A 123,033-nucleotide genomic window follows, 5' to 3' on the forward strand; every position below is an offset into this window, starting at 1 on the left:
GCCCTCTTCATCGGATTTTATTTAACTAATTACATGAGTTGCATGAAAGAAGCATTTCTATGATTTTATTGACACATAATTTTTTATTGCCCTCATTACTTCTGAATTAGGATGCTTTTTGGTAATTTAGCTTGCACTGCATATTCTAACTCTGTACACGTCTTCAAGTATAACAGCTAACTTATGGAGATATAAGAGACAAACATAGATGGTAAAAAAAATACAATAAAACCACCATTAAAACCATTTAAAACTTTTCTTTGTCTTTACCGAAGGCCTCAAGTCACCCATTGATCCCATCTCGAGTTCTCGCGGTTCAGTTATGTCCCTCTCTAGATCTGAAATAATCCATCGAGGTTACTCACTGCGCTCCTAAAACCAACTGCTAAATCACATCCGTGACATCGCTCCATCATTGGTTTGTTGCCAATTTACCTCATGGCAAAATCCCATCTGAGTTCTACTCCACCTATTCCCCCTCTTCATAGCTCCCAATTCAAACGTTGGACCGCCTCTGGATAGATGCAGTTCAAGTTGTTTTTAGCCAGACACGTCTCAAATGCAGCGTTTGCAGGAGGAAAATAAATACCCCGAAGACACATATCAGTGTTTGGCTGAAAACGTTCAGAACCCCATGCAAACCATGATGCTCTCCGGAGACGTTAGTGCTTCTGCTTCTGGTTTTTTGAGACCAGCAATTTGGGTTATCCTGAATTTGATCCCAGAGGAAAGCTTACTGTCAACGCAGTGTTTATAGTGTGAAGGTCAGGTCTTTCACAAAGACAAAAAGCTGTGTTTGTCTGAAGCAAAGGTTTCGCTTTAAAATTTGCTCGTAGTTTCAGGGCTGCCCATCAGGAGGAGAACTCGCTGCTGCGTCTCCGCTGAAACCTGGAAGTTTTTATTCCAAACTTAAGCCACAGTTGGAGTTTTATAGCTCGACCAAAAAACATAGCTTGATATGGCACATTCATATCGCTCAACAGACTTTTAACCTTAAACCTGGACTCCAATGATCTACTGTATGCAGCGGGCATTCATTAAGTTTCATTTTACAAACTATTGCACAAAGAGCAGCGTGTTCTTGGAGCGTACTGTATACAGATCTCAGAGCCTACATGAGCTGCGTATGTGCGCCTTCAACCTTGCTATACTTAGAAGGGGATACTTCTTCTTCTTCCTTATGCCTCAGACAACATCCATGAGGTCATTTTGACATATTGTGTTTATTATTAAACCTCAGCTGTGTGTGTGTGTGTGGGGGGGGGGGGGGGGGGGGAGGTTAAAAGAAGGATAAAAGAGGAACTTATAAGTGAGTTGTTGTTTGTTCCATTGTCACATAAAAATACAAAAAGTGACAGATTTAAATTTCAGGAAATGAAAAAACCTCCATTAAAAAATATGTTGCTTTCAGGCAACATCGTCTCCAAGGAGCTTGTGATGAATCAATGTTACACAAAAAAATACATTCATAGTGTAAAGTACTTTTTACACTGTGGAACTCAGCAGAAACCTTCATGCGGCCTCACATGCGGCCTCACATCCACGGACCGATGTGCTCACAATCTCAAATGGAATACGACAATCAAATCAGGCGTGCAATCGTGCTAAAACAGAATACATGGCAAATCGCAGAGCGTTTTGCCGGATACTGATTTCTGTGTTACCCCTCAGGCTACAACGAGACAAACAGAAGCTCATGCCCGACTGCTCGTTTTGAAGTCCTCTCTTCTCTTCACTTCCCTTCCCCGACTGGATGAGGGATGACAAGTCAGTGTGCGTATATCTGTTAAATGTAGAATAACAAATAGCAAAGAGCCACTTTGGATCCTGTGTCCTCCAGCAGCCGTTTCCACCCCTGGAGGGCAACTTGGACCAGGATTTATTAGACATAATTAACTGAGTGCGCTGCTCCTGTCGTGGCCCCCAATATTTAATTTACTCTCTTAAACACAGACAGTCAGGAGGGACGAAGTTCTTTTAGAATACCTTTTCTTAAACTTACACCTCCACCTCCTCGACTCGGTAAGAGAAGGTTCATGGTTTTATTAGCCGACATGGCATAAGTGCGTGTCTCCCCGTGTCCAACATGGACACGGAGCTGATAAGTGTCTGAACTTTCAGAAAAAGACAATCAAGAAAGATTAGTAATTGAATGAAATTTAAACAGGGATTACATTTTACACTACGGACAATTTAGAGTATTGCATGTTTTTGGAGGAAACCGGAGAACCCGGAGAAACGCCAGGCGGACACGGGAAGAACATACAACTCCGCACAAATGGGATTCGAACCCAGCATCTTCTCACAGTGAGGCGGCCGCGCTAACCACTACGCCACCATGACATCAAATGAGCAAAAATGTGAATCCAAACAAACGTCGTTTTAGTGAACCCCAGTAAAAAACATGTTGCACAGAATCTTCATACCCTTGAAAAATAACATATAATAGGTCACTGAAAATTCAAACTCGTCATTCACCGCTTTTCATAAAAAAAACAACAGTAGAGATTTAACAGGTTGGTTTTTGTCTTGATAATCACATCATGTAAAACCCAAACAAATCACTTCCTCCAGTTGGTGGTAGCGGTGGCTCATCTCTGCGGGATGGTGGCGGCGCACTGGGCACGGATGGGCATCAAGTCCTGCACAGAAAGAGGAAGTGTGTTCTTCCTCATGATGGAGAGCTTGGTGGGGAGGGATGGCGGAGGGTTATGTCTATCTGTTCGTCAGTCTGTGTGGTTTTCTATCTGTGTCAGGACGGTTTGAGGGTTGGAAACCCCCTGTCAGTCCCGACCGTCTGCCTGGCATCGCTGCCAGACAGGATTGTCGAAACACTGCGATTCCTGTACACGTCACGTTTGGCTCGGCCCAATCCGAGGCTTCGTGGTGGGCTTGTGGGCATTGCATGTTCAAGGATGGGCTATAGTCTGTAGATATAACACATTAACATGATGCATTTTCTCTTGCTGTTTTGTAGCATGTCCTGCATATGGAATCTGTGAAAACAAATGCACACACACAAAGTGAGCTCGTGCATGTGTCTCCGTCGTGTGTGTGTGCATACGATTGCACGACGACAAGGCCGAGACAAGGGACGCCCTCCAGCTACTTGTTCCATCTGATGAGGCAGAGTTCTGATAGATTCTATCTACCTTGCCTTAACCTTAATTTGCTGGAATACGGCATGTCAAACAGCCTCTGGGCCAATGGAGTCTGTCAGCCAACTCCAAAATGTGTTTCATTTCTTCCTCGACTATGCATCCAGTCAGGCAGCAGGAGTCATTTGATTCCACAAAATCATATATATATATATATATATATTTTTTTTTAATGCCAAGTTGATTATTGCCTTACGTAATCTTCAAGTGGGTATCTGTTCCGACGAAGAATGAGATCTAATAAACCACATCATGAATGCTTGGCAAATAAACATTTGCTGCTTCCCGTATTAATCGAACCCACGCTGATGTCACCGCGACGTCTTCTTTGTCTGGCAGATTGTGCATGTGCTCTCAGTATAGTGCGCTTTGTTGAAAACACACTGCTTGCTCTCCTAATGTTGGGTTGTCGTGAAATGCTGACAGAGACAGACGTTCTCAGTTCCCTATTTCAGCACACGTAATTGCTTTTTACTGTCAGCGCAATGTTACTTACACTGAAGATGTAAATGCCCGTTGAAAGACTTCCCCACAATGGATAACGTTTTTCTTTCTAACGCTTCTCTTATTTAGTTCGGCTAGTTTACTTGATTCGCAGCAGGATCGCTCGCACGAATCTCTGTGCGTGACAAGAGTTGGACGTTTGTGTGTGTGTGTGTGCGAGTGCAGCTGTTCGTTCTTTAATGCCTGTCGCGGTTGCCTTCTTGGCCCTCAACGCCGGAAGTCACCCACCAGTCACATGTGACATTGCTTCCTGACACTCTCGTGTTGACAGTGATCACAGATGGACGGGGTCCCCTCCGGAAAAGTTTGTCCCCAGTTAAAGGGGAGGTGTTTGTCCTTCTAAACCTTGCTTACCATCCTCATTATGTTGCTCCAGACGACGGTGAAAACACAGTTTTTGCTCACGACAGATGTTTCTTCTGCAACTTGAAGCACGGTAATGGATTTCGTACGGATGCCGTTGAGCCCCGTTGATGCGTCGTTGGATTAAATCAGCGACGTAATCCGTCTCCAAACTCTTGTTCAAATTAAGGAAATAATACCTGATGTTTTCACATGTTCTCATTTTCACACCAGAAATTTAGAATTAATATAAGATGATTATGCAAATAAATTGTCCATATGCTTTCCTGATCCTACTATATTGCGAGGTGATGGTGTGACGGGAAGGCGTCGCATGCTGTCTAACAGAACAAAAGTGCTTAAAGGAAACGGGGGGGGGGGGGGGGGGGGGGGGGAACTTGAAGGAAGAAAAAAAGAAATATGGTGGAGAACATTTCCACCAGCCAGGTCATTAACGAGCATTGCTCATGCTGTCATGGCAACTGTTATCACGGCGAAGTCGCTAATGCCATTCGAAGCAGCACCAGTGAAAATGATTGTCGGATTGAATTAGGATCCTTCATTTGAACTCAGCCGGTTGTCCTCCAGGCCCCTCATTGATTAGATATTAAATTGAATAGCAGAATAGGACTGCTGAAGCTCAGGCACCCTGATGTGAGAGTCATCACAGGATTCCGAACACACGCTGATAGAAGAAGGCTGACCCCATCCACCAACCTTGATCAGCATCACTGTTGACACATCTCTATGAGTCGTGGTGCAAACTACTATCTGCACTCACACTGTAATTGTTGTGACATTGCCTGAGATGACGTTTCGCTGCATTGATCGGAAACAAAAGACAAATTTGACATAATTAAGTTAAAAACAAATTATTCCCAACTCTCTGGATGCAGGGTTTGTTTTGAATTTGTTTAAAACCAAAAATTATAGCTCGATCAAGCTGAGCTTTTACCGGAAAATAATGAAGCGTGGCGTAAAGCAATGCGGTGCCATGTCATTTTAATGAGAGCCATATTGGCCCGGTGGCAGGTGGTTTGGTGAAAAGGGAACAAGTGAAAAACAGCGTGGCGCTTTAAGAGCCGGCCTCTGGAATCATCTGGATTGATGAGTCTTGTTTGGCCAACATGTTTGTGTGCTCTGGAATGCATGAGGTTGCGGTGGCGGACCACATGAGAGGGGCCGGCATACAAGGCCCGATTCCTGTGGGCAGACATCGGCAGAGCTTCTTGGCCCATTTCAGAAAAAAAAAGAAGAAGCAAAACCTCATTTGCGTTTGCTGGCCTGCTGTCGACAATAAACTCTCGACTCAAAGCTCACTTAGCTACCCTTCAAATTTCCTGACGAGTTTAATATAGACATACATATGTTCCATTTAAACAAGCCGGGGTCTCATTATGCTCCTCAGATGGAAAACCCTCCGTGAACGAGACAGACACATTGTGATAATAAAGACATTCTTCACTATGAATGAACATCAGAATGGTTCGGATCGTATGTATATTTAAATTAATAACCCGCCATGTCTGCAACCTGACTGCTGACCACAAGCTACAACGCAACCTCGCCAAAACTAACTTTTAAAGTTGTTGGGATAGTATCGTTACTCCGATCCCTTTCAAGATCATGTGACGGCACTAATTGCAGGTTACGGCAGCTGAATATGTCTGAAAATCTAAAACCAAGCGGAAAATGTGGCCTCCGGTTCGATGTCCAGGACTTTAATGTCAAAGAGGAATATTCTGTAAAGAGAGACGCAGCATTGCTTTCGTGATGTAAATGACAATCCTTCCATCACTGTCATTGGTTGCCCTGTTAGCAGCTCACTCTCCACAATACCTGCATGTTCCAGCAAAGAGTTTGTGTTTCAAGCATGTCGCATCAGCAGCACGTGTGCCATTACTTTCAGATTACATTTATATAAGAATGTATATAATATAACCTTCTGTCAGGTTGACTGAGACGCTAAAGGACAGATTTGAATTGTTGTGCATCTGCTTTTTCTTTTCTTTTTTTTAACAGGACACGTGGAAGTCGTCTGCCTGGGTTTGTGCTGACAGTTTGCGCCTAAGCCTTTGCAGATTTTTAAGGCCGAGCCATGTCACAAAAATAAAACAGAAATGCAACATAAAGAAACGTTTTAAAATAACCATGGTTTACAGAAATGGGCCGGTGCCGGCATGCATTCCAGTGACTGGGTTGGTTTTAAAGTGGATGTTTGGATCGTGACCTTTTGATCCAAGGATTCGTCGAGAGGATGATCCATGATCAGAGCCCCCAGGGGGGGGGTCAGTCCAACAGTTCTCACTTGGGGATGGCTGGCTTCCCCTGGGACTTGTGGGCTTCATTCTTTGGCTTCGTCATCCAGCCAACTCTCGTGGGATTGCCTTGGGTTTGTGTCGCTGGGGGCAGCAGTCGGTGCAGTGGTGACTGAGGATGCCGTGGCCTACCGCCTTCATTCTGTGGCAGAGATCATGATCAGGGTCAAAGGATGTGATAGAACTGTACGGTCGTCTTCAGACGTAAACAAGGCGTCTTTGTTGTTTGGTGCGTTTTTGAATGTGGGTTCGACACAGGAAGATGGATAAACATCTTCTTGTCTGGGAAATATGAAAACTACTGTGTCTTATCATGCGTTATACATTTATACATCACACAACTTCAATTATGTAATGAAAAGCAGCTGCAAAATACACCTTTCCTTCTACTCCAGGCAATAAGCACATTCAGTGCTTTCATCCCAGACAAGAAGTCGTTTTTCATTCATATCTTATAATAATGCATGACGATGAATGGCTTCGGCTTTTAAATGATGCGGGCCAAATGGCTGCTAATGCTTCGTAGGGTTGTGCACGCAGCATGACGTGAGCGCACGAAAAGGTTTACGTTTGGGATGAGAATTACTCGTTATTTACAAGGGAAAACTCAAATTCAGTGAGCTGAATCAAAGTCGTTGTTTTCTAGCAAATGGGAATTCTAATTTTCATTCTTTCAGAGGTTGTTTTGGATGGGACCGCTGATTTCAGAGTGGATGGATGAGGCGGTTGAGAGCTACAAAACAAGACAACTGCTACCCTCAGAGGAGTCGTTACCAAATTCTTGAATTGTTTTCAGGTTGGCAGAGCATCAGAAATTCAATCACCACACACACTCCGTGCTCAGTTTCCCATTTCTTGCATCAAATCAAACCAAACATTCTCCCATTGACAAGCCATGAAGTGCTGCCATTCATAATGAGTGACATCTCTTAGCTGCATCTAATGTTATTACAGATAAATAAGGAGGATGTAGAATAATCCATATATGTTATTATCCCATTATGAGATTCAAGCCAGTGGCATCGCTCTTTGGAAACTTTTAGACTTGACTGTGTTTGCTCAGGGCCTATTAATAAACTAGCCTTTGAATGATGGAGTGTGTCCCAGGCAGAAAGCACATGCCACTGAGAGAAGGAGAGCGAGAGAGAGAGAGGGAAAGAGAGAGCGGAAAGCTGACTGGACCAGAGAGGACGACTTCCACAGCTCCATTGCTATTTCCAGTAAAACCGGCTGGCTTGTTCAGGCACAGCTTTTCTCTCCTGCTCTTTATGTCCGGACGGTGCCAGCACATCACACCATCTCACCGCCACCAATACAGTGGCCCGACTCTGCCTGTTATTTTTCTTTCATCCCGGCTTTCAGTCAAGAGCTTTTGCTTCCTTGTTCTCACAACCAACTTTCCTGACCTGGTTCGCTATTTGGTCCTTACAAAAAAAAACAAAACAAAAAACCATCCAGTGGCTCCAATGGTGCATGAACAAAGCATACTTTTCACATTGCAAAAAAAAAGAAAGAAAAAAAAGACACACACACACACACACACACACATATTCAAATAAAAGCCAGTGTCTTTGAGTAATAGGATAGTAATAACACATAAAAAAGCAAACAGGATTTGAATGTTGAAGGTTAACATGCACACATTCAGAGCTTCTTTTTTTGAAGAATAAATCCATCTGTCTGCATAGTCTTTCATTTTATATGTACATAAAATATGTATATGCCCTACAAACAGTTTGACCTCTAGGACAGATGCAACCGTCTGACCGCTGCGGTTGCATGCAGATCTGGGTGGAGGAATTCAAGCCCTGCCACCCAGGAATGCTTTTCCCCATAGCTCCACATTTCAAAAGCCGACGGTGCACATTCCCAATGCCGATCTCTCCAAAGCTCGTCTTTTTCATATACACATGTCTGAAGCTAAAATCTTCAAAATCAAAAGCCCACCTTAAAAGCCGGAATGTTTTGTCCTGGTTGTGTTTCTTTTGATCCCGGAGCAGGGATGAGTAACAGGCCAAAACAGCGACAGACATGGTGTGTGTGTGTGTGCTGCTCACACGTCTTTCATGAGAAAAACAGAGGATGTGATTTTGGTTAGCGTGCACTCAGACACTAATTTTCACAAATGCTTGTGGCCGTGCATGGCTGTGCGCTATTCTCCCTCCATTGTAGCGAGCGCTAACAATAGAACACACCTGTTGGCCATTGCTGCATCGACACCAGACACCGTCTGCGGGACGCACATAAGGACTCCCAGAAACCCCCTTGAGGGGGCTCGCGTGTCCGCTTGCAATGCGGAGAGAGATTCTGTCGTTGCACACATCAAGGAGCAACATTTATACATATGGCCAGAACACCACCCAGCGCCACATCACAAGCACAAACAGCCAATGGGCTTCTCCGTGTTGGGAGAATCGCAATCCGATGCTATAAAAGGCATTAAGACGGCAAGTCCCCTTTGGGTATGGTAGCCAGTGAGTGGGGGGGCAAGTAGGCCCAAAGCATTATTTCACACAAATGGCACAAAGGGTATCAAGCTCACCAGAACAGTTCGGGGTATCTGGGTGCATTTCCCAACCGGCTATTCAGAGCATCGTACTTGGACCATGCAGTCCTCTTGGGCCGACCGCCAGCGTTCCGTCCTCCATCCTCTCATGATTTGCTCCATTATCAGGCCCCCGTGCTGGTCAGAATGCACAGTGATGATAAATGGGTATAGGGAGAAGTCCCGTTCTGATCTATATTAGTAATACAAGTATATCCTGTTAAAAGAAGAAATAAAATGGGAAACTTTAAGACCAGAAACTTCTACCAGTGTGGACCCAAACTATAATTTATGACCACATCATGCACTGAAATGAGTCATTGTAAACACTCGGGTTTAATTGCATTATAAGAAATTAGATTTTTGATGACAGGCAAAAAATAACAAATGTTGGGAAAATCTGAAAATGAAAAATCCAGATTTTGCCAATCCTCCATGTTGGTGACCAATTTCTTAATGTCAGGGGCCCTTAAACTCAAATATGACCACAAACCCACATTAGGTAAGATTTCGTCCTAGGTCTTCGATCTGATACGAAGTCCGCCTTCAGATGTTTTACTCGAGGAACTGTACCTCATGACCACAATAGTCATGCATTCTGCTATGATTTAGGGATGGAATTACAGGGATAATATATTCCTTATTTGCCGGGGAGCCTCTGGAGGTCCCTGCAAGCGCCGCTTTTAAAACCACCGTTGCAGACACGAACTTTATCCTTGTTTAGACTCAACATTTCATTTTCTGCTGAAGCATTTGTTAACGGCTGCACGTTGGCTACTGTGCACTGTGAAGTAAATACAAGCTAAGCCTCAGCCTTTTCATGTTATAAACAGCGGGAGAACAGCCACTCGCCTCCCTCACAACTGGAGTTTCAACTTTCCGTCTAAATTTTGGAAGCTATTTTTTGAACCAGCTTGTATCCCGAAATTTGGCATGAATAAAGGAGCGTCTTATGAACAGACTGGGACTGTGAGTAGCTAACCCAAAATCAGAGAAATATACAAATAATTATTGATTGTCAGTGAACATTTGTCAGCTTAGTGCTCACAATTAATTTACAGTCCATCCACTTACAAAAGACCAAAACCCCGTCTTCCTTTGTCAGCCACAGAAATCAATTTAGGAACCAGAGAATGGCCTCTCTGGCCCACTCATTATCCTAGCGTACGATGATGCATTTGTAATTCTCATGTAATCAAAATTTGCCATTGATGTGTGCTCCCGTCCCTCCAGCAAGGCAATTCATGAAACATAGAGGTAATCACAATAACTGTGTAGTGACAGAATATGCTGATTATGTGATTAAGTGTGCATGTAATTGGCATTATTGTTATTTTTAGCTAGAAGTTAATTGCTAATGGAGATCCTGGTAATTGGATCACCCAATGGCAACACTGCAAATCTATTAGCTGCTAATAATTGCTGCAAAGTGAGAACAGAACGAGTGGGCGGAAGGTGTTTATGGTGGGGATAAGTAGCTGTCTCTGTGCTGTTGAGGGGAAACAGATAGCATATTTGTCAAATTTAAGATTTAAAGCTTTGCACTTAAAATAGGGAAAAGTGTCCCGATGAAGCGCTTTGAGTTCAGTTTGAACAGCGTTTAGAAACTAATCTGTGAATGCAAGAGAACAGAAATGCAAAATAATCATCCGAAAGGGGGGGTGGGGGGGGCAAATAGAAAAGGAAGCTCTGAAAGAAAAGAAAAAACAGAGAAAGAAAGACAGGAGCCTGTGCTGCATCATTTGACGGGGACCTCTTCAACGCTATCAGATGAAGGCGTCAGAATGACGAGTCTCACACGCTCCCTCTCTTTCTCTGTATGGCTCTTTCCCCTTGTCGTCTTCCAGAGCAGGGACCAGTCGCTCGCTGATAGAACAGGCCCATTAGGATCCCGCTATCGCCCTCCGCAGCCGAGAGATTGAAAGGCCCTGATAGCTGCACTGAGATCCCCACAGTCCCGGGAAAATCACACCATATCAGTCACTGGATCCCTTCCTTGCCTGAGACGGAGGGAAAAGGAAGGAGGGAGCAGACGGAAAGGGAGAAGGTAGAGGCAGGTTAGACACCTAGTGTGAGGTAAAGAGGAAAACACAAAGACGAGGAAGCTAACCGGGAATGACAGAAACTGTCAAAGAGGTAGAAAATTCCAGATCCAGACAAAAGGAAGGGGAAGCGAGTGAGTCTTTGTCTTACTGTTCTGCATGCTGTTTACCACAGGAGACAGTGCCGGATATCAGGAACGGCACGATGAGCCGTTCTAAACACGAAGCTTATATTGCGTGACAGAAAAGAATCCCGACTTCCAGTGTCAGAATTTTATGCATTCGACAGCGAAACAAACTAAAGATTTCAAACGGAGACAGCCGTGTGCTTTCCTGCAGTCAAGTTATTCCTCCGTTCGTGGTTTCTACTTTGTTCGAGGGCCGTCATCACCTCCAAGCCGCCTTGAGGGAAATCCAGTCATTTAGGCTGCGGGGTCGAGGGTCCACGGAGCAGGGTGGAGGACGGGATGGGACGGGGGGGACTAGGGGTACAAAGGCATGTCCTTGTTTGGTTACGCTCTTGACTGGCATGGCAGAGGCCGACTCAGAGGTGCTAAGCTTGTGTGGCCTCCTATCAGTGGGGAGGCAGGAGCAGCAGATCCAGGGCACTTAGTGGATGATTTCCAGAGAACAGACTAGGATAAACTTGGTGTGCGTTTCCGACAGTGTGGTGTGCAAAACTAGGGCATACTATGCGTCCAAGTGTCAAAACGCCAACTATACTGCAAACAATCAGCACCTGTGTGCACGTATGATCCGTGCGTATTGAACATGCGGCTTATCTGAGTCACATTTATGCCATCAGTTGAATCAACTGGAAGTCACTGACTTATTGACGCATGGAGGTGAAATGTGATGAGAGATGTATAGGGGGAGCTGCTTATCTCGCTTGTGATTGAATGAATGAGTCAAGCAGATCAAAATAGGCTGTCTGAACCGGACTTCGCTTAAAGGGAGCGACTCCCGGTTTAAAGTTTTTAGATTGCCACGCGTGAAACTGCTAATCTATTTTCCTCCTGTGCCGTACGGCGAGAAGCAAAACGCTGTGTCGCCGGCATTCTGGCTGCTCTTAATAACACCTTGCCATTGAGAGGCTAATGAAGCATGTCTGCTTTCTTCATCCTGACAGAGAATGAGAGGGCAGACGCACACACACAAACACACACACACACACACACAGGATGATGCAGAACAAGAGCTCACTGGAGATCACGGTACTGAGTGTGACTTCAAATATCCTTTGTGCATCTGCAGTAAAACGAAGAAGAGCGGGACAGTGAAGAGTGACAGCAGCATCCCAGCGGTTTGCCTTGCCTTCACTGTAAGGCCGGTGCGTTTGTGTCGCTCTGAGACCGCGGGACGCCTCCTGTGCCGCCTGGGGGGGCCCCGTTTGAAGAGCTGCAGAGGTTCCACTGTGAAGCCGCATAGTGGTTTAACGGTGCAACTAATACGCCCAAGTTCCACATCCGACCTAGCCAAAGTAGCAATTCCACGGAACGCTAGATTTCTAATAATTAAATCATAATTGGGTTTTATATATTTATTTGGCAGAGGCATTGGCAGCGAGAGGAGTAAGATTAGGAGATTTGCATGTAAAATGTACGAGCTTCATTACACTACCTTGTCAAAGACCGAGTAATTCGCCTGCCTGCAGGGGGGCACACAGATGGCTCTGTATGTTTGCTAATTTGCTCTCCTTTCAAGGTCATTAGTTCTGTTTGGGGGGAACTAACGAAAAGTTTATTTGAGGTGGGTAAGTTTCTGGAATGTTTGGAGTGTTTCAGCTCACTTTGTTGTGTGGACTGAAGAGTTGAAGGAGCGTTCAACACCATCGAATTTCAGAACAAAAGGAGGTCCAGCTATAACACTGTGATTGGACCCCAAAAAGGAGAATCATAAAATGTAATATTAAGACGAACGTTAGAATACGTCAAAAGACCAAGTACATGGACATAGCCTTTTCCGTTGATAATTCAGTGGTCAGACGTGATATTTTCCCCACATTTCGCTCTCACCAGCGTTAATGCACAGACAGGGCGTACTACCTGTACGCTATCTAAACAGCGCCCAGCCGCGTCCCCCTCAAGCTCATTACTCACTGGAGGTCTGGAAAGCTGAATCAATTTTTCAAAGTGCAATATTCACCATTTTCTCTTCCGTCTTTCGATGGGTCCTGTTTAGTTTTCTTGCGGAGGAAATGAGTTTTGACATAATGGATTTTTGCCCAGCATTACATAAACACTGACAGAACTGGCACAGTGTGAGGCGCCGGGTGCTAAGCCTTTGTTTGCCCATAGACCTACTGGTCCTGTCACTCACATGCGCTCATAAATAAAATAGATGCTCGTTTTATTTTTTTTAAATGTAGTACAAACAAAATGTTTGCCTTCACAAGCGTTTGGCAATTACAAATTGCATAATAATTTACATAAAGAGTGCCGTAAAGTCACTGTGAACCCATACTAATAGCTGTTTCTGCAACGTGAGCAGAGTTGCAAGTATATTATGGGCTGTAAGCCATACAGCTTGCCCCATCTGCTCCCTTACTTTGTAGTCTAAATCTGAATCAGTGACGAGCAAGCTTTGATGACAGCTATCATTTCCAAGATTGTCTGTGACATTTGACTGACTACTTAAATAAAAGACCGGGGATAAAGCGCTAGCAGAAGCGTCTGAACCCAGGAAAAATCAAAGCCGTGCCAGCATATCCTTTTAAAAGAAATATATTGGCCACGCTTTGTCAGTGGCATTGATTTCAAAACCCAAGAACACAATAGCATTTGTTAACGAGAGAATAGGAGATAGATGTGGGCCTGTATCTGAGTATATGGTGCTACTGTAAGTGTGATAATTCAAAATTAGCATGTCCAATCCTCTGCCTTCTGAGATAGGCAAAGTCGGTGCGTCTTATAGGGCTGTGTTTCATTTAATTATGAAACATATGAGGGGGAAAAAAGTTTAATCAGCCCGGGTATTATTGGGGGTGCAGCGCAGGCAGTATGGCATAGCAGACATAGAATAAAAAGAATCGGTTTTATTACTATCTAACTGCAATTAGTTTAACCCTTTTATCTCTCACCATTTGTAACGCTATTTGGACCATTTCACAGAGCCTGGAAATTTGGGCAGTAACAGTGAAATTGATATAGCGGGGGCTAGATACCATCAGCCCAGAGGGAAGGGTCGGGTGGGGAGTGGGATGCTTGCTTATTTCACAGTCTGTCCTCGTAGCTTGAATCCAGCTAGCAAGTAGCCTCAGAGTAGTCTCCATTACATCACATCAAAGCAAAATCTATCTATCTATCTATCTGTCTGTCTGTCTGTGGCATTAAAGACAGGCCACAGTCATGAAGCTCTCATATTTTTTCCTCATAATATTTCAGAGATGGAAATTGAAATATGTTCTTTCCAAATAACAATAATATGACTAAGACATCTCATTAGCATACAGTGCAGGGAAGAAGGCTTTAATGAAGGTATCAGAAGGATCTTATTGCCTGGGGATTAACACTTTCTTTTTCTTAAAAGCCATTATTCAACATCGACTAATGAATGTATTGTATTTATTTGTGTTATTTTTGGTCTTTTCTTTATGTTAATTGGCTGTTTTCATATTTCTGCATTTAGTTTTTTTTTTTTTCAAAATAGGGCATTGCAATTAATTCATTCTTTCTGCTGTATAATTAGAGGTTTGATTTATATTTATATTTTGGCGCAACTTTAAAGTTGAGATTGACAAAAACTAAAGAACACTCTTGTTTAACATGTCATTAAATATCAACAATGAGAAACCTTGGCCTCAAAGGCACATCTTCATGTCCATGAAACTGCCAGTGTCATCAAAATGAGAAGTCTTGACACCATCGTCTATGAACGAGAGAGTCAAAGGGCTTTGTCATGTTTTCATTATGACAGTTTATTCTCTCAGAAAAAGGTCAGAACACATATTTTCATCCCTTGCAATCCAGCAAGGAAATAATCTCCTGGAGTGGCGAATCCACCCTCTGCGTGACTGCTGTGATGTCGTGACATGCTGCATCCACGGCTGCTCGCAGGGCAGTTTGTGCATTAAGAATTAAAGGTATAACATTTGCTGAACGAACATGTGTTTCTCGTTACTCGCTGGTAGAACCAGATTAACTATATGTTAAACAACAGGGATTTCTTTTGTCAAACATAAACACATCACAGTGTACATCAAGGCATCCTGATTTGCAAAAAAAAAAAAAGACCTGGAGCCTAACCTAACCTTGAAGCTAAAATAGCTCCAGTTCAGTTTCTTCTTCCTTGGCTCCGATTGCACAAGCAAGAAGTTCAGCAAGATGCTAACATTGTCCTGGCAATGTTCTCTTTGACCGGTTGAGATTTCTCCGGACCTCTGCTGTTCAAGCTGAAGGTGTGAGGTTAGATGCTCAGCAGTGTAACACAAATGGCACGATTTGCAGCTCTTTCACCAAGTGAGGAGAAAGTGTCTCGATCATTGGCAAAGCAAACGAGCGAGGCTCGCCGCCACATGGCCGTAGACTGCGAGTCCGCTGTTGGCAACCTTGGAGAGATGGATACCTTCCAGTCGACGCTCGGGGCTGAGTGGTTCTCAGAGCAATATGAATTACTTCAAGGAATGTGGAACTAGAATTCAGATAATAGATCTTGAAATCGCATTTTGGATTAAAAATTAAAAATAACTGACTCTAAAGTGTGTTAATGTCCTTGTTTGCTGGATTAAAGTAAGACTACACAAAAATGACACCACAAATGTCCTTGAAACTTTGGTGGGAAGTTGGAACTTGGGCCAGAATAGACCAACAATTTGGTGCGGATCCAGATCAAGGAATAGGATTTTCTTTCATTTTCAGTAAAACATTCAAGCATTTTTCAACAGGTGCTTTCATTTCTTAGGGAATAACACGGATCGTAGTGGATATAATCAGGCATAGTTAAGGACTCGGTGCCGATGAGTGGGTCCAATTTTGTGTGGATCCAAACAACTTATATATGATACACTTGTCTCATCCAATGATCGGAAGCCGAACCAATCACCAAAGCATAAGCAGTAGATTTATGTGAACCAATAAGCTGTGCTTCAAATTAAAACGTGAAAATTTACCTGAGACAATTACGATTTTATGAGTATTAATGCTCAGACATCATCTCCCATTATGCAAATAATTAGCGCCATTAAGTGTTGGAAACTATTCATCCCTCTCGTTATTAGTTATTAGTCATTATACATAAGATATTCTGGCATAAGCAGAATAAGAAGATCACAATCTGTGATCATGTGAATATATGAAAAGATGCTTTCAGTCTAAAGAACTTAATTAGATATATGCTACTGCAGTACATTAAGAATACATGAGAATTATGTCATTTTTTCCCAATGTAAATGGATTTTTTAAATGAAAACCTTTAAGTGTGTGTGTGTGTGACAAGTCGAGCTCTAATGGCTTTGTGTGTGAGAAGGCAGACAGACTGCACTGCTCTGACACTGAAAAGAGGATAACAGGGAGATGAGGAGCAGAGAAAGAAAGAAAAGAGAGGGAGACAGAAAGAGAGGGAGGCACTCAGATACTCATTAGCCACCAGACGCTATCTGGAGTGTGTCAATAGAGTCATGTTAGTGGGGTGTTAGAGCATCGACCAAGATACGCTGAGAGAGGCAGGGAAAGACAGAGAGGGGTGCAGGAAGGGAAGGATGGCGGGAGCTCCCCCACCACTGTAGCACCTGTCACACCTTGAGATAATCATCCATCATGCCTCGCCACTGACTGGAGAGTGTGTGGTCCTTTTTAATGGCCGCCATTGACACAATTCGTCTTCCACGCCACCCACTGCCTGTCACCAAATTGCTGCTCTTGCGCGGGGGGGGTACATTCTACTGCACCTGTGCTGAGATGAGATGTGTGCATTCTTTCCTCTAAGAAGTTTTGCCAGGAAAAGGTGCGAGTCCTTTGTGTTGATAGGAGGGAAAACACTGGCAATTTCATTTGTCAAAACTATGGGAACTTGGGAGGTTCTCAGTCCATGGCAATGCATGAAGAACAGTCTTTGAAGTCCGGCAGCCATCTTCCTAAAGGGTGAATAAAAGTCACTGCAGGCTTCGAGTTCACACCCCGCAGGTGACATTGAAATAGTGTGTGCTCTTCATCTGAGTGATTAGATTCCAATGAGAAAAGTGCCAAATTAAAAGTCTGCATGGGTAGCATGATTGAACTAACAAATCCAAAAGAAAGAAGCCGGACAGCCGGGAAATTCATGAGACCGTGTGTATAAATAGGTACGTTTCAGTCCCTCGATGTCGATACCTGACCTTCGCACAAAGACTGCGTTGTGTCTTACAGACCCACGTCTGATTTAACATCGGCCTGGCTACAGCAGACACGCACATTAAGAGACATATGTGTGGAAGGACAAACGTCTAATTGTGGGATCGCTTGCGTAAAGCAAAAGGTGTCACGCCGGGACTCATCGTCGGCGTGATGGCTCCTCCTGGGGAAGCTTGTGGTAAGGTGAGCTCAGACGCTGGAACGGGCGATAATAGCGCATCTAACACGACGAGATGTCCCATGGTGCAGCTGAGCACGCGAACGGAAGAGGCCCAGCTAATGGGAGGACCACGGGAGGAGAGAGGCAGGCACCCAGTGCCCTTTAATGGGGGAGGGGGGGACCACGGAGATGCCTGCCTACTGTGGTTTCTGGGTTTCAGATGATTCTAGTTTCAGGTGACATGCCTCATGCTCTATTAGCAGACTCTTCCGACCACAGTTTTCTTTGGCAGCCGCACAGGTTCAGACTTGCAGCAGCTCAGAGCGAGGCTCGTTTTCCACACGCCACCTTTCCTCCTCCTTCATCATATGCACGCAAAATAAACGTATGCAAGCACACATCCACACAGGAGCGTGGGCATGGCGACACATACGGAGCCGGATTTCGATTTCATTCATATATGTACACATCAAGACACGTAATCGCACAAAGTCGTACACAGACATTGACAGACAAGCCCTGCAGTTAGTCTCACTGGTAAATAGAGGTCTGTTGATGTACACAGATATGTACGGAGTCCAGCACACAGACATCCATATATTTTGTCTGGGCCAATAGTGCAGGTCGGCCTTGACATGGTGGCGTTGGGAGGATTTAGACTCCGGCGGTGTTTGTGAAATACGGCGCTGTGTCCAAACATCCTGCTCCTTCCTGTGAAGTGGTTCAGACGCCGGCCGCTCGCCGCTCTTTTTCAGCACGTTGACGTTCTGGGTGGCATCAGTTCTCAGGCCTGAGGCGAAGGGCTGTCTCCTGCAATGATTTGCCCTCACCTTTCAACTTTGTTCTGAACAACTCTGTGCCCGGCGTCCAACGGAGTCGTTCAGACCGCTCTCGGTTCCCTACTAGAATGAAGATGACGTGCCGCCTTCCACCGTTGTCACATAACTCGACAAAGACAGGAGAAGTTGATAGTCCCTTCCATGAGAGCGTTTCCAGCGGAACTTTTTGTCTTTGTGACAAGTGTGTATTTTAATGAACACAATGGCGCCCTTTGTGCTGTTCAAACCGCAGTTCCCAAAGTTATTGTTCAGCTATCATCTCAGTTGGATGTAGCAGCATTGTGAATCATTCAAGTGAGTCGCAGCCGCTTTTTGAAACTCATTTACGAACTTTAGATGTTTTTAAAGACCTATGAATAAAACCCGCAGTACCAAGCAGGGACGGCTTCGCAATATTTGCTTTCTCTCATGAACGTCTCGACCTCGAGTGGCTTTGCTGAGCAGGACAAGTGTCTTGCTAGGAAAGCGCATCTTTTTACACACTCCAAGGAGGCGGGGAGAAAGCAACGCCATATTATTTTCCTTTAATCTGACCTGTGATTTAAATTCATGTCAATCCCTCACAAAGACATCCAGGATTGATTTGGCATGCCCGTGCATTGAAACCATTTGTCGAAAGGTAGGCATTTTTTTTATGTATAGAGAGATCGTTTTGACAACGATGAATCGACGCACTGATACGTGCCTGTTTATGCCTCTGTGCTGTGTATTTACTGTATAATCCGCATGGAATCCAGATTTTCAACAGAGGATATTTTCATCTGGGATGATCTGATTTTAATGAAAGCTTCTGTCAATCACCAGGCTAACCTGTGTAATGTGTTATATATACTGTGGCTTGAGGGAAAATGGCAGGCGAACAGGCCCATAATGTTCAGGTGAAACCAAGCATTGAGAAGAAGGAACACACACACACACACACACACATCAACCTACACACTTGGAGCACACACACAAACCTTAATTTTAGTGTATAGTCATTTGTCGGTGGCTTGCACATACTTGTTATACTGTATTAACAATATATAGATATATTACTTACATATAGTACAGTAAGAGCAATGAAAATTTACCACCTAATATGCAATTCAAATAGCTTGCCAAAAACCACATCTCAAAAATAGCCCAAAGTTTGTTCACAGAATCGTTTCACCACTTCAACTGCAGCCGAGCATGTTTCCTTTGAACGGGGCCAACGGGACGGGCTCACCTGACCGACAGGGAGCCCGACCAGCTGGCTCACGTGGCCGCCGTTGACGGCGTCATTTACATTGGGCTCACGGCGAGCTGTTTGCTGAGAGGGATAATTTGACAGTCAGATAAACAGACAGACAGACAGACGGATAAACAGAGTGTTGGCTACTGACAGAGATCTCACTGTCGGTCTCACTGCCACTCTGTTCCTTCTCTCAAGTCCAACAGCCATGGGGCAATATTTGAGCAGACAGTCACCAAGTCTTCCAAATATTGAACAAAATGAAGTAGCTGTTTTCTTCCAAGTGATTTTTGGACTCGCTGTCTGTTTTTCTGCCCCCCTTCTTCTTCTTGTGGTGGCAACACTGGCGGGATGAGCAAAGTCTCTCCACTCCATCTCCTTCACTTCATTTTAGCTTTGTAAGAGTTTGTCTGACCTAATATATTAAAGTCAAATAATATTTTAAACAACCTACCTCTCTTTTTCTCTCCTGCCATGAGCTCAGCTAAGAATTATCTAGTAGCATGAAAAAACATCTCAGCTTTGACATGCAGTAGTTTAGAAGCATTGTTTTTAATTAGTACTTATGTACGATATAATATTGTTGGTACGGAAACTGTAGGGGGCAGTGTAGCCATAGATCAAACAAGACATGACTACAATCACAAAGAATAAAAAGCGCGGATGTATTTAGTGGCTTCTGAGTGTATCGCTGCCTCTGCCACAGCAATTTTCTTCATTCAGCTTCTCTGTGCTAGCTTTCAAAAACCTTCGAGTCTTCGCTTCCGTCTCGTGGATGTGTCAGTGCCAACGTAAAGGACGCAGGGACAAGCGTGGGCGTTGATGGACGCAACTTTTAAAATTAATGTTCATACATAGATGATGCACAAATGAGACTCTAGTGTGTGTTTTAGTGGAGGCGGAACTGTTTCGCGATATCAGATGGCGCAAGTGTTTGTCGTTATGTGTCCCTTCACAATGTGTCTGTGGGTGTACTGTGTGTTTGTGTTTGTGTGTGCGTGTGCGTGTAAGTGCACACATGTGTGTTCAGTGTTCCGTGTCTGCTGTTTCCAGTGACGTTGTCACACCTCTTTTGGTGTCCTGCTGTGTTTCCCGCGGCGTCCTGAGGTCCTGGATGCTGTCTCAGTATCGCTGCTGAGGATGGTGGGCGTCTGGCACAGATAACACTCTGATAGCTCAGTGATGGACAGCCGAGAAACTTTTTTCCTTTGCTCTCTTCCCCCCCCCCCCCCCATTGAACGCTATGACAACCTGCTGTACATGTAGCTCTGAGGTGTGTGTGTGGCATTTGTTTTGTGTGTGCATTTGGAGATTGGATGGGGGGGGGGGGGGGGGTTGGTCTTTATTTGAAAATGCGTTATGAATCGAAATATTGCTTTGATGAATCCTGGAGATGAAGAAAAGTCTCTCTGAAACTTGAAGCAGTGGGAAAACAGAATACACATAAAACAAAGAATTTTTAATAAAAAAATCTGACTTAATTTCTCTTTTTATTCATCGTCTTTTTCTATGCAGTTTTCTTCCTTTCTCAATTATATCACGACTTCTCAGGCCGCCAATGAACCTTTCAATGGCTGTTTGGTTATTCACAAATGTCACTGGTTTTTTTCCTGCCTTCGCGGTCGCCTGTGGGGGAAAGGCTAATATCTTGTATGTCAATTCCCAGCGTGAAACTTTTAGATCTATATAAGGTTACTCATTGCAGAACTTATTTTCTAAGAGAGAAAAGAAATCCATTATTTATGAACATATTCCCAGTCCATGGCTAATTGTTTATTTTCTTCACAATTGCTTTGATGTAAGCAGCAAGACACTTACAGAAGTCTGTTGGAAAGCTGAATATTTTCCATTATATTCCTTTAATATATAATTATTGTGTCATTCCACTAAAGTTTATTTTAGTTCAGTGCTTCCCGGATGTGGATTTGAGTAAATTCAACAGATACCGTCTACGTTCCGCTCTAAAATGTGCCACTTTCTTCTAAGATATTTCTAGTTTCTTTCACCCAGCACTGCTGGGCAGTGTTTCCTTTTATCTATTTTGCGGTAAGCAGGCATTTACTTCCTTTGGTTGTGCTTGTAAAACAAAATAGAGAAATCACTCGTCTGGCACAGAGCGAAATAACAGAAACTGCCTTTTGAGCGAACTGGGCGGAAGGCGCTGTGTTCTTCACGGGGCTTTCTGTAATTAAGCAGTCTGCTCGTTCCTCCGTTAACGTTATGTCTTGAGCTGCGTGATCAGCACCCGGTAGTATTTAGAGAAGTTTTTTTTTTCGGAGGGTGGGAGCAGACGCCAGAGCCGCAGAAGGATTCAAATGGTCATAAAGAACTGTTTAAACTATGGCAAAGAAAGCACCCCCTCTCCCCTCTATAATTAGATTACAGAAACATAGGAAAATAAAAAAAAAGAAAGTAATGGTTCGGCATGCATACGCTACCGATGTCTATACAATACTCTGGAGTTGGGCTGTTGAACAATTAGGAGAACAGCAGTAATGATCCCAGTGTGGCTTTTCTATATTTTATTGTTCTGGATTACTCTAAACAGATTAAGGATAAATAGAATAATTATATATCACCCATTGTTAAATACGCTCTCTGGTGATCCCATTTAAAAAATAAATAAATAAATGCAACGCATCTATTAGTTGAGTGCAAAGGTTAAATGTTTAACACGAATTTGATCGACTATTTCACAAGAGCAAAATATCTAGACATTATTTTGCTTTTTTTTGTCTTACTCATTGTGTGTAATTTCACGGCTTCGCACGCTGATAGTGGGAAAGCTCTGTCAGAGTAAAGCACTGCGTCCGTGTTTTTCCGAGGTGAGCGTGTTGTGTTACCCGTGCAACCTGTGTGATTGGCTCGGAACCAGCCGGATCCGCATGTCTAGACTTAACGTTCCCAGCTGGCGGGCGATGGGGGAATGGCCCTCTAACCGAGACTTTACACAGAGCCATGTCGTTCAAATGCCAGGGTGCCCAGTGGCAGGATCGGCAGCTCTGTTCTGGATATCAGCTTTCATAGGATCAAAGCACTGGCAGCGATATCCTCCCCCTCATCGGCCGAGCAGCGGTGCAAAGACCCACGGGATATGATCAGCGAAGAAGAGGAGGGGAGTGAAAAGAGAGAGAGAGAGAGCGAGAGAGAGAGATAGAAGGAGGCTGGTGAAGAAGGGGGGGGGGGGTTAAAGGATGGTGAGATGAGAGCTAGGCTAAGGGCCTGCAGGGCTTGGGAGGACGAGTGAGCGAGTGAGGGTAGATGGATGGATGGAGTTCGGGGTGTTTGAAGATGGCGGAGGGGGGAGGGAAGGGCTGATGTAAGATGGGGTGGGTGGAGGGATACAAGGCCTGGGTGATGAGCGTGTAAACAAGACGAATACACCAGACTCATCAACATACAGGGCCTGGGTCTCTGCATGGAGCCCGAACAGCTGAGTTTCCCCAAAACAACAGCATCTGTGCACCCCCCCCCACTCACCTCACCTACCTTCACCAGCCCTTACGCCCATGAGCCTCTTTACTCACCCGCTTGTATGCCAAGAGCGACAGCGTAACACCCCTCCTCCACTAAGACCCCCCCCCCCCCCCCCCCAGCCTCACCTCCACCACAGCTCCTTTCCCCCTCATCCTATCCCCTCCATCATCTTCCTTAGAGATATGAGGAGCGAGGTGCAACACTTTCCTCTTCCTGCTCTCCTCCCTCTCTCCAGGCGCTTTCTGATTTCTCCTCTCACCTCCTCTTCTTCTATTCCCCTTTCATATCCCAGAGAGCTTCTTCTTTCTCTTCCTTGTGTTCGTCTCTTCCGATCGCGAGTTCTCCTCAAGGTATCAGTGTGTGGCACAGAGTCGTGGCGGAGTCTCTTCTTAAAAGTGCTAGCTCATTAAGCAGCCAGAGTGTTTGGATATGCGTAGTTTGTATTTTTAGTGTTTGTTTGCGCTGCTGTGCCAGGGCTGTGTTCTCGGTTCACCGCGTGTGTGTGTGTGTGTGTGTGTGGCATGCATGCATGTCAGGTGTAAAGCAGAGGTAGGAACAGTGCTGAGTCTGATTCTTTCTGTTCCACTGTGGCATTTTGGAAGCACAAACTTTATTCCTGTATCGCAATAACATCTGTTTACAGTGTTGAACATGTTGAACGCCAGGCGAGGTGAAACAACAAGATGTTTAAATATCTTACTGCATAATATAAGGATGGGGGGGGGGGGGGGGGCACAGTAGACGGTGTTTGTCGCGAGCCCACCTTCTTATTTTAGTCTCAAGCAGTGGTGGCGGCGTAGGCAAACACGAATCCAGGATGCTGTTTTAAAAATCGAACAGGGAAACGGGGAGATGTGACCCAATTACCGTGAAAACAAAACTTGACAAAAGTCAAATGGTCTTTTAATTAGACAGGACTCAAGTTGGAAATAAAACTACTGCAAAAAAAAAAAAACATCACTTCAATCTGACCTCATTTTTGGAAGTTTATCACAGAATTATCCATACATTTTCAATATATTATATGCATTAATTATCTTCCACACACACACACACAGCGGCAGCCCACATGCAAAGCTGCGTATAGCATTTCCACATTCTAATTTATACTGTCAACATATAAAAAGGAAAGAAAAAAAGCACGTTTTACTGTATTTAATCCTTCGCCCCTTTCACTCCATCCTGTGTTTGGCTTCTAAATTGCATGGTGCGCTGTCTGCCGTTAAACTTGCTACCGCACAGTGACGATAGGCGGTATTTCTGTGACATGGCATCATCGAAACAAGCAGCAGCACTGGAACAGAAGCAGCTAAACGTAAACCTGCTGTGAACGCTTCAGCTTCTAAAGAGCCATGTTTGCAAGGTAAAGAGGGAAAAGCTGCTTCCTGGAGGGACGGGAAAGGAACTTCAGGACGGATTTCAATGTCTACAGTTTTAAAGCAAAGAAATCTCCACAGCATTTTTTCACATTCCCCTCACAGGTTTTAAAATAGCAAACGCACACAAATTATATTAATACCAATATTTGACGTTTATAGCTAATATTTGTGTTTAAAACTTAATCCCGAACCATGTATGCTGAGATGGGCCCGAACTGGTTCTGACACGTAAATGACAGGTGGCGACCATACGTTATTGGAGCGTCCTCAAAATGGATGCGTCTGTGCGCCCAGTTGCTGTCACCTTATTTCCTGACAACCGATCACATAACATACAGCACACACATGCACATAGCTGGCCCCGGCTCGGATCTACACCCCCACCCCCCAGCAACAGGCTCGCACCTCCCGGTTCTGTCCCAGTGTGCATGTGTGTGATTGTGTGTGTTTACACCATGATTATTTAGCCCTGACCCAGTTCCTCCTTGGTAGGGGTGTCCTGTCTTCACCAAAGGAGACGTGCTGTCATATATTCCAGGTGGTTGACTGAGTCACTCTGCACCGCGGTGACACGTCAACCCACTTCCACTTAATCCATAAACAATCGGAATTATTCCACGTCTCCAATATTGTCCAGGCTTGTCGCCTGGCGATGAATGTTTATTATGGGATGCATGCGAGTGTTTTGCTCATATTACATACCATGTTATATGCACAGATTACAGTTTAAGGTTTTGAACCGACACACATTACTGCAGCTGAGAAATCGTCTCTTAGTTTGAAGATCACAAACGGAGCAATATACTTGCACACACATTCTTTAACTCGCTTTCTCACACACACACAGGGCACGATGTGATGCCTTGAGGTCCATCCTGTATGTGCAGAGCCTTCCTGAAGAGAGGAAGGTAGCGGCAGCCGGCAGGCTCGTCTCCAGATCGATACGGCTCTGCTTTTACCGCTGCTTGCGGACGCCTCCTCTCCGCTGTGTTATCTTATCCTTCAATGAGCTCTGTTCATTTCTTGTTCATTTGTTCTGCTGTGTTAGCTCAATAGATCTTATATCATCTTTGTCCCCCCCCATTCCAAATAGCCGACTCCCCTCTGCCAGGGCCTCCACAGCATGTCAGTTGGGCCTGCACGAAGACAATAAGTGCAGAGGACAATCTGTGAGCCGGGACAACAGATTTGATGGAAGCGTCCGATCCACATAGAAAACATCATTTACATACGAGTTGCACATGCAGCGTGAAACAATACAAAACTGTGCACAAACACACAAGTACCGTATCCTCCCACCCCAAAACCTGCACATGCACGGACGGGCACGTTACTGCTGACCTATGATAAACTCAGTCCAGGTCACAGTCTGCCTGACCACAGGTGGCCTTCCTGTCACTGGACCATGACTGTGTCCATCACACATCATAGTTTATTATATACAGGAGCCTCAAGCTGAGACAAAGTGAGACAATGAGAGCGATGCAGGATGTTGGACTCTGCTGCACATTGTAAACGGAGAAGAGGAGCCCGAGCCCCTCTGTCCACCACACCTCCAAAACAATGGGCGGCAGGCATGCCAGCACAGCCGTCACTGCTCCCATTGCTGACAACCTCGGTGCCACCCACCTCTGTTTGTTTTTCTATTCCCCTGCTTCCTCGTCATGGCAACCCGCTATGTGTTTCCTCATGGCAACCTGCTATGTTCCTTTTCCTCCTCGCCATCCTTCTCCCATCCCTGGTCTCCTTTTCTTCCTCGTTTTATTCAAGCAAAATGATTCTCCAGGTGGAGATTGGCCATTTGGAGTGGCTGCGGACTGGCGGTTTGACCGATGTGCGGTTCCTCCCTGAACCCCGGCTCACCCTGGGGAATTTTGAAGCTTGACGTGGCTAACGTCCAGCACCTCCTCATGGAGTGGGACCGCTTGGCCACACTTTGTGCTCCCAGCTCCAGACAAAGGCTACCATGCCCACTAAAGGCTGTCAGAAACAGTTAGGCGTTACATTGAGGGCAGATTAATTTGGTCATTTCCCTTCAACTTTAGGCACGGAATAGCCTTGCCGCTGGAAAGACACGACACACCCATATTTGCCACCGTTCAGCAATTTTGTGTCTGGATGAATGTGAATGAGCAGGTTATGACAACTGATTTACCTCCTATACATCAAGCTGTGACATTTCAATCTGTCTGCATTATTCTTGCAGAAGTGCATTGTCTGTGCATGTGTGTGTGTGTGCGCGCGTCTGTACCTGGGGAGGTGTGTATTGTAGAAGAGATCACCTTGACTGTGGCCAGTCAGAGAGAGCCGTCGGCACTAAAACTGAGAAGGAGGGGTCGAACCGGCTCCCAGAAGGCCCGAATGTTCAGCACGGCCGTCTGCACCCCCCTTTAGACTTCCTCTCTTCCTCACTCTACATTTGCTTCACACACACACACACACACACACCCCTCCAGCTGAGAGGTCCCTGGAGGTAGTGAGGCTCACTGACTGATTAGGTCCCAGGTAAAGCACTGCCCGGGAGCGTGCTGCAAAGCCAAAGTCAATGACGACACACACAGGCGCACACGCACAAACACACAGGTGCAGCACTACTGTGCATCTCCCATGCACAAAGACACACAGAAACTCACAGACACGTGCACGCCTACCAGACAGCTGCTCGGGAAGTCTGCTCACCGCTGGGATTTCCCTACATTTTGTATGATATAATGATATTATGCCCACTATTTGATGGGTAGTTAGGCACCACGCCAGGCGGCTTGCTAATAAATATGGATGATGATATCTCAGGCTAAGAACGCAAGCGTGATTTTATGTATATATATATATATAAAAAAGTCTTATTTGGAGTCTTTGACTAGTCTTCAGTCCCGTTTGCATTTCTTCACTTTTCCTTCTTTCATTTCCTTCTTCCCAACCCAAAACCTGGTGTCCGTACTCCCAAATGTTCTTTTATAGAACAATAGCTTTCACAGCGCCGTTCCCACATTTATAAACTCAGCACCGCAGAGCAATTGAGGAAGTTTCTGGACATCGGCGGCTGCCTTCCGACGAATCCACGGCCAGTAAAACGATAGTGGTCGTTTATTCTATTCTTCGCTCGCTGCCACTTCACAGTTTGTCAGCCTGTTAGTAGCTCTGTAGTTTGAAGCTCAAACCGGAACCCTCCAATGCTATTTTCAGTCGGTTTTTGAAAACCCACTATTGTGGAGGTATAATTACATGCCTATACGCTGTGCTTAATTCTCAAACAATAGGGTATACTTTTATACAATGACATGAAATTACTCTGCACTCAGAGCTGGCTTCACGTGACGACACATCTCTTCATGTTCAGTGAACATTTGTGCTGCTGCAGTGACGCCATCCATCCATCCGATAAATGAAAAGATGCAACATTTTAAAAAGAAATGGCACACCATGTAGCCGACTTCTTTTTCAATGTAATTTCTTCCCCTCTCTCATTTTCAATCATGGAACAAGTTAATGAAGTTCCAGAAATGAATTAGTAACCACAGGCAACTGCCACAGGACTCAGTTTCTTTTTCACGTCCAGTCTTTCCCCTTTCTTTCGTCTATTTTTTATTTTTTTTATACCACTGCTCTGTTGTTCCTCAGTGGTCGCAGGCCTGTGTCTGACAGTGATGGTGTTGTTCCTCCATTCCCTTGGCCTCCTCCTTCTCCTCAGGCTCCCAGCTCCTGACTCCTAATTGGTGGAAAGGCTGGCAGCATCTGGCTCTGGCGAGTGTCTTTGTCGACGACGGCGGTTATCCAGCCGTTTGACAGCTGGTTGCCATAACGTCATCACCTTGGCGACAGACTGGACTCTGGCGCGGCTCTGGAGTACCTGCCACTCAGCATTACGAGCCGCCCTCACAGAAGAGACAGAGCATTTCACGCATCCGAGAAATGAGGCAGTGTCAGACTCCAATTTGATAATAAGCTTATTTCAGCCCCCACCACAACATACAGTCCCTCCAGCTTGCCATGACTAACCCCAGCCTGTGAGAAACGGACTAATATTTCAGTGGATGAATTATATGGCCTGTTAACTTAATAAGATTCTGTCAACACTGCATGTGCCATATTACTATTCCATAAAAAAATGCAGTTTCTTTTCTCCACTTTTCACCGTGGGATTCCATCTTTGCCAACCACAGGGAAAACAGATACCATATTGTCCTTGGAAAAACAACGGAGGAGAAATACATCTTTGGGAATTCTCTCTTTTTCCTGTTTTCTCCTCCATCAAACGTTCAGCATTCTCTCCTGTTGTCTCAGCCGCCTCCATTCCCCCGTGGCCAGATCCATCAGATTCCTGGAAAACTGCGGCTCGATGCTCGTTTACGTCGGCCTTTAGTGCGAGACGCCGGCGCAACTTCTGCAACTGATCCAGTTGGCGCACTGCGAGTTTGATGCATCAGTGGTTTCACATGAATCGACTACATTGTTTGTATGAATGATGGAATTACAAGAAATCCTTAAGTCTGTGTCAGATGTCAATAAAAACAGTTTTGAATAAAAAAAAAATAAGAATCGCACACGTGACACGCGGCTACAGAAATCCAAACTTCTTTGGTGGACGTGCAATTCATCAAAAAGGAAATGAAACTCCCCCCCCACCACTCGACCCTTAATCATCCGCGAATACACACATTCGCTCATATTCAACAGCAGGATTGTCAGGAGTCACACAAACATACACACAAAAGAAAAGCTTCATAAGATAAAGTAAACACCTTGGTTCCTGCATCCGAGGTGGCGCTCGGTTCCACAGATCGCATCGTATTTGCTGCTATTTCATATCCCTGCATGAGCAAACACAGCGGCGGCTGTACAGGAGAGGAGGTGGCGGCGGAGCAAACAGCACGAGGGCACCTTGTTCAAACCGTGGTGACCAGCGGCTCCTGCCTGTCCGTGGCCCCGCAGCATCGCCCCTGCTCCGGGGGCTCAATGCAGGTATTCACAAACTGGATTCCAGTGGCCACCAAAAATATGTAGCCCAAACGGACACGGTGACTCTTCTAGGTAAATACTGGCCGGTGCCAAAGTCTCATTTGCTGCCCTCTCTGGCTTTGTTTCTCTGTGCAGCCTTTGCCAGCCTAAAAATGAAAATGAGCACGCTATTTAACAGACCTCAAAAACTCACATCCTGGAATTAAATGATCCCAGTCAGTAATAAAGTAAATGCTATGTTGGCACTATTTCCTTCCTACTAATGATGATTTTGGGGGGAGTTTTACTTCAAGTCTATGTTTATTGAGCTCAATCAAATGACATCAAATTGTGATTGAGAACCAATATGTGAAGCAGTAAGGAGGCAATTGCAATCTTTTTATTGTTCAATTGTGTAATTATGTTCAAAATTAAGTCTCTGTGTTGAGCAATAGAGACTCATTTCCTGATCTGTTATTGTTAAATTGCCTAATTATTGCTCTACATTTAGTCTCACCTAAGCAGCTGCGGAAGCTGGAGGAGATCTGATGAGTCGGCAAACTCCTGGAAAAGATAGACAGCTCCTGAGAGAACCAACCACACCATGGAGAGAGCAAGAGCGATCCAACCACAGCCTTCTGAAACCAGATAACCACCTCGCCACGCACGCCTTGGCTCGCATCGTTTACTCGGACGGTTGACTGACTGATTTGTTGATTACTGGGATGAGATGAGAGTTGAAACAATTGACTGATAAACCATTAACGGAGACATAAAAAGGCAGATTTAATGGCGATTCAAACTTATTAGAATAAAATCAATCAGCGTTCTGAAAGTTTTTTTTTAACTCCTTGAGTGCCATTCACTGGAAACAATATTCTGTGGGGCTTGGAAAATTGGGAAAAATGCGCAAAAACTGGGGCACTCAGCGTTCAGCTGAGCTGAAAATGGCTGGAACTCAATGGAGTTAAAGTTGATGTCATACTGTCATCCTACAAATAGGATACCAGAATTTGAACTTCTAACAAAACATCTAAAATCAAGACCTGCAGAAGCTTGTGAGAACGTACCTGATTAAATACTTCTCCTTAACCTTTGTGCATGAATCGCTGGCTAAGACACGACGCCGCCGGTGTACTTTAGCTATAACCTAAGCATTGCTTGGCTACGGCAAGCAGTGGTCGACAGGCTCTCCACATTTATCAAGCATAATTGCCGCTTAAAGTCTTAAATTATTTATTATTGTGAGATCTGACAGTGTTGCTCAGAAGCAAATTGGGATCATCTTCCATGACCACCAAGGATTTGCAGATTGGAGGCAGAACTAAGTTTATTTCCTCCGCTCTGCTTTTATCCCTGCAAACGAAGCGTTTAAAAGGATCACCCGCGACAGATAACCACGTTACTGCAAAGACGAATAACGCTGCTGCTCTTAAGATCCCGATTTTGTCTGTGGATTTTTTCCCCTCCTCTCTCTTCCCGTCACCCCAGTCTAATTGCGCCGATGCTCTCCCTGTGGGTTTTAATGTTTGACACGGCGAAACGCTCTTAAATCCTCCACACTGCTCCCTCCCTTATGGAGGCCCAGTATCTTTAAAGCGAAAAAAAGGATGTATGTCCAATTCACAAATTTATCACTTCGCAAAATGATGCATTAAATGAGAGGGGACACGCTCCGATTTGAAATGCTGACTTTAGAAAAGAAGTTCTGATTTTCAAAATGAGTTCAGATGGGCTCGCCTTCACCCCTCACCCACCCGCTCGCCTCCCACGTCCTCTTGCTTTCTCACTCTCCTTGAGATGGAAGCCCATGGAGCTGCCTCTTTGTCTGCTTCTCTCTATCTTGCAGACACACTCATAACATCCACATTTTATTTACGTGGCTGCCAATTTCCCAGGTGTTGGTACATGGCAATGTGCTGCATGCGATTGTACAGTGTATTTATTATAAGATTATAATCGAATCGGCCTCCGTCTAATTACCTTTTCTTTTGAGGAAAAGGCAAGCTATATGCTTCTCATTTCAGAAAGCATGACTCACTTTCTTTGTCTATAGCCTTGATAATCTGTGCTTGCATCAGTAATGAGGAGACATTTTTTATCAGCCTTCTCTTCATCTAATGTCTCTCAGGACTTCCACAGATGTGCTTTACATAAAATTCTCATTTATTGATTCTAGAAAACATACAGCAGTTTGTATGCATTCCAAATATTAAAACCAAGATGGCAAGGATGTTGATACTATCAACTTCTGAAGCAATTTTCAGACTCATTGTCTGTCAAATTTTACTGAGTTTATTGACATATCTTTGTTTTGTTTTTTACTTCTAATTATTAGATTTTATGTTACCCTATTTGTTGTAGACAGAAAATATGGTTCCTCGAGTGCCAAGCGCTCCCGAGAGGCTAAAAACCGCAAGAACACATTTCTAGCAGCTTTTGAACGCAGCTCAGTTGGCTGTGAGGCGGCTTCTGCTCGACAGGTCAACCTGCCGAGAAACGAGTTAAAAGAGTGGGGGGTGTAAAAAGAAGAATGTAAAAGAAGCAGTGATCCCTGGAGATGTGTTAAAACAAGGGTGAAGACTATACCGATGACAACTTCCTCCACACAACCAGCCTGCGCCGTGGCGGGAAACGGAAGGCGTGCTTTAGCGTTAAGAGACGCTCGCTTGGCAGTGTTAATGACAGCGTCTGGCTGCTGCTGAATTCACGAGGGAGTCTGACCAGCACATTGTCCTGTCAGAGCGGGACTCGCGTTTAGGATAATAAATAAATTAGGCACAATTATTATTTTTTGGTATTCTTAAATATTCTGTATTTAAATTCAGTCATAATTATAATAAAAAGGTAGCCTTGCCTCTTCAGATGCTATCAGCCCAAAATTCTGTTTTGTGGCTGGTTATTATTCAAAATTGAAACCTTAGATATAGTCCACTAAAACACATTTGTGCTGGGCATTAACTAGAACGAGTCTCCACAGAGATTCGACAGCCCCATTTAACTCAGTCAAACCGCATCCAACATCTAACCCATAGTCCTGAAACTATCATTTACAAGTCAGACTTGCCTTTGGTCTGTGTCTAGTTATTTCCTGCTTCTAGTTGCGTGGCAGCTTTCTGCTTTTTAATCCGTCCCATCCCATGTTTGTCTGATTGGTTTCACCTGTGTCTGGTTATCACGCGCACGCTTCGTCCAGTTTTTCCTTCTTCCACTTAACATGTGCTTTCGCTTAAATCACATATTCCAGTTTTGTGCCCTCTGTGATTGTTGTGGTGTGTTTTTTTTTTGCTGGTTTTCTGGCTCGTGAAATATTATAACTTTGTGCTGCGAATCAAAGAGTGATACAGGAAGTCTGTGAAAGCAATTCAAAGCGTGACCGCATGAATAAAACTTAACCCTGCATCTGAACGTCTCTGCCCGAGTCACGTCAGGTAGGTTTTCCCTTGTAACGGTTGCTTAAGGCTAAGTCTTCCAATGCACCTTAAGTGTTCTGAGAAATACTTTTCTCCTCGCTCCATTTGAGCCTATATTGATTTTTGAGAACATTTTGTATAGAATAAAAAAAATAATAATTCTGGTTTGACTTTATATACACCAGGAAACTGCATGTCATGGACTAAACCATTTGAATCTCTTTGAGGAGGGGGTTTCTTTATTTAGATACAAATACCTGACCTGTATTCCAAACTCTCAGCAGGAGTAATAATTTATTTCAAAATTCTTCAGAACTACAGCTCTCTTCTAGCCGACTTTGTTAATGCCGACGCTGCGATGGAAAAGTCTGTTCCTGAACAGATAATGATTAAGGGCCAGACAGCTGCTTGGACCCGTTTTAAAGAGCAAAGTTAGGTGTTTGCTTGTATTCAGCAATAATATTCTGAGTCTGGAATTAGCAAGAAAAAATCCAACCTGTGTATATACATTTCTTCTTCTTTTATTTTGTCAGAAAATGCCATTCCTTTGGGTTTGGTAGATATTTGCTGGTAGGCAGGAAGTGTCCACACTTCTTTCGCTAAATGTAAAGCTGTAAATCGGAGCGAGTCAGCAGATTACTGAAGCGTGGTACGTGGTTAGAGGCTGCTGCAGGTGTGTGTCCTCAAACTCAAGAGTCGGAGGAACAGAGAAATGGTCGAAAATCCGGAGCAGAACTGAGAGTGTGTTTGGTAGACATGGTTTACTTCCCTCCAGTCTTCAGGTGCAGGACCGTGTTTTCGGGAGAAAGCTGAACAGATTCATAGATGACATACTTTCAATATAAATGAAATATATAAGAGAAGGAAAAATGGATCGATAGGGATCCGAAAAGAAGGAGGGCCCATTCTTTGATTCGTGTTATTTTCCCAATTTATTAGAATGCTAGGATGTACAGTCAATGTGTATTTTTCTATTGTGTGTGTGTGTGTGTGAAACAGTCCCAGAGGGTACATCATGCTCTTTGTTGCAAACTGTTTCATCCCTCATTGTATATATGACTCACTCTGCTCTTCCCATCTGTTTGTGCATCCCTTCCTCTTGATGGAAGCAAATACAGCCTCATTAGATGCAGAAACACAGACATTAAATGTATGCATGCATGCATACGTACAAAAAGACGACAACATACAAGCAGTATATATTTATACATAAAGAACACAGAACGTTTATAATATGACGATGTTCTCCTCTCTCTGGGTTTTTGAAGGTGAGACTTGACAACGGTGGCAACAAATCCCCTTTACCCCCAGGTGGAAGTGTAAAAAACAAAAACAAAACAAACGGACAAACCAACAATATACTCGCATTTGCAGACATGACGGATGTCAATTCAATAAGCATGCGAGCAGAAAGACACATGCACACACCCATGCTTCTGTATAGCACATCTGTTTGCTCTTATAGATTTCCAAGTATACAGGCAGCGTCTGTTTTAAAACTTTATCTGAGACAAGGAGAAGTGAAAAAACAACAACAACTATACATCACCAGTCTCCGCAAACCCACTGGGTATAAGGAATGGGTGGGGGAGAGTTTGAAGAGACTGAAAAGGTGAACAGGTGAAAGAGAAAAGCAGACGAGTAGAGCTCTGCCTGCCACCCCTCTGCCCTTCGTTGCCTCCCCCCCCATCCCTGCATCACCTCGCCTCAGGGGGTTGAACAACTGCTCTTTATGGGGGGGCAAGTGTTCTCTCTGTTCTTTCTCAGCGCCTCTGGGCATAGTACCGACTCTCACTACCCTGGCGATCTCCTGCCGCCTCACACTCTCAGGCTTTCACAAACACTCGCATGAGCACACAGGCGCTTGTGCAGCATCTGAACCTTCCTCGCTCTCTGCTCCTTCTCATCTTCCTATGTGGGGCTCTTTGTAGCCACTGTGCCTGAGCGCGGCGAGGAGAACAGAAAAGAACAAAGCAACAGGCAAAAAAGAAATGTCACAGGGAAAAAAAGAGCACTGAGGTGGTGGTGAACACGGGAGGGGAGATAAATGGGCGAGGGAGCTAATGTTCACGTTGCGTTGCGTTGCGTTGCGTTGCGTTGCGCTGCGCTGCGAGCGTCGCCTGTTGTCGCTTGCAGGCCGACGTTCTGTGAGGATTTGCGAGCCACAGCTTGATTTGGAGGTTGTCCCCAGCTGCGCACGGAGACAGCAGCACAGAGACGTGGCAGAGACTCTAATTAGACAGGCCTTAGTGTGCTGAACTGAGGGAGAAACCCGGAGCGCGAGCAAACGCTGCTCAGCCTACCCCCCCACAAACAGAGCGGAAGGAGACCCCCAGCAGTAATTACAATGTTTCACAAACCAAGCAAGGAAGTTTTCAATCACAAAAATCCTCTTGCACTCACCGGGGAGCTGGAGAGGAGTTGCATTTCATTAGCCCTCACTATAGGGTCCTTTTTAAAAGGGGGTGGGGGGGTTTAGGCCCTGACTGGGGGAGGTCATCTTGTTGTGTCGGCTGTAATGGCACAACGTCAACGGTGACACAGCATCTCCTGGGAAAACTTCAGTTTAATAGGGATTGTGGCTCAAATCCTTGCAATGGAGACCGATTTGAAACACTCGTTTTCCTTTTGCACAACATGATCTAAATGCATGAGCATTGCTGCCTGATGACGGTTGGATGGCTGAATGGATACTGCTCGCTCTGCATCCAACACCTTACCACGTTGGCTTGTTTGAATGACTCCGACAATAATTATATCCATTTGACCGTAGGCTAAAGGGACATACTGATTTTCCAACCAGCTTTCTGTCATTATAATACATTAGTATATGTAAATGAAGAATGTGAGGTTGCTCCATTTTCCCTGCATCCGGAGCCGCTTGATGAGCCGACTTGAACCACAGACTCGAACTACAGACCCTACTGCGTTTCCGCTCGTCTGTTGCTATTGTGCAATCCAAATTTGTGTGAAAGCAAAACTTGGTTTTATATCACAATTTGTTAGATTTGCTGGTCTTTTTTTTTTGAATGCAGAGATGCGAAGGACCTGGCCTTCCGTGTCTTTTGCACTTTGAGAGGATCGGAGATCCAGAGTGCTGCATCTGAGCAATCTTGATGAACTTGTGACAAAGCAGGGCTTCTCAAACACAAGCCAAGATTCTGTTACTGCCAAATGTTGTGTTTTCAAAAATGAAGCGCTCACATAAATTCAGTTAGGAAGTTTAAACCTTTGGATGCTCGGGCTGGGCTTAATTTCTCATGCTTTTCTTTTATTCACACCTTCCAATGCATCCTCAGTCTTATTCTCCTGCTATCGTTAAACTGGAAAGGGTGCCAATTCACGTTATTGTTAATCAATAAGTCGCTTTAAGTCTGTAAAACATGGGATGATGAGGTAATAGCATCAACATGTCATTTTAACCCGTACTAAGATCTTAAAGCTGTCCACATAAGTACGTCACTAAGATCCATAAACTGATTTTCCTGCTAGGGCGATCCCTCTATTGTCAAAACAGCACAGCTCTGAAGGCATTCTCACATGAGTCAAGCCAGGACGACGTCAAACACACGCATCAGTGGAAAAAACAATTATCCTACCTGCTCCACTCCCTCATGTCATACTTATTTTTCTACCATGTCTATCTTTTTCACCTTTTCTGGCCTTGGCTAGAAGGGTGGCGGCAGTTGTCATAGCGTGTACGTGAAATTATCCGTGCAGGTAGCAAAATGTCTAATCTATCCCTTTCCTGCTGGGATTAGCCCGGCATGTTGGTGCACAGTTGTCACAAAATGTTAAGGCGAGAGGAACGGCAGCAAGAGGAGACATCTATATATCTACATGCACAAATGATCCTCTTTTCTACTAAACGTCTGAAAAATGAATTTGTATTAGCTTTATCTCCTCTAAACCCGCATGCCTTTACTTCACAGCGAAGATGGCAATTACAGTAACGCCAATCTGTATCAAAAAATTAATTAATATCAAATTTATTTAGGTTATCCATTGCTAAAACACGTGCTTTTTGCATGCTAATGCCACATATTTCGAAGCATCCCTGCAATTCAATTACTTGGGAATATCATTAAAGGCAGCAAATTTACAGTTTAATTTGTGTGGACTATTTAAGTCGCTGCACAGCTTACAGAACCCCCTTCCTCTGTAAGTGGATTAATTAATTTGAATCAATAAAGTCTCTTAGTAAGGTTGCACATTGCCTCAAAAAAATAAATAACTAACTCCACACAAAGCTTTGTCAGCTGCAGCGGAGGTCCAAACCCTTACAGTTCAGCTCAAGAAGGACGTTTTGCATAGACAATTACTGGCAGAAGATTTCCGTCTTTGGGTTTTAAAGTTTCTGCAGAATATTAATTTTTATGTTTGCTTGTTGTCACATTACGTTTTGTCTTGTGATATTGCACTACAACGTCGACAGCTACACGCGGAGCTCTTTGTGTTTTTTCATAATCATTATCGATATATTTTATAATGGAGACGAGATAGTCATCACATTTGTTTACATTTAAATCATGACATTTAAATATCCAGAGTATCAAAAAAGAGAATAGTCAGGCAAACAAAAACAAAAAGATTGGTGTCAACAGGATATGACAAATAAGAGTCGATGCTTAATTTAGAATGCATCATAATATTTGATACATGCTCCCTCCAATCACCCCAGAGAATGCATATTGATGGTTACTAGCTATTTTGTTTCAATCAGTGTGGAGCACACTTTAGAATTACCTTTATTTATACATCCTTCAACTATTGCTATGCTATTGCCAAAAGAGCAATGCTTTTTGGCTGTAAAAAAATATAATTTGGGCTTGAAAAGACACATCAACCAAAACACAAAATGTTGCCATTGAAACATTTGCATTTGTAAAAGTTTGTATTGGCACCGAAACAGGAGAACTTCCACTGGAAAAAAAATCTAAACATTTCTTTTTAAATGTATTCATTTTCATTTCCACTGAGTAGGTTATGTTTCCATCTGGGTTTGTTTGTTTGTTTGTTTCTCTGTGTCACAGCTTGAGGCGGGCCTGTGCTGTTCCATACACTAACCTCTCATGTCCTCCAGACCCTCCTCCTGCAATCAGCTCATTCCGGTCACCTGTGCTCCCAGGTCTCACCTGCAGCTAATCTGTCATCAGCTCAGACCACGCCCTTGCCAGATTGTCCTGATTCTCTGTGTTGACGATATTCTAATAAAAAAAAAAAAGAAAATCTTTATTAAAACTGAGTCAACATCCACAATGTATAGATAACTGTGTCTGGAGGGAGAACCAGGCCATGCAAAAATTATTATATTTTACAGACAGTGAGTGTCATTCCACAACAAAATGAACGCTAAATATTAACAAACTCCTCAAAGATATCCGGCAAAAACAGCCGAAGTTGAGCTTGAAAAATTGTGAACAGATCCCAAGCTTCATACTCTATGACTGTACAGGAAATAGAAAATATTTTTGTGACTGAGTTGGGCTGCATATAGTGTGCGTGTGGGGGGGAAATCACTCTGTACTGAGCAGGTTTTCAGCAAAGCAGCAGGTGACTGAGTTGCTTGATGAGTCGCTATGACGACCCTGCAATGCGAAATTCATGTAAAGAACACCACTCAGGCTCCACGTGACATTGTGTTTCTGTTTCCTGTTCTAGCAGCACTTTACATTTTTGGAAATGCGTAAAGTGCCTCGAGTCGTTCCGCCTTTACACGTCGGATTACTTCACATTTCTGTGCGTCCGTGTTCACTTTCAATTAAGGAATTAGAACAGCTGTCTTAAACCATAAAGATTATATCCTGTGATTTGTGTCGGCTGTCTCTCTTCGTCTTCTGAGAGGAAGGCCCGGTTTAGTCGAGCCGCTTGCAGGAAGGTGAGCGATGACACTTATTCATAGCCAGAGACGTTTGAAGAGGAAGGAGAAGGGTCTTTGTCTGTGCCTAATTTCCTGAGTAGACAGCTACCGACTGAACAACGTGCATTAGTTTATCCATCCACTTTCTATAATGTCACCATGGAAGCACGTGAACTTGGTGTTGAACGCAATGATAGATAGACATACCATATATACAAAGAGAGAGAGAGAATGTGTGTGTGTGTGTTAGAAACTAGAACATGTCTCTGTTCTTCCCTCCCTCGCATTCTCTTTCTCTCTCACGCCTCCCTTCAGCACCGGCGAGGAATCTGGTGCAGAGGTGTTGCATTTCTGTTTGTGTGTCTGTCCAGTTGTACAAATCTCAACCAGCTACACACGTCTTCCAACAGAAAGTTGGAAAGACGGATCCTGCAAAATGGCCCCAGGCAGAGTTTGTCCACCTCTGACTCTCCTTTTAGTTGCATCCATCTATTTGTTCATATTCTGCTCTTCATTTTGAGGTGAAGATGGCATCAGTTGTAGTGCTTACTTTTTCAACGGGAGCTCAGACCTCAAAGTTACGTTTGTCGCCCGTCAATATCAAGCCCCTCATGTGAAAATGAAATCAACATGGATCATCCTTAATGTAGGGAATTTCCATACCAGAAGGACCTCCACAACGTGATTACATGCCGACACTACACTAGGAAGAGTAAGACATGACATTTATTTTGGTATTGCTATGACTGATTTCCATGAACGTCTCATTAGTGACGTCACATAACACAGATAAACAGGGCTTAACATTGGCCGGGGCAAAGCCCCCCCTTCAGGGGATGGACTGAGATGATGACGAAGCAGGAAGTGTCTTCATTCATGCATGGAGCGGGCACAAGAAACATGCTTGAATCTCAGCGCTGATATCTGAACCAACTGTAACTGATCTGCTAATTATATAAATCTCTAAATCTTAATCCACATTCTCCTCATTGACTACGCACCCACGAAGGAGAACAATAACAGGAAGAGGGCTCAGAAAACTCTTAACATTAAAAACCAACACAGGGGGCCATTCTCTAATGGGGACCAAACATTTGCCTTTTTTGCTTTAAAGCTAAAGTCAAATGAAATGCAGAAGAATATTAATGGATGTCCTCCACTTTCAAATGATAAACAGAATGAAGAAGAAATAAACACAAACATTTACAAGATGCTGCAAACCAGTGTCATATGTTTCCGAGCGACAATGAATCTCTGATGTGAGGGCGCAGCTGCTGTTTAAAAAGCTTAGTTGGCAACATATAATAAATAATTTTAATTTAAGTTATAAAACTGTCATTTCTTCCAGCTTTTATAAGACAGATTCATCTTTCATGGACAGCACAGCCTGTTCTCCTCCGGAATGAAGCGACATATTTTACCGTTTGGACCTCTAACGGATTGGATGGATGGGGTCGGGAATTTCGGCCAAAATCAAGGACGCATGTTCCATTTTATCCGAATTTTCAGATCTATTGTTATGACTCGAACCACCACTGAATCTGTTTTGATTTGCCAACAGAATTGATGGAATGAATTCCTCCCTAACAAAGCAGCGTTCTCTAATGTCAGCGTTGCAAGCGTGCTCCTCTTCTTTGAGACTTTAATGATCACGATTGCTGCTATTGCAACATCATTTGCCACTGATCATTTATTTCCGTCTTAATGTTTTTTAGCATCTTCATTGTCAAAAAAAATCACACTGATTACACTTTCATTGCTTCCATTGGGTGTAGGACGCTGCGTCTGCATATAGTGCAGTATTTATCTTTATAGTGCATTATTTTTCTCAATTAATTGTCTCCTTGGAATAAAAGTAACAAGCTATACGATTTCAGTAGTTGTGGTCAGTTCAACATCAAACGCTGTCATTAGTGATGTCTCCATACGACACATCCATCTGCTCGAAGCAGCTGATCTGGCTCCACACTTTTCCATATGAATCTTCTTGTAGTGACACAACATTAAAACAAATATATGGCCATCAACAGACAAGAAATGTGCATCAGTGCTTCACGTACCGATAGCGAAGACCCAGTCGGATGTGACCGTAATCCTCCACCAGCACCAGGACATATGGAAAATCCAGCGACATGCCTCTCCGTCTCGGTGGACCGATCTGTCAGTCTTTGGCAGGGCTTTAGCATCTATCTCTGGCACATTTGACAGCCCCCCCCCCTCTCCACCTCAGATGGATGGGAAAATTGTACAAATGTAAGGGCGGAAAGGTGTAATTGAAGATGGTAAGGGGGCCGATTGGGAGGCATTTAAATGATTATTCTCCCGGCTTCAACGAGCAGGGAGTGTGGCAGAGATCATCAAGAGAAACACTTGAAGTGATCACCGCTCCGAACAGGTGGATGACAAGTCTCTCTGTTTCATAGTGAAACTATATATGCAAATATACACCCGTGCTAGATGTGTGTGGGCCTGTGCTCTCTCCCTCTCTATATTATATATATATATATATATATCCATACACACACAATGGGTGCCTGCTTGTGAGTGGATTTGTGATATGGCTGGAAGGCATGCATTTAAGCCCCACAGAGTTCTTTGCTCAGAGCTGGGAGGATTTAGATCAGACACATTACAGAGCTGCCGCCACGACAGCATCGAACGGAAGAAACAAGACACCTCTATGCGAAGATGCTAATTTAAGAAATGTCACACTGTACTGTGAAGTGTAATCAAAAATAACAAATACAAAAGATGCAGCAGTGGAGGGAAGACACGACCTGAAGCAGGAATGTCCCACCTTTTTTAATTATTGTTATTTTGCATCAATTGAGTAATTTAATATTAGTTTTATTTGTATTGTTAAATGTCGATGATTTATGTACCAAGGACTTTCAACGGAAACAAGACCGCAAGGGCTTTTTTGAAATGCTCCTCTTAGACAGGAAGTTTGACTGTACTTGTACTGTAATACATGCTACTCTCTGACTGTACTTGTACTCTAACATTGTATCTAATAAATATACTCATCATCATGTTTAATGTATTCAAGGCCAGATTGTATCTACCAAGTTCTTCCAAATAAACCACCCCTTCCAAATTAATGAAAAAACGATATAGCAAGATTTGCAGATGCATTTGCAAAACGGTAATCATCATGATATTCTGCCATGGTTTTTTAGGGGGTGGTTTTCATTTGCGCAGGCGGGGTTCTTTTGTGCAGAACATTTGACCAGTGGCTTTTTTCAGAAAGTTACTACTTCCACTCCGTTGCATGCGTGGCAGTCTTACTGCATAGGCCGCAATGAAACAACTGACACATCACTTTTTCCCCTGACATAGTCAGAAGTTGTCTATCTATGTGGTCTGACTCAGAGTTGTGTTCTGTCATGTTAAATGCAGCTGACAGAAGAGCCAGGCAACACCCTAAACCTCTGGTCTGAGACTTTGTTTTGCCTGGGACCAAGGCGCTGCTGCACGCTCCGTCAGGGTCTGGTCTGCTGCGCGTGTGAGCTGCAGGCTCTGACTGTTCAACTGTTCATGAAATGCGTTTGACGTGAGCTAGCGTTACACTCGTTTGTCACCATACACCCAAAAAGCGTGGACACGCTTTAATCATCACGTAGGCATCGCTGCTGTGTGTGTGTGTGTGTGTGTGTGTCGGTCAAGGTGTTTCAACTATATAGAAATGTTATTAGATCTCATTCTGAATAACTGACATCTTCCAAAAGCATTCTATCAAGCATCAATAGACACATGTAAAAAAGTTCCATTCACATTGTTTGAGTTTTTGACTTCAACTCCTAAGCAGAGCCACAAAATTGAAATTCAAACTGTGAATATTTTGCTTCAAAAGCATCGATTATCCAAATGAAATCTAACATAAGACATTCTTTGGTGAACTTTAACATGAACAAATGGATGTGATATATCACGATGCAACAATTGCAGGGTGGAAAACGTTCTCAACGTTCTCAAACCGCTCCTGAACCCACAAACTTTCAGATGAAGCCACACAAAAAAGGACATTTGAGCCATAAGATTTTCTCATGATGACAACTGAGCCATTGAAATAAACAGATTGTACCTGCTGATAGTGATAAATTAGCAGTCTACTAATTTAACCCATCTGTGAAAGGCTTTAAGAGCAAGCACTGAAAGAACGAGTTGGAAAATAAAAGCCCAACGTTTTCATCCAGGTGCGTAAGAAGGAGAAATGAAAGGAGGAAACGATCTCTCACCTGAAGGTGAACCAATAACTCATGAAGTCGGACGTTGTGATCCCCACACGCCTCGCCATGGATTGTTTCTCTTCCCTATGACAATACAAGAATATTGTTTCGACGGCTTCTGCTTCCAAAAGATATGAAACTCCATTTTCCTCAAAATATCAATGTTTTTTTCAATAAATGTGTACATTAAATGCTCTTAGAACCCATGTGTGTGATTAGTGGTGGAAAGAACTATCACCACTAAATGACTCAGACTTTGTATTTTGTTTAAGATATATTTATGATGAGAATGAGATTTTCCGTGTATTTTTTTAGGGTTCTTCTTGCGGTCATCAAAGAGCTCCCCATATGGACCGACAGATACCATGAGACATGGAAGTCGTAGGCAGACCTTAGAGCAATATAAAGTTAATGGTGCACGTACTGTATGCACTAATGCACAGTCCACTAAGTAAATATACTCCTAATGACCTCTCAAACAGTGCTGCATTATCTTGCATGGATTTCAATGACCTACAGCGGGTGTTTATATAGAAAGTGAATGATTTGTTATACGATAATGCTCTACTTAGTTAAAAGCACTGAAGTGACAAACATATCTGCTTATGGCAGCGCGTGTAATGCTCTGATTCAACAAGTTCGGGATCAGCTCCTTATGTGCTAACGCTAAATATAACCTTACTCTGAGAAATACACTGACAGGCCGACGCTCGGCGTGCTTTCAAAGGAAGTTGGGATCATGTACTGAGTTATTAAGGAATTATTGAATGTGGCGCAGTGAGCGCTTCAGTCGAGTTTAAATGGTTTCACGACTGTCCCCTCTTCCTATTTGCTTTCAAATCGAGACCCGATCTTGAGGTTTACTTTACTTTACCTTTACTTTAGGTTTACTTTACAGGGGTAGAAGCGTTCCAAAAGCGTCAAGAGGAGAAAATGAACCTCGAGATGAACTGAACGACGTGGCTCCGAATTTGGTCCGATCGACTCATGAAAGCTTGCAAAATGTGTCTAATCGAGAAGGCATCCTGCTTTCATCCCTTTCTCACGCTTTTGTTAACATCGTTGGTATTTTCTCTAAATTGCAGATATGGCGCTGACGTTTCAGTCACTTTAAAAGACTTGGATCACACTGCGTTAAAAAAAGAGGAGCGCTTCCGCCGCCGCTCAGACGAGCTCAGAAATAACCGCTTTTATTGCATATTTTATTGAATTAATATAAAAAGACAGCAGCGTGTTGCCTTTACATTGCCTGTTTTCATTCAATTTTAAAATATGCTCAATGTGATTTACATTCTGAAGGCTTGATGGTAGTTGCAGGGCTCGTATGTATTTCCTGTACAACTGTCCTTTATGAAAAAGGTGGACTTACAGAAGGAACAGTGTGGGATAAAGCGTTAGCCGTGGCACCGGCCATAATCCACCCTTCAAATCAGCCAGATGGGGAGGCTAAAGTTTCAGTCACAATATTGGTTTTGGAGTGAGGTGCGTACTCGCTCTTTCATTCTCGCTCACTCTCAATCTCTCAGTGTCCTTGTCTCTCTCAATCTTTCTCTCTTGTGCTCTCCGGCTCTCTTTCGAACCCTCCTCCCGCCGTGTTTTATCAGATCCTGTCACAGGGTGAGGCCTCTCATAAAACCAACAGAGCTCACCGGGATCGCGCTCCAGAGGACCGGTTCGGTCAACCCTCGTTAATCTGCTCCCCGGTTGGGTTAAGCCGGCCTCGCCTGGTATTTATCAAGCATATCAGATTTTTCAGTGCTGATTTTCAAGTCAGCACTTCAAATCCTTTTCATTGGGGGTGATTTGTGATGAAAATGATGGTTAAGGGGACCTGAGCAGCGATCCTAAATCAGCAGTCTTACCCCGAGACGCTTGATAAACACACAGCCCCTGGGTTTTCTGTCTGGACCGGTGTGGCTGTGGGGCAGAAAGGTATGTGCTTAGTGGTGATTGTGCGCCCGTGGCCTCCCCTCATTCTCCGAGGCTGAACACACACAGAGCGACCTTGTGTGGAGCAGAGGGCTGGGCCGACCCGCTGAAGTCAGCTCACGCCAGGCAGTCCAATGTTGGCAAAAAAACACAAACAAGAAACGATCCTTCAGTGTTACACGTATGAACTCCAATATTAGCCAAAGAAGGAGCACGGCCCTCTGCATTGTTACTCTTGCATGCAAGTCACTCTCATTATCATTAGCTCCGAGCCAGGTCGCCCCAGACGTGTGCCGAGTTGTTGTAAAAGCACTCGTAAATCCAGCCAGTTACATAAACATGTCAGTGAGTTCATTACAATAATTACCTTAATTTTCTGTTGATGATTTAATGATAAAGCAACAGAAACATCGGTAGGAAAATAAAAGGGGGGGTGAAAGGAGTTTTCAGAGGAGACGCCGCACCACGTTTCCTGTTGAGCCCCTGTCACCTCTCAGCTGACAGAAAAGCGTTGTGTTTCACTGCTGGCGTAGCCCACAGTGGTGCAAGCCACAGCGCGGACGCACGGCTTCACCCTCGGTGACATGCCCTAATGCGCACCAAAAACAAAAAGCAGCTCAGATGTGCACTAATGGATGAATTCCATACACTCAGCTGAACAAAATTCTTGCACCCAAAATCAAAGAGAGCGCTGGGTCTTTGGTTGCCTTTGATTGGGACAGGAAGTTCTATTAAAGTTTACTGACTGTGCTGAGAAGTAGTTCTTGTGGTCGACCGGGTTCTAGATGCTGCCACGCTGCTTTTTCTTTTTCTTTTTGTCCCCACCATGCTCATAATAAGAGCCAATACACTTAATCCAAAAATTAAAGGCAGCACAGCTTCCAAATGGTCGAATGATTCAGTCTACGTGGCATCAGAAGTGATCAGTCATATTAATGCGTTGACTCTACTTTGATCAAGACACTGAATCCCTCCCTCATCTTTCTAGGGATGCCTTCATTAAATTAAATTAACTCCCATCAGCATCCATCAACTACTCCGAACCCATGCACCCAAAAAGATCAGAGAATTCCTGTCCATGAGATCATCGTGAAGACGCGACAGTAGGAATATCCAGAGATACGGGGTAGTCATGGTGACGGAAAGTTTTAAAAATAAACAGATTAGCTGATTATCTATGCCCAGAAACATGTAAACAATACAGTCGGATCAATACAAAGCATATTTGACTGTCAGAGGAGTGTGAATATCTATCATTATGGGAACCCCGTTCCGTTTTATCTCCTTACACTGTGGATTTCCTCTTTTTGGATGCATTCTGGGAAAATAGCAATCTATATCCCACTCATCTTTCCTTAAACTCATCAATCAGCAGATTGAATGATTTAAGAAGGATGCATGAAACACTCATCATTTGTTGTCATTATGTCCATTAGAATTTGGCACCAGGTATAAGATCCCATCTCAAACACTTAATAAATACACATTTACTGCTGTGCCACCCCCACAAAACTCTGCAAATGTGCAAACAGTCACAGAGGATGTGGTGATTTAAGCTTTCTGATACTTACATTCGCCTGAATGTATCATTTAGAAGGATAAATGCTTTATAGTCAGGATGCCAACAGCTTATGAAAGTCTTTCTCCTGCGTGGAAATGTGTGATTATGATCAGGTATTCAGGAAAAAATTACATTTCCTGAGCTCTTAGGAAAATAAGTCTGGAGGTGGAATTTAAATGTAGATAAACTGATATAAATGAGTGTAAGATTAACAAATTATAGGTATTATACCATTATCACAGCACCTGTTATTGCACAATTGGCTGTGTCAGCTATTTTATCCGTTTACAAATTGCAACAGTGGAACGACTACTGAAACTCCGTCCCACGCGTTCATTGCACAGGTTAGCTTGGCATTGCTACCTGGATGGCAGGTAGCAGAGCAAAGGTGGGTCACATGACCACAAAAAGGGCTGCACAAAAAATACATACAACAGGTAGGAAGAACAGAACCCAGAGAGGAAAGAGAAAAATAAGACTGCACGTGAGACACGTGCACGGGGAAGAAACAAAGAGATGAAATAAAGAGGTAAAGGATGAGCAAATTAGCAGAGCAGGACAACAGGAATAGCTTGTAGGCTGCCCATACCCATTTCTTTGTTAGCGTAGTACCTTCTCATGGCCGTGCTAGTACAGTCAGACGCGGTTAAACCCACATCCCACCTATATTTTTAAACCTTCCTTCGCCCAAACATTTTTATGACATCATTGGAGCTACGACATTCCCAAGTCAGATGTTTACAGGAAGGTTAAGGAAACACTGACATGCTTCACAATCATCTCGACCAGTAACAGCTGTGTCTCAGAAGAACTCCACTAATGAGAAGAACGAAGTCTATAGCCTAGCGTTTTAAACTGCGGGTGGGGGTTTGCCACTGAGAAGATGGCAGCATTCTTTGTGGGGCAACAGGCCAGGGCATATATACCAGGGCTTTACAAATGTCTCGGGTGTATGTGTATTTGTGCTTGATTTGGGTGATGAAGGGTGGGGGTGAGGGTGATGAAGGGGGGGGGGGGGGGGGGCTCACTGATCCCTCAAAGGCTAAATTTACCCAGGAGTGATGGGAACAGGTGGATTCAGCTGGGACAGGGTGGCATGGGGTGTTGGCCTGGAGGGGGGGGTGTTGGAAAGAACCAGACCTTGTTTCAGTTCAGTCAGACGCTGGGGGCAAACACACAGCCCAAATTAGGGGTTTCTATTCAGAGCCAGCTGGTCTGGCTTTATCACATGCAGGTCATTTATTTTGGGTAATTTTTCTGTAAATTTTCTTTCTTTGTAACGCATTTCGTTTTTTGATTTTTTTTACATTTTTGATTCTTTTTCATCAAGCTAGGCCTGAGCTGGTTCTTCAGGGTGTAACTTCCTGGGGAAGCAGAAACACGGCACGGGTGAGTTTTCGCAGTCCACCCATTCCCTTCCTTTTCCGCCCCTTCGTCTGGGTCACATTCCGTCGGCGGAAAAACTGCCTCTGTCGGATTTCAAACTCAACACGGCGGGTCATGACATGTTTAACACATTAAGATGTAATTTTCATACTCGAGCTCCTCAATTTGAACGCGTCTGAAATGTATTTTGAAGTACTTTTTGCCTAATTGTTTCATGACAAGCCTCGGTGGGAAATGTTTTTGTCATGTCGTACAATGACAGAAGTGACTCGGCCGGTGTGAACAAGGCCAAGAGATACACGTAATTGGTGTTTACTTTGAGTGTCTCCTGCGCTTTACAAAAAGGAAAGACATCAGCGAAGCCATAACGCCGCTTAAAAAGAAGTCTCCTCCAGCTGTTACCAATCAGGGGTGCCTGCAGAATAGCTGATTGAGGCTCCTGTATGTGTTTAAGTTTTAAAAGTCTACGTTTTTATTCCTCTAAGGCAAGACAAATGGTTTAGTTCACCAAAGCGGGACTTTATATTGTGTAGTTTCTCCGCTCCTAATTCTTCACAGTCAGTTTAGGTTGCTGGTACTTTTAAGGGTAATTGCTTAGAACATCTCTTTGCACAATCTGCAATTATCAGCGAGAGAAAAGAGCTTGGCCTTACATGGTGTTTGCTCTCGGAATGACGCATTCCCCCCGAGGTAACTACCTAAGCGGCAAATGCAGCCTTCAGTAGTAATATGTGTCACACGCTTCGGTGTTAAAGTAAGACATATTGGGCAAACTTTTAAAACGGACAAACTTTGGTCACACTAGATGAACGGTGAGGGGTTTATTTCTAACCAAATGGCTTCACGGGAAACGTTAGAACACGTCACCGTGACGATACCTGTGCCAAAACAACCAAACTTTATCTCCTGCTGCAGCAAAGGCTTCCTCTTATTGTGGCGGGTGGTGAACGACTGATGGAATTGGACTGTGGATCTCGGATACTGTGGGAGTCAAAGTAGTATTCGTGAATTTTAATATCCTTCTGTATCAAAGTCATTTTGTCTTTAATGTGCCATCTGCTGCCGTTAATACAGTTAACAATAGAAAGTAGATTAGATTTCTTTTTCAAAGTGACGTCTGTCTTTCTGAGTAAAAAAAAAAAAAAATCAAATATATGTACTGATTAAAAATGTTTCGGTAGAGGAATGTACATGCACTCATGTCTCTTATTCCACAACCTGGGGCACGTTACTTTACTCTTCGCATTAGCCCTGAGAGGCAGGACCAGAGAGACTTTGACCCAGTTTACAGGAACCGGTCCTCTCCCATTAGCTTTTTTTGCCCCTGAATTCCACCACTTTGATGGTCATCGGAGTCGAGGAAGCGCTTGTTTTCCCTCTCAGTGGGGTGGCGAGCGCTCTTATGCAGTTGTGTCCGTGCAACTGAAACTGTCCACGTCCCGTCATTTCACCTTCACACTCCGCCATTAGGTTGTCCCTGTCCTTTATGCAGCATGAATAGCCGGGGGGGGGTTACCTTTGCTGGTTGCGTCTGAAATATGAATGTAGATTAAAAGGACAATTTTACAATAGAAGAAACGGTTTTGAGGTTACTGCATGTTTAGTTTCAAGTGGAATATAATTCGATGCAGGTATGCCCTTTTGAGGTTTCCACTGCTGCCCATGTAAATTAATAGGAGTGTTAAGATACAGCAGGGTAATTTGCAAAAGCTGTAGTTGGTTTCCATGGCTATTTAGTGCGCACCACTGATCCATATGGTCTTGAGTTACCTAAGACATTCTACTGTAAAAAGTGCATTTTATTTTTAAAACAAATGATCACTGAACTGAGACCTATTACACATATGGAAGCAGTTTGAATTGCAACGGTTGGGAAAGTAAAAGTCTCTTTGTTCCACTACAACGGCTGACAGTAACAACAAAATATGTCGCTCCTACTTTTCCTTTTAATTTTCTTCTATTGTCTTTTATTATTTCATTTTTGGAAGACGTCCCACAGTAGTCCAGCCTCCTGTATGAAAACTATCTCCCCCCCCCCCCAAGAACAGTCGAGGCCAGGAAACAGTGCGACGCTCCGCCGCCACAATTCGATGCCTGTGCGCCGAGGCCGCTTAAACCTACAAAACACAAGCGCTGGCGCGAGTCAACTCCTTTGATCTGCGGCTAATCTCAGTTGCCTGCCTCCCCTCTGATCACATCTGAATAAGAATGAGTTGGGTTGATCCGGGAGGCACAAAAAAAAAAAAGCCGCTCGTTTGCAAAGCTCCACCATGCAACACGGGTTTACGCCTGTGGACTAGGCCTCGCTATCGCACATCAGAGATGAGGCTCCCTCATTTAAACCCACAATATATTCCACTCGGCTTGCTTTTCTTCGCACAGAGATGCTATCAGCTGCTTGTTGGGAGTGTGGGAGAAGTTGCACAGCCATGCTGAGTGATCTTTAATTGTCAGGGGAGTTGGATGAGGTCAACAGCTGCGGGAGGGACTTTTGCTGCATAATGGTTACTATGGGAATTTGAAACACTGACAACTGTTGACTGTTTACAGATGAAGGCATTACAACATGCAGGATATGTCCTGTCAACCAAAAGACATTAGTCATAATCAAATTAGTGGAAGAATGAAAGATAAATCTTTCGTTGTCAAAGCAGTTGTTTTTTTAACAGATGTTTGTCATCGAAAGCCAGATCTGATATTATTGAGATCACATGACCGGGCTGGATCAGAGTAATATTTTATATAGATCAAATAAACAACTTTTTAGGTTGGAGCAAGGAGAGTGAATTTAGGATTCTCACAGCCTGAGGAAAGAAGTTGCTCCCTCATTGGCAGTATGGAGGCGGATGCTTCTGAATCAGATTCCAAACAGCGACCGGGTGAACATGCTGAGGATGGGTGTTGCCTTGTAAAATCCTTTGGGCTCTGCACATGCCCTTCAACTCACCCATATCACTAATGATTGATCGATGGGTACTAATGATGTTCTGGTTGTTTCAATCAGATCGCTGTAGATTGCCTCCCTGGCTCGCTCTGTGTACATCCCATGCCAATTTGTAATGTTCCGAGACTGGATGTTTTCTATTCCGACTCTGTTTGCAAAAGAACTCGGCTTGCAAATTTAAGCTTTTTAAGTTTCCTTAAGAAATACAGCCATTTTCAAACTTGCATTACCAGAGTGTAGCTGTGTGATGTGGGTGACAGCTGTTCTGTATTGGCAGTGTCTTGTCAATTCCTCATAGATTGTTGTACAACAGGTACAGAACTGGGCTAAGCACACAGCCTTGAGGAGCTCCAGAATAGATGAGGTGTACCTGTCAGCCTGAAATGCCCGGATGTATGTATGTATGAGGCCCAATGTACAATTTTAGAAGGAACTCATTCCCGGTGTGATAGGTTTATAATTTATCATTTCTTGAGGAGCGGTTGAATGCTAAACTGAAATAAAGCAGTTTGGCCATGATTAGAACACTGAAGAACCACTGAATGAACACATTAAACAGGTAGGCTCTGTTTTCCAGATTGCCAACGGAGTGTCAAGTGTATCCTCTCAGGCCATGGAGCTCTTCAGAGCTCCTTCATCCTGTAGCAGCAGCAGACAATCTATCAGCTTCTTTTCTGCTGTTGTTTCTCTCAAGTCTTTGCTGATGACTCCACTTTTACTTCTTGGTTCAAGCTTTCGGGTTTGCTCTGGCAGAGCTCTGTCTTTCTTGACCAACAGGCAGATCTGAGTATTTGTTGATATATAAAGTCACTTTTCATATACAGTATATTTATCAAGATTCATGTGGTTCTTCTGGGCTGGCAGCATACCTGAAAATGTGCCAGTCTTAACAATCCAACCTGGCAGCTTCATCTGCCCACACTGTAATACTTTTTTTACTGATTGCTTTAACGTTTCCATTTCACGGACGTAGGCGAGATCGAGACCAAGATAAGGACGGTGAGTTCTATGAATTTGCCAGGGCTTTTTATTTTGACGCGGTTCAGGTTTTCGCCTCCTCCGGTGGTATTTAGGACCTGCTGCCGGAAAAAGAGATCTGATAGTCTCTGATCAAAGGAAACTTTGTGCAACCGAGCACCATTGATGCTACCCCAGAGTCCACCGCTCCTCCTCTTCCTTGAGTATTGTGTCAACTTTGAAATTAACAGCAAAAGTAATACTAATTTACGCAAAAAAAGGTGACAATTTATGAAGCTACTAAAACTTTAACCGTCATTGTCCCCAGTCTAATAACAATGGCAATATGAGTTAATTTGCACAGCTACAAGTGGTCCTTAAGTTAAATTAAGATGTTTTACACACTTGAACAAGCAGCTAATATATAAATTTTTCTGATGTTCATTTTTCACATCATTTTAATTTCCACGCAAGTTCAAACTTGCATATGATCGAGTCAATTTCTTTACTTTATCGCTATTAATGTTTCAGACTCAGCTTTTTGCACAACAGTGGGTACCCGCCCCCCTTAATGCGCATAATTACAGAAAGGTCAGACAGAGCAATGAAATAGCTGCATCTGTGCTGGAGCAGTTCATAGACGATTACTTTTCAACCATTCAAAAGGAGGAAAAAAATCAGTAGCAGAAGGTGAGTTTCTTTTCCTTTCCTCTCACATAAAGCAAACTGGAAGAAAACTTTGAGCCCAACCAAAAACTCTGGCAATCCTGGTTGCTGCTGCAGAAGAAACAGCAAAAGAGAAGTGCCAGTGTCGGGGATTAGTGTAGAAAATGAAGTACATTTAAATATTTGTATTGTGGGATGATGCTTATTAATATTTAATTTGCTTTTTTAGATCATTTCAACAACATAAAGTGTTAAACTAAAATGGTATAGGATTTAAAAATAATTACTAGGTAACCCTTGTTTTGGGGCAACTTAATTTAACCCCTAATGTTTATTTTATGTTTGTAAGGATGCACAGCTCCCCCACAGGCGGCACATTGAATTACGCAGCAGTGTATGAATGCACTTCTGTAGGCAAAAACGGTGCTCTGCATATGCAGCAGGCGCTGCATGGATGCCACCTGTCATGTGTGTGTTTATGATGTAAATGACAGGATGGCGAAGTGAAGTTTGGTGTTCAATCAACTGAATTAATCTGCAAATCTGAAACCTGATTATCCCAAAGAAATAAAAAATACAGCAACAGCTGATCATTGTATTTCAAACAAGAAGATTTTTTACATTTATTCATGCCACAATTTGGTGATGAATGATAGTCTCATTTAGCTTCATGACTTCATGTGTGCGTTTTTGTATCTGAACACATTCAGGCAATACCAGGAGCAACAGGTCTGATGAGCGGCTTCCCAGCGCCTCTGTGTCTCAGCCAGTCAGCACTGTCACAGGACCGTGGTGCTTTTCCTCTGATGTAACTGGAGCATCAGGCGGAACAAAAGGAGAGCTTGTTGTTCAGCTTGTGCCTCATCCATAATGCATAAAAGGTGTACAGACAGAAAAACTGTTGGTTAAACACAACACATGCAAATCCCCGGCGCAGCCTCGTGTTTGACATTGCTCAGTTATGCGGCCATTAGAGCTGCAGAGGCCTTCTGACTCCGCTATTATCGCATTTGGGTTGTTTTGTGTTGTTTGATCCAACCTCTTGAAATTAAAATGTGAGGACAAGCAAATGTATGAAATGGCACAGTGGATTTCACGCTGGCCAGACACGGGTAATTGCCAACCCACAAAGAAAAACTGTGTTATTAAAAAATAAGGCTCTGCGTAGTTTCACTAAAAAGAGTCATATCGTAATGAAAAACATCAGCTAATGGTAAGTAGAAATTATTTTGTATTCATTTTATTCTTGCTTTTCCTTTTTCTTTCCCTAGGAAGCTGATGAAGTTGTTAATTTCTGAGGTTTCTTAAAATTTTTGGATACGTGGAATCAAAAAATCTGGTCATCATATTTGTTAAAAAGCCATTTTTGAAGTACAAGACTTGACTGATGGCAATTTCCAGAGACATATCCTTGTAACCTATTTTCCACCACGAGGAGCAAATATATATTGCTCAGACTCCAAAACATTTTCGCCTTAATCCTTTCTTTCAACTGTAATGCCACAGGAATAATATTGCTTGCAATCTAAATTGAAGGTTAATGTCACCTTTATATTACAAAAGCTCATTTGAATGCACAAACAAACACTTCCCCAGAATAATGAATTTCTTTGTTTTATATATTTTGTAATGTGATGACACATGATTTCAGTTAATTAAAAGTGATTTTCTCACCTTTACTCACCTAATTAAATTGTACAATGGTACCGTTCCCGCGACTGTAATTACTGATGATATTGGCCTCTGAGTTTCATTATAACCCTTATTAATAAGGGGCTCCAAACACTTTAGATGTCTTACACAAAGACCAGGTGCAGGTCGGCGGGGAAATGTCTCTCCTCCCACCTATGAAGTGTGACTTTTAAAGTGGGATTTTGTCTATATATGCAGAACTCAGATGTAACCGTTGATTCATGTCCGGGAAATATATATATAGGTGTCATTAGTAAACATTAGCAACGACTGGGTGAGAGATGCATTTTAAATTGGTTCTATTTTTTAGTAATTAGTTTAACATTGACAGTCACAGATAGTTTAACACAGTTTCCACTCATTGTGTTTGCACATTAACATGATTTATCAGCCTGATGCAGGCCTTTATTCACAAGGCACATTAGCCTCAGCAGAGATAGTCTTCACATCATGTAGCATCAATCTAGTGTCAAAACAGCACATGTCTCTCAAACTCATGAGGGAACACATGTACAGGGAGAAAGTAAAAACATTAAATACTGAATAAAGACGGCAGCGTCCTCAGACGTACCTGAAGTACGTGCAACAAATGTGTCTCGCTGCAGCGCTTCTGCAATAGCTGGCTAATTCTGAGGAGCAGCGAGGCAGCGTGCTTGACAGCATCATGCGCTGTGACAGGCAGATTGTGTTTTCACATGAGCGTGATCGACGACAGATTGCGCGGAGCCCGGGCTGTTCCCGTTTGCCCTGGAAATGTGTTTGTGTTTATCTTCTGCCTGAGATAGGCCTACCTTTCTTTCTTCCTGCAAAAAACAGACAGGCGAGCTGCTCTGTGTGTGTGCGTGCATGAGTGTGCATGCGTGTGTGTGACGCATGCTAGGAAGTGACTGCCAGAAGAGGCTCAAGAAACAATCCAAGCCAGATCAATATCAGCAAACGCAGTTATGTCTTTGACTTAACATGACATTTCTGTCCTCCCCACCCGCTTTACTTTACGCAGTCGGTGCCAAACCTCATGAATTTGCATTCGGCCCTAAAGTCCAAAGTGTGTGCGTGTGTATGCGAGTGCAAACTGTGACAAATCCTTGTGAGGAATTACATAATTGCTTTGGCAAAGCTGTTGATTTTCATCCACCAGACTTCATAGCAACCCACGGCACACGCGTCAAAAAACATAAGTTCAAGATAGAATGTTCTACGAGTGGGAGGGAGTGACAATGGCTAATGAGTTGGGCATGGAACGTTTCGGAGAGCAAGACTATAATCATCCACTTTGCTTTGATCGAGGGGAGATAAAACAAAGATCATTACATCCAAAATGTAGCAGTGACATTAAAGTGCTCGCCCTCATTCTGCACCTGACTCCATTGACCAGCTGTCAAAAGCCCAAATGTGGGCAAGCTTTTAAACAACATAATCCAATGCAACAATAATCTGCAGCTATGACGCTTTGAGCGGTTTCTCTCGCTCGGGAGTCTCAGGAGCAAATGTACAGCCGGGTCTTCCCATCTTTGCATTAAATGTGTGAGCATAGAAAGCAGCCGATAACACGCCTTCGCTGTAAGTTCATCCCTGTAGACGAGCCAGTCACTTCTGAATATTCATAAACCAGTGTTTTCCTCGTTTAATAATTTCAATTCATTCAAATATATTCAACCCCTTCCCCCATTTATTTCTTTTCATTTCGTGTGGCCATTAAACACACACACATGCACACACACACACACACACACACACACAGAGAACACAGATCCTGCACACTGTGTGCAAGGTGAACACAAACAATTACCATTTCACCACAGGTTCGCTCTCTCTCCTCTCCCGCTCACGCTTGCCTCTCCTCCCAGGTGCCAACCAAAGACAACCTCAAGCACTGTGAACGCAGAAAGGACCTCCTCGGATGAATCGCTGACAGGCAACGGGACTGGGGTGGGGGGGGGCAAGAAAAGGCTGCAAACGAAGGAAAATTGAACGTGGTATGTACGAACATGCATGCGCCCAGATATCAGCGGCATAGGCGATTTAATTCAGTCTGAAAGAAGGAATTTAAAAAAGTTTCACTGTGTCTAATAGAGACCTTATTGATTATTAGGGAGGTCTGAGGCTCAGAGGAAATGCTATGAAAGATTAAAGAGTCAGGTGATGTGAAGGTGGTATCTCGAGTCATCAGACACCGGCAGCTTCAGTTACAGGCCGTCGTGTCGGCCCGTCAAGGAGATTAGCCAGCTTGATTTATTTATTAACTGATTTCATGTTCTTCCATTTCCTATACCCTCACCGAAAGGGGGCGGTTGTCTGCCTGCGTGACTCGTGCTTCACCAGGTGAACTTCGAAGGAGGTGAAGGATTAGGGTTCCAGGGTTCTGCTTGATGTCCACTTCCTCCCCGTGTAGTTTGGTAGTGACAGGCGGGGAACGGGAAGGCTTCACTGCTTCTCTGCAATAAGACTTGAAAAGAAAAAAGGAGGAAACATTTTCAGGAAACGGGTGGAAATCAGTAACGAATTTGAACTGTATGTGAATTTTTCCTCTAAAATATTTTCCAACATGTTTTTACTGTGGTGATAAAAAAAACTCGAGTGAGACCTGATGGAGTCTCGGGGTACGACAGGCTGCGTTCGGTGCAATCATTTATTTAAATTCTTTAAATTGATACAGCACCCGTATAATGTGAACATAATAGAACCACAGCATTTACGAGGCCTATCTGGAACACATCTCTGCACAGAAAGCCGTCCCGCCGCCTGCCTGCCTCTTATCTGAAGTGGCGAACTTGCTGTTCTAATTGTTATCTTCACACTAATAGAGTGGATGTTTTCAAATCATTTGGTTGGACGGATAAAGCCTTGGTAATTCCCCCATGCTTACTGTCTGTGTCGGGGCTTATCTGCAGGAGATAGCTGGTCCTGGAGGATGATTGGCGGCGTGCAGGAGGTTGAAAGTTTGTCGTGACTGAGAACGGGGGTGGCATCCATGTTGCACAGACATGGAGGGATGTCTGATGAATGAATTATGGCCTTGATTTTTATTTAACAAGATACATGTCTATTGTTATGAGCGTAATCCTTCAATGTCGTGTAATTATGACTCCTTTCTTGTGCAAATATTCAGTGAGTGGAGACACCTGTTGTCTCAGTAGCGTTTCGGCATTAAAATACTGGCATTTCCTGCGTATTCTGCAGGATGCATGCGGAAAAGTGAAGTTTTGGAATATCGTTCTCATTTGATATGATTTCATGAAACAATGCCTGAACAAACACAGCAACTTTTAACGGCTTCGGATTTAGCCGCCTAAAGTTGGCATCCGCGCTCCACGTGCTCTCCGGTGGTTCATCAGTTCACGCGCACGTTCCCCCTTCATGCTCCTCTCGTGGTCCTTTTAGAGCGCTTAATTGCGCGTCCGCGCTATCAGGGCTGGAGCGATAATAAATTAAGAGCCGTGCCTCTTTCATTAAAAGTAGAGTTTGGAAATGTGACCCCCCCCAAAGGAGTAAAAAAAAAAAAAAGAGAGAGAGGAAAAATCGATTGTTTCTTCTCGCGCTGGGAGAGAAAGAGGGTTTGGGGGAGAAAGACTAGATCAGGATTGTGGGAAGGAACAGAAACATCACCTCTGAGCTGCAGACGTCCAGCGTTCCACACTAACCACAGCGCCACCTCCGCTTGCGCCGCTGCGCCGAGTTCCTCTCCACGCTCACCGGCACCGCGCTGCCAAACCAGGCGAAGAGTCCGCGCCGCCTCCTCCTCAGCAGCCGCTGTCCGATCAGAGAGGGAGAGAGAGAGAGATAAAGAGGAAGAGAGAGACAGAGGGAGGGAGGGAGGGAGAGAGTACTTTTCTCTGACATTATAGGGACTCCAGCCGCGTACTGTCGGTTACTTTTTATTTCCTCCCGGCGACGTCCTCTGCTGAGTTGCGCTCCTGGATTTTAAGTGCGTCTTGGCGAAGTCTTGCCCAACATCACGCAGCGGCTCCAACCTTCCTGTCAACCGGCCGGACCGAACAACCGGCGGACCGCTTGTATCTGTATTTCACTTTCCGCCCCCCCTCCCCACCCTCCCTCCCTCCCTCACAGGATAAAGATTTCATGCGAAATAAAGTAAGTACCGAGCGCACGCCACCTGCCACTCACGCGCAAGCAGAGCGTTTCCTCGCATACATTTAATCTGGATCCAAGTTGAGGCGCTGCTCCGACGCGCGACGCCTCCGGCGACAAAGTGCGGCCGCCGCGTCTATTGATCTGTTGTGACCCCGATCGACTTGAGACAAGATGCGACCCAATTACAGTCTGCCAGCGGATATCAGGAGAGTCGAGGTCAGTTTGGGTCTTTTATGGACAGTCGTGTCGACATCGTTTTAGCTTTCCCGTGTCCACATGCAGGCGTCAAAAAAGATGCATAGATCTACTGAAGAAGCTGCTCACCTCAACGCTGAATTCTGTCCAACTATCCGCACTGTGGGCTGGCATTGGCCAAAGTTTAAAAACGTAGTATTTACCCTACCGAATGTGGACAATATATCTTAATTATGTGATGAAAACTTTAAAAGCTCGGTGAGTAAACAGAGAAAATACGTGAAGTTCTTACAGTTATATATTTAACTGTCATTTATTTCATTAGAAGAATAGAAAAGAAATTAGCAGGCCTAACTAGATATGAGTCTTATATAAGTTGGTGCACGATTATTACCTCTATTATTATGTTTATAATTTTATAAAATAAGATTTAGGTAATGACATCCATTCGCTAAGAAGAAATGTGTGTCAGACTTGCTGTAGAGTTCATTTCTGCCCAGCATGAGACTCTGATGAAGGTAGGAAGAATGTTTTCAAGGTTTCACTTCTAATTTTTCTCTCTAACTTTGTGTCACTTATTCCAATCAATACTCGCATATTTGTAATGATTGAGTTTTATTTCACGCTCCTGGCTCAATTGAACCTGTTGCAGCGATTGGAATAATAATGACATCATAATTAACCTCTGGCAATTATCACAACTCTAAGAAAAGAAAAAAATATATGTATATATCATTTGTTTTGTATTTAAGAGTGTGAAGGCCCAATGATGAAATGTGCCGTTGAAGTTGAGGATGCTTTTTTTTTTTCTCCGGCACTCTATTTTAATGTGTGGAATTGACAGATTTGTTTGCATTTTAAATCAGAATAGTCAATTTGTTTACCAATATTCTGGCAAATGTGCTCTAAAGATAAACTTAAATCACAGAAGCAACGTTTTTTAGAAGTTTTTCTTAAATGCAATTGATGATAAGACAGCTTCTGCTTGTCAAAATTAATACAAGTAATATATATATACTCACAGCCTGTCGTCAGATTTATAAGAACTGTTACACTTGACATGCAGATGATTAGAGAAGAGGCTGCAGAAACCTTTTCAAGTGATAAAGTGCATCTAAGGCAAATTTGAGTGTGGGAAAGGTGAACTTCTTGTACTGTTATTTACTGATTGATTGATTTTCAGTTAAATAATAATAGTCAAAAAAAATTAAGCTGCAACGTTTATAAATAAGCAACATCAGAGATATGTTATTACATTTTAAGAGGATGCATGTCCTGTGGATATATTCTTTTTTTTTTATTTCCTTTGCCGCCGATAAATCGTATCAAAGTGTTTTACGCCGTATAAATAATTTTAGCCGTGGCCCTCGTCATTGTCAGTGAAGTCGTTCTGTGTGGCCTGTCTGGCCTGTTGCTCTCTTGGGATTTAGTGTTAGGTTAATCCGCTCAGAGGAAGGTGAGCGCTCGCATGTGGACCCACGATTATACACAGAGGACTCTCTCAGCCAAGATCTGTAATCTCAGAGACCCTGTGCAAACACACACACATATACACACACACACACACACACACACAGAGTTGCTTTCAAATAAACACAAATGCAATAAGCACGGGCAGACTCTCCATGTTTTCCTCTCGCACACTGACACCCACACTATTTGCTTTTGTTTCTCTTATTCCCCTCAGACCTCTGTCTCTCTCCCTCTTGACTAATCATTTTGGGATTTATGGGCACTGATTCCCAAAACCAACAGTGACAACACTCTTACCCTTCTCACAGAGAGGGATTAGACAGCCACGTGTCTCTGTGATTGGCCGGGGCGTTGAGCCGATTGTCAGGGCACTTTGCTGTACACCGGGGGCTCAGTAAAGCTTTAGTTGAACGGAGGGAAAGGGACACTTGTGTGCCACGGTCAGGGTTTACCGTGCGTTGTAAAAGTGCTCAGACAAGGCGAGCATAGGATCTATACTGATGCTTATATCTTTAATTACACAAGTCACATTTAATCCCTTAAACATGCGGATTCCATGTTGTTTTATATTTGTATAAATCGGAAAGGCTGTGTCCGACGCAGAACACTGTACAGACGGCTCATTTTCAAGTTTCCCACTTTATGGAAAACCAGATTTGTGAAAACCTTATTTTAATGGAAAACATCAGAGGCATTTAAGCAAATACATTAACGGCTCGTTTTGCTTTTCCAATTATTTTTTTTATTTTGTATTACTTTTTTCAGCAATGGTTTTAAATATTTTGGAAGAAGTTTGCAGGTTTTGCTCAGTAAAACACTCGTTTGCTGATTGCAGGTTAGCCGGTACTGCAAGTAGATATTGAAGTACTGTAATTGGACTTTGTGCCCTTTGGCTCAAACAAGAAGGTAATACAAGATTCACCTGCATAGAATCATATTTACCTGATATATGTACAATATTTGCAACTATCAAGGGACATCACTCCTTCTGCTGTGCAATGCAGTAGATTGTGGTTTATGCAGCTTCCAATAAATGTTGCACCTAAAATCCAAATGCAACCAAAATGAAGATAAGCACTTTTTCTTTTTGCACGGAATCTCTGACACAAATCATGTTAAAGCATTTTCTTAGGATGACTTTTCTTTCCCTCTTTATAAGCAGATGAAAACATTTCACTTTTATAATCACTCAGGGATCTTGTTGCGTTCTTTACTGCACGAGGCAGGTGTTCCCTCGTTTGCCACATAGCAAGAAAAGTCCCTTTTCAATTTTCCTACATATTTTTTCACAGCGCTAATGCAAAGTGAAGGACTCAACCCCACCATGTGTTTATTTACTCCCTTTCATTGTTCTATAGCTGTTGTGCATGTTGGAAAACCCTTCCCCAAATGTTTCTTGGTCAAAGAAGCTTATTGTAAGAGCTGCAATTCTAAATAAAACTTTAAAAAAAATAGTAATCCCAAGTAAATAACACAGTCCTTGAATGGTTTGTGGTGTCTTGAATGCATATATTTGAATATGTCCCGGTTTTTGCATAATGATGCAAAGTCTTCTGTCTCTATCTAGTAATTAGCAGTGTCGTTCAGCAACTTTCTCTGTATGCTGTAAGTGGATGGGGGGGGGGGGGTGTTGTTCACTGGGGTGTTAAAGATCACAGAGGAATATATCAGCCTTTGATGTTTAATTGTATTGTAAAACACACTTTAGAATATTTCTGCATAAAGTAGACTTCTGGCTGTGCTGTGCTTTGTGTTTTCTGTTTCTTTGTGTGTTTGTCAGTCAGTATCTGTGTGTCTGGGATGTGTGTGTGTGTATGTGTGCACGTGTGCGATCAACTTTGTGCCTCCTTCTCCATGTGTTTGCGCATCAGAGTGTTTGTGTTTTTGTGTCTTCTTTGTCTGAGTTTTGTGAGGTTGGTTGCTTGTGTATATTCAAATGTCTGTATTCCTTCTCCTCCTTTATTCTCACACTGACGAGGGTAAGATTTGATGTCTTGGATGATGGCGCAGTATGGAAAACAGTGTCAGGGTGGCTGCTGAAAAAGGCAAACTGAGAAAACAGATGCGTGGAAAGAGACAGGGAAAGATACACAAAGAGACAGCTCAGATCGAGACGCGTTTGAGCCGAGACAACTCGAGAGGAGAGCCGTGGAATATTTGGCCTCCGATTTTGGAATCCTTCATTAAAGAGAGATGCATTTGTGATGTCACAGACGTAGATGAACAGGATGTCCTGCCTTCTTCTTCTTCCTGTTTCCTGTTTCCTGCCCAGCCTTGCGGGTCATTATGGCAGCAGCTGCCTGCTGGGTGGTCTGTGCTCGGCAGTGCTGACCACACGGTCATATCATTAGCTGCAGCCCACCTAAAGAGACACCAAAAACACCTCACCATGCTTTGAGGCCAGCTCCCTGAAATATTTGGACAGGGAGAGAGTTCCTGGGAGGCAGGAACGCTGGAGGAGTACAGGGAACAGAGGACACGGAATGATAAGACAAGGAGAAACATTTAGAGGAGAACAGAGGTGGGAGTTCTTTGCCTAAACATCCAACATTTGCAAATGATTTTGTTCACTTCTCCACCAGATGCTCACTTCAGTCATCGTCCGTGTAAAATCTCATCCTGCATCCTGACAATCTCGACAACATATCCAGCAGGAAATCCAGAATGAACCCGACTTGTGAACGGTGACGGGACAACTCCCCCCCCCCCCCCCCCCCCCCCCTTTCTAATCATTTATCTTTAGTGTAGCACACATTTTTCGACTACACTCCAAAAAACAACAACAACACAAAAGGTGTGGAGAAAGAGGTGAGAGCGAAAATAAAAAATGCTAATGTTTTTCCTGTCGTGGATGTAATTTATCTTTGTCACAACTGCAACATGGTCGAGTCATTCTGCAGCACGGCCCGGCGAGACGCTCACAGAGGCAGCTCTGTGCCTTTGGCCTCACACGAGCTCACATCCAGCAGAATACCTTTGCTCAAACGGCTGCCGCAACCCGCCGCCGCCGCCGCCGAGCTCTTCCTCGCTATCGTATTTTTAGCAGTTCTTGTGTTCGCACGGAATTCAGAGGAATAGGAACTGGAATTTTACCCAGCAGGCTTTTTCTTGAGTGATGTTGCTCTTGTAATGAAACTGTGTCACACTAAATTGCCAATAATAGGGGGTGCGATTGATAAATCCATCTCCCCCCCACTTAAAGGAGGAATATTACGCTCTTTAAATACGACGCTTATTTTCACCGCAGAGATATCAGGGCAACGTCTGTAACATCACGAGGTTCGCTGTTCAACTCCGAGGGGACCGTGGCTTGTTGAAATTGCTGTTAACACCATCTGAGTCGGGAAACGGCTCTAAAAGAATCCACGCTCGGCGCTTTGCCTCTAAAGCGGAGCACGCAGCTCAGCCAAAGTCCACACCGGCATTCCTGGTCTTCCACTGTCATCTGTGCCATTCCCACACCAAAGGCCAGCCTGCAAAGAATGTGCCGCGCAGTGACGTCTGGAACACTGACATGACTCTGCTGACCCCCCCCCCCCACTCCCAAAACAAAAGTACAGAAAGAAAAGTCCTGAAGACTTGATGAAGGAAGGAAAAATGAAGCATTCCAACTTTATTTTATCTAAAATCAAACTTAACACACAATACCATACAAGCCCCCTCGGGGGGGGGGGGGCAGCCCCTCCCCCTGAGCACACACACACCCTTTCCTCTTATTCTGTCAATTTTTCTTCTACTCTTCTTCTGGTCCCGGCTCCCTCTGCCCCGTGATGTATGGCTTTTTTCCTACAGTGGCTCTTCCAAAGTTCAGCTCGTGATGTCATTAATTTTATTCATTCTTTATGGATGCTCTGTCTGGGGGAAAAAAGAAAGGGAGAAACTAGAGGAAAAAGGGATAGGGGCGATGTGAGGAGAGAGATAGAGGAAGATGGGGGGGGGGGGGGGGGGCTGGTGTTGCGGACGGAGGATTCTCAGTGCAGTTGCATGTATAATGAATGAGGGGGGCACTTTGTTTGAAACTCCAGCCCGGTGCTTCACTTCAGGGTTTGCTGGGCAGAGTGGGGCCTTGTGATCTCACACCCGCCACTCTCTTTATCCTGCCAATAGGCACTTTCACCTCGCACTGTGGGTCGAGCCAGTGGAAAAACAAATAACCTTGTGTGTGTATAAGAGAGGGGGTGAGAGAGAGAGAGAGAGAGACAGAGACAGAGACAATAGAACGGGGGCTTTGATGGAAACGGGTGAGGCGCTGGTGAGAGGAGATAGGTGAGTTTGTACACCAGCAGCAGTGCAACGACGCCGAGGAGAACGCTGGCACCCTGCCCACACTTCCTAAATAGTGCTTTACACAGAAATAGCTCAGCCTTGATATTGACTTTTGTCTACCGTGCACACGCGTGTGTTTGTGCACGGTAGCACGCTCAATAGGAGGACAGAAATGGCTTCATTGTCTGCTGGGGAGTTTTTCCCACTTTCTTAGCGTGTGTGGCATCGGTGGGTATTTATTTTTCCTACTCCCGTTGTGTGTGTGTGTGGATCTGAGCAAAGTTTTTAGTGAGCAAGCACCTTTTATTATTTGGGCTAAAAATGGCCCTCCGTCTTATTTTTGGACCTACTGGGCTCGTGGTTTTATAAATAGCCAAGGAAGCGTATGCGTGTGTGTGTGTGTCTGTATGTGTGGAGGGGGATACCTGTCGTGGATGCAGCCTCCCTCCGGCAGTCCCACCACCTCCATGTCACATCCATCCACCAACCGGCCCATCTCTCTCATTGCGGCCCTCTTCGGGGGGCGCTGGGCAAACCGGAGGGGATTTGAGGATGTGAGAAAATCAGTCGCTGGATTAAAACACAAACGGGCTCACAGTCCGGTCGGAGCAGCCGGTCGACTCCGTCGGAGATCGTGAACTAAGGATTAGATCATGTCTTTTTAACGGCTTGTGTCAAGATGTCAACGCGCTACGATGTCTTCAAAGTGAAAGCTGTGTTTTAGACACTTGCTCCGGGAGTGTAAGGTCGTAGGGTGGCTTTCTCTCCTCTCTGCCGCCTGTACGCCGAGGTGTTTCGTTAATTTCATTTCATCTCAGGCAAACGCACCGTGAGCGGTATTTGCTCACATTCTGCTCTCCCTTTCTTACAGGATGTTATGGCTCCACATATTTTTAGGGTAATGAGTCGTGGAATCGGGGAAAAAACCCAGGTGTGAACAAACTATTGCCCTTTTTCTTAAAGATGTCAGGCCTGACGGTCTTATTATAGCCTGTTTATTCTTAAACATCGACATCGAATCATCTGTTTTTTCCCAGTTGAGCTGATCTGAGGTCAGCTGATGTTTAATGTCCCTGTTTTACTCCTTGGATCCATTCACTCTGGGTCCCTCTTTTGTTTGTTCGACCGCCATCGGGCGCAAATAGTTCAATTTCCATGGCAGAATGTGGAAAGCGGAGCATGTTCTGCTGTAATTCTATTTAACAAGAGCGCCCCCCCCCCCATCCTCACCCGCGATATTTTTCGCCCTCTAAATGAGTGGCGCTCCACATCTTTGCCCCTCATAATGGGGGCCCTGTAATCATATTGGGAGTGAGACAGAAGGAGAAATAGCTTTTCTGCCCTTGGTGTACTGTCTCTTTCCACAGCCAAAGAGAAATCCCCCCCCCCCCCCCCATGTGCTCCTTTCTCCCCTTCTCTGTGGAGGGGATTGTGCTGCCTGTTATTAATGTGCTTTTGACAGCTTAATTTGATAAGCGGGCTACTTGTTAAAGAAGCCTTGGATTGTTCTCATCGATAGAACACGCTCCCCCCCCCCCACCCCCACCACCCTCATGTTCTTCAAAATGCTGCCGCACAGTCTGTCGATGACCCAGTTCTGAGAGGTGGTCGAAAAACAAGGAAGAGCAGAGCGAATTCCGCAGGGAGAAAAGGGAGAGGAGGCAAGAAGGGCAGCTGGAGAGGGAAAGAGAAAGAGATATATTGAGGAGGGATACTATAAGCAAGAAAGGCACTTGTGGGAAGTTGACTCAAATCCTTTTCTTTCTTCTATCTCCCTCCCGCCTCCTCCCTGCTCGTCCTCCTCCTCCTGCAACTGAGCTGCCTACCTTGTTGGGCTCCGCTTCCCTGTTGCCTAATCGGAAGAGAAACGCTGGGAACGATAATGGGGATTAGCTTCCACTGCTCGCCGGCTCTGTTTGGTTAAATACACGTGTAATGAGTTGTTTATTTGGGATAAAGCACAGTAGGCGCAGCAGAAGCCCAAAGCTGCTCTCGCCTCCCGCCTCCTCCGCTTACATAGACCCACAGCAGAAATGTCTGCATCGAGTAAACGCAGAGCGCGTGCAGCAAGGGCAGCAGTGGAGACGGCGGCATGAACCCCGGCGAACGCAGGTATGTGTGAATGCATGCATTCTCACACTAAACCGCCTGCAAACACGCCCACACGGCCATGGACGTTCCCACGGACAGCTGTGATGCAGGTCACTTGTTGTGGAGGGTTCTACAGACGGATGGGGAGTTTGGAGTGTGTTTGTGTCTGGAGGGGCGGGCGGGCGGGCAGGCGGGAGGGGGGGGGGGGAAATGTTCTCAGGCCTGCTTCGGGTCATAAGGCTAGGGGATTTTTCTTCTCAGGGTGAAGAGAAGGGGAAGAAATTGAATGATTTTGAGAAAAAAATGAAGGGAAGGAACCAAGAAGGATAAGGCATGAGTCGTGCCCACTGGTGTGTGCGTGTGTGTGTGTGCATGTGCATGTGCATGAAGTGGAAAAAGCTGTTGCCTTGTGGAAGGGACGTGCTCTGCTATCATGAGCCGGGGTTGGGGGGGTGGAGGGTAGGACGGGGGCCGGCGAGGTTATGTGAACGGTGCAGCTGTGAGCGCAGCAGAGGGATTTGAATAGATGGGGAGGGGAGGGGGGGGGGGACTTCCAGGCAACCAGGTCCTTCACTGAACCACCAGCTCGCAGCACAGAGACGACGGAAACAGAACCAGGCGGCGAGCCTCCTGAACCGAGCCACTCCTCCTGTCTGCCGTCCCTCAATCCCCCCCCCCCCCCCCCCTCTCGACTAGCGCTTTCCTTCCCAAATAACAATTGATGCTGGATGGCAATAGGAGCGGTCATGATTTATAAATAGTGTAAGGAGGGCTTTTCGGACGGCCATTTGTGCTGCTACTGTCCATTTTCATCTCTGATGTCAGATTACAGTCACAAAGAATCTCCATAACTCATCATCAGGATCAATAATGATAAAACTACTCCTAAAAATTGCTTTCAAATAACCGTATTAGGAATAACTTGTTTCCTTTTTGTTCATTTTTTTGGCTGACTTGCTGTAAAATTTAAAAAAATGCTTAAAATGTGTTTAAAACTTCCTCCCCATCTCCCTTATTTCTGCACGCCGAAAGATTCCGAGCCCACGTAGTGAACAATGGCGAGGAAGACGAGGACCCGGGCTCGCTTGTCAGCCGGCGTGATCAGTCGCTGCAGAAAGACGAGGCAGAGGTGGCTGAGAGACGGCAGAACACAGAATGGCTTCGGTGTGCACTGCTAATACATTCAGCCTGCCACCGTATCCAACAACAAGGCAAAATATCACACGACTCGCTTCACAAGATGTTCCTACAACAACAACTTCAACAATAGCAGACACATAAATGCACACACACACACACACGCACACACACAGCACATGCATAAATAACCACACGCGGCGTGTTATAAACCAAAACCATAAGGAGCCGGGATTTGAAAGCAAACAAAACAAGTCAAAATGTAAGGAACTTGTGTGAGACTTTGTGACAGGAAAAATAAATGAAAAATGAAAAGAAAAAGAAAAAAAAGTGTTTTGTTTTAGGAGAAAGGGAACTAAATTGCTGGGGTGCAACAATTTTTTTTTACCTACTAAAAAAAAAAAAAAAAAAGAGTTTCCTGATAGATTTTAGCCGAACTGTGAACTATGTTAAGCACAATAGTGAGTCAGTGAAGTTAAAATTAGAACATGATCCAACGGCGGTTGTGTTTGAGCGAGACGGGTCATCTCCATGTGATGCAGTGGCCTTCACTGTAGCCACACACTGCGAGCCGAGGCACTCTGCCAGAGCTTGTAGCTTTGCAGCAGTAATTTAATATTTATTTGTCCTATTATTTCATCCTCTCCCTCTCTTTCGCTCGTGCTCATGGGGGTTAAGTAACAGCGAGCTTTATCAGATTACTGGGTCTGAGGTCTCTTTCAAACGTCTCTTTGCCGTCGTGATTTCGTGCAGCTGTGCAGACTCTTTAATCATACGCTATCTTTTTTTCACTCGCTGCCCCCCCCTCCTCTCCACCCTTCTTCTCGACGTCCCTCCTCCCTTAACATATGTTAATTGGCTGCTTTCTGTGACAAATTACGAGCGCTCGCTTTGATGAGGTCGGGTTGTGATGGTGCTGGGAGTGGAGTACAGTGGAACTGCCAGAACCTTGCCGGTTACCCCCCCCCCCCCCCTTTAACCACTCCAAAAAGAAGCGCTGCACCCAACCAGAGACTAATGAGAGGCTTGAACTGGGTCTGGCCCGACTCTGGCCTTGGTGGGGCCACTCCTCTAAACAGAGGCTGATCTGTAGGTACCGTGTGCCGCAATCACACCCTCCACAATCCATTCAACCTTTAGCCTCACGCACCCCACCGCCGGCTCTCCCCGAGGGGGGGGGGGGGGGGGGGTGTAAAGCCGTGAGAGAGCGACTCAGTTCAAGCTGCATGCTAAGAATATTTGTAAAAACCTGTTTATATCTATTTGGTCATTATAGACATTGGAAAAGTTTCCTGTGGACGTTGCATTTTTTGTTTAATTTGCTTTCTTTGTGTTTCAAATTGCCAGAAGTCCCCTGAAGTATAGATGCTCTGTGTGATTAAAGGCCTGTGTGTGTGTGTGTGTGTAACGTGGCGGTGAAAAGAAAAGTGCCTGGAAACGTTACGCCAGCCTCGCTTAAACAAACAGTACCAGTGGAACGATCTGTGTTAAATGATGCGCGGCGTCAACAGGGAAACAACGCTCACCGATAATCAGCACAATCAGCTCGTGGTAAGGAGAGAAAAAGTGGAGCAAACATGACTTCATCCCAGCAGAGTGGGTCTTTTTCATCCTTTTAAATGCTGGGTGGGGTATTGGGGGGTGTCAAATTATGACTCTGTCTTCCTTGAATCTGTTCTCTACCTCTCTCTCTTTCTCTGCACCACGATCTAGGTTACTCAGTTTCCTAGCAGAGCACAGGGACTGGAGGCAGAGAAAAAAAAACCCAGAAGGTTGAATCTATGAAGGACATCCTTGTTGAAGTGTGCAACCTTCTACTTCTCTGCGATTGATCCACACGTCGTGCATAGACTTACTTTAGCTCGACGGGGCAGCAAGCGTCACGAGTAATATTGTTTTGAGTGCCACGGCGAAGGGTTAAACCTTAACCGCTTACCAGTGGCAGTTTGTGAAGACGTTTTCTCACTTGGAGTTTGATTGCAGCTCCGTCTGGGCGTTGCTCTTTATCGTTTAAAAGTTGACTCCTTGAGTGAAATGCACTTGTTTCTATCTGTTAACGGTTGCATGTCCCCCAAAAAGTAACCCCTTAATGGCATCACGATTTGAATGAAAGGACAGTAATAAATTCTACAGCTTCCCTGTCAAGCCTCCCGGACCTCCGAGCCCTGATTTCGACGCAGCAATCATTTTACGGGAGTCATTTTTCCCCCCATCTGCACAGCGGAGAGTGAGCGTTTCCATACGGTTGCACATTGAGTCACACACGAGTGCAAGACGAGGAAGGTGGCGATTCGAAGCTGGTTATGAAAAAGGGAAGTGCGCCGGCATCTTGTCGTTGCGTGAGGGTTAGCCGCGTTAGCATTAGCCCGAGGGCCTTAACTGAGGACAGGAGGGAGCATTTCATAATTGCTGTCAGAAGATCAAATTTAATTCTCCTCTCTCCGCAGCCGCCACTGCTGTAGGGTAGAGTGAAACAAATTGTCATCGGAGATTCCTAAACGAACAAAGCTTTTAATTAGGGTGATTAGAGTGCTGTGGCAAAGAAAGAAGGAAAGAAAGAAAGAAAGAGAGTGAGCGGTGGGGGTGGGGGTGATGGAATCGTCAGTGGATGGTCTTAAGCCGTGATTTTTCCGTTGCTGGGGAGGAGAATAGGAGCCGGGGTCCACGGGACGACTGGCAAGCCTGCCGTGATTGAGCAGAAGCAAGCGTGGCCCAAGCAGAAACGAAAACCTCTGATACAAACGCACACACATACACACACTCTGCCCCCCCCTCCCACTGGAGAACATTGCTAACATCCTGAGACATTGTCATACTCGGCAGGGAACATAATTGGGTGAATATGTCAGTGCTTTGTGTTCTTAGTGACATGACTCCCGGCTGTTCCTGTGGGGGCTGGGCGCACTCACCGAGGACTTTACACTGCGATTCCACTGCGCCCATTCATTGTTCGTTATGGTGGCGCATGTTTTTCTGTTTGTTTTGCTTGTTTTGCGAACATAATAGATGAGCAGGAAATAAGCCGGGGGGGGGGGGGGGGGGGGGTCGAGCCTGCATCGAGATGCACACGTTCGTGTGAATGTGTGATTGTTCACGTGCGCTCATTGTCTCTCCCATCCCTTCAGTGCCAGTGGTCAGTTACACCTGTGTCCTGCAGTAAACGGGGGTGGGGAGGGGCGGGGGGGCAGACATGTGAATCGAGATGGGCCGTAGCTGTAACGGCTTTACGGCGAGTGGATAGAGAAAGAGAAGAGGACGAAGTGAAAGAAACTGCAGGAGAGTTGATTAAGTGAAACCTCAGGGAAGGTTTTCTCCCCCCCCTCGTTCTGAATCACCATCTCCACTTTGGACTGTGCCACCTCTCTGCCAGATTGATTTGCTTTCCCCATCATCTTGTTCTTGCTCGACACTCGAAGGCGTCCATTGCCGCTCCTTCTGCTCATGGAAAGACTGAACCCACCGAACGGTGATTCATTCCGGCCTTTTTCCGGCGCTTCTGCTTTTATTTGGGTCTCTTCTCCTTTTTTTTTTCTTTCTAATACCATTTTTTTTCCAACTCGACTCAACGGCGTGCGTGCGGCAATTTTGTCATTTGCGGCCTTCTGAGTTTATTTGTTTGTCACTTCTCGCTTGATCTTGTCATCTGCTGACAATCGAGAGGGAACGCCTTTCTTCAGCCACGACGGCTCCCTCGTCTTCCTCGTCGCCGCTTTCGCAGGCGCCCTCTTGCTCGTCTGCTTCGGCCGGGCAGCTGTGGCTTTACGGCCTTGGCCTCCATTCAAAAAGTGCGGTGGACGCATTGTTAAATGCTTTGTCCTTGGCATGGAACGATGGCTCTCACCTGTCTCAGCATACCTGGCCAAGGCCTTTCTGCGACCGCTGAGTGAGAGATGCAGCTGCCCAAACAAAGGGCCTCCATTTGTACCCAGTCCAATGATACTGTTACATGCAAGTTGCCATGTTATGAGCAATAAATGATCAGTAACTAAAGATACACACTTGGACTATTATATTATTTTACTTTACTTTATTTACTTTACTTAGGTGTTCGACATCTCAATGTAATGTCAAAGTGTGTGTTTGAATATATATATATATATGTAAATATACGTGCGTTCAGTATCTGCATATATAGAGCAGTTTGACAACATTTCTGTTTTCGTTTTTACATTTTGTATTTATTTTAGGGGGAATTCTCACAAACTGATCTTTCGCTGGAAGCGAGTTTGAGCCGGCTGAGATATTTTCAAGGCTATTTTCAGTTCCATCGCTTGATGGAAAACCAGCAGCGCTAAGGAGCAGAAAAAGAACTGGCAGTGAAAGTGGGGAAAAAAACACAATCCTAATACTGATAATATGATTTCATAATGCAGCATACAAATCACTAAGGAAGCCTCTTGCAGTACAATACCCCAAAGTGTCGCATAGAGAACTTAGCACATGGCCCAAAGTATTTTGTTTCCCTGTTGTCCCTCTCCTGTTTATTTGGTGATTGGAATTAGATTTTCAATGAGTTAACAGATTGGTTTTGGGAAGGATGCGGTACGAGCTTCTTTGACGTTCCTCTACACGTGTTTTTTTCTCTCTCTATGTGTGTGTTTCCTGTCATCCAAGATCCCAGGGCAGACCTGATGGATTTGAGCGATAAGAGCGGAAGCAGTGATGTCTTATTATTATTATTATGAAGGAAAATCAATTAAGTTTGAAACTGAGGTATGAAGTTTCAACGGGAAATTGGTCGAACTTGGTATGGAGGGGAAATTCAGAGCTCGTCGTGCAGCGCTGGGGCGCCCACTCATAAAGATGTGCTTTGTTCAACAACGCCAGTCACACGTATGAGTGCTTGACAGAGTGTATAAAACTTAGACCGACCACAGACTATTGGCTCGCTCTCCTCTTCATCAATAGACAGGTGTCCCAGCTCAAAGTCATGCAGAGATTGAAAATAGAATACATGTGAAACTGTCTCTGTCTCACTAATGATCCAGCTAAATCATGAGCTAATAGAGAGAGACAGGTGAAGACATATCATCCAACACGCACACACACACACACACTGCAGCCTCTCAAATTCAACTTTAGCTCGAGCGCTCCCTGGGATAATAAAAAAGAGAGAGGAATGAACACATTATGAGATGATCCACCGCTATCGCTCTAATCCCCAGATGTACATGTTGCTAATCTCTTTAGCTGCTAACGTGTTAAATTAACTCTAATATCGGCTGCGATTCAGAGCCATAGAGGCCCACCTACGCGTGGGCTACCTCCCAGGTTTAGGTCACTCTTCTCCCTCCAGCACTCGGGGAGGGGGGGGGGGTATAGATATGATGGTGGGAATGGGGGCGGTGGCGCGGGTTGAGGGAAGTAGCAGTGATATCCATTCGTCACCCTGCCTATCTCGGTCTGACAGATGTGCAGCGTGCCACGGCGCACAGAGGAGTCACTGCCTTTAATGACGTTAGAGGCACAATGAGAGCTGATACATGTTATTTATTTATTTTATTCCCATCTCCCGCCTGCCCATCGACTCACTCCTTCGCCTGATCCGCCCCCCCCCCCTCCTCTCATTTCTGTTGGTGTGTCCTCCATCCATCCAGTCAGGAGATAAAAAAATGAAGTGTGCCGCCATGCAGGAATAAAATCGCAAATGCACATAAACGCTCACGCAAACACTCCCATGATTATTTCCAGCACGTGGAGGTACAGTATAAATAAAACAAATCTATGCATCTGAGAAAAAAGAAAAACCTCCAAACATCGACATGAGAGAATTGCTCAAATGAAAATGGAGCGCTGCGAGTGTGTACCGACATTCAGATTGTATTGGAAAACCATATTAGAGCATTTTTTGTCATCCTCCTCTTCAAGGAAATGGGAGTTTATTTAAAAAGAGAGAGGGTTTATTTAATGTACCGTGCACCTCCTAAAAGGTTTACTTACTGCAGTGTAATATGTTATTTTAAATCCTCACAACCACATTTCCTAGGAGGATAGAGGATACTGGTATTATACTGTATATACTTTTTTTTTTGCTTTCACCAAATGTGTTGCAGATGTACCATGAGACAAAGCTACCGAGACGGGGTTCCTTGGAACGACATCGACAATCCCGTCATGAAAAATACTCCCCCCCCCCCCCCAATTTGCTATAACGTGTAGAATTAGTATTTCTTCCAATGACAAAATGACTGAACAGGTAACTGGATGCAAACTTTTGTTCCCGGGACTGGCACTTGTGCACGTTTCCGCTTCTCCTCCTCCATCGTGAACAGAACTCTGCAGCTGCTTTTCACAATGACAAATAAGTCCTGAGGATGAGTCATGGTAAAGTTCCGCTTTGTGCGCCCCCCCGTTGATTCAAAGGAGTCATCTTCATTTTCTGTCCTCAATAGCAAAAGCACATTAACAAGCACCCAGCAGACCGTCTATTAGAATGTGAAAAAGCACTGTGTGCTGTATATTAGTTTTTAGTGACTAAACACTTGGGAGCGAGGCGACCTAGAATCAGGCCTTGTGCTGCGCTGAGTTTGTGTTCTCATCGTCCTCTCAGCTCCACTTCTGAGACGCGCTGAAAGAAAGAGAGAGAGAGAGAATGCTCATTAGATCAATGTGCTGAATCGCTGCGGCCTCTCCCCCCCCCCGCCTCCACCACCTCCAGCACCGTTCCCTTCTCTCCCTTTCCGTGCGTCTGCTTAACAGATGGGAGGGTCGTGGATGCAGCTCTTCCGCTCCCCCTGGAGAGGCCTGGTGCCTGTTCAAAAGATCCCCCTTAATGCTTCACTCCATTTCCCTCTGTTCTCTCTATTTTCTTTTTTACTTTATACTCAAAAAGCATAAAACCAGGGTTATGAATTGAGCCGAGGAGCAACTGCTGTCGGCCTCTTTGGTCTCCGTCTCCGGCCTCCTTCCGGTTAGCAGGACGCTAAAGGAGATTAAGAACTTCTGTCCTGTGTTTTGCATTTCACGCAGCTCATTCCCTCGTTCCCTATGCCTTACTTCAGGATTAGCCGATTGGCTTAAGCTTGTTAGTGCTTTCTTCTGTCTTGCTGCGTGCGTCTTCTTCTCTCCTCTCGCTTCTTGTTCCCGCTCAAGGTCAGGTGTCAGTGTCAGTCCCCAGTGGGAAAATCCACGCTCAGGATTACCGTCCTGTGCCACTTGACCATGTTCTCTGAAAAACATCCTGCATTTCCCTCTGTCGCTGTCTTGCCTTTGTGAAGTGTAATGGCTTGGAGTGATTCTGTGGTAATCTGTTCATTAAAGGGAAGAGACGCTCTGTCCACCACGAGGCAAGGAGACAGGTGGAGACGGAAGGGAAGCCCGGGTTGAGGAGGCAGGGGGCGCTGTCCTTATACAGGGAAGAGCGGAATAGGGAAGATAACTTGTGTCCTCATGTAGGAGGATGGGGAAGAAGGGATTGGCTGAGGCGCAGGGTGGGGGGGGACACTTGCAAGAGGCTAAGTGGCAACGGAGCCTCACCTTGGGGAGTGTTGGATGGCGCTGGTAGCCAAAAGCAGGGATTATATGTTCAGGACATGGCTTAACGTTACATAAGGCCTAAGGTGTTGCCCCGGCAGTTGTTGACATTGAGCGGTTCGCTTCTACTCAGTGGGCTGTGGGAGGAACAAGGAGGAGGTGGGGGCCAGGGGACAGGGATTGCAGGGATAACGCCTCCTTGTTTGGAAAAATGCCCGGGTTCAGCTCAAAGGCTGGGAGGGGATGATGCCGTCAGGCTATGATTGAGCTGCGCCGGCTTGATTGATATCCCCGTCTGTCTGTCTTGTGCCGAGCACCTCGGTGTCGTCTTGTAATCCCTGCGCGTTCTTTGTTTTTCTCCAGAGGGCAGCTCTTTGTTGTTCCGTCTATGGATGGGTGTGTTTGCACAGAGCGATGCTAGAATGCTCTCAGAGCTGCCCCAGAGTCATTTTAGATACTCTTGCTATCATGATAGAGCAGTCCGTTGTCCCAACTGCCAAAGCGATTGGTTTTATTGTCTCGCTTCTTCCATAGGAGGGCGTGTTCCAACATTTTTTATTTTTTTTTGCACGTTCTATTATTTCTATGACTCTGAAATGTGTGGCCTGCATCTTTATGCCAGCCTGATAGCACTATAAAATATTTGGAAAGAATGAAACAGGAGTTCACAGCCTCCCCTTTTTTTTTTACTCCCTGTTGCAAATATAAAGATCTCCAATTACACACATCTGCTACAGGCCTTGGTCTGTTTCTAAGCGCTGCAGCATCCCTGGATGTTCCTATTACACACTTTCATTATGAATGTCCTACTCTCTCACACAAAGAGGTCAAGTGCATAGCAATGCGCCGCTCTCACCTCGGGGTTTCGCTCGTGCTTTCTCATGCATGTTACTCAATAAATACATGGATTCAGGTTAGGGAGAGATGAAGAAGAAAGGAAAACAGAAAAAGGAAGCGCATCGCAATGTTCATGCGAAGGAGAGGCGCGAGAGAGAGAGAGAGTGAGGAAGGGAACAAGGGTGCGTGAGAGAAAAGAAAGAGAGAGAGAGAGAGAGTGCGACTGACATGTCTTTTGGTAAAGCGGTGTCGTCTTCCACATCAATGTCTGATGCTTGTGCTGCCAGGTGCCGGAAATCTGGTTCAGAAAGGAGAGAAGAAGGGGAAAGTAGAGAATAAAAGGCAGGGTAGATGGAAGATTTTTTAAATATTTTTTTTATATGATGGCACTGACAGCTCCCCTGCATTGCACTGAGCTTAAATAATGGGATGCTCATTTGCATAACGAGGGACGTTATCACCTCTACTGTCAAAAGAAAACACAACAACAGTTCTTCTGCTCCTCCCTGAGATAGATTGGGTTGGCCTACTTAAGCACTCTAGAGAGATGCAGTGGAGCTCCGGCATAGCCAAACTCACACTAGAACACACACACACACACACACACGCACACACACGCACATGCGTGCCCATTTGCACACACATGCATGCACACGCTGACACACAGTCACTCAATCATGCAAACTTTTTGGAGCACGGCTCTCTTCTTCACATGTGTACCGGTAGTCCAGTTCATCAGCCGCCCTCCATTCCTCAAAGGCGAACACTCAGCTGTGTGCAACAAAGGCTCAAGTGCGCCTTCTCAGACGTTCCTCGGTCCCACTGATTGACATGCAATTGCTCCATCTGGATTACATCGATGTTGGAAGTGTGCAAAATGTCATTTCTGTCTCTGTGAAAACATCCATTAACCATTTTTACAGAAACATCAGATCTTAGACAAAAATAAATACATTTGTTTTCTTTACTTTTTTTTTTTTTACCCTAAAAAAATGCAAGCCTGTTCTCGTTTTATTTTACATCTGTATTCTATCCTGTGCCTCACATCTGGCATTTTGGAGATGAGCTGCAGATAGAGGTTCTTTTTTCTTTTTTTTTACTGTTCTGTCTGCCGGTTCTACTGTCAGCACGATGCATTTCGAGGGAAGAAGCAAAATGTATTTCTCCGTTTGGAGGTAATGCTACGGCGTCGGTGATTAGAGCGTTTAAGTTAGCGGCACTTCCAAAACACTGTCAAACTCTTTGTGAACGAAGCGAGAACCTGACAGCACTGTCTCCTCTCATAGTCGGTGCCCGGAAAGAAAAAAAAAAGAAGCAAAAACTGATTTGCATGATATCGACAGTGAAAAACACAGTGGTTCTCACAACACTGTTGACAGATTCTTTGTCTTTCTTCACCCTCCCTTGTGGCTGCCATGATGCCACTTTTATTTTTTTTCCCCTCAGTATTTTGCCATATTTCATTTCATTTAAAGCTCATCCTTTCCTCCTCCCCCCCCCCTCCCGTTTCTTTCTTGCAGGTACGGATGTTGGAATCTTTGAATTGATTGGAACAAATAAAGAGCAGAGAAGAGACATATAAAGAAAGGAGTGAAGAGGAAGAAGAAGAAGAAAGAGCAGAGTGAAGAAAACATAAAGTCCTTTAGGAAGAGGAGAGAAATAAAGAGACGGGGACGATGGGGAGGAAAAAGATTCAGATCACGCGGATTATGGATGAACGCAACAGACAGGTAAGTCCCTTGGGGGGGTTGGAGGATGGATGAGTGTGAGGGTGGGGGAGAGGAGAGGAGGTGGGGAGGAAGGAGAAACACCCCCACATAGCCCTAACCAATGAAGGTCTTCAGGGAGTCTGGGCAAAATGTGAACTGGGCGACAGAGAGGTGCATGCAGGGATATAGCTGTGGGGGAAAAGTTCCACTGGGGTATAATGGCATGTTTGTTACTCTGCAATTAAAGTGAGGCTTTTTCCCAAAATAAAGGATTTGCACGAGAACATTTCCCATTCTCTAAATCACTCTCCCAAACATGAGGACTGCAGCACTCGCCTTCTCACACCATGCCACCAGTTTAGCTCACCAGGCAGTGGACGACTGCATCGTGTGAGAAAACACACAAACAAACAAACAAGCAAATGGGGATGGCCTCAGGACTGGGGCCAATAGGAAACAAACGCAGGGGGGGGTATTTTGTCTGTTAATCACGAGAGATACAATTTTTAAAAACTAGGCTTAACAATGGAATCCATGCAAGATGTGTTTTAAATGCAGCAGGGACTGCTTGAATGAGACGGAATGAATCTCCACCAGCTTGAAAGGAGCAGACAGAACCGTCTGCGGCAGGAAATGGACAGAGACAGAGCTCTCCCACTGCCCTCGAGGCCCACCATTGATCACTTCCTGTGGCACGACTGACCACTGGCACTTTGTCAGCTTCCTGTCAGCCCAATTGGATCCATACGTTGCTTGCGCTGCCCCAGGACCACGGGTCAAACGCGCACGTGGACACACACCTTTGCCTGAACACAGACCCACTTTGTTGCTCCCGTCGCTTCTCCACCATCTGAGCCATTTAACACGGCCATTTGAGACAGAAGTGACATAAAAAAAAAAGTCCACGGGGAATCGATTGTTCAATACCGGAGGAGTAATTGAAGTGGATTGTCGCCCCCTGTGGTGACTCACGTCACCGGGGGGGTAAATGCAAACAGCAAGAGGAGAGTGGGAATGTGAGCGGACCTGAGATAAAGCACAAACTTGCGGTCGTCATTATTGCGCTTGTACTTATCTTGAGTATTTTAGCACAATAAATAGGAGGATAGATTGTAAAAAAAACAAAAAACACACACACAGGGAGGGAACGCAGTACTACTCTGTGTTCTGATTTATGTATTTGCTATTGAGAGAGAGAGAGACGGGCAGACAGAGGAAGAGCAAGGAGGTCACAGAGTCTTACATGAGGACTGAAGCTATCGTGTTGCAGCAGCACCCACACTTCCCTCTTTCTGTTATCTCAGCCCTCCTCTCTCATCCCACCTTAGACCGGGCCAGCCGGTTACACCAGGCACTCCGGCTCCTGCGGATAAGGAGGGAGGAGAGGGAGACAGGAAGGACACCTGAGGGGAATCGATGCCTGAGATATCCGGGCTTTACTTACAGCGAGAGAGAGAGAGAGAGAGAGAGAGAGAGAGGGTTCAGGGAAAGGAAAATCAATATATCACTGGATTTTTATTGTCTTGAACTCAAAAGTCAACGATTACTTATTTTATTGCTTGTCCAAGTCGCAGTTTCTAACGACATGATGTCATGGAAGTCACGTGAGAAACATCACATGCATTCAGGGAATGACATCATCTCAATTGTGTAGAGGCGGACATCACGAGGCGGGAACAGAGATAGACGGAGAATCTTGCGTTTTTTTTCTTGAAAGAAAAAAATTGGAACCTTTGAATTGAATAGTCTCACTTCCTATTTAAGGAAACGTCCCAGACACCCAGCCAAATAAACAACAGTGGAATAAACGCTTTCAACCTCACATTCTCGACATATTTTTAATGTTTCTATCAGAAAGGTGTTCCAGTCTCCCTCAGCTCCTCTATGGGGTTTGTATAGAATGGATGATTTATTGATTCTATGATTATAATTTCTAATTTGTAGCTCACAGCCGGTCCCGAGGAACTGAATGCATTTAACCAAGCAAGTATATAAGTAGGCATAATGGGGCGGTAATTTATGTACTACTTCACTATAACAGAGGGAGATAATTTTTTTGTCTGTTTTTGAATTTGGATTTAAATAATAGATATATTAAAAGGTTAATTAAAAGGATCCCAGCATTCAAGCATTTAAGGCTAATCATGAATGTAACTTAGCATTTACACTAATATTTATAGCATTTGAAGCACATTTTTAACACGTGCTTTAAGTGGGGTGACAGTTCTCCGCTACTGTTTTTACTGTGAAGGTTTTTGATTGTGTGATAATTTTACATCATATTCAACAGCCCAGAAAGTTGTATGTTAAAGAAGAATTCCTGTTTCCGTCCAGAACGTTTCCCCCGACTCGTGTGCATCTACATTCACATTAAATCCTGCCGTTCATCTTGGAGCGGCACCGTTCTGTGTGGCTGTCAACACCACCTCGCCACCTACGGGGCTAAACTGCCTCCCAGCCCCCGGCCCTCCCTGCAGCAGCTGTATCACGGTGGGCACGGGGCCTGTCTCTCTATGGGCGGCCACTTTGGGCTGCCACCCCCCTAGCCCCCAAACACTTCCCCAGAGCAGGGGCAGAAAGGCCAGCCCTCCCTGGCGTTGACTGGGTGCCCGGAGCCCTGGACAGTGGGCAGCAGTGTGTGGGCCCTGGCTCCAAGCCCCCTGACCACTCAGACCCTCTCCCAGCCTCGGGCACATGAAAGGGCCCCCTGTGCCCCAGCATGCAACCAGCCACACACACACTGACGGTGCGAGATACAGGCCTGTCCGTGAGTGGACACTCACTCACTGGTATAAATGTGAGACACAGCAGATTACACACTCAGACACACACTTCGATGGGGTGTTTATTGTCTCGTCTGTGTGGCAGAGACAAACAAATGGCAGTAAACAACATGGACGCATCCCAAATACGTGAATGTCTGGAGTCTCTCTTGGCTTTGACTAATTTACTGCATTTGGCTGTAATTAGTGTTACCTCTCCAGCCAGTAAACTCGTGGCAGGCTTAATTTAAGGTGACTTGTTTGTGTGAAACTCAGTGTGTGTGTGTGTATTTGGGGAGGATGGGGTTTCCCAGGGGGGAAAGGACCTAGGGCCAAAGGTTAAACATGGATCAGGTCATCAGTGACAGGAAGTAAAACAACAGCACCCGCCCCCGCCGACTCCCTCAAAACAACAATCTCTCTAACACGTACTCGGGTGGAAGAGGGGGATAAATAATGGTGCTTTTAAGTTTTCCTGCATGTGCTGCTTCCCTTCCCTCTCCATGGTAACTGCAGCGCTGTGGATGGAAAAAAATAATACAGTTCTTTTTGTCTCTCCGAAAAAGCATTCCTCTCTCCAATCAAAAGCGGCAGGGTGAGAAAATGTGCAAGTGAAATTAACAGCAGGAAAAATAATGAGGCCCACAGGGTAGCTATTCACCCCTGTATCCCGCCTGTAATGCCCCGTTTCCCACCTCCTACCTTCTCCTACTTTTACCACAGCAAGTGGCACTTCTCTCGTGTGCTTAGTGCCACGAGGCCTCACCTGAAAATGGCTAAGTAAGTTCTCACCTCCTCACTGAAGTCATTTCTTCTGCTCTTTTGCCCTATCAACTTATTTTCCCTTCTGTCTCTCTTTCACCTGTTTCTCACATAATCCATTTTGCACCCTCACCTCATGGTCTCGCCTTGTTGACCTTTTTTTTATTTTTCTTTTCGTAGTCACATACCATACCAATTCAAATTCATGTAGGAAAAAAATTTTTTTCTTGCAGCAGAAATCCCTCAAACAGATAGATGCGAAATGGCATGTGATCCATATGAAAGTTCAAGTTGATTTAAGGCCAGAGAAAAATGATGAATAGTGAAATAACGGGCCTTAAGTATACAATACAAGCCACAGGAAAAGTTTATCCGCCTCCTATGAATGGCTACAAAGTTATTTTTGTCACTCCGGTTTTTCATCCACACTTTTTTTTTAGTTGCGGCTTTTCACTATAAACAAGGCCATACAGAGACGGCGCTCAGCCAGTCGTTACAGGCCGGTCAGAAGTGCAATCATGAACAAGCTGAGCTTGCACGTATTTTACAGCTCAAAGTAAAACCGGCACGGTTAAGACACCGCTCTGTTTCCGCTTCTCAGCGTACAGACATTTTGGATTTTGGGGCCGTCTGCTTCCTGCTGCTCCTACAGGACGAGGAAGGAGCCCTGGAAATGGACAATAAGTCGGGTTTTGAGGACAGAAATAGGAAGGTAGCATATATTAGAAAAGGGACAAAGCCTCTTTTGTCCACCGTGAGGTGGAGTTCAGGCGCAGGTCTCTGGCTCATCTGCATAAGCCCGTGTCTTCCTGCCAATCGCGGCGCTCTACGACTGACTCGCGTTTGTATGTCCCCGCGTGGCCATGTTTGGTTTGCTAACCAGCAATTTTTGGTGCCTCTCTCTCTCCATCCCTCCTCTTCCTCTTCCTCCTTCTTCTCCTTCTCCTCCCCCGGGGAAACAGGCAGGAGGTGGGAAGCAGAAGCGAACCCATTGTGAAGGGGAAGCCACTGGCCTCTTCCTGTTATGAGAGGAAATGCATACAAATGTGCTTCCTGTGCATCCACCCCTTTCTTCTTCCTCCCCCTCCTCCTCCTCCGTTCCTTCTTTTTCCCTCCCCTCTCACCCATGTAGCAGCGACTGAGCCACTAGCTCTTCTTTATTTTTGGCCCTCTGTTCACTCCGTCTGTTTTTCTACACTTTATCCAGTGTAAAGGGCATTGATTAGTTAACTCTTCAGGTGTCTGCAGTGATTTCAAAGTGATACCAAACAAATAAATAAACACACCAAGAAGAAATGAAAGAAAGAAAGTGAAAGAAAAATGTAAAAAGTCAATCTAAGAGTGAGGGATAAGGAAACAAAATATGATGGGGTGTGTATCTGAATGTGTTGGATAGCCTTTTGGGGGTCAGTTAACACTTATCCATACAATTCACTGATTGTGGAAACGGGTAAAGGAACTAAAATAATGTATTCAGATAAATAATGAGCAGAAAGAAAGGAAAAATAGATCGATGGAAAAATAGATGCTATAATTAATTAATGTTGGATATATTCAAGGCGGCTTTGGGATATCGTGCGAGAATCCTGGAAAGATTTTCTTTTGTTATGAGGCCGTGTGAGCTGACTTTTGACAGTTATCCTCATAAACACGTCTCACGACTTTTTACGAGAAGTGTGTGTGCCGGGTTGAGAACGTTACCCTCTAACCACATCACAGGAATACATGGAGACTGTCCAGAAAGGACAGCGAGAATGTTTAAAGCGTCTCATTTTGCCACGAAGCTTCACAATGTCTTCTTGTGTGTGGGTTCTTGTGTGTGTGTGTGTGTGTGTGTGTGTGTGTGTGTGTGAAGATAGGTTTCACACCATGCTTACCAATTTGCTGTGAAAAGATGCACTTGTGTTCACACTCAGACACGCACACACGCACCCACAGGGTTCCAATTGCGGAGTAATGCTTTGCTCTCTTTTATTAGAATGGCACTCACTGACCAAGGAAACAGAAATTACACTCACGCTGACATATGGGTGGTTTACAACAGTTATTTTGGTCCAAACCCCCCCCCAAACAATAGAAGCCTCATTTTCTGAAAGAAATAGATTTTCTCAATCTTGATCCAAAGAATACACAGCATCATAATTAAATTAAAAGAAATAAAAATAAGATATCTGCACAATAATAATAATATATGCCATTGTTTTCCAAATGTGTGAGCATTAATCAAAACCTTTTCATAAATAGGCAACTATATGTAAATGCTTGTACAAGAAACGGGCCATGCACTGCGTCTGTGCAGGGTAGATCGGCCCCCCCTGAACGCAGGCCGAGATCGCACATTCCAGAGAGCTCTTCTATAAGTTTGCACAGGAAGTGCATGTGGTGACATCACCATCTTGAATGACAATGAGCCACAGGGGACACATGACGGCATCATGTGAGGTCAAGAAGCCACGACAGAGTCCAATCACAAAGTGGAATTGAATCCCGTTCATAAAGAAGAGACACAGTGATGCAATGAAATTAAGCAGACTCCGCACAGTACAAAAAACAGTAAAGGTGCAAAAGTACAATACAAAGGACAGATCAAGTATGAAGTTATTGCGGTAGACACACAATTGGATAAGCGAGAGTAGGTTCAAATGATGGTTGGATCAATGCGTACTTACCTGTGCCGTCTTTTAAGATGTGTGTGTTTGTCAGTGAGTCTTCCCTATGTGTGTGTGTGTGTGTGTGTGTGTGTGGAGGTGGCAGGTTGTACGTGTCAGATTGAGATGTGGGGGTGTGGTGTGATATTTATGAGTGCTTTGTTTGGTCAGTCCTTCTCTTCCTGTGGTGCTGATGTCAGCCTATGTGTGAATTTTAATATGTGGGAGATGCATGCAGGCTTGAGGAAACTTGGATTGCGTTCTACGTTTCTTTTTTTCTTTTTTGCATGTTGAAATGAATGAAGTTTGCGTATCGTGGAGGCGCCGATGTCCGTGAGCTGTCCGAGCCAGCATGCGGACCCCCCCCCCCCCCCCCCCCATGTGAGACTGGGTGTCCCGGACCTCTAGGACTCTCGCCCAGCCCGCCACGTGCCACCTTTTGAAACATTAATGACCCTGGCAGTGTGTGTGTGTGATAATGTGTCCTGTGTTTGCCCGTGGTGCCCCTTGCATCAAAACACCAGCGGGAAGACAACACTCCACATGTCCTCATCCTGAATCGTCTGCTTTGACCTCACGTCCCACAGTCCCCTCTACTCATTCATTCACTCCTGTATCATTTGTACCGAAGCTCTGCTGCTGGAATGATGGCAAAGTTCAGTTCTGGATGCCAAAGCTCAGACTTGGACGCGACAATTAATCTTATTGACACAAGACACCTTTGGAGCTTAAGACGTTAAGAACGAGCTTGCTTTTGTTTCATATTTCAGCACGACTGTGTAAATGTCAGCATGGTATTTAGAGCCCGGGGGGGGGCTTTTTTCCTCACATGCCATCGGTGAATCAGGCATTGCACGTGCCGGTTTGCGCCGCGTTAGAACGCAGCGTCTCCGGTTTCAGCCTCTGTTGTCTGACACAAAGCTTGGCGTGATGCAGTGACATCACCGCAGAACTTTTTAGGCGGAGACGCCGAACCAGCGATGCAGCAGGGACTTGCTACAGAGAGAAAGACACGGGCAGAGGTGAAGGATAGTTTGATATTCGGTTTCCCTGGTGCATCCTGGGAGATGTGATTTCAGGAAATCCAGAACTATCTATCAATACCCATCGAAGCCGATCTCCTCTTTCAGACCTCCAAGTTTTAAGGAGAAAATCATGAGGGATAATGCACAATAGATTTATGCCACATAAGCCACATGTCGACTGGATTTAGCATGAAGACTGCAGGGTTCTCACAGCCGTTATATTCGTTATTGGTATATTAAAAGAGTGTTTGACAGAGTGTTGGGAGGTTTTCACTCTCCAAGTTTTGGCCCACTGAAGTGTCAGAAGAGAATAGACAAACATGCAGTTAATCAACAAAACCGAGATCATTAGCTACCAGCTGGGTACAGTCCTGGCAGCGTTTCCTCTCTGTGTGAAAAAAACACACAAAAAAAGCTCCGAAGACACACAGATCTCCAATGTAAATAATACAGAAGAAAATAAAAGAAAGTTCAATATGAAAAACACAGAAAGAAGCAGGCGGCGGCACATTTTCTCTTTCTCCCGTACAACCAAAGAGCTCACACACACACCTACACACACACACACACACACCTACACACACACGCACACCTTGAAAAGAAACCAGGTGCAGCTCAATGGAATTAACTCACTTCCACTGCACTAGTTTTGATCCAAACAATAGAGGAATAGAGGCTGTTCTAATTTGACAATGTGGGCACTTGTATTTGTGCGTTATTAAAGGTATCCGTCTTGAGACTCTCTCTCACACACACATACACACACACGGGGAGAAAATCTGCTCCATTAGATGAGACGTTTTTGTGGTTAAGTTGAGTGCATTGCCACTATTTGAACACACACACACACACACACACACACACAGACATCTTCAAGCACAGGCCGGGAGCCCATCCGTTATTTATATCAATGGCTTGTTATTCACTGAGTGGTGGTTAATTGGGCAACACAACAACTGAACAATGTGTGTTAATGTTACTGTGAGGGAGGGGGGGTTCTTTTATTAAAATACTTCTAGGGGTGTGTATTTCTTTTCCTCTGTGACAGCGAGCACATATTAGAGGGATGATTTAAGACACATGTTCCACGATGAACCTCTTGAGCTTTGATGTGCGAGCAATAACTGATCTTCTTTACCGTTATCTGTCGGAGACAGAGGGTTTTCAGTTCCTTAAATGTGAGCCCAGCTTCTTTCTTTCTTTCCGGTATAGCGGATGGACTCTGAGAGTCAGGCTGGGTTTACTTTCCTTTAAACTCTCTGAGGACCTTTCATTTTAAAAGAAAAAAGTCACATGTTGAGCATTAACTATAATTAAATGATCGCAAAAAAAGTCACGGTGGCTGACTTATATTAGTGGCAGTTTCAGTTCAACAACATAATCTCATTCTGAATCCCCCCTCCGCCCCCATTATTCTCACTTCGTCTAATTACTACTCTCTAAGTCTCTCTCTTTTTTCCTTCCTAGGTGACATTTACAAAGCGCAAGTTTGGCCTGATGAAGAAGGCGTACGAGCTGAGCGTGCTGTGTGACTGTGAGATCGCCCTGATCATCTTCAACAGCACCAACAAGTTGTTCCAGTACGCCAGCACAGACATGGACAAGGTCCTGCTCAAATACACCGAGTACAACGAGCCTCACGAGAGCAGGACCAACTCCGACATCGTGGAGGTAGGTTCGAGAGGAGATGCATGCGTGCACAGATGCGCAAAGGCGTACGCAAGCGCGCGCACTCGTGCAAACATGGGCGCGCACAAGCAGACAGATGGTTGCAGCGTTTGTGACTCGTTCAGCAATCCTCCCTGTTGGTCTTCACACTTAACACGGTGTAAGAACTAATTGCAGCCGTAGTTTATGAGTCCTCCTCAAGAGTTCAATCCAAATACTGTCACAGAATTGGCATTCATTATTTAAAGAATATGCTTTGGGATCATTATGCTCTCAATATGAACCTGGTACGCAATTGTCACTCCGAAAAATGTGCCAGGTCGAGCGCACAGACAAATACAAATACAAATACGTCCAGTATTCATTCAATATGACACTTGTGTTGACTAGGGAAACGCTGTTTCTTATTGTTTCAAAATTTAATCAAATAAAATTAATTAATTAGAAGATTTTACATATTTCAAAAATGGCTGCCTGACATTTAGTATTAAGATAAATTTGCATTATTTTATTTCGAATAAAATGACAATTACCTGCCCCACTTTAAAATGAAATTTTCAACTTCTCCAGTCTGACTTTGAATCAAACATTATGAGACAAGGTTTTCATGCTTTGACATGGGTATTGTCGGGCTTGATGCCCACCCACGGGTGGTCTGAGCCACTGGGAGCAGCCCTTTCCATTCCATTATGGCCCTATACGCACATGACTGCAAAACGTTTTGAATTATATTTACCTGCCATTGCTCTGATCGTTCATAGCCATAGTTACCTCTTCCTTCAGACAAAGTTTGACAGTTAAAAAAGCAGCATGAATAAATAAATAACCTTTGGAGTGGTCTGCTGTTGTCATTACTGCTGCTGTTTCATCACCATTTCCACCTGGCGCTGTCAAATACGTAGCGCGTTAATGTTTCCCATACATCAAGGGACGCAGCACTCAACATATAGCGTAATGACGAAAACAAAGACAATGGCCTGGGTGCATTAACGTGGACAGTATTTAGAGGCACAAATAAATCCACTCGGCGCAGAATAACAGCTTATCCTTTTTGTTTTGCGAAGAGATGTATGTGCTCTTAATCTGTTCTTATAATTCACATTATTGACCGTTTTGAATTATTAATGTTGCTGTGGCGCTAACTTTGCAAGCTATTATTCCACTTGTGTCATCGTGTTGTATATTTTATGCAATTCTGAAAGATTAAATAATCACTAAAGCTGTTTGCATATATGCTGAGTTTCAGTCTTATTAGGAATGCATGCAAAGTTCTTCATTTAGTATAAAAACAATCCGTATCCAAACACCCATTAGGGATGGAAAATAATCCTCTTTGCATTATGTCATTTGAATGAACCCACTTAGCCTCCAGTCATGTCCCCAGTGTCCCCTTAAACCTTGAACACCTTTATGGGCCATATAGTATCGTCCATGTATTATCTATTGGCCATGAGAACTGTCACATGTTTCAGCAGTTACCTGCCAAAGAGCCTTAAAGCGCTCTCTTCAGCTGTGTCTCCATTAGAGGGCAGGGATGGCTAACATGTAAACAGCCGTGTCGGGTCGGGGGGGGGGGGGGGGGGGGGCGTGTTGCGGAGGACTACCTGCTCTCTGATCCCTGGAAGACTCACAGCGGGAGAAATCGATCCGAAGAGGCCTTTAGCCTTAGCTGTGGCGTGCTAACGGGATTGGCCACAGGGCTGACACTCGCACGCTTAACGAGGAGGGAGGTGGGGGGCTGCGGGTTGGGCTCTCACCCGCCGTGCCTTGTGCACTGCTGCTAGGCTACGTCACAGGTGTAAGAACGCGGGTAGCTTTTTTTGACTTCGGGTAGGGTGGGAGGGAAGTGGACTTCCTGTCGAGATGGCAGGATGAAGGAGGAGGAGGAGGTCAAGAACAAGATGAAAGAATGGATTTGGGGATGGAGACAAAAGTCCGTGCCTCAAAGGGATAATGAATCCTTCCACATGAGATCCGATATGGACTTCATTTCACATAAATAGAGAGCTCTTGCCTTTAAGGACACAAAATGCATGCATCGCTTCTTGTGCTGCTGCTTCGCCTGAAGGTGTAGTGGGAGGAGAGACCGAGGTAGGGGAGCGGGGCTCAGAGAGTGGGCGGCTGGCTGGCACCGAGGCCTGCTACATTAGCAATAAAGCTCTATGTAATTAGCATGTCTTTGGTTGATAATTAGCGTTGTTCAGAGAGTGGCACAGAGAGTGTTACACAGAGCTTCTAGCTACAGGAAGCTGGAGGCCCTTTTCTCTCTTCCTCACCTTCCTTGTTGTTTTTTCTTCTCTTTTTTATTTATCCTTGTTTTCATCGAGCATACATTGAAACATCTTTTCCTTACATCACATCTACGTACGGGTCAACGGGTGCATGTGTTTGAGAGGCAGAAATAGGATAGAGGTTGGTGGGAGACAGAGGCAAGGTAGCGAAGGTCTTGATGACTCACTTCAAAACAGTCTCAGCTGGGAACGACACTTCCACAAATACATGCAAAAGGAGAAGCCAGAGCTAAACCTCTGCTGTGCACGAATTTTTACGAAAAAGCCACACATTACTGAAATGCAGGTTATTATTGTGACATTTGCAATGCATGCCACCCGAATGATCACACAAATGCAGGGATAATCTATTCTAAAGCAAACCGAGCGCATGTTTTTAACGGTTCGAATGCTGCCATTTAATCCCAAACCACACATATTGGCACGTAGGATACGGCCGTATCTAAACTCCCCCCAGAAGACGGTAATACAACATGCACTACAACGTGTTATCCGCCGCTACATAAACGAGTGGGGCAGGTCCACCTACGGTAATTAATGCTAATTGTTCAAAGAGACATCTGAGCTCGTCGAGGCTCTTACTTGACGAAAGCAGACACAGAGGCAGATACTCCATTATGGGATGTCCAAGTGTGTCGTCCTGGCAGGTCTACAGGACGCCCCGAGTCTGGCTCCAGATAAAAAAGTCAAACACCAAGATAGATTTCCTATACTTGCTGTCTGCCAGGCCGGTTTCCTGGACATGCGAACAGCATTAGAGGGGAAGCTCTACTGGGAAATGACCGGAGAATAGATCTATCTCTCCTTTCTCCTCTTTTTATTCCCTGCTTAAGAAAAATCGCCTTGAGCTTGTGTGGCGATTTATTACGCCAGTGTGGAGGTTGTTAATTGCAATGGCACATGAAAGAGTCCTTTCTTTCCCCCACCTGATTTCAGATCAAGCCTAAACCCAAAGCCCGTCTCTGGCTTGTTCTGGCTGTGATTGAATAGCCCTAAATCCGACAACACTCTCGGGCTGCGCCAAATCCCTGTTCCACAATGTTTGATTTTCCCTCTGTTGAGGCAAAGAACACAGGTTTGTACAACAGCTAAAGGGTTAGCAGGCTGACTGAGCTGTGATATGGAGCCGTTTCCCCTCAAAGGCTGGATGTGTTGGGGAGTAAGAAGGAAAGGACGCCAGAATGCATAACGCTTGATAAATTGGGTAAATGTGGTATGCATAGAATTAATGGCATCCTTTCCATAAATTCATGACATTTGCTGGACATAGTGCATTTAAACAGACACACACAAAAGTGTGTTCGTCCTCTGCACTGCTTGAGCGCATGCAAGTGCACATATGTCGTGTAAATTGGCTCAAACGATGCAGACCTGATGTCATTGCGATGACCTCAGCCAGCACAGCGCTCTCCGTTGCCATTGGCTGGAGTATCACATGGAATGGCACATGGGTCTTGATTCTGAGGAGGAGAGGCCATTGGCTAATCCCATTTCCATCAGATTAACCTAATCTGAAAGTTCAACTCGCCTCATAATCTCGGAGAGCAGCAGCAGAAGGATCTGCCTCCCCACTTATCTTGGACTCGTTCTTCTCTCTTTTTTCCCCTCCCGCTCCCTCCATTCCCGACCTTAGAAGGCACTACTGAATGAGAGGGGGAAGGGGCGAGTCAGAGGGATGGATGAGTGTGAGAAGGGAAGGAGGGATTGGGGGGGGCTGGTAATTATTTCCAAAGGTCATTCTGTTAATGACTACCCGCTTGCCTAATGAGATTCAGCAAAGCTCCCTCACCATGTTTCACCCTGGGTGTGTTTCACCCCTGTACCGAGATGTGTGAGAAACACAGGTGTGATTTCAGCCCAGTGACAGTCCGATGGGGGGAGGAGAGGGAGGGAGGGGGGAAAGAAAAGTAAAGGGGGTTGGGAGTGATCATGAAGAAACACAAAGAGAAGGTGAATCAAGCAGGTATAGGCGGAGGAAATAAAAGGAGTAACATGTCATCCACAGAGGATGCTGGATTTCTAATGCTTCAAATACTAAATAAGTTAAATTACCCAATGAAAATGTTCATTTGATTCATTTAAATGACATTTTCTCTGCCGTCCCGGCATATTTGTTTTTTGCAACTGAAGAGCACATGTGATCTCCCTCTCTGATGTGCCAGTGTGCTATAATCTATGTTCTTATTTGGTTTCCAAACAGCATGGCGAACATTTGCCTGCCTTCAGGAGTTTTCTGAGCTGATCAGCTCGCTGAATGACTCCCTCTCATGGCTCCAGAATGTGATAGAATGTCTCCAACATGAATGCCCTCACTGATCCATCCTTAGTCTCCAGCGTGTGTCAGGATTCCAAAGCAATAAGCGAGTCGTGTCCCTTCTGCTGTCTTGGCTTTCGACCGTCGCTGTGAGGTTTTAGGATACGGAGCATGTGGAGTAACCTGAGGTGGAGGTCAAGGGCGGAGTCTTGACCACGATCACAATAAGTGTTTACCAGTGATGCAGAGATCGGTGCAAAGTTTTCCACAAATAGGAAAATGCTGGAGCTACACACATCCTTCACACGCCTCGACTATCAGTTTGTTCTTTCTACTTACAGTGGTAACAACAATGGCGTATTTGCCACAAACATACCATTGTTTGTGCCATTTGGTACAAACAAGCTCAAAGGTTGATGGCAGCAAAAAAAGCCCCATATGTGAAACCTCTTTCCACTGTCCAAGGTGTCATGAATTCCACTAACGGGGACGTGCCTCTGTCCCCTTCCTTTTCCTGTCTTTGGCCCTTCTGTGTCTGCTCACATTTGGACATGAAGCCACATATAGAAAATAGTTTGCTTGAATGTTTAGGAAAAGGCAATGAGACAAAAAGATAAAAAGATAAAGCTATATCAATTTTTTTCAGTCCCTACTTGTCTGCCACATTTCAAGGCTATGGGAAGCAAGTCCTGAGCTCCCGACATATTTTTAAAAAAAAAGGTTTTTCAGGAGTTAAAACTTGAACACCAGCCCTAAAAACAATCATTGGCATCACTTTTTGTTATTTGATGGACTCTTTTTCAAATGCATTCCTCAAAAAGTAGTAGCGGTCTAAAAATAGCGTGTGTGGAAGCTAAAAATAGTTGCCTAGTTGGCGGTCTTTACCGGGAGAGGGTGCAAGAATAGGTATGGAATCTCTGTCTCCTCCTTCCTCTCTATAGCTCTATCACTCCCCCCCCCCCCCCCCCCGCCTTCCTTGTGTGGGTGGAGTTGGGTGTTTTTGAAACAGGGAATCGAGCAAGCGAAGCGTCAGGCTGTTCATTCAGCCTGTAGCGGACAATTGACCGTGACGAGTTGCCCTCGGCGACCACATGCATGAGAAGACCATCGGTCTGAGACCCTGCAGTGCCCATAAACATCAGATCCCTCGTATAAAGAGGTCTATTATTTAGTTTGCTTGTTTTTCTGCCCTGGCATTTCACTAAACAGAGGCCTCCCTTATGGCTGTTTTCAAAAAAAAACATTTTATTTTAAGAAATACTGGAAAGTTATGTTATCAATGTCACTGCGGCGTTTGAATCAGAAGATTTGCCTTTGGAACAAAGGGCCAATCTCAAGAAGCGTCACCCTCCCAACATCAAGTTTGTTTTCTCACACTGCTTGGCATTGTCTGCTGTAAATTTTAAACCGGCAATCTTGAAGACATCTGTCTGCGGTGCCAGCACCAGACATAAAGAGACCCGGTTTACTCAGTTCTATTTTATAGACTATATATGCTTCCACTTTTTAAGAGTGGCTGAAAGCAAAATGACAGATAATGTACATGATCTAAAGGCGCAGCATTTTATTCCACATCAGAAGCCTGTTGCCCAGAAAAGCAGAACCTCAGACAAAAAACTACGAGGCACTTGGATCTCTGTCAGAGGTGTTTTTTTTAAGGTCAGTACGCTGATGCGGAAGTCTGAGTTACTCACACAACAACAAAAATAGGTTTTAAAAATAGACTGTTTGAAATGTGCCAATATGTGGTTCCTGTGGTTGTGGGGTAGGCCACTTCTGAGGACACGTTGCCAAAAGGCACGGATTTTCCACAACACAGCTCAAAACAATTCACGCCAGCCATTAAGATGAAATGATGCCTTGTTCTTTGAAACTATTCGTGGAAAATTCAGAATAATGAAGACCTATTTTTACAGATGGCATTCCTTGCCCTGCCGGGAGCTTCCGTCGTAGCTTCAGCCCCTCCCCTGCCATGATTGCTGGTCTGGACAGGGTGTGGAAACTCAAGGTCACAGCATAGAGGTCAGCCGGCTGGTCATTGTTACTCGAGGCCTCCCTTGGGCTGCCTTTTCCTGCTGTGGCACCGCGCGATAAGAGACAGAGAGACAAAAGACGATAAGCGACGATTAGTCGGGGACAAAGAAGGAGTACTGGATTACTGGAGGGGACTGTTTTACTCAGTGCCACCCTAAAAGTCAACTTTAGTCATTTTACTAAGGCTGCGACACCGTCTGATATCTTTAAGTGTGTAACTGAAGGCTTTCTTGATAATATCACGGTCTCACTTTGTCATTTATAATGCAAAAGCATTTAAATACATGCACTTCAATTGAAATCTATTCAACTGGAGTGTAGACGCTACACTGGCTGGCAGGTCGGGAGGTACAGACATGAGTGTCCTCTTTATTCGGTTCCACTGAACTGGCATTGTGTAACATAATGTCTATCAGGGTAATTATACAGTGCAGTGAGTAGTGTGAATGACCACTTTGTTCCCAGAACCGGGTTCCCGCTGTAGCAAACAGTGTTGGATTCTGACATGTGCTTAGTGTTTGTCTATTCCATATGGGAAACGCTGCACCATCTGGTATTGTGCTGTGTCCTGGCTCGCTAAGACAGAATCTGTCTGTGAGTGGGCTCTCCTCTGCTTTGGACTCCTCTCAATGGTGATTTTAGCACATGCACCATCAGAATGCCGCCGTCTGGAGAAAGATTCCCAAATGTGTTATCTTTTCTGTCCTGCTTTTGTAATGTCTCGCTTAATCTAGCAAACTCTAGACAGTTAGCAATTACAATTAGCCAGTGTTGTCGCTGAAAGCGTGACCGTTTCTCCACTGTGGTTGGATAGCCTTTGAATCCTGATAGGAGCACGAGGCTTCAAAGCCACTCAATCACTGAAATGTCATTGATGAATCGCCTCAACTGGTGCATGGAGGGAAGCACAGATGATGACTGCAAAACACAGGCAGGGGCAGGCTGTGATTTGGGGTCCCCGTTTCTCAGATCGGTAACCTACAAAATCAGCCATCTACCCTGCAGATACTCCCTCAAACACACCAACGCAGCCATCATCCATGGGCATGCCCCTTGACATGGTCCTGGCATGTACAAACCACGCTTCATGAAACTGTGGCCTTCTTGCCTTTGGTCTACCATCTGCTTCCAATAAGCTAAGCCAGCTTGATCCCTCTGATGTTCCCTCCACTCCGAGAAGCAAAGAGAAAGAGAGTGATTGAGAGAGACAGGGGGAGAGAGAGAGAGAGAGGGAGATAGAAAACGAGAGCAACCAGGAATGAGCCAGGCAGACAGTAAATGGAGTAGAAGTAAAGAGAAGCATGAGAGGACATCACAAACGCAAGATTATCCCATTCCCTGCCACAAGCAAAGCCACCTTGAGCACACTTACTGTCCCGCGGTGCTGGGAGGGTCGTAATCGAAAGCGTGTTCCCTTCACGGCCAACTCCATCTTGTTGTTTCTGATGGGAAGGGACAATGTTTCTCCCCACCGCCTCTACCCTACAGACACCAAGCCACATTTGCTCCTTACTTATCTCCACTGAAGAAATTTAGTTTGTCATTTGGCAAAAGCAAAAGAGCTCTCCCTTTGTCATCTGGTGTTTCAACTCTGTCACTTTTTTTACCCCCAAAACAATCGTGGTCTAAATTGTTTGCAAGTTTAGCGGTCGAGGAAAGTTTCCTTTTTTATTGTTAAGATAACCCTAGCTGTCTCATTCCATTTAAACTTCTGCACAATGTTAATAGTGAAAAAAGTTTATAATTACTGTAGCCCCGATTATTTCAAAATCCTGTTATAAATCACTTTTGGGTCTGAAACCAGCTGAGGAGACTGTATGTGCTACAGAATGTCGGTGCACAGTATGGTCACACTCTACCTACACCAATTCTCACACAATCTAAAGGCAGGTCTGTACAATTTGCACACTATCAAGTCTTCATGGAATATATCCGCTAGCCTGAGTGAATGGAACGTGTTATCTGCAGTTTTAACATTTTGACAGACAGACGCCAACGCCCTGAGAGAAGCTGTTTATTCCAGTGATATTTTATTATATTTTAACAACGGACTCAATTCAATTAAACATAAGTGACACAGTTATTGGGTTTATACCACGCGCTCTCCCCTGTCAGCAACTCTGGTGAATTGCAAAACATAAACTACTTCATTTATTGGGGTAAACCCTTTGTTCCACAGCACTATAGTATCTTCTTTCATAAGTCTTGGTTTTTGCTTACAGCAATATGTGTATTCTGTGAACCATACAGTGTTGGTAATGATATAAAAGGCTTATTATAAACTGGTTGTTTTTGTCGAGGGCTTTATGCACTGATGCTGTCAGCCACTCGGTTGAAGACATTGAGTAACATTCACTGGCCTGGCTGTCACCAATAGCCATAAACACAATATTGAATGTGTTGTACCCTTCAGCTACTGCCAAAATAGCTGCAGAGGGGAAGGGTCACCATTGAAAGGCCTTCCAAACACAAACCATGACGAGCTAATCTATCAGGAATAAAGACCTTCCCGATCGAGACAACTCATCTTCTGTTGTATCTTAAATCGAGGGAAATAGACAGCCTGAGACAGACTAAGACAGAAAGTTGGGGGGGCAGAATGATTTAGAAAGGGCGAGCGGGGTGGCGGGATGCCGAGAAGGAAGGATCCAAGTGCGGCAGGAGTTCTGGGCAGGCGTCAGCTGTCCCTAGCAGACCCCCTGGGGCACCCGGAATTTGCACCCAAATACTCTCTGCGGAGCTTCTTAAGGTTATTACCCACTCCCTTAACTATGAAATGAGCAGAAGGCTGGACTTATTTCTACGTTTAACAAATAGACATAGTAGATCAGTCCTCTTGTAGCTCATTGTGGCCTCACCAAGCCTCCTGATTATCTCAATCTGGGCCGCATTGCCTCGCTCAGCCTTTCTTACTGTACTCCTTCTTGCCCACCTTAACCCAGGCCAGCCTATGGGAGGAGTGCAGCGCTGAAGCGTACTGATAATACGGGCATCCCAATATGTAGGACGCTGCCTCTATGCTGTGCCTACTTCATACGGGCCCGGTGACAAGTCGAGTGATGAGGGAGTATCGTGAAGAAGGAGTTTAATTAGGAGCACGCCTCCAAAGGGCCCGCAGAAAAAGACGAGGAGAGCCAAGCAAGCAGACTTTCCTCTCCGTCATACTTTCTTCTCCTTTTCTCCCTCATATTGGCTTGGTGTTCAGTAGTGTTCTGTTGCATTGAGCCACTTTGCTTTATTCATGGTCTTTTTTTTTATTTCCTTAATTAATTAATAGTTAAACAAGAAAGAAGTAATCTGTGTAAACAAATGTAATGGACTTGAGAAAAACTTTGCCTTTTATGCCACTGGCCCTTTTGTAGGAATAAAATAATGAGCGTTTCTCTATAAAATCCAAGTTACTTGAAATATTGAGCGATGTTAATATATAAATGATAATTTGGGGGGATATTTTTCTGCATAAAAATCAAGTGGCTCAAGTGTTTTTGTAAAATCCACATTATATTAACATATTCCCCAAAGACTCATGCCAGCTCCTCATCCTCATTCTTTCTTTCACTCACTGTAAAATATGCCGTTGATGCATCTCATATAATGATAATGTAACTGACTCAGACCCTGAGTAACAGTCTGATGTCTCTATAGCGCAGAGCCGTAACATACAACATACATTTAGACGGGGGGTGGTATCCCAAAAGTAGGCCGGTCGGGTGGCGAGATGAAGAGTGCAACAGTGCCTTCTATGGCAATATGAGCACGCCGCCTGATCTAATTGGCTGTTGGCTAGTGTGTCAGCCTTTGGCAGCAGGTGTGATGTCTTTAAACAGGTGGGATGAGTGGCATACTGATCTCGATCTGCTGAGCCCTGGTGGAAAGCTAAGCCGGGGGCCACATGCTTCATGGTCATATAACACGCACATCATGGTTGGCCTCACCCCATCGACGCCCAATGCAGCCATTGCCCAATCCCCCCCCCCTTTAGGCGAGGGCACCAGCTAAGATGCCCCATATGGATGTTACCTTTACCCCAGCCTTGGCTGCCCTCTTCCAGCCATGCCCCGCTGCCTCTCTTCCCAGAATGGAAGTGAATCTCTCTTGTACTAGGCTAGTGATGGTCGGTAGAGGAAATCTGTACAAGAAGAGAAGTTGTTGTTTTTTTTTCCTTTGCTAACGTTCTCATGTGAGCAGACAAAGGCCAGTGGTTCAGCTCTTGTCAGTTCGATATGATGCATCGCCAAGGCCAGAACGGAACTGCACCAAAGAAATAGCAAAAAATAAATAAAAAATTCACATCTCACACCTCTGCCAAAAAAGAAAGCATGCTAAACCTCTGCAACCTCTCTGCTTTGCTTTCGACTCATCCACCTCACATAGAGCAAGAGTGCCTGATTCACTGCAGGTCTGTTAGATGTCAGATCTCCTGCATCGCCTCGGCTGATTTGTGTGGTGTGATTTCCTGAAGACTGTCAAAGATGTGAGAGACGCTTTTTAAATTCAGAGTTTTCAGATTTCCACTCTGGGGGGGGGGGGGGGGGGTGCAAGTGAGGATTCAGAGAGAGATAGAGAGAGAAGAAGAGGAGAGCCGGCGAACGTTGACGTGCTTACAGTAGCTGCCTCGCCACGAGACGCCTCAGGAATCAAATAGATATCGCACAAACAAAAGAAGCCCTCTAAAGTTCACTAAAACCACACTCAAAACAGGCCTTTGTTGTGCTGACATGAGAGATGACTCGATCGCTGTTTGTTTTCTAAGCAGGCAGATCGCTCCTTGTCACTTCTGCTGCTGCCTTGTGATGGAGAAGCTCGCGCTCGCACCGCTGCTGTGAGTGAGCACCGGCAGAGAAAAACAAATGAGTAGGAGAAGTTCACCGAGATTAACTTATCTTAGCATCCGTCTTCCTCCTTTCTCCTGCTTCGGTCTCTCGTTCTTTTTTTCCTCCACGCTAACACCCACTCTCGCACGCCCACACATGCATACACACACACAAACATGGACTCCTTCCCTTCTTATACACACACACACACTTGATCAGCATCAAATACAGGGTGTGCTAAAGTAAATTTAATTACGTCTGTCTGATATGGAGCTTCAGATGAAAGTAGGAGAGCGCAGTGTGAAGCGACGGCTGCACAGACAGGAGCAGGCCCGTGATATTCCTCCTGTAGACTAATCTCCCTTTATTAAAGCCAGGAGGAGAGAGGGATGGGGGTGTGGAGGGGGGGGGGGGGTCGGGGAAGGACGGGAGGGAGTTGGTGGTGGTGAGGAGGGGGGCCTTTGATGAGATCTCTAACTGTCAGCTACTGTACTTCTCTTCTTTGTCTCTCGCTTTTACGAGGCAAATGAACACCGCACCTATCGGAAAGGGCCGCCTGCTGGGGCCAACGCACTCCTGTGCCGTCACACAGGGTAATGCGCTCTGAAACGTATCTCAGTTGTTGTGGTTGTCAACAATACCCAAAAACAAACAAAACAAAAGGGACAGAGAGGAAGCTGCCTGTCTGTGACGCTCTCTTCCACTCAGAGGGAGCGGTGAGGAAACTGTGGAGCGAGGCTGTCGCCGTGCCGTCGGGTTTTTTTTTTTGTTCAAGTGTGTCCTTTTCTTTTCTTTTTTGCCTGGACACTATAATGGGGGCAGGTGGCCATCAGGTGGCCAAAACTGAAACTGCCTCAATGACTAGCACGTGTCAGAAACATGAACTCTGCTGTCAGCTCTGCTCCATCAACCCCATGGGATTCTCATTCATAATTGAAGGTCCCACAATTTTGTCCTGTTGGTCGAGAGTTTGATTATTATTTTGTTCCTAATTGCTGGATGTGATTAAATCTTTTTTTTTTGGCCGTCATGAATGTTTATTTCACAAAGCAACCAGTGCATCAATCCTCATGCCGCCCCATGACGACAGACTGTTAAGATTTTTTACAGAGCAAGCTCTATCATGGTTTTCTCATGAAAAAGAAAAGAACTTTGTTTGAAACTGTTATTTCAAAGAGTTTTCTAAGGGCTTTCCGACAACATCCCTCCTCGTGATCCCTGAAGGTTGAATCTCAAACAGCTGGACTTGGCTGTGTTCCAGTCGCTTCAGATTGAACCTCTAAGGATTTCTATGACCTGGAGGAACGAGAATCTGCACCAATCACACTGCCCCCCCCCCCTCACAGTGTGTCACCCGTTGTCCTTCCCAAACTGTTCACCTGGGTTACTTTTGCCTAACCGCCCATAAAGCCCTTCAACTATGTTGTTCAACTGCTGTGTTTGCAGACGTTGAGAAAGAAGGGCCTAAACGGCTGCGACAGCCCCGACCCCGACGCGGACGACTCGGTCGGCCACAGCCCCGAGTCCGAGGACAAGTACAGGAAAATAAATGAGGACATTGATCTGATGATCAGCAGGCAGAGACTGTGTGTAAGTACCTCTCATTGAACCCTTCAGCCTTCCTCTCACCTTTCTTTCCTTTTCTCCCCTCCTATGCTTTCTGTCACTCCTCCCCATCTTCCTCGCTTTCACCGCCTCCTCCGACCACCCGTGTCTTCGTACCCCCCCCCCCCCTCCCACTCCCACCCTGTCTACGTCTCCATCCATCTGTCCCTCTGGTTTGCGGGACCCTGGCAGGCTTTGAGCAAGAAGGAGAACAAAGGCAGCGAGAGCCCGGAGCTTGAGTCTGCTCTCATCCTCACCCCACGCACTGAGGAGAAATACAAACAGATTAATGAGGAGTTTGATCACATGATTAAAACTCATAAGATACCCGTAAGTACCGGGTCGTCTCCCCTCGGCAGGCTACCGAAGTGCTGACTGGCCAGTAACGTTTTGAGCTAACCCAGCTAACCGCCATTGTTTGCCACTAAACTAAACACAAAGTGAGAGTGAGACCGGAGGGAGATTATGTTGTATGCTAACAGCGGAAGAAATAACACTTTGATTTTTTACTTTGTCTTGATTACAGTGGAGGATCGGCCCTTTAATTTGACGTCATTGTAAACATAACTAGCAGTCTTCATCGCTGTAGTAATTGCAGACTTTCTCTTGGGTTCCCTCCTTGAACCCATTACCCATAATGCTTTGCCTGGCTCTCAGGGGACGTGCGGTCTCTGCGTGTGCTTTTCCTTTTCCTGCACCAAAACACGGCGCTCAGTCACCCACGACGACGACGACTGGCAGCAGACATTCTGACACCATTGAGACTATTTGCTCTCAAAACTTAATTATCTCTCATCCTCATGGAAATAATTGAACGGGGGGGGGAATAAAAACATAATTTAAGAAAATGTTAATCAATTTAGATTTATCAAGACATCTCAGCCGCTGGATTTACTTTATATTGTGTTAATTTTTCTGAAGAGTTTAATCTATAACCAGCCGGCCTGAAACCACAAGACGAAGGCTGCTCTCTATGTAAACCGAGCCGAGCCCCCATTCGGATCACACCATATTGGAATCGTTAGAACTCCGGCCTCAGAGAAAAGAGATAATTCCATGTTAGCAAATTCAGAGAAGAACAGTAGTGTCTTAGACGCGTGGAGCAGGGGGGGGGGGGGGGGGACATGTGGTTAGAGGCAATGCATGGGTTGGTAAATTGGGGTGGCGTGGTGGGGTGGAGTGGGTTTGGGATTGGCGCTGGGTGGGGATGGGGTGGGGTGGGGTGGCGGGTGGGGGGGGTTACTCTGCACACAACAAGTGGCAGTTCAGTGTGGTCAGGGTGGCTGCCAAGCACCGGGCCTGTGGATTGCAGGGGACTGTGGGGAGAGGCGGAGTAGGAAATGATTGAAAACAGGAAGGATGGCACCGGTTGAAGGACAGCTCACAGACGGGGCCTTACCCCCACCAGTGGTGTGTTTGCAGGCCAGGTCCCCCCCCCCTCCGCTTTCCCCTGCCACACAGACAAGGCATTAATTATAAAAGAAATAAAAATAACCAAGCAAGGAATCCAGGATGGAAGAAATTACAGAAAGTCTTTAAAAAATAAATCCAGACATGCCCCCCCCCTTCCCTCTTTTTTTGATTTTTTATAAGAAAGCATCCATAGCATTTGGCGAGCCCACGCCTGTGTAAAGTTGCAAGCAAGGGCAAAATGTGCAGAGGCCCGCAATGAAATATGGTTAAAGTAATTGTCTTCGGTCTTTGAAATAATATTTGGTTTGCTCAAAGAACATTTAGCGAAAGGCAGAAAATTGAAGAAGACGAAGCACGTAGCCCACATCCACGCAGGCCGGGCCGATGATTCCCGCGATGCATTTGATGGCTCTGAGACACATGGCAGCAATTTAAGGGCCTTACTTCTTACATCCGAAAGCTAACATGCAGGATCAACCACTTCCAGGGCGCTCCCAAGGTTAAGCCCTCCTGCCAAGTGACACAATAAATATGACAAACTAAACGCCTGGGGCCGATGGACTACTTCTGCTCAAGCTCCTGAATGAGCGATCTGAATCTCTCACTAATAAATACTTAACCCAATCCAAAGTTTTAAAAAAAATACAAACAAACAAAAAAAGAAGAAGTTCCTTTTGCAAGAAATATTGGAGCCCGGTTTTAGCGAGGTGAAGACTGAATTATCTTTAGCTCTTTTGCAACAGCGGGACGCCACTGGCTTTATTCCCAGTAAACCATAGCCATCTTATTTCCTGATTTTAATAAACCAGGAATGCGTCTCAGGGTATAGAACAATATATATTTCCCCAGGTCAGCCTTTTGCCTTTACAATGGCAATGGTCCCAACCGATCAGTGTTAGGAATGAGCCTTCTAAGTACTTGCCCTTTCGTTTTTTTTCGTGTACTCCTTCTCTCGTATTGTTGTCTCATCTTGTTTTGGTTCTTTTTATTTTGCATCACTGATTTTGCATGGCTGCCTCGTCATGGTTGCCCATTTGGCCTTTTGAACTTGGCTGCTGTAAAACATTTTTCAGCTTACAAATTCCTTGTGTTCCTGAAGTGTTTCTGAATTATCCCGTCTCTCTCTCTCTTTCTCCCTCTGTCCATTTCGACACTCGAATGTCTCGTGTCTGTTGCTGCATCCATCGCATCTAATCCAATGTGATTCCGTGCCTTCCGTCTCCCCTCCCTTTGCCAGCAGGCCGTGCCTCCTTCGAACTACGACATGCCCGTGTCCATTCCTGTGAGCAACCAGAACAATCTCATATACAGCCATCCCGGCGGTTCCCTAGGCAATCACAACCTGCTGCCGCTGGCGCACCACAGCCTGCAGAGAAACAGCATGTCTCCCGGAGTTACTCACAGACCTCCCAGCGCAGGTAATACAGGCAGGACCTCACTTCACTCACTCGTTGCAGATTCCTTTATCCCATCCGTCTCTATCTGCTGAACTGTGTGCGTCCTTGTCTGCCATGCTAATAGACCCCCCCCCCTATATATTCACGTGTTGCCTGCTCAGGATTTTTTCTTCAAAGTAACTTTATGATCTCATATTTTATATCTATATCATAATAAATCCCAGCCCACAGTTCTGTTGGTTCAGTGTGAGGTTCCAAGCGTGGGCTGTCTGGCCCTACGTATAGGCGGTGTGCTGCTGGTGACATAAGCAGATCCGGCCTGTTTGGTTTATTATTGTCCAAAGTCCTTTTTCGTCCCTCTGGTCTGGAGGCTGCTGCCCACACCCTCACCCTTTCATTACAACTCGGTGCTCGAATCGCCGGCGCAACCTAAATATGAGTTTTGGCGCTGGCTGCATCCACGCCAAACCGCACGCGCTCCGGACCCTCCCACTCCTCCACCTCACATGGCTTAAAAATAATAATGTGCCATTTTTCTTGGACGCCGACTCAACGTATCCACTCACAACATCCAATCGCTCCGCGTTAAGGTTTCGAGTGGGAAGAGGTATTACTTCTGGTGTCGGTGCACACATGGTGTACCGACGGAAACACACACACACACACACACACACACACACACACACGGTAGATTGCGATTAAATTGAGTTAGCTGCTGAAAGGCCAGGGAGGTGAGAGACTAGCGGCGCGGTGGACGTTCCGTGGGTGTCTATCCTCTAATGGTTTCCACTCTTTTTTGCTCTCTTCTCTCTTTCGTCTTTCAGGTGGCCTCATGGGTTCTGACCTCACCACTGGCGCAGGCACCAGTGCCGGTAAGAATGGTCTCCTCACACGCAATTGTCTGCTAAAACACACACACACACACACATATACACATGCAGGGGCACCCACTCACCCACTCGGGTCCATAAAATGCATGACTAAAAGTAACCCAAACACAAGTGGAGATTTTGTCCGTGATGCGCTGATGTTAGCGGTCGTGGAGGGATTGTTTGGGGCTGTGACACATTCTGCCATTCAGCTATAAAACAGTAAGGGGGGGGGAGAATAAATTAAATTGCACTACACACTGAAGCATATTGATGGACAAAAAGTCCGAAAAGATGCAGGACTTTTGAATATCCACTGGTTAGGATTACACAAACTAATAAGATTACGGTGTGGATCCAGGTATTTTTATTATTTTTTTGTCTCTCACATTGCTAAATAGAGTCTTCCCACAGTTAAGCAAAATCTACTCGACCAATTTCCACAATTCCTCAGATTCCTTGGATTTGGGTCAGACATCTGTAGGATTGCTCCATCTTGGCATGAAGTGTGCACACTGCAGAGCGCCACTCTAGTTTCGGCTGCCTCTTGGATCTGGATGGAGATTTGACACGACAACGCCCGTTGATCCCGTTTGGCGCAACTTGCTTTGCCACTCAGAAATTGCTATCGTATGTCTGCAGCTAAAGAGGCCATACATACTATAATGAACCCAGAACGGAGCAGCCGGGTTTTTTTTAGGAACAAACGAGGGGATTCCAGTCAATGGGTTCTTTCCCGAGGACATGTCAGATCCAGTTCACGGAAAAGAGACTCTGAGTTAAAGGGTTACATTCTACATGCCTCATTTTATAGTACAGAGTGTAAAAAAAAGGAGAGTGGGGGGGGTCAGTGGGCCACAGCTGGGCAGCCCCGTCTGGCCCCCAGGGCTCCATCACAAGGGGTCAACGCCTGGTTTCGCTGTCTGGTCACTCATCACGCATACAACGGGGCCGTTTGTTGCGGCGTGTGTTCCATCGCCGGCGTGCCGCAGAGCATGCTTCAAATGTAGCCTTTGTGTCGCCACGCCGGAGGAACAGTCAGCGCTCTGTGCGAGCTGCGTGTCGCTCGGCGGCAGCAGAAAACACGACACGGAGACAGAGTCATGCGGTGGAGCTAAAAGATTCCATTCAAAGTGCTCTTAAATCCTATCGAGAGGGAGTGAGAAAGACCGTGGGGGGGGGGGGGGGGGGGCATCCCGGTGATGGTGGAAGCAAAGTAGAAGTTGTAGAGGAGCACAGATGGAATTCTGTGAACTTGGTCAGCCATTTTAACGATGCTCGTTTACGTGACTCAGTGTGAGGTGGCAGAAAACGGGTTGTTTTAATGTCGGTGCCCTCAACGTGAGATCTGATGTGATCATACGAGCTGTCTCGCCTAATTATGTGTGTGTGTGTGTGTGGCTGAGCCATGCCCATAAACACAGCACCTCCTCTGTAGCTCAGACGTTAACTGTGTCTATAAAATAACAGCCGAGTCACGTGGAATCATTACAACCTGGGACGCTCCTGGAATTTGGAAGGACTGTGGTCACCTTTTGGAGTTTTGACGCTACGTTATTAGAGTCTATATAATATCCACACAACATTGATTACTTGATCACATTTCAGCAGAGAAAGGTTCCGCGTGAACGCTCATCTCGGTAAATTGTCTTCGTCATTTTTCCCCAAACGTCGGAATCTGAGAGATTTACTTTCTATTTCATGCTATTATTAGTTTGGAAGTTGAAACACAAAAGCATTCAGAACTTTCCAAACAGGAAACATCTTTTTCTTTGCCGTTGTCTGCTTAGTTCGGGTGTTTTTCACGACTTAAACTACGTGATTGTCCAACATTTCCTTTACACGGTGTAGAAAATAAACACCTGGGCCTTCCTTTTCCATATGGTGTCGGCACGAGGAGTCGCGACACTTTGGCAATCCTTCTTCGCGTAACTTAAAACAGACACAGAAAGTTTTTGTTTGTCTTGTGCAAGTACAAATCGCGACACCCAGACATGGGGTTAACGTCTAAATTGCACGAGCTCCCCAGGTAATTCTAGTCCGGTGCAAATAGGCCATGTTGCTGAAAGGCTGAGTCATCGTGCCTCGTCCTGCGGGAAGTGTGTGTGTACGTGTGCGTATATGTTCCCCTCATTTATATACGGCATGTGTTCAATCTGTCAACTCCTTCAGCGGCTGGGAGGGAGCAGGAGGTGAGGAAAGAGACGCGGCTTGAGTGAAAGGGAAAGTGAGCTGATGAAGGGAGCTTTGGATCGAGGCCGAAGCTCATAGAAACCCTCCCACCTCTAATAGTGCTGTCGTATCGCTGTCATTAGCGATGTCCCGACCCGGTCCGCTCTCGTCATCGGAAAACGGGCCCGGTCACGAGCTTGCGGACTCGATCGGAATCGGACGTTACCTCCCGATCAGGTCTCGGATATATATGGATCGTTATTGTCATTACTTTTGATCATTTCTGGAGGTACGCGGCGGCACAGAGTAAGACCGCTCTACTCCAGACAGAAATGGCAGCGCGTGCGGCGTGACGTCACTTCCTGTGACACTATTGGTCGAATGCCATCAAGCAGCGCAAAACACGGAAGCAGCTTGAAGCTAGTCGCGTGAGTTCGTCTGCGCTGTGGAAGTATTTTGAAGTGGAGGAGAAAAGGTGCCGTTGAATTTATTTTAAATATTCGTATTGAATATTTCCTATTGCACCAGTCCACGTCCAAAGTGAAAAAAAGTGTTTTATTTATTACTTGAATGTTCAAGCTGTGCCACAGAAGTGCTCTGTTTAAGAGTTAAATGTTGAAATAAAAAAAAATTAAAATTGAAATTGAAAATAATCAACATCCTGGATCTGTTTCTTCACTCTTCTTATTTATTTATTTTTATGTATTATAGAAGTATCGGATCGTGACTCGGTATCGGTTCAAATTCAAATGACTCGGACTTGGACTCGAACTCGGGGGGCAAAAAAACCCTGAACGGGACATCCCTAGCCGTCATCCGTACTCCAATCGGCGCCCGACGATGCACCGCAAGGAATTAACTAGAATACTGTCCCACTCGCTTGGATCACACACCCATTTACTCCTTCCAACGATCGAATGATCATTACATCTGAACGATGTCGGATGGGGGTCGCATGGCAGGGTCGGCGAGAGGCTGCGCTCAGCGGATCACAGCGGCGTGTGTCTTGGCCTTTTGGCACCGCCTCACACCAACTGTAAGAGTTGGAAATGTGAGTGTGACACCTTGGTTCAGTTGGAGAACTCACGGTTGAATGCACATTCAGCCAAACCGCAACGGAAGAGCGTCTGTGTTTGGGGAATTGGATGGAGCGTGCCCGTTAGACCACAACAGGACATCAGATATTTGTTCAGTAACAGTAAAATGTACATGAGTTTAACCACACCTCTTTTGTGTGTGTGTGTGTGTGACAGAGATAGCGAGAACAAACTCCTGGGAGGAGGAGGAGGAGGAAGGCTTGTCAGACACATCTTGAAACGTGCTGTTATGTCACTGGCACCTATAGAGGCAGATTGTTGCCCCTCAGCTTTGACCCTACACATCTGAGAAATGCAAAAACGCTGCTCATCTGAAAGTCAGATGTTTCTCTTCTTTGTGTTGACGGCTGAAAGACAGACTCCTGGCTGGGATCTGTTCCCTTTTAGTGCCGCCTCTTAATGGATGACGGTCCGCCAGCACCACGCGTTGCTGCGTTAGGTTCCGGATGTCAGCAGATGATGTCGATGTCGCTTGAGTGTCCGACAACCGGAGCTACAGAAGGATTTGAGTTATTGGTTCTGCTTTAATTAGCCCAGACGGCTGGTGATTTTTACTTGTGAGTTGCCGACAGACGCCACCGGCCCACAGTCACAGCCGTGCGGCAGGTAATTGACTGGGCTTCCTCCGTCTCTACAGGAAGGGCAAAACACAGATGTCTGACAAACTGTCACCAAGATGACGTCCGTGTCATCGAGCAAAAGCGCGCATTAATATCCCTCCGTAGATCAATCGCCCTTTAATTTTATCCATCTGTACAGAAACACTGTTTTACTTCCTGCTGGGTTATTTGCTGAAGCGTGTCAATGTGCAGCGTGTGTGCGTTTCATGTGTGTGTGAGGTCTCATTCATCTATCTCCACATGCATCCACTCAATCTCACAAAGGGCCAGCCCATGATCATTGGAGGAGTGGTGGGTGGCGGGGGGGGGGACAGGGGGGCGCTGAGGAGGCAGCTGCGTCTTTGCTAATTCAAGATTGATACTGGAACTGAGAGGGTCCAATACAAAACACACACGTGCATCCATGTGCGGAGCTTTTGTCGTCCAGATTCCGCACTGCAAAACATTCAGCAACACCCACAATCCATGTTGTTAACATCGTCTTATACGAGGCTCACACATCACGCATGCCAGCACGCACGCACACACACACACACACACACACACATACATTGTGCGGATGCTTACTAACCGTCGCACGCGCTGTTTTTCGTATTTTCTGTCAGACGCCATCATTTTCTGTCACCGCCAGCGGTCGTTTACTCTTCAGTTTGTTCAATTTGAGACTTTTCATTTCCAAACAACAAAAAATCAAAAAAACCTCGCTCTCAAATTAAACAAAGATCAGCAAGGGAAATTGCCCTGGAAGACATCTGCGACTCATTTTCCCCCCGGAGTATATGATTAGGAAATTCATTTATGTCTAACGTATAATTCTTGCCCGTCTTTCAAGTGGGGACGTCCACACAGTGGCCTGTGTTCTACCCTTCGGAAGAGGGAAGGAGAAGTAAGGGGAAAAACAGCCTGTGGGATTGGGTTAGAAACAAAGTCCATGTTGCTTGCAAGAATACGCCGCTCCACACTTTATTTATTTTTTTTTTAAACGCCGTTGCTGCGGAGATTTCAACCCACCAGGTTTTGTGGATGAAATGGGTGCTGCCTGCTAAACTCTCTGTGCTTTAGCGGAATGCAGATTCTGGTGGCAATGCAGCGGGGTCTTTGTCTGGAAGAACGGCACATGTGTTTTGCTCTGATGGCCAAATGATGGGCCCCATCCCTCTGTGGTCTTGCTACCCGTAATTAGATGGGTTCTTTTTACATGATTGGTTGCCTGTTGCAGGGCACACACAACCTTAACTGACACTGATAGAGGTGGAGGGTGAGTTCCTCACAAGTGGGATGCCTTCATTGTGTGATTACCAGGCAGTGGTGACCATCAAGGGGTGGGGGGGGGGGGGGGGCAGGATGTCTGTCTGACTATAGCCGCTCTGCCAGCGAGTAGAAATGTATCAGACTGGTGACCTAATCAAGTCAAGATGAGGCAGAAACACTTGAACCTAAGCATGGATTCCTGTAAGTCTTTATTGTGTCACACACCATCACGGATTAGCTGGACTCAAGTCTACAAAATATCCTTGTGCCCCCCTCGCAGGAAACGGATACGGGAATCACCGTAACTCGCCGGGTCTGCTGATCTCTCCAGGCGGCATGAACAAGAACATGCAGGCGAAGTCTCCTCCACCCATGAACTTGGGCATGAACAACCGCAAGCCCGACCTGCGCGTGCTCATCCCCCCTGGGGCCAAGAACAACATGCCCTCCATTGTGAGTCGTCTCTCTATTTCTCCTCTCTCGTCGTCATTCCTTCCTTGCCTTCCCTCCATCGCTTGCAATGCCCGGGGAAGGAGGGAAGGCAAGTGTGTCTAAAGTCAACCCAACTCTAATATGAGTTGGGTTGACTTCTCCTACTTTGTGTGCGCCTTCTTGAGGCGACATTTAACATGTAATTCTGTGATTATACTGTGAGCTGCGCTTCCTTTGCGGTGTCTGTGTGCATTTGTTTCTTCCTCCTGTGTTCCTAGTAAGGTGTCTTAATCTAGAATGGTATGAATTGTTCCCATGAGATCCTTGCTTAGCCACCGCTACTATCGTCTCACTCACGCTCACTAATTTGAATTTATCACCCCCCCCCCCCCCCCCCTTTTATTGACGTCAGTCCGAGGATGTTGATCTGCTGTTGGTAAGTCAGACTACCACTCAAATTTAGAAACCCCAAACAGCCTGAAGAATCTGACACTTCATAGGTTTTCCAGACAGATCGCTCCTCTGAGCGTAATAATCTCATCCTCTTGTCGATTCTGAGATTATTACAGGTAGATACAGGATTTCTCTGAATAAATTCTTCCTGACTCCTGAGTTAATTTCACCTTTAGTGTTGCTGACTCTGCTGGAGGCTCCAACGTTGCCTTGCATGCCAGTTGTGAGGTGATATAGTGCCACCCAGTGGTGCGTTATAGTAAAAGCACCCTGGCCTCCTTTCTGCCTCAATCCTCCTGCATCGTCTCCTCCCTTATCTTCCTTAATCTTTCTCACCTGCCGCTCACAACTGCAGCTCACAGATTTTATTAATAAGGATGTAGAAGAAGTGAGTAGCAAGACTAGAGTCCACTTTTATTTTTGCATCTAACCTTTGTTCTTTTCCGACAAACCCTCCCCTCTGCACCCGAACGTGCCTCTCCCCTGGCGCCGCTACCCTGCGTTGCTGTGGCGACCGAGGGTGTTACTATAGCGACAGTAGGCTCTGGAAAGGGTGGTAAATGATAGGGTTGGCAAGGTTCAGCCGTTGCCGCATGTCAAGTAATTAATTTCCCCAGAAGTTGGCATCACATTCATTCTCTCAGCATCTGTTGAGTGAAAGAAAGAAATTAAAAGAAAAGTCATTTCACTCAGAGGAAAAGAAAGAAAGAAAACTTTTTTTTTAGTTTAAAGCCGTTTTTGTTCTGCCCCCCACTAAAGGGGACATATTCTCTCTTGCCTGGTCTTTGTGTGGCTGCATAAAGCTGCACATCACCAGTTATTTTTATTTTTATTATTTATTGTCTTGTTGGTTTTGTTCACTTTCACTATGTCGTTTTGCAGCTTGTTTTTGTTGTCTCATGTTTCCTCTCCTCTCTCTCTCTCTCTGTTTTCCCATTCTCCATCACAGAACCAGAGAATAAACAACTCCCAGTCTGCTCAGTCATTGGCCACGCCAGTCGTATCGGTAGCAACTCCTACTCTACCAGGTCAAGGCATGGGCGGTTACCCATCTGCCATCTCTACTTCATATGGTACCGGTATGTACCGCATGCAATACACATGCAGACTGTAAATTCACTCATATGGAGTGAAACGACATTGATGATAACAAACTGTGTAATATTCTGACCCGTGGAGGCCCCGCCCAACACCCCCACGGAACCCAAATCAGTCATAACATTTAGAATCGCTGCTGTTGTCAGATGTCAGTGGGTTTTTTTTCCCCAATTGCTGCATGTGTGGCTTTTGAATCCTCTTGTAATGTAAATGTAAATGTCATACAACAGTCTAACAGCAGGTGGTGCTGTAGTCTCACGTTACAGCAACATCCTTTAAGGGCCTCATCCGCTGTGAAACTTTCTTTGAGCGTCTCTGAATCGACGTCTCCCCTCGTGTGTTTGCGTGCAGAGTATTCCCTGAACAGTGCAGACCTGTCCTCCCTGTCTGGCTTCAACAGCGGAAGCTCCCTTCACCTCGGCTCGATGAGTGGGTGGCAGCAGCAGCACCTCCAGAACATGCAGCATTCAGCCCTCGGCCAGCTAGGGTGAGCGCAGCTTGAGGCGAGGCGTTGCTTGAATGCATGATGCAATGCGTAGATCATCTCCCGAGAACATTTCTGAGACACCAAGAGATGCCTTCACCGTTTTCAGCCTTTTGTTTGCGAGATCCAGCACATATTACACTTCCATGTTTTATTGGTGCGTTCGTTTATTCTTGCTTGCGTGCATGTTTGAGTGCGATGCGCCCGACTGAAGAATCACTCCTGCTCTGTAACTCTGTAACCCCCCTGTTTCCTTTCCTTCTTACAGAAATTGCTCTAGCTCTCACTTATGTCAGGGTTCAAATCTGTCCCTGCCCTCTGCTCAAAGCCTGCACATCAAGTCCGAACCTGTTTCTCCTCCTAGAGATCGCACCAGCAGCACGCCAGGGGGCTACGGCGGCGGGGTACCGCCTCCCCAGAATCCCACGTCCCGCCAGGACTCGGGACGATCTCCCGTTGATAGCCTGAGCAGTTGTAGCAGCTCCCATGAGGGCAGCGACCGCGATGAGCACAGGAATGAGTTCCACTCCCCTCTGGGACTGACCCGGCCCGCCCTGGATGAGCGCGATAGCCCCTCCATCAAACGGGTGCGCCTGTCAGAAGGATGGGCCACATGATGGCTCTGTTTTCTCCACGGCAACACCCCTGAGTTGTCCTGATTACACCCCCCCTCTAACCCCAACAGTGCAGCGTTATGATGCCCCCCACCTGCCCCAAAGTCAACTCCGTCCTCTTCATCCTCTCGCTCAAATATCACGCGTCACTCACAAACCCCCAATCCCAAGGCCCCGCTCTCCTTTTATCTCTTTAATGCTGAAGGAAAAGGGACAAACAAAAACATGTTTGTTTGTTTTTAATCCTCCTTTTTTTGCTGAGTGTGCGTGTGCTATACATATTGACATTATATAAACCATTGGGGTGTTGTAACGGGGGGGGGGGGGGGGGTTCGGGGCGGGCGGGTGTTGGTTGGAATAGGATCCGGGGTATTTTTATTTTGTTATGTTGGGGGAACTATGCATAAATTGTATTGTGTGTGGATAAAAAAGAATCACATATGCATATATATTTACACATGTGATTATGTGTACATATATGCATATTAACAAATAAACAAAAAAAAGTCAGGTACTCTGTTTCATAAAATGTGCTTACACTTTGCCTCAGCGATATATCGAAAACTAGAGACAGGAAAAGAAAAAAAAACATTAACCTGGGAGTTTGTACAGCGGGGACGGGCGGGGTGGGGGGGGGGGGGACACTTTAGCACTTGAGTTGGACAAACTTGTGTACAGTGTCGGTTTCATTGCTATATACCTTCTCTGCTGTTCTCCCTTGCAAAAATGTGTGTTAACATTAGATGATGTCATGTTGCAGGTTCAACGTATTTATGTAAATAGAGGATCAAGGGCGGGGGGGGGGGGCAGGGGTCAAAGGTTGCCGGACATTACAAGATTTATTTACTCATTAAATGAAAAGCTATTATGCAACATTTGAAGGATTGTACAGGTTCAACATGTAGACCCCCCCTCCCCGATTCTAAATGCGTGGAGCCGATGGTGATTTTAAGCGCACCCCTAAAGAAAGAAACTAACGCGCCGAACGAGGAGCACCCATTGATCTAAGAGCTTGGTTAGTGCGATCGAGAGAACTCTGGATCTAGTATTAATATTCAGTGTTAATAAACAAAAAGGGGGGAAAAAAGTAAAATGAAAAAAACAATTGTACGATACACTCGCTTATATTTTCATATGAAAGGAAAACAATGCAAAGCATTTCTGTGGCTTTTTGTAGTTTATATAAGCCAGAATGTGTTTTTTGATAGCTTTGCTAATAAGAGATGGATAGTTCACCCAGAAGTTGCGGGGGGGGGGGGGGGGGTGACGGGGATTCGAAGCCCCTAAGCCATGAAAAACTGAGATCTGACGCTTTGCTCAACTGTTTTATCTTTGTAGAGGTTTGTTTTTAAACGTGTATTTCTAATTATATATAATAATGGTAATATTAAGAATCTTTAAAAAAAATCTGTGAAATTAACATGCTTGTGTATAGCTTTCTAATATATAAATATATATACTAATGATTTTTTTGTTGGTTTCTTAGTGGAGTTTCTATGTGCAGTTGCACATGTTGTCTTCTGGTTTGTTTCATTTGAGCCCCTCAACAGTGCTGTTCTGGGGGGGGGGGGGGGGGTTAGTCTAACCTTAAAAACCAGCTGGAGAACATTGCCAGGGTTTTTGGGAGAGATGGGCCTGAAAGCTGAAAAACAACATGTTGGTGGAAAATGTCATGAGACTGGAACTGGGGATGACACAGGAATAAAGGATGGCTCATGATGTCATATGGCCGCCCTGCAGTCCATGCATTTAGGCACAACCCATATCTCATTATAAACTGACTTAATTTAATATTAACTCCATTAAATTACATTCAAAACGGCTAATCTCATGTTTTTCCAACATCAGTTCTCCTCTCCATCTGCGGTCTTATCTCGCGCTCAGGACATTGATCAAAGCTCAGACACAAATCTACCATATAGCATTTTATTTTCAACCATATTTATGTGACATCCTTTTTTTTTTTTTTGTGGACACGTCGCGAACGATCACCTCCGATCATTGGTGACTTTTCCCTCGTGTCTCTTCATGTTCCACTCCTCAAAACTCAAAACTCCAAAAAAAACCAAACAAACAGGATTCCACGTCGTTTCCTACGTCGCCTATCGCTTGGCAGTCAGACGCAGCAGGTTGAATCGGTGACGCTGGTGTGAAGCAAAAGCACAACTGTCCATTTGAGATCAATAACTGTTTTGATTTTCTGTTTTTAAATGGTGAAACGAGCCACATAATCTCTCTCTTTCTCTGCCTCCCACTCCTGTATCTGCTGTCACTTGAGTGTTATGATATTTCTATATGTGCATATTTCATGCAGGTTCACTATGTTGTTACTGTATACAGTCTGTGTAGTCAAACAGGGGCAGCGCCTCTATAATGGTGTTCTTCTCTTCTTTTTTTTTCTTTTTTTAATTCAATACAAAAACCGTTGAGGAAAAAAAAGAAACATGTTTCAGGCAGCAAAAGTGTAGAGAAAACCAAAGCCAGTGGCATTTCTGTGTTGTAAACTCAACTTTTATTTTCACATTCATTTATGGTTTTTTGCAAGAATTGAAAACAAAACAATAAAATAATTTGTTCAAATGTACAATTATTGGTTTCACATTTCAATTCCAGTCGGTCAAGCTGCTTCAGATCGGTGGTGATATTTGCACCTTTTTTTCTCCCCTCTGCATTGAAATTGAAATTTATTTTCTATTTAATATTTGTTTTTGACCCAACGGAATCAGTCAGAACCGACCATTTGACACGGATGCTATTTGTATTATGTACTGATTGTCAATCATCAGTACATTTCTGTATTTTGGACAATCATTTTAACAAAATACACTGTTTTTTTCTTCATTTCCTCATTTTTTATCCGAGTTCAATTTGAACTCTGAAGCAATCCTCAGCTGAAGCAGTATAGGGGGGGGGGGGGGGGGGGGAGAACCATACGACTGTACAGCCATGTGTAATAACCATGTAATACCTTTGTTTTAAATCCTTGCACTCACCTGGGATCAGTTGTTGCTCACCGTGGTTCATTTAAATTGTATTCAAAAGCTGAAAACAAATTTCTAAAATAAAAGGTTAATGCTTAAAAAGTCAGTCTGTAGTATCAAATGTAGCTTGTAAAACCCTTCTTTAAAAAAAACGGGGGGGGGGGGGGGGGGGGGGGTGATGCAGCTGTATGTGGAAACATATGAGGATGGAATTAAAAAAAAACCTCCTCTGTTAGGGAAAGGCTGATTCGTATTTAGCAGAGATTTCAGTATGACTGGTCTGATCTGGTTTTTGGACTCATCTCCAAAAGTTCACTTCATGCTGTTGAGACGTGAAGACGAGGACGCTGGTCGATGCGTGACGTCACACTACAGTTGAAATAATGGCATTGGCATTGTTTTCACGTTTATTTCCGTTTATATACATTTTTAAATGTGTCATTTTTACACAATTATTCACGCGGAAGACATTTATTTGGCATTTAAATCCAAAGTTTATCTCATGAGCAGCAGCATCTCTCACAGTGATACATACAAATGTTCATATGGAAACACACAGATCCGTTCCTATAAATCATCACACACACGCACACAGAAATTTTGGAGGCCTTCATCCACTTTAAAGGAAGAGGAAACGAAAAAAGGAATATGAAAATACAAAACGAGGAGTGAAGAGTGAATTCAGTGAAATCTTTTTCTTGTCTTTTATCGAGTCTCCGATCAGGTGGGATTGTCTCACGTGACGCAGGGCTATAAGAACAGGTTCTAAAGGCGGTGCAAACGTCTGAAAACACAAAAACAACAGTTACACATGTAGAAAGAGCCGGTGTGGCTGTAAACATGAAGACTCTGGAGGCCTTTGTGGCTCTCCTGATAAAAGCGCGTTCGTTTTCAACACCTTTGATATAATCCTTAGCTAAAAACCATCAAATGTTTCCTTTATTATCTTTAATTATTATCTCTAATTGAAAACACGCACGGATAAAGATGAAACAAACTGGTCAAACAAAAACAGTGTCTTTTTTTGTGGCTGTTTTTATTCTGGTCAGAATGTGTTTTGCGTGTTGAAAACGAACTCGACTCATTTCCGGTTCAGAACACAATTGTAAAAGAATCAGTTCCGACATGCAATCTAAGAAAAATAAATAAAAAGTGATTTATCTACCCGTGGAAGAAAAGTTAAAGATTCGTTTCGTAATCGCGATAAATTAAATCTACTTTCAGCGAATTATTTTTTTATTCAAAAGGCAGGGAAATTATAATATCACAATTTAAACTTTAGTTATATTTTGCGACTTTTCATACGATGTTTTTTTTAGAAGCCGCTCTTAATTAAGTATTTTATTTTAATATTCGCAGAACCGGCAATATAAAGTAATTTGTTTATACCGCTGCAGAGAATTAACAGAAGGTTCTATTCATTTGTGTGCGCGTGTGTGCGCGCGTGTGTGCGCGCGTGCGTGCGTGTTTTCAATTCACGAGGGACGCAACTCGTCTTCGTCGTTTCCGTTTTTGGAGTGAAAATGCGCAAAAATCAAACGTAACGAAATCAGAACTCATTTCGTCTTCTACAGTATTTTAATAATTATCTTCATCATAGTATAATCTGTGGTTTAATATGACATCATCAGTGACGTGAGGATTTTATATAGATTAATGCAACAGTCAGATATCGATAATCTGTTTGTCCATCCTTTTGTGGTTTATTTTTCCGATCATATATTTACGCATTATATGAATTCTTAGTTCTAAATCATCTTGTTTATTTCAAGGCGTATTGTGTTTTCATTTAAAAATCATAATAATTAATTAGGCCACAAACTAACACCGCTTCTTCCTTTTGAGCCCGAAGAGTTGGTTTGATGAGGCTTTGTCTGATAAAGTCACCGCAGGGACGTGATCATTTATGATCTCCCGGGCATAATCTACTGCGGCGACAACACTTCACGGTTTCTCAAAAGGTCAAAGCGATGAAGGACTCGTCACGGTTCGACCTGGCAAGCCGGTTGTTTTAGTTTGATCCTTGATCCAGAAATATACAAGGGAAATAAAAAATGATAGGAAGATCAGAAATGATCAGCAAATTGATGAACGCTTCGAAATCAAAACGCGAAAAGAATTAAGACAGCACAAATGTAAAAAAAAAAAAAAAGAGAGACATTTGTTCCGGTTTAATTGATGCATTTTGTGAGATGAACTGGACTGCTGCGATTAAGCGATTATTTTTTTAGAACATGCATGTGCATACTTTATTTATCTATTTTTTGATTTTCGTCATTTTTTATGACTGTAAGTGGTGAGGGCGTGTGTGTGTGTGGGGGGGGGGGGGGGGGGGGGGGGGGGGGTGCCAATCAGGTGTACATGCGTGCGCTTTGCGGGGGCCGCATTTTGGTCGACATTCTCCAAAGCCACCACTAGGTGTCACCATTTAGTCGTCCAGTCGAAGCCCCTCAAAACCTTCACCCTCTTCATCTTCGTTCTGAAAAAAGATTGATGCTTTTAGTGCAGACTAAAATCAACAGTGATATGATGAGTAATAATAATGATAAAAATAAATATTAATAGTTCAAAAAAAAAAGTAGAGGCAAGGTGAAAGAGTTGCCTCAAAGAGTTGCCTCACGTATAACTTTAAAATGTTAAATTTGATTTAAAACAATCCTGATGAGACTCGAATATCTGCTCCATAGAAAGATGTCTGGCCTAAAAATATATAAATACATTCTAATAATTTTGCCTCACTGATGAGATGTGAAGAATAATATAGCGCTCCGCATTCTTATTTTTCCTGCCCCCTTTCAAATGACATTTTTTCTTGCGGTTGCCATTATATCTGAAAAATATTAGAATAAAGGATGAATGTTTGCTTTCCCTTTGACTCGAACCAGGTGGCTCTGTTGTTCTGAAATACAGCCACGTCGTTTAATCACCAAGAACAGAGGGAACACCCGGAGTCCATAAATTACGTCTTCAAATGAGGAAGGAGTGAGAAACAGACTGTGGTCTTCAAAACACCCCCATAAAAAAGTCTGCTCCTATACATCCGAGAGGGGGGGGGGGGGGGGGGGGGGCGCTTTTAAAGATCATACGTGATTTTACTTTTTAAAATGAAAGATGCATGCAGCTACCAAGAAAGAAGGGATGTTAACGAGTGAAAAAACCTTGATTCTTTTAAAAGAAGATTAGGATTTTAAAAAATCAATACCTCATACTATTTAAAAAAAACTAATGTTATAAATTACGCATTGTAAATGACGTTGCGAAACGTGAAATCACACACAGCCATAATATTTCCCTCATCATTTATGGCCGTTCTCTAATGGACGCAATGCAACAGAGACTGGGGGAGCGTGTGGAGCAACCAATAAGTCATAATGTAATATTTCTGAATAGATCAAGAGTAAATGTTACTTTTCAGAGTGAGGAGCGCAGCATAGGTGGGTTTACGGACTCCTGTGGCTTTGAATGTCTTTACGTGAGCCAGCCTGACCAGTGGTGTTGAGCCACGAGCAGCCAAAGGCGAGGTCTAATGACGAAGGGAGAAAGAAGCCGATAATGTGGCTCAATCCACAAAGTTTAGTCCTCCTGGAAAACGTTCCAACAACTTGACAGAAGCGCCGCGCGTGACCGCGATAAGGGAAGACGCAACAGTGAAATGGTTTTACTGGAGGTAAGTTAAAACGTTTGAATTGGAGAAGTTATTTCTCTTTAGATCTGAAAAAAACGTGCATTTTTACATATGAGAGAAAATGATATAAAATGCTTAAAATGTCAATGAGACAATTATATAGACATTTCCCAACAAGCGCACTGCACTGGGAGGCGCGCGCCCGTCCTTTCTACCCCTGTGGGCGCGCATGCACGGACGCAGAGGAGACAGCCTGAGAATATTTATCCTAAATGTCCGGGCTGCGTCACCGGATTTTTCACAAACCGGACAGGAGACTTTTTGCTTTCTGGTCTCCACATCAAATATTTGTTGCTCTGATGCGTGTTGCTCTGAATCCTCCTCCGCGTCACCCTGAATCTCCTCTATTGTTTGTGCACCGCGCGCCCTTTGTTCGTGCATCATGCTGCGTTTGTGTATTCAAAGGCTTTCGGTGATTTACATCTTTCAGATTATACAAAAAAAGAAATCTGAATTTATAAAGTCGCAATCCCGCGGATATAGTCTCCCTGCAGCAAACATCAATAATTCGATAATGAGATCTGAGATATTATAGGTAATAAATACCAACGCTATAAAAGGCTACACAAGGACTGCACTCATTTATCACCGCAAAATATATCAAATAAACTCTTACAGGTACGTAATGCTAATCTATCCACTGAATATGCATCAATATTAAAAAACAATACGCACACCAGAGCCAACGGCGTCGGAGAACTGAGAATGGCGGAGCGGGTCGTCTCATTACGCATGGGCGGATTTCCACGCAGGAGCCACGGTTCCCCTTCTCTTCATGTCTCCCTTCTGTCCCGTTCTTTAAGCCTCTTGGAAAAACAAACAAGTCTATGTTGGATTTCAAAACGGGAATCAAACACCCAAGAACTGGCTCCGACTGCGCGGCCGGGCGGACTAAGATGGATTTGCATATTTTGATGCGCTAATTGCCTTGATGTATTTAAATATGGCTGCACGTAGCTGATATGCTTGTCTACGTCACAGAACGTGCCCTCGCTGTGAGACTAAAACGTGAATCCGGTTGAATCTAATGGAAACGCCTGCAATTAGGCAAAGGAGTGGCGGGGGAGGGGGCGAATTAAGAAAGAATCCTTTTCGCTGTATTTTTAGTTCTATGATGGCTTTTCTGATTATTATTTTTTGCATTTTATTTCTGAGACATTTGTAAAAAATTACAAACAGGGGGGGAGGGGGATCTAATATCTGAAAATTGTGAAGCAAAAATAATGCAGCAGGTGCAGCTGGTTTGCGCACCAGAGACAGAGACGACAGTTATTTGCGCAGAGCTCCAACTCATTTAGCAGAAAATGTGGAGCATCTTTTTTTTTAAATCACAAAAAGGCAATAATTTAAAAACAAAAACCACCAAGAGAATTATCTAAAGATCCGTCTGGGCTAAACTGCCAAGTAGGTCACCCAGTCTAACTTTTTATGAGAAACATGTATTTCTCTTTTTCAATCTCTCTGCAGGCTGTGTGCGTGTGAGCGTGTATGTCAATTTTAGTGGGCACGCGCGCTTGTACGTGACAAGTTTGCGCGCTCATTACGCCTCGGGGATCAAGGTGAATCCCTAAGTCCAGTTTAGGCCTGTGCCCTGTGCGTTTATCCCATCAGAGCCTTTTCAATGACGTTTTACTCTTTTCTCAATAGAGCGCCGATTTCAGAGTTCGTCTGTGAAGCGCATGAAGCAAATCATCCCCCCTCTGTCCGAAAACTAGTAGATGCGTTCCGTTTGTCAAAGCGCGTTAGAGGCGCGCCTGTACAGCAAATTCATTACCACCCAACGGCGACGCGCACTCCATAACCAGGTCGGGGGGGGGGGGGGGGGTCCGACCCGAACCGCGAACAATGCTCCCTCAGTTCAGTGCGTGCAACAAAAGAACCGGGGGAACTTGTTTGAATTTCAGAGCACGTCCTCTCCTGAAGGATGGACTTTGCATCCCCTCTCTCCTCCTCATCATCATCATAACCCCCCCCCCCCCCGCCCCCGCCCCACACACCCTCCTCATCTCACCCCACCACCAACGACAAAAAAAAAAAGTTGCTCTGAGAGCTCAACTGTGCATGCACTTTTCTATTTGGCGCTTGCAGACGTTATGAGAAAGTTGTCTCTCTCCCCCTCCCTCCTCCCTCCCTCCATCCATCCCTCCATCCCCTCCGTGCGTCATGTGCTTGGGATATGCTTTACGCTCGACACAGAGCAGCTGAAGCACGCCTAATGCAGGCTACCGAGTGTTAGCGGCAATTTTAAAGTGATGCCCTCCCACCAAATGATACGGATGGGATATTTGAGGGGACCTTGGATCACACCGCGCCAGACACGGATCACACCGAACGGCGCTGCTCCTCTCCTGCTTGGGACGCTTTCCTCATCGGACCACCTTTGGGAAGTAAGTGCAACTTTTATGCCAGTTTTTTTAAATGGGCTGCGTATATAGCGTATAGCGGACGCGTGCGTTTTACTTGTGCGTAAAGTTAAGTATGAGACTATTCTTAGTAAACACGTCGTAATTGTAGCTGTTTTTGTTTAGTGTGGGTAAAACATTGATTATTTATGGAGAGATTCTGCGGTTTTAGGGAGAAAAGAGGAAATCTTCCTCGCACATGCGCTTTGGCGCGTTAATCGGACTTTATGCATCTACTCCAACAGACCAGTAACGGAGTGAACACTTCCTCAGTATGTATGCTACACAGTAATGCTGGATGTTTAAATAACGTGTACTTTATATCTGCATGGCTTCTCACTTAATTCGGCCTCCTGCCGTGAATGTCCATTTAGAGGCATTTAAGCGCAGACGCGCATCTTATTGGCTGCTTCTCGTCCTCGTACTTCTTCACTACTTTGCTAAAACAGAGGTTGTCTAAAAATATCCTTTCTTTACGCCGCTGCAGTCTTCAGTGTGTTCATGACACCGCGTGAGAGATTTCTGGAGCGATGCTGTTCGAGTTCATTTGAGAGAAATGCGAAAAAAATAATAATAATCACACAAGGCGAGATTATTTTTCCCCTTTGGAAAACGATCTGATGCCGAAGGAAAGGGGGGAGAGCTTGCGTTACAATAATAGACCAACGTCAGCAAAATCTTCACACAATGTCTTGAAAACAAAGCGTTCTTGTGTTTGTTGATCCACGCAGGAAAATATCGCGGTAATACGCACAGATTTGCACCTTTAACGTATTTGATTTGTCACTTCTCGACACTGTGTCCATTAAGCCACGTGAAAATACAGCTGATTGCATTTCCAAGGGGATCAGCAGGTGCGTTGTGATTAAAGCGTGGCCTGCGTGCGTGTGGGAGGCCTGTTCTAATAAAGCCTCCTTCATCATAACGGGGAGCGCTTTACGCTGATCCTGATGACGTCAAATTGGCCTCTCAGTTAAGATTTCATCAGACCATGAAATCTGATCTGCGTTATGTTATAAAAGCTTAAAAACATACAAATAGCAACGCAAAAGCGAAGCGCTGCTTCAAAGACGTGATCCCTCATTAGAATGCGCACGCAGGCCTCGTGACGCGACTCCTATTTGCTCTCATTAAAACACCTCCGCTTGGCCCCGCCCACTGGCTAACCGAGCGTAAACTTCAGTCAGGTGTAAAACTGTAGCAGCTGAATGGGACACCTATAAAAAAAAAAGAAAGCTGATGATGCCATTCACAAACCGCATAAACCGCATGGTGCTAATTTATCCGTAACCTCTGTCGTCATAGGCACCTGCATGCACGCGCGCCTTCGCGTACATGCACACACACACACATACACACATCACGGACTGAAGAGATTTCAGTGTTTCACGGTCAAAGTTGTGCGCAGAACCGGGTACCGACTCGGTAAACTGCAGCCGCCCTCCTGCGCATGATCCATCACATGTTCTATTGTTGACTCGGTCCCGGGAAGAAAAATAAAATCCGACACATTGAGCCATTTTTTTTGCGGAGCTATACTGATTAAAACTCCTTAACATTCCTGTGGAAAAAGTGTGCGTGGAAAACACGCGCGGCGCCGAGGCTTCGGTTCATTCCGTATACGAGGCGATTTGGCCAGCCTGAGCGTCACTGTGCCCCCCCCCCACCTCGGATACGCGACGATGGCAACAAAAAAAACACGCGAGAATCGGAAGGCTTTCGACGCGAACCCGAGTCCGTGGGAACAATTGAACTCACGCAGCGATTCTTCGCACGTGAAACGGAGCGAGTGGCGTGTTTTTGAGCACGGAGCCCTCCATTGGATAGACAGAAGACGCTCGGCTCCGCGCGCAGGTAGATCCGGTGCGCCGTCGGTTTATTGGGTCGCATCTTTTTTTTTTTTTTTTTTTTTTTACATCGTCTAATAGATGTTTGCGTCGCGTTTTAAAAGCGGCCGCCTCGCTCTCACGCTGTGAGGCGCATGTATGGTTTCCCCGTCTTCCATTTTCCTGGCTGTGAGAGAAGCCGTGCGCGCAGTGCTCCGTGCGTGGCGGACTCATCCCAACGCGGTCTGGGGAAGGGATGGAGATCGTGCATGGATTGGAGAGTGTATTTGCGATCTCTTTTTCATGACATCACGGCTGTTAGATTGTCGTGGTCCGAGGCCTTTGACCTCACCGGGGTTGGTCCCCCCCCCCCCCCCCCTTTATTTTGGGGACGCCCCTTATAACGGACCCTTTGGCCCAGAGTCTTCGCCTTTATCTCTCCACGCTGGATGTGAAAGGACAACTTGACACTCTTTGGCTAAAAAGCAGCCTCGTGTCTTTCTAATCCGAGACATTTGCGTCTTATTCCCTGTTGCCGTTATTGCACTTGCCACAGCAAACCGGATTTCCCCCCCTTCTCTAACGTGATTCTTCCCCGCCGGCCTCACAGGATATCTATTGCTGCTGCCACAACGACTTAATAGAGGCGAAAGAGTCTTTTGTGGGATCGGAGCTATTTGCATTGCAAATTAGGCCCCCCCTGTGCAAGGATGGCTGCACCTTACCCGCGATTTTTAAGGCCTTGGCTCTACTTCAACTTAGTAATATTGTTTGATGTCAAGTGAATTTGACATTAACAGTGGGATAATATATCATTTGAACGAATTGCTGCCTTTTTTTTTTTTACAACAGCTCCGGCTGTGAAACCGGCTCAATGGCAAAAATGGAATAAAAGGAATACTTGACTTGAAAAAAAAAGGATACTGGTGACTTTAACGTATTTGAGTTTCGAGAGGCGGAAACTTGGAGACCAGAAGAGGAAGTGTTCGTGTGGATTATTGCCGAAGATGGGAAGTGGGTTGTTATCTTTGGTTATCTAGCTGTATGAGTGTTCTGCTCGTCATAAAGCTAGATAACCGAAAGTAAAAACGACTTCCAGACTCGTCGAGGACTTGGAGACTCTTGTTTCCTCCATGGACAACAGATTGCAAATGTGCTTTACGTTTCTTATTTATTTGTTATTATTATTAGATTTGATTTTCTTTTCCATTTACATTCAAAC

At 44.9% G+C, this 123,033-nt stretch overlaps 1 protein-coding gene and 1 long non-coding RNA gene across 3 annotated transcripts; one reads left to right on the forward strand and one right to left on the reverse strand.

Moving 5' to 3' along the window:
* Positions 1-47,498: 47,498 nt before the first annotated feature.
* Positions 47,499-111,525, forward strand: LOC137893187 (myocyte-specific enhancer factor 2C). 2 transcript variants are annotated; one of them, XM_068738634.1, is made up of 11 exons: positions 47,499-47,625; positions 55,729-55,857; positions 76,966-77,175; positions 85,819-86,022; positions 99,210-99,347; positions 101,668-101,848; positions 102,652-102,699; positions 108,117-108,289; positions 109,671-109,800; positions 110,171-110,306; positions 110,572-111,525. In XM_068738634.1, exons 3-11 carry the CDS (start codon positions 77,122-77,124, stop codon positions 110,918-110,920), a joined length of 1,413 nt encoding a protein of 470 aa, XP_068594735.1. In that variant the 5' UTR covers positions 47,499-47,625; positions 55,729-55,857; positions 76,966-77,121; the 3' UTR covers positions 110,921-111,525. The 2 variants fall into 2 exon arrangements, with proteins under 2 accessions (XP_068594735.1, XP_068594736.1); XM_068738635.1 differs by lacking the exon at positions 110,572-111,525 and having other exon boundaries at positions 101,671-101,848; positions 110,171-110,310.
* LOC137893398 (uncharacterized) lies at positions 56,310-57,887 on the reverse strand. Its single transcript, XR_011105449.1, has 3 exons — positions 57,754-57,887; positions 57,488-57,631; positions 56,310-56,327 (listed from the first exon to the last, which is right to left on the reverse strand). It is a non-coding gene; the product is annotated as an uncharacterized lncRNA (long non-coding RNA).
* Positions 111,526-123,033: the final 11,508 nt, after the last annotated feature.

The sequence above is a fragment of the Brachionichthys hirsutus genome, chromosome 4 (genome assembly GCF_040956055.1).
Source record: "Brachionichthys hirsutus isolate HB-005 chromosome 4, CSIRO-AGI_Bhir_v1, whole genome shotgun sequence".
Lineage (NCBI taxonomy): Eukaryota > Metazoa > Chordata > Actinopteri > Lophiiformes > Brachionichthyidae > Brachionichthys > Brachionichthys hirsutus.

What these genes read in the sequence shown, in the direction of transcription:
- LOC137893187 (XM_068738634.1), top strand. Translation starts at nt 77,122, where the DNA reads ATGGGGAGGAAAAAGATTCAGATCACGCGGATTATGGATGAACGCAAC. An exon ending in TGGATGAACGCAACAGACAG is followed by an intron (nt 77,176 to 85,818) that starts GTAAGTCCCTTG and finishes TTTCCTTCCTAG; the next exon opens with GTGACATTTACAAAGCGCAA. An exon ending in TCACAGACCTCCCAGCGCAG is followed by an intron (nt 101,849 to 102,651) that starts GTAATACAGGCA and finishes TTCGTCTTTCAG; the next exon opens with GTGGCCTCATGGGTTCTGAC.